This window comes from Agelaius tricolor, unplaced genomic scaffold (genome assembly GCF_023055355.1).
Source record: "Agelaius tricolor isolate 1412-34295 unplaced genomic scaffold, bAgeTri1.0.p SCAF_8, whole genome shotgun sequence".
Taxonomy (NCBI): Eukaryota; Metazoa; Chordata; class Aves; order Passeriformes; family Icteridae; genus Agelaius; species Agelaius tricolor.
The window spans coordinates 38816395-38938290 of record NW_027269268.1 but is presented as its reverse complement, the minus strand read 5'-3'; the positions used below and the strand labels follow the sequence as shown (position 1 = coordinate 38938290).

The 121896-nt window shown below is 37.2% G+C and overlaps 1 protein-coding gene and 1 long non-coding RNA gene across 4 annotated transcripts; one reads left to right on the top strand and one right to left on the bottom strand.

Annotated features, from left to right (window-relative positions):
* Nucleotides 1-3241: 3241 nt before the first annotated feature.
* Nucleotides 3242-68528, bottom strand: GABRA2 (gamma-aminobutyric acid type A receptor subunit alpha2). 3 transcript variants are annotated; one of them, XM_071432455.1, is made up of 10 exons: nt 68393-68528; nt 67262-67350; nt 64597-64712; nt 41769-41836; nt 28981-29201; nt 26604-26686; nt 23555-23698; nt 22607-22759; nt 14392-14594; nt 3242-10330 (listed from the first exon to the last, which is right to left on the bottom strand). In XM_071432455.1, the coding sequence occupies exons 2-10, from the start codon at nt 67330-67332 to the stop codon at nt 10022-10024; spliced, it is 1368 nt and encodes a 455-aa protein (XP_071288556.1). In that variant the 5' UTR covers nt 67333-67350; nt 68393-68528; the 3' UTR covers nt 3242-10021. The 3 variants fall into 3 exon arrangements, with proteins under 3 accessions (XP_071288556.1, XP_071288554.1, XP_071288555.1); XM_071432453.1 differs by lacking the exon at nt 68393-68528 and adding an exon at nt 67981-68089; XM_071432454.1 differs by lacking the exon at nt 68393-68528 and adding an exon at nt 67449-67955.
* Nucleotides 68529-95444: 26916 nt separating this feature from the next.
* Nucleotides 95445-109794, top strand: LOC139592484 (uncharacterized). Its single transcript, XR_011680016.1, has 2 exons — nt 95445-103756; nt 107209-109794. It is a non-coding gene; the product is annotated as an uncharacterized lncRNA (long non-coding RNA).
* Nucleotides 109795-121896: the final 12102 nt, after the last annotated feature.

Genomic DNA, 121896 nt, shown 5'->3' with positions numbered 1-121896 from the left:
TTTGAAGGTAGGAATAATATTTGCATCCTTCCCATCCTCAGAGTTTTGTTTTTCCATGACACTCTAAAAACTTAGAGAGTGTCGCCATATCCCTTCCAGGTCATCTGCCCCTGCTTCCACCTTTTTATATTTGAGTTTAGTCAAGGCCAACTTATCTGTACAGGCCTCCTCCCACCTTGGCTTGACCTGATGCTTGCTGAGTTGGACTTTGCTTGAGGTTGGAGAGGAATATGTTTGAAAATCAACCAGATGCTCTGGATCTCTTTTCTCTCCAGAGCCATCTGCCAAGGGACTCTTTCAAGCCTTCCCCTCAGCTGCCTGGGGCTGTGAATGGAATTAGCACTGTGCAGAGATCAGGACCAGTCTGCTCTCTTGCAGTCCAGGGCTGGTATCCAGTTTTTTGCCTTGTTCCTTCCTCTAAGGATCCTGAACACCTCTATCTCATGGTCATCCAAGGCTTGCACATCACTATCCTGTCCATTCCTTTTGTAATTATGAGCTGCAACAGAGCTGCATGAGCTCCTTGACTCCTCCATCACCTCAGCCAGGAAGTTGTCTTCAATGAACTTCAAGAGCCTTCTATATTTCCCTGGGTTTTTTCAACTCTTTTTTGGAGTTTTATAAATACTGTGTCTTAGTGTGAGGTGTGAAGTTACCATTGGTAACTGGCAGAGTTGCCAGATGGATCTAGTCTCTGATATTCCCCGTATCACCTGATCACTGGCTCATTGCTGGACACTTGTTCTAGACTATTAATGCTGTCAGAACTCTTCTATTAAAAATAGAAACACTTACCATTGTATACAACCTACAGTAAAAATAGCTGAACTCTACCTATAATGAAACTTGAAGCATGCTTGACTAAATCCCCATCACTGTCATTTCTGAGAGCACTAACCTGTTTTGTGTCAGGTGGCTGTGGTAGAAAAGAGTAACAGAAAGGTGTTTTGAAGGAAAATATGTTTCATCAGAAATTTTTAAGATAACAATGTCAAGTCACGACTTGAGGGCAATTTTAACTGCTGGTTCTTACTAGCTCCAACATTAACAATTGATTTGGGGGGGGTGGGGAGGGAGAGGAGTGCAGGAGTTAAATATGCTCTCTACAAAAAACAGTAATCTTCATAAAACTGTCATATTCTTTGTATTTGTCACTCATGTCCAGCATTAGCAAAAAGTGATGCTAATCTTTGGAAAGTTGAAAAGACATTAAATTCCTTCCTCTTTAATAAGTTATAGCAGGGTCTCAAAAGATCTGCAAAGAACTTGAAAGCAGAGTTGCTTTTCAATATTTAAAATGTTATGAATATTCATCTTTCACTTTTACTCTGACTCCTATCCACCACAAATGCACAGGACAAAATGTTCAAAATGTTTTCCATGCTGGATCTACTTAAATGGTTCTTTTCTCCCATATGATTTGTCAACTCTGCAAATATTACTCAGGCCCCTGTTTACTTTTTATCCATATATAAAACACATTTTTGAAACTAAATCCTGATTCATTACAGTCCGATTTTTGGATTAAGTGTTTCCTGAAAAAAAATATACTATATTTTGCACCATTTTCTGCATTGCTGTTAATCCCTTAGCCCTCCATAAATTGCCTTTGGCAAGGACACCTTCCACTAGACCAGGTTACTCAAAGTCCCATCCAACCTGACTTTGAACACTTCCAGGGAGGGGGCAGCCACCACTTCTTTGGGCAACTTGTGCCAGTTCTTCACCACCCTGAGGAATTAAAAAAATTTCTTCTTAATATCTAATTTAAATCTCTTGTCTTTTAGTTTAAAACCATTGTCCCCTCTCCTATCACTATCTACCCTATCTATGTAAAAAGCCCCTCCTCCTCTTTTTAATAAGCCCCCTTTAAGTACTGAAAGGCCACAATGACATCTCCCCATAGCCTTCCCTTCTCCAGGCTGAACAACCCAGCTCTCTCAGCATGTCCTCACAGGACGTGTCCCAGCCCTCTGAGCATCTTTATGGCCTCCTCCAGGCCTGCTCTAATACATGTGTGTCTTTCCTGTGCTGAGGACCCCAGAGCTGGGCACAGTACTCCAGGAGGGGTCTCACCAGGGCAGAGCAGAGGGGAGAATCACCTCCACTGAGCTGCTTTTGATGCAGCCCAGGATGCCATTGGCCTTCTGGGCTGTGAGTGCACACTGATGGGTCATGGCCATACTTTCATCCACGAGAACCCCCAAGCAGATGTCTTCTCAAGGACATCTTCTCTCAGTCTGGGCTCATGTCTGGGACTGCCCCAACTCAGGTGCAGCTCATTGCACCTGGGCTTGCTGAACCTCATGAGGTTCACTTCCCAAGTGCATCCAGGTGCCCCTGAATGGCATCCCTCACTTCTACTGTGTCACCTGCACTGCTCAGCTTTGCGTTATTGGTGATGGCGCAGGGATCTCATTGTCTGTGTTCTTGATAAAGATATTGAAGAGCATCAGTCCCAAAACAGCACCCTGAGGGTCACCTCTTGTCATCGGCCTCCACCTGGATATTGAGCCATTTGCCACAACTCTCTGTCTGTGTCCATCCAGCCAATTCCTTACCCATCATATCACCCACGTCTCAAATCCATGTCTCTCCAATTTGAAAGGAAGGATGTCATGTACTTCATCATTCATGAAGAACATTTATGTGTTTCTTGTGAGAACATGTGACTTTACAGGAAAAGAAAGGATCATCCCAGAAAAATCTACAGCTTTTCCACTGAAAGATTTGGAATCAGAATGCTCATTTTAAAGCAAAAAAAACCCAAACAAAAACAAATCCAAACCGACACCTTACTAACAGTATAGTCTTCTGTTTGTTTCTAAGTGAGCTTTGTTACCCCATATACTCCCACTGATGAATTAAGCTGTCTGGTAGGAGGTTTCTTGTGCTCCACATCATTTGGTTGTTAGCATATACCCAGCAGCAACATGTTTTATAACCTTCAGAAAATATGAAACATTGCCATTTGTAATATGAATACATGAGGGTATTCTCATTATATAAATAGGAAATCTGTTAAACTCTCACCAAGCTGAGGAATATTTTCTTTCCAATATATTGTTTGTTTCCTTTGGGAAATACTGTCTTTAATAAAAAAGCACCTTTGTAGAGGCTGTAATGGGTTGTTTAAAAACAAGAAAATGAAAAACCCACACACAAGTCCTAAGAGAGAAGACATGAAGGGAATTGAATATTTCTGCTGTCAGAGCATTAAAAACAAAAATACAAAATGTGCTATATTTAAATTAACTTTAATAAGAAGTACAAAAAGATAATGTTAAGCAATATTTTGCATGTGGTTAATAAATATTCTTCAACAGCAAGCAGTGACACATTCAAACATAAATCCAGTTATTTCTTTTACATTTTAGAAAAGTAACGATTTTCCCAGTTAAAACAAGGTCACAAATTACAGAATATTATAATCTTCTTTAATTATTTATAACTATGAAACCTACTAAATAAGTAAACTGTCACCCAGAAGATTTTATATGACATTGATGTTCAAGGTTAAGTATACTTACATTTATCATGCAGTTTCTTATTGTGCATATTTGATTGGTGTTTAAGTTCAAAATTATTGGTTTCATTCTTCTCATTCCCTTATTTCTTTTTAATATACTGGGAGTGCCTATTTTCCAAGTCCTATGTATTTTCACACCTAAGTGACTCACTAAAGTAGATGTGTCATACAATGCATAAATGTTTTCTGACTCCAGCCCAGCTGAGAAATTGCAAACCATGTATGAATCAGAGACCACTTTGTTTTTACTATTTTTTTTTAATCAAGTATAACAACATTTAGTGTAATCACTTCCATTAAAATTAAAGTGCCTTCAAATGTTTCGCAATAAAGTGACTATTTGGAGGGGAGAGGGTGAAGGGGTGCAGTTTAGGAACTGATATTTTAACAGTTTATAGATACGGTGCATATGTGTTCTAACAGATGTAAAGTACTACATTGCATTCCGTGCTATTGCTAAGCTACAGCAGCCTATAAACTGATAAATTCAGCCAAAATGAACATCTAATAAAGAATATCAAAAGCACTTGATCAAAGTAATATCTTGTTCCATTCGCTATTTCCATCCATCCTCAACGGCGTGGTTTGATGGATAAAGTATAGGAAAGCAAATATAACACTTCAACCTGTTGAAGCTCACCCCTTTTAATATCAGATGAATGAAAACACTCATTGCAATCATTAAAAACCTTGAATGCATAAGGACACACTCCAGAACACCTTATCAAGTAAAGTATTCACATTATGTAAATAATTTGAAAGCAAAATAGAACTTTTAAATTATCCAACAATAAAAATATAATCATATATATTTATGTAGACTCCAACACTAGAGGAAGAGTATACATTATCTTGCATATTTTAAAGTATCCTCCAAATTCCTTTTGTTAGTGTTATCACCTCATCCTAACTTACAGCACTTTCACAATATTCTTAAAGGGTACTAATAAATATCAAGGAAAAAACAGACAAAGCTCTGTATTTCAGTATGGTTGACACTTCTTTTAAGGGCTTATTTTCATGGATTAGAGAACTGACAATCCATATCCAAAGGAGAGTCCAGGTGTAGTTAGGTGTACTCCTCTTCTGGAAAAGTCCTTACTGATTTCACTGATACAGATAAATATGATGAGGATGTAAATTAGTTTTATTTTAATTTCAGAGCAAATTTTGCCCTGATCTCCATCAGAGATGTCAAGCCCTCAAAATTTATTCTCCTCCAGTAAGATATAATCACAGACTCCAAAAACATGAGTTAAAAGATTCACCTAGAAAGATCTGAATCTAGAAAATTAAGGGTTTAAACTAGAGAGAAAGAAAACATTTTATGCAATTAACATATGCCAGGCATTGTAACAAAGTTTTGATCCTTTAACTTCTACTACTAAAGACCTAAAGTCCCTCACTGATTCTCAGATGACTGTAATTAATAATTGGATTTAGAAAATAATTTAAGGTTCTATTTTTTTAGGGACTTTGGGTCATCTACAGAAATGAGGTGGAGGTTTCCTTGACTAAAGAGAAAAAAAAAAGATATATTAAAGGGATGTAACTAGAATTTCTATTGTGCACTAAGAGGATTCTAACAGGAGGTTCACTGGTGCTGTGATGAGATGGAAGGAATCTTAACAATGCTTTATAAAAAACCATTCATTTTACTCAAGGCTGAAGGGTGATCTGACTTTTACACAAATTCACATAATTATTTTAGCATTTGTGTAAGACAAAAACTTTTTATGTGACATGAAATTATAACACATTTGGAGAGTCTATTTAGGTATGTTTAGATATTTCTACAATTTCCAAACTGTGTTTTTTTTTTAATGAAGCCACTTAACCACTGGGTTTATTTTAAAATGTTTTCTTCCTCTACTTTAAAACTCATTGCATGGCTTTAAAAATTTTAGCATTATGTGTCTGCACATAATCGGGCACAGATGATGATAGCTTCATATCCACACTGAAATAATCTTTCATGCAAATATGTTAGGAGTGGTAATGCTCAGCAGCATAGACTTCATCTGTTTTGTGAAGGCCAAAGCAAAACCTATGCACTACTAAGCTTTCAGAAAAGGAATGAGAGGTATGTAGGATGAGTGCTGACTCTCTGTGCTTAAGTGAAAGCCATGCTTTTTAAGAAAACAAAGTGTAGAATTAACAAAATTCTACTTAATTTCTGAAGCTTCTTTTCTCCTTCCACCCAAGATGTTCCAAACAGCAGGAGACACACAGTATTGCATGGTCTGTTTTCACAAAGCAGTCACTAGAGGCCTCTCGCTTTCAAAGGCACAACTCGTGTCCCTCAAGTTCAGTAAAATTATACAAGTATTTCCATTTTATGTGCTCTAGAAGTTATTGTCCACAACTCACATGTGGCAGTGAAGGCTCAGAACTGAAGCTGAAACAAAAATACACATTACCTCCCTCAGTGACTTCCTCCTCAGTTATCTCACATTCCAGTGCCATGGTAACAAAGCCATTTGTGTGCTCTCTTTTCTCCTTTCCTCCCCCATGCATCCCTACCTCCTCCCTGCTGCTTCTTGTTGATTTCATACAGACAGTTTTTGGTCTCTTTTGAAAAGTCTCATCACCCTGTATGTTATCTGTAACCACTGGGAGGGGAAGGTGATTCAGTAAGGCTCCTGTTCAGTCTCTAGATGCTCTTTCCTGTGACTACATGGGCAAATTGGCTCCTTAATTTAGAATAATGTTCAGTGGTATGAGTGGTCTGCCAAACTAAAGCTCATCTCTCAGAACGCCTACCATAATATTTTTTTAAAGATGCTCAACAATGCAGCAGCTACAAGTTGAATTAGCTCACGTATGACAGGTGGAGGTAATTTAATTGGCCACAGCATAATTGAGAATTTTCTACTCTTCTGTCATGAAGCCTCCAGCAGACAACTCTGACTGATAAACTGTGCTGATCTCTACTTTTCATGCTGATTTATAAATTACTGTTAAATTACCTGACACATGCATCCAGAAATATGTGCCCCAGTACTACACTGGAAGCCAACTTCATAAGCCTCATTTAGAATTACTGTAACTCCAATCTAACTTTACCACAGTGTTTTATCTTTGTATTTATTTTATTAATTTATTAAATAATAAAATATGACACACTGACCCAAGAATAATAGGAGAAGTCAGTTAGATTAATATGCCAACCAAAAAATTCACTGTCAGATTCCATTGCAAGTCCTTGACAGAGGAGTGACTTGCATTTTCTCACTCATACTCCCCATTTTAAGACCTGCAAGATTTACTCAAATTATAGGAAACCTCTACATATTTGGCACATAGATTTGTGACATTAGCTTTAAAATCCCAGACACAGATTCTATGGTAAATGAAATGACACAGATTCCTTCTAAAGGAAAGTAAGGCCTAACTCTTGTATTCTGGTATTCCTTGCACAATGCTCCCATTCACTTAAATCTTTACATTTATATTCACTTATCCACTTTTCGCTGGTAGTCTTACAAAATTGCAACTTATGTGTACTCAGTTGGGCCACTGTAAATGTTTCTGCAGTGAAACAGTAAAGCATACTCCTTCTTCCCATAGGAGATTGCTTTAACGTTGACCAATTTACTAAATTTTCTGGAGCGTGCCCATTTAAAAGCCTTGTGATGGCCACAATAATAACTGCATGTATATATTTAAAATGTTTTGGAATTTTTAATGAGTTTATATAGTATGCCTACTTTGCTATATAAGTGGGCAATAAACATAACTTTACCATGTGATAAACACCTGTTTTTTCTACTGACTCAAGCCAGTGTAGAGAAAAGGGTCAGTGGATGAAAAAATACTTGTACCTAATGAAAGTGCTAGCAGCAGGGCTGACTAGCATGAGACAGCATCAGGCTTCTTGTGCAAACTGAAGATGGGCTTTTTGCATGCAGCTCTGAGTTACCCAGATGGTATTTTCCAGAGAAGTCTTGCTGGAGAAGACTTTACCATTAAAAGCCTTTGAGGAGGTCCCATTCTTGGATAAGGATGCAAGATCCTTCCTTATCAGATAATTCAACATGACTGAGCACACTCACATTTGGCATGGGGAGACTTCTGACTATACAGTGTCGTGCATGAAGAAATGCACAACAGTTTCAACACTGTGAAGGGTTTGAGTACCTGGGATGTAGCCAAGGGCGAAACACAAACCTCTGTTTCTCACACTCCAGTCTGGTGAGGTTTGGAGAGTCCCCAGATCTTGCCAATAAGAACAGAAGGTAAGAATTCTCACTAGGTCACAGGAAGGAGACCTCAGCCACAGAAAACATAATCGAGCTATTCAAGTTCAAGAGCATTTTAGGAGGGGCCTCCATTAAACTATACAGTCAGAGCCCTTTGCCAAAAACAGAGCTAAAAGTGAAGGGATTTTTCTACAGTCCTAATATTTACAATTATTTGTACATATGTACATATTTATATATTTATTCATACCTGGACAACGTGATGTCAAAGGGAAAATTTTTTAATTTACAAATGAAACATTTTAAAAATGTATGCTTATACCATGAATAAACCCTTTTTTTATTGCTTGCCTTCTAGCCTTTTGTTCATAATCACACTATTGCACACATCTCCATGTTACATGGAAGATCTACATTTACATATAAATAGATATGAAAATAAGGATATTTTTATTTTCATGTTCTGAGTAAAGTGCTCATTTTTAAGCTACTGTTGATGAGAAAGGTTTAGTCTGACAGTTTAATTAGAGGGAATTCAAGGGATACACACCTTGTCCATGCTTCTCCCCTTCTTTTATAACCTACTAAAGGTCTTTATTTTACTGATGTCAACTCTGTCTTAACTATTAATTCTATTTATAATATGCATTTGTGACCTTGGCATCTATACTGTCACACAAAGTACAAAACAGAATCACATCAAAAGCAAAGAAAAAGCAAGAAAATAAAACAGCAAAAGAAAGCAGTGCTTCTCTTTGTTGTTTTTAGCACACTTCCATGTCTTAAGATACTCTTTTATTTGATTTTAGAAATATTTGTACAACTTTTTTTTAAACTCTGAACATATCTATTTTATGCACTATACTCAAGTTACTGTACAAAACTGCAATAAATGACACTATACGACTACATATGTCTCTACTAGAAGACATCATCATAAAGGTGTATCTTTTCTAAAGGTCAACTAATAACTGCTAATGTATGTGTGAATCAAAATATTTTTGATTGGCCAAGTATATTAAAATCTAAATACAGTACACAGTTATTATTTATGCTATGATTTACCAGGCCTTTAGGGGCATAAAGAATCTTTGCAAAGGCTCAGAAGAAAAACAATTTTACTGATAGTATTAAATGTTCTTATAAAATTGCCAATTTTGTTTTATTTCTGTATATGAAATACAGTTGATGCCTACTGATGATGCATGACCTTTTATTAAAAAAATAACATTCAAATCTTAGCAAAATCATTTCTAGTATACAAAGTTGTTGTAAAGTTATGTCAGCAAAATGTAAAGTTGCAATTTACAAAAGCAGCAGTAAATTTTATTATATGGACATATTCCTGAACTTAAATCATGGTTCTTGTTTCCGTTGAAAACAGTGCTTCCTGGGACAAATACAGGTAAATATTGTAATGGCAGGATTTAGGAAAACATTAAGCAAAGAAAAAAAGTATATCATATTACTGATAAACTTAAACCTGAAAAATTTCTGAGTGATTCTAGAAACCTGAAAATAATTCAATTAAGAACAAAATCAAAAATAATAATTAAAAAAAAATCCAGCTTTGCTGAACCAGACAATCCAGCTTAGTAATATCAAATAAATAAACAGTGAAAAAATAAGTATCTCACTAGCAGAAGTCGGTTGATATTGAATTTGATTTACCCTTTTCCCTGAAATCAATTAGATGAATTTATTAACAACTTCAAAGAGGACATAAGTAAGAAACTTGTGGCTTTTGCCATACAGTAGTGTTTACTACCTCCTCAATCTAACTTGTATCCAGAATGTTTGTGAAGAGCAGAACTGTACGACCTCCGTACTCTGGTATGTACATGGGTACTACTATTGTATGAAACAATTACACCTTTTTAAAAAAATCACTTTTTTTAAATGACAGTTTCTTTCACTAAAGTAGAATTAGTTACTTTATAGAAAAATATTTTAACTTTAAATTAAAAAAATACTGCTCCTAAATAATTATGTAGGATCACATCTTCATCTCATTGTACGGAGAGAATATAATTCTGTATATTTGAATCCTAGTTTAACAGAAGTCCCCTGGGTTTAACTTTTAAAGAGCTGGCTGTATTTGCCATGGGTGCTATCTGTTTACAGACCCATGAATTAACGCTGTGTCCCTCCTTTGGAGACACACAGACAAGACATTTATATACACACTGTACAGAATGGTTCACAGATTAGCAGTTATTAGTCGGACTGTACATAGCGAACAACCTATCTGATTAGAATGATGCTTGAAGTCCTCAGTGCAAGTCAGCTTTTAGGTTGATGGTGCAAAGCCAAGTAAGACGGGCTCCCTATTTAAATATGTAGCCCAATACACTAAATTAAAAGTACCAAATAAGACTGGAAACACTATTCTAGACATTCTGTCAATTTTGCTAACACTGTTGAATGTCTTCTTTGCTTCTTGTGGCTTTGCTTCTGGTTTTGCCTTGTTGGGTTCTGCAGTTGTAGCACTCTTGGAGATGGTTGGTAGAACTGAGTCCTTGGTAATATTTGGAGCATAGTTGGCAACAGCCACTGCATAGGCATTGTTTTTCTTAATGACAGATGCTTTTTCTTTTTTCTATTGGAAGACAGCAGGAAGTTAAATATTTCATGTGTATTTGCCAGAATAGACTTAATAAAACATCATTTCAAAAATAAAAGAAATAAGTGAGCATATTAAAATAAATACCATGCCAATCAAATCAGATATAAAGAAAGACATTTCCAGTCTATCCAAAAAGAAGGTTGAGGTGACATAAGATTGCTCTTGCACCAACAGATGCCCTACTGAAGTTATGTGAGGAAGTCTCTGTTACTGGGACTGTAAGCATAACTGGAGAAGCATTGCCCTTTCTGTAGTGGCTTTGCATCTGTCTCCTTACAACAGAATTGCAAGTTCTTTACAATGTTTTCTGTGAAGATTACCCGTCATGGTAGTAAAATTAAAATTAGGCCACCTTTCTCACATAAAACTAGCATGACTATCATTTGGGCATGTCATAACATACCACTAATAAATACATGAATTTCAGTTAAGGGTATACATTTTTTAGAGACTCTGGAGAAATGTGCTTACACATATATATATATACATAGGCACACATATAGAGAGGTCAGGAAGAGATTGCAATTAAGTGAAAGAAGGAATCCAGACTGATAGTTTTAGAACTGAGCTGAGATTTAGCCCTAAAACTATTTCTGTTTCTCATAAATTATTGGTTAAAAAATGTGTAACAATGATGAAAACAGACCAAGAAGGTAAAAAACAGCAGAAGATGAGGAGAGTGGGATGAAATTAATTTAAGAAGCTTAGAAAAGGGCAATTTAAGTCCTGCACCTGGGGAGGAATAAGCTATGCACCAGTGCAGGTTGAGGCTAATGGGTTAGAAAGATGCTTTGTAGAAAAAACCCAGGGGGGTCCAGGTGGCCACCAAGTTGAACATAAGCCAGCAGTGAGCCCCCACAGAAACAAAGGCCAGCAACCTCCTGGGCTGCATCACAGAGTGCTGCCAGCCAGCCAAGGGAAGTGGTCATTCCCCTTGACTCAGCTCTGGTGAGGCACATCTGGAGTGCTGGATCCAGTTCTGTGCTTCCCAGATCACGAGAGACATGGACATAATGAAACTAGTGTAGTGAAGGACCACAGAGGTGATTTAAAGCCTGAAGCATCTGAAATACAAAAGGCCAAGAGAGCTGGGGCTGTTTAGCCTGGAAAAGAGAAGGCTCAGGGGGAGTCTTGTCAATGTATGTAAGTATCTGAGAATAAAGATTAGACTTTCTGCAGTGAAATACAGTTGAAGGACAAGAAGCAATGAGCACAAAATGAAATACAGAATATTCCATTTAAGTGTTAAAAACCCTCCCATTTTTACTATGAGCTTGACCTAGTGCTGGCATAGGTTACCTAGAGAGGTTGTAGAATCTTCATCTTCAAACATATTAAAAAAATATCTGGACAATGACCCTGAGCAACCATCCCTAGCTGACCCTGCTTGCACTAGGGGAGATAAATGTAATGATCTCCAGAGGTCAATTCCAACTTCACCAGTTCTGTGTCGTTATGGGACTGTGTATGCTTTCAAAGGGCTGAAGTTCAGCCAGAGGCAGGTCACTGGAGAGTCCATGTGGACACATGGGCACAGGGATGTATAGGGAATGAATACAGGCTTGGGGTTTTAGACCAATACATAGGTTCACAGACTAGTTCCGCAATAAGACTAATGCTGTAAATTAATCCAATGCTTTGCAGCAATCTCAGACTAAGGAATTTCCAATTACCTACAAGAAAGAATGGAAGGCAGTTTCCCAGGAAGCAATATATATTATTTACATATATATAAATATAACATATATAATTTATATAAAATAATAGAATAATATAATGTAATTTTAAATATATGTATGTAATTTAGAGACGAGCAAATAAATATTAGATTTAGTCCATCTCTTCCACAAAATACAGAATTAAGCAGATGAAAAAATAGCTAATTTCTCGATCATATAAGAAATCATCAGTTGTATTGGTTTGTTTTGATTTTTAATCTGATGGAAGTGACATAAGTAAGGGAATTCTTGTGACATTTCTCATACAGGTGCATTTCAGCTTTTTACTTCCACTGGGAGGCATCTATTCCATTTCCAATTTTGGTTTTAAATTACATCCAATTTGATATTTATCTGGTCCATCTAAAAATCTTGCTAGGATCTTCATGGTTGGATGTTGTGCCTATAATACCTTGTCTTAGGAGATGGTGTCACATAAAAAGAGAATCTGGGAATCAGCTGGGAATTCAGCATTGTTCCTTATCGACTGGCATGTGAAAAATAGTTGATCAAATGTGTAGCTTTTTCCTGCACTTGCCTTCCTGTGAGGCAAATTCCCTGTCAACAGCACTTAGAGAAGAATTTCCATATAATGTAAACACATACAACTGTCACTGAGGAAACATATTTCATTTTAATTAGTGAAAAGTATTTCATTTTAATTAGTGAAAAGTAAGCCTGGCTTTAGGTGTACAGATACCTTCAGCTAAAAAAAGAGCAAATTACCAAATCAAATTATGAGAGGAACGCTTTAATTCATCTCTAAGTCCTTCTTCTCGGACACAATTAGTGTGTTTTTAAAAGGTATCTGTAATATCATTATTGAGACCTGCATAATAAAGCTAAACCATAATTTTGTCTGAGAAACTATGACTATGTTAAAAGCTTATATTTTTGTTAAGTCAGTTTGAAGAAAGAAGAGGACTGGACACATGGATGGTATATAAATCTTAAAATCCAATGGATGCTATTGTCACTCCTAGGAAAGGAATACTGGCTAGCTTTTAAACAGTCTTTTAAACTCCTAATATCACGAGACAATGCTATTTTACTTTAAAGGAATAACCAAAGGATGATCAGTGAGTTTATAAGGGCTCCCTACATCATTACAATTATAACTACCATTATTGTAATAATGGCAATAACTGGCACACAAGGCAATGTGCCAGTCTGAAAAGCTTCACTCAAGACATGCTGATAAACTCGCCCTGATTTACTTCTAGCAGGAGGTAATAGATCCTGAAGTTATGGATAGCACATGCCCCTCCAGAAATCACAGGAAATTATGAAGAATGAACATTTCTTCTAATTCTCCTTTACTATTGACTGAACATTTTGCTTCTTTATGAATTGCTTCTTTATGCATTCAAAATGATGAGAAATCGGTTAATGAAACCTGCTTCATATTTACTGCAATCATTTAGGAAGCAAATAAAATTCTATCCTATTTTAAGAAGGATCACAGAAGTCTATGTATTTTTCAGAAGAAATCTGTTTTCATTGGTAAAATCAAGGACTACGATAGGAAAAAAGGATAAAATATATTAAGTCAGTCAAAATGAGTGAGCTTTAACAATTCTTCTGTGTTATTATAATTCTAAACTGCAAATACAAAAATCACTAGCTCATTCTGTTTATGAAATGAGAAATTCTTTCAGGTCAAAACTTCTTCATTCCATCATGGCTACACCATTATAAAGAGCAGAAAATTAAGGCATGACTGTGTTTCTGTGTACTCAAAGCATCAACACATCATAGGTGAAGAATTTTGTACATCTGCTATCTAAAGTGGTTTTAACATTAATGTCTACCTATCATTAGGCATAAGTTTCAGAATACTGGAAATGTTCAGAAGTTCTAGATTTTGTTATTCATAGTACTTACATATATGGACATTAATTTGCTTTTCTAAACCTTACATACCATGAAAATTAATATGCAATATATATTTCTGTATTTTTTTTATTTTGAACTCAACTGAATTAAAAAATAAAAAAAAGTGATCCACCAATATAATCTGGATTAAATTTTATGAATTAAATTTTATGAATAACTCAGTTGTGTCTGAGGAGTCAAAAAACAAGACAAACAGTTCCTGAAATAAATAAAAAAAATATTCTTGATAACCAAATCTGGATTAGTGAAACCAAATGAGATTAGCAAAAGGGCAGAAATATTCCTGTTCAGGACAGAAAATACATGTATATTCTTTTGATTTAAAGCTTTTTTTTTATATATATAGCAAAATATCATAACAATATATTAGAGCTGGTTTAAGTAATTGACTGAAAAAAGGACTATTTCCTTAGGACTTACCTTATCATTCACTACACTTTTTCCATCCCAGGCCCATCCTCGTTTTGTGAAATAATTTACAGTTGCAAATTCAATTAATGCAGAGAATACAAATGCATAGCAAACAGCAATAAACCAATCCATAGCTGTTGCATATGCTACTTTGGGGAGTGAATTTCGAGCACTGATGCTCAGTGTTGTCATTGTCAACACAGTTGTTACTCCTGCAAGGGGACACAAAAACAGAACATCAACAATTTCACTTTGATTTTGAATGTTAGCAAAAATAAACGAAAAAATATCATGGTATGCTTTTGAAACACAATGAAATTTTCTTTTCTAAGTTGGTGACAAACATTGCTAGAATTGTATTAAATGTTGTATCTGGATTTTCCTTTGAAGTAATTTCAGTTCAATTTCTTGTATAAACTTTCCTTTTTAGATGAGCTGATGATTTCACTTACAGAAAATAAATTTTTTTAACCTATCAGGGCAGGATACATTATTGTAAGGAAAAAAATTAATAATTTCTTCAGAGATTCATAATATTTAGCAACACCAGAGCAATAATGATTAATAGGTTAATGTTTGGTAGCTGGCTTCTCTGCAATGGCTGCATGTTTGGCTCCCATATTTACTGAAATTACTACAGAAATGCCCTTTTTAAATGAGAATTTTTTTTCTTTACAGTTGCTGTCTTACTAACCATTCAGTGACATACTCAAGGACATAAACAGTGTAAGTTCTCATTCAGGTAACATGGATTGTATTCTAGAACAGTATTGATTTGAAATGACAGATTATTGAAACTGTACTATGTGTCAGAAAACAAGAGTTGGTGATACAGGAAGGCTGTGCATTCTCTGTGCAGTTACTAAAGGAACTTTGCAGTACTTTTTTACATAATGAGGATCCAGTAAAAAAAAAATAAAATCCCTCCCAAAAGAATCAGGAAGAAGATACATGGGCGGAAAGGAAGAACTTTTGTCTGAGTCAGATTTAGCAAGCAGAAATCCACAGCCATAAATACAGTCTCCATTCCTTAAGTAAATCCGTTCTCCCACCTCAGGCTGAATCACACGTAGACAAACCAAACTATTCCCTTTGTGGCACACCATTAAGCACGTCTGCAGAATTAAAGGCAACACAAAGTGATGTACTCAGCACAGATCAGCAAACCTACACTCCACTATGACAGCAAAGGAGATGCCATGGCAGAAGTATTAGTAACAGCACATCACAGCTTCAACAAATACACACTCATAAAACTGGTGTAGGAGGCTTCCCAAGAGAAAGTAAAGTGACTCTCCCTAAGCCAGATCTTCTGCTGTCAGCAATCTGTCACCTGGGTTCTAGAGGATCAACAGAGCTCTGATTTTCCTTCTGCTACAAGAGAAGAAGCAATTTTAACCACTGTGTGCAAGAGAAGAGAGGCAGCATTTGCATCTACTGAGACCTCCTCAGACTCCACAATCTTCATCCCTCCAGTAAAGATTCTCCATCTCTGAAGGTGCCACAAGGGTGACAGAGCAAAGCTAAGTGGACTCAGCTTCAGTGCCTTCAAAGGTCTGTGCAGCAGGGAAAACAACACACAGAAGCATTCTGCTGAGTCACACAGGAGACACCTTAGCAAACATAAATCTCTAATTGCTGTTTTTCAGCCACCATAAATTAAAGAAGTGGGTGGCCTGGAATCAGCCATGACACTGTTGGCATCTACTAGGCTATATAATGAAAAGGAAGCAGCTATCGTACAGAACAGTACGAAAATCTGTAGAAAAAATATATTTTGTAAAGAACTTAGTCTCTCCTAATGCTTACAGAACATATGGCTTAATTATTTTCAGCAGCTCAGGGAAAAGACAGCCTATCTTACATTTTAAATTATCACATGTAAATTTTAACACTGGTCCTGAGCTGCAGATAAACCATTATAATTATACAGAGGTTCAGTAAAGTGAGTATTTCTTAGATATAAGGTGACCTTATCCACATGTAAATATATACAGTTGCTAAGGTATTACTCAGTTTAAATCCCACTTTATAGAATAAATTAATCTTCTGGAAACCACATTGACTTCTTCAGAAATCTGATTTAAGATTTACTGCTGACCTTTCCTAGTCTCAGTTAAAACATTGTGAATTTATATCTTGTTACCACATGCTACCACTTGACAATTTCTCTAAAAAGTTCAGCAAGTTACACCACTTTGTGACCCAAATGCTAATCAAGCAGCACACTGTCAGACCATTGCCAACATACTTTCATTTATTCCTTCACTCTGTAAATTCAGTGATGTTCAAGCTATCACAGTCATTTAACCTGAATTGAATGGGAAAAAATTGGACAGAAAATTTTATCTTAATATCTGTCAGTTTAGGATTCTCTAGTCCTTTTAGATTGCTATTATTCTTCAGAGAAAAGACAGATGATTTTGCACATTATAGTTAATTTGAAAAATCAGTTCTATCAAGTCTTCTTTATGAAAAAGGACTGAATGGAAATAACCTGCCTCCTTGCCACTGCTAAACCTGAGAGGACTGAAAAGTTAATAATGTGGAAGAACATGGTCAACTTGAAAAAACAAAATTCATTTATTTCCTAAAGGTTTAACTTAAAACCTCACAAAACCCATACACTGATCAGAACAAAACACATATTCATCATTGCTCATCTAATTCATAACACTAGTGACCTAAAATTGGTATAAAATCAGCAAGTAGATTGTAGCCCCTACAATGAAGTGGTCAAAAAACATTTAAAAGGCTATGTAAAGACTGCATGATATCTCACTATGATGCAGAAAAAACAGTTTACATACAGGGCAAGAACTCTCTTCTACAGCCCAGCACCCAGCAGATGTGGCAACTGAATTGATGCCAGAAGAAACAGTCATGTATTATTTTGTGAGGACCATGAGCAGTCATCAGTTAGTCTTTGAAAAAGATCAAAAAAATAAACCATCCAACCACCTTTTTTCTCCAAAGAAGACCAAGAATTTTTACTTCACAGTGAACATCCTTACAAGGTTTGTTCGCAGCAGTGCATGCCTACAAAGCTAAATATCTTCTATCACTACAGGTTTATCCATTACAGCCAAGACTGGAGCTATTTGATTGCCTGGGATTTTTTTTTTTTTTATGTTGCTGCTTTTTAAACAGCATTTGCTTACTGGAGAGAGAAAATCCATCTCCCGAGCTGCAAATTCAACACTTTTCACTGGCACTAAACTTATATCTCTGGAAAATAGCAGCTCTGTTATGCTTATAACAGTGGAAGAGGTAATCTGAAAAGCAGATTGAGAAGAAGAAGAAATGAGAAGAAATGAGAAATGTCTAACTAGAAACAGAGAGTGGAAATAACAGGAGTTAACACATATTTAATAAAGTTAAAATCTGTCAAGATAACTACTTTATGCCCACATTTATTAATTACGCATAATGGTTGAAGAACATATCACAAAAGGATTGATAAATCACTTTTTTTTTTTTAATTTAGGAAATTAATTTCATTATTCTATTTTTTTAACAGCAATTGCAAATGTGTTTTGGTAATTAGATATCCAACCTGGCCCAAAACCCAAAGAGATTCATAAATACAAATAACAGTAGAAAGAAAAGATTGTTGACCATTTCAGAGATACAGATTACCACTTCATTTTATCACTCTGAGACCAAATAGAAGTGTAAACAAAAGTTTAAAAATTCTGTACTAGCATGATTTTAAAGCATTACACCATAACATTTCAGCACACAGGATGCTGTTTGCTTTTATTTACTCAATGTATATGTGTTAGCAGGAAATACAATACAAAAGGAGTGTACTTTTTTGCTTGAACACCAGCAGGTAAATCTGAACAACCATTGAGAGAATGATTACAGAAAATAGCTCAAGCACTCTTTTCACTAAAATAACAACACCAACCAGCCTTTTTAAATAGCTTGGAAGACAAGAACTATAACAAAATCTATTTCCAGAAAAGTTGAATTCAATCATTTGGGTAAGCTATGTATCCATATGGTGAAGCTGGTACCATGCTGCTTCACTGTATCAATACTGCGCAATGGAACACAATTTCCCATGGAGCAACAGACAAGTTTATTCCCAAAGCCAAATGGCAAATGCCATTTACCCCAACTCCAGGAAAAGCTGCATGCAATTATGCCACCCCTGGAATATGAACTAGCGTCTTCACACAAAACTAAGCTGAGGAGACATATTGGTTTGTCTGCAGCCAGCTCAGTCTCTTGCTCAGGGCTAGTTTTCCACTACCCACTGCCTATCACTATATAATTATATCTACATTAAGCAGAAATTCCCAATTAAGAAATTATAAACAGAAATGTGTGAGTGGTGGGATATCTCTAAAGGCACAAAAGATAATCTGTAGCATGTGGAAGGAGAGAAGAATAAAGACACTTGAGATTTTTTTTCAATGAAATGGGAAAATGTACTTTGTATTTATAGAATTGCTCAAAAGGACGGGTCTCTATTATTCAATTCCCATGTAAAAATAACCAGAGAACAAATCTTCAAAGTTCTCCAAGAACTTTTCTTGGGTTCCTCTTCCTGTAGTGTCACAATTAAAAAGTTGCTTTGGGTTTGCATGGCAAGGTTTTGGTAGTGGGGGGCTGCAGTGGTGGCTTCTGCGAGAAGCTGCCAGGAGCTTCCCCCATGCCTGAGAGATCCAAAGCCAGCCAGCTCCAAGAGGGACCCACAACTGCTGGCCAAGGCCAAGCCCAAGCCCAAGGGCAACACATCCAGTGCCTCTCTGATGACGTATTTAAGATGGAAAAAAAAATATATTGAGCAGACACAACTGCAGGCAGAGAAGACAAGTGAGAATATGTGACAGAAACACCTCTGCAGACACCCAGGTCAGTGGAGAGGGAGAGGGAGGAGGTGCTCCCCCACCAGAGATGAGATCCCCCTTTAGCCTGTGGTAAAAGCCATGGGGAAGCAGCCGTGGCCCTGCAGCCCACAGAGAGGTCCACAGTGGAGCAGAGATCGACCTCCAGCCCACGGAGGTCCCCCCAAAAGAACAGCTGAATGCCTGGAGGGGGCTGTGACACTATGGAAATCTGTGCTGGAGCAGGCTTCCAGCAGGACCTGTGGCTCCACAGGGGACCCATTCTGGAGCACTCTGCTCCTGAAGGACTGCACCCACATCAAGAACAAGTAAAAACAGACACAGGAACTGTGTAACAAAAATAAAATTATCACAGTGAACTGACAAAAGAACATAGCTATGTGAATTTAAATATAATAAATAATAAGACTAATTTTTGTTCTTTCCTGCTTCAGTTAACAAAGATTATATACCTAACTACATTTATTTTATCATTCTCATTGATACTCCATGTGAGTTAAATGATAGATAACTATAGAACTAAGAAAACTAATTTCTGATTTGTCACCTGCATCTAATGCTGCTATTCAAACACATGTGATGCTTCTAAGTGCTATGACCCATTAAAACAAAGCAAGAATCCAAGAAGCTGCACAAGATTAGTTTTGCTAATATTGTTGACACTAAATGCATGACAATAAACACATTAGTAAATGAAACAGATTGTAATCTTGCACTAAATGAAGGCATTATGAACCACTCTTATTCTCTTTCATTAAGAATGCAATCAGATTTATCTGCTAGAGAAAACACATTCAAGACTTATTTAATCAAAGATGACGAAAATTTCTTCTTCCAATAATTTAAAGCAAAGTTGAAGCAATATAGTAATAATATTAAATAGATGCCATAAAGAAAGGGGATTAAAGAGCTCAACTATAAAATAAGCCTCATTATACCAACCCCTAACGTTAGCCTAGAACTTGAAACCACATTGCAAGAGAATAAAAAGGGAAAAGAAAAGTAACTTCTTTCACCCATGAAATAATACATGCTAAGTGGTGCTTTGAATAACTTGAAGGTATGTTTCATGGAAAGGAACAGTATTCCTGTAGTTGGTCCTTGGCTCTCAAGAAGGTCATTGAAATAAATTTCTCACCGATTTTTAAAAACACTTTGTCAGACTCATAACTTCTGTTTAATTACGTTTTAAAATTGATATATTTAATATACAATGCAAAAATGGGTATCTAACAAGTGACTACTTCATATAAAAACTAAATATTAAGTATGATCAATAAAATGTAAAGGAATACTCCCTAAAATTTTTATATTCTCTGCTGAATGTAGCTCATTTCATTAATGTGACTGCAGTATGAGCTTCTCTTGTAACTGGATGGAGCCTACTCCAAAGTATCACCCAGATGAAACCTTGAGTGTACCAGCCCAACTCCAACTGACAAGAATATTTCGGTATGCTCAAAAACCACTAAAGAGCTATAGAGGAACTTTGTTATGAAACTCTGACTAATTGCACATTTTTGTAACACATTCAGGCAAGAGACCAGGGGGTATCAGAAATCCCAGTGACAACTGCTGCCAGTAGGTATGGAGAAAGCCTGGGAGATCCACTTGAGGCTGTGCATTTAGAGAGCCCATTGGCAGCTTCTGCTGACAATCTCATCTAGAGTGTCAAAGAATGTTATAAAATAGCTCCTCAGGGAAAATCCAACCCAACCCACTGAAAAAGGCTAAGCCTGGGGAGCAAATGCTGCATGCTAGGGCTAAGGTTTCTTCAAAAGGCAGAGCCTGGATGTGTCTTGTTTCCCTGGGTTAAGGGTGCCTGAAGGGGACAGAGCCCTTACTGGCATACAGGGTGCATGTCTATGTGGTAGGAATAAAATACTAGCATAAAACTGCCATGTCTGCAATAAACTCAATGTTTTTAGTAAAGAGATTTCAGGTTTGGTGTCGCTGAGTGGTGTGATTCTGTTCTTGTGGCCCTCCTATGCACTTCCCTCAAGACTGAATCAGTCCTGAAGCAAGACACTTCATTATCCATGTCATACTAAACCCCAGGAGAGTAAAGAAGCAGGCTGCCATGCAGATACCACTTATTTCTAAAAAAAATTTAAATTAAACAGAAAATAAATCAAGAATAAAGAACAGGTGTGCAGGAAGGGACACATTTCAGGAAAATTATCCCAGGGTCTTGTTATGGATGGAGGGCCTTGTTAACAGTGACACAGTAACAGAAAGTGCATTTTAGGAAGAGCAGATGTGAGACTTTTTTTGGAGAAACCAGTGACACTGTCCTATATGTATTGGAGTGGATACAGAAAAGGGCAAAGACAGAGATATAGAAGGATTTGACAGTGTACTTGTGAGGGTGAAAAACAGGAGTGTACGTTTTCATAATTAAAAATAGATAAATTCACAGAAGATTGTGAAGAAAGACAAAGAATCTGCCTGATAGCTGCCTGGAAAACCATGGTAGAATTCTGGTCCCACTGAAACCACTGACCCATTTCATCTGACTTCTGTAAGGCTCATATTCAAACCTGCAATTTTCACAGTGCTTTGTGTGGCATGTTTTCTACCAGGAGAGACAGTAAATGCTTTGTTGTGCATCATATTTAATATGCATTTGAGTTTGGCCTATTTTTTGAAGAGTACATGGTGCTCACTGATGACTAAGCATACCATTTTATGCAGCATTTTTGATGGGTGATTTCACACAGAAAATAATTTTATTTTGCTGATCTCTTTTTCTTTAAAAGCGAACAAACTAAATGAACTTTGCTTTGCAAATAAGAAAGACGTTACTTTGAGAAACACCATCTTATTGCTCTGCTGAACCTGCCTCACAGTAATCTCCAATTTGAATTAGGAAAAAGTGTTGCCCAAACCCCTGGAATAGAGTTTCTTTAAAAGAACTTCAGCTTGAAATTTTAACACAAATAATTCAACGAATTCAAATTTAATTTGCCTAATTTACATATAAATTTAGAAATTTGCTTATCTACCAAGTACCGGAATACTTGGATAACACCAAGGTAAGTAAGATATTTCAGAAAATCATCTAAGTTTACTAAATTTACTTTTTAAATAGAAACATTATCATCTTTTTCTATGCTATGGTTTTTTTTTCTCTTAAGAGTCAAGGATATGAGGACAGTTTGCTTGCATGTACTAATTTCCAAGACCTTTGGGATTCTCGGGAGATGTGTAAGCTGCAGTTGAAAGCTGTTTGGAAAAGAAATCATATCTATCTATCTAACATTCTACAAACACTTTAACTTGAATGAAAAAGCCCTTTAATTCAGAAGTTCTTTCAAGCATCTTCAGCTACTGCAAACAGAGCTAATGCTACTCAATATACTCACCAAAGACTGTCCTGGCAGGTACAGATTCTCTGTTCAGCCAGAATGACACTTGAGACAGAATGACAGTCATGATACAGGGGAGGTAAGTCTGAATGACAAAATAACCAATTTTTCTCTTCAAGTGAAAATGAGCCGTCATTACTGTATATTCACCTAGGTGCCACAAACAAAAAAAAAAATACAATGAAACAAAAGGTAATCATCTTCAGAAAGTCCATTTCCTTAATAAGAGAACATTTGCTATATTTATGTGAAACAAATGTTCTAGGGTTATATTGTACCAGAGGTATTTTGCAATAGCATCCTATAGAATGCAAGAAAGATTTTGAGTACAGCTATTTCTTATTCCCACTGTGTTCCATGAAAGATGAGTGTTAAGGAACGTCCAGGAACTCCTGTATGCACTGAGAAGTACTTCAACCTTGAAGTCTTCTGCTTATAAGCAACTCTCTGCATTCACACAACATCTCTCAGAGAATTTAATCATGGTCAGAAGTGGTCACGGGGGTCCATCACAGTGTGGCACATGCAGGAAAACAGTCTAGAGTCTAGTAGAATAGTCCAGTGTTTCATGTCAAAAACAGGATGGAAGGGAAACATAGCTGAAACCTGTCTGCTTTACCATTTAATAGACAAAATCTATGCCATTTACAACATGAAATTTAACAAATATCCCAACCCTGGTTACAAATGTTAGGATTAAACATGAACCTCCAGATAGCATTTTAAAAAACAGTTACTGAGGGCAATTTCATCTCTGCTATCTCAGCTAATTATAATTTGAAAGAATCAGTGAAGTGCTGTTTTGTGTTACTTGCACAGTACATGCCTAATAGATCCCATTTTGCAACATTCTTTTTCAGAAGCCTGTAACACCACCTGGAATACAGTTTTCACAGCCAGTAACTGCCTTTTTCTCCAAAATATTTCAAAATTTCTTTTACTAACCTGTACTTGACTTAACTGTCTCTTTTCCAATTGTTTGGCCTAAAAGATCATACTGATTCAGTCTTGAGCCATCTGGTGCCACTTGCACTGAATCTGAAGCATTGTAAGTCCAAATGTATGTCACTTCTGAAGTTGTGTATGCATCTGTGAGAAACAAGGTAAAATATTTCATCAACAATTTAAATTAAATAGCATCCATCAAAACTCACAGAATTACAAGAGCTACTTATTTTTCAAATAAAACTTGCCCCAAAGAATTTAAAATTATGTGGTAAAAAGTATCTTTGGTCATTTAAAATAGCTTTACTGTAAAGTAAGTGCCTATTGCAGCATGGGAACAGGGCACTCACTTGTGATCTTATTAAACACAATTTCTATTAAACTACAAACAACATTTCTTCTACACTGTTAAAAGACTTGTCAGAGATTATTATATGTATCTTATAATTTGTGATAACACAGATGAAAAGAAGAACAATTTGCAAGATTTAGGACACAGAGAATTTTAAAAAATTCATTCCTGTATAGTTCTGATCTTCCATTGTCTCCATGCTGAACTTCGAGGATGTATCACAAGAATTTCATTATTAGTTGAAATCTAGACTTAAATATGGCAAGCCAGCAGTGAAAACACCCTGGCACCTTGTTCTGCCTACCCTCTTAAATCTCACTAGTTTCCATTATTTTGGGGGACACTCCAACATCAAACAGGCTGCGCTCTCAGTACATTCATGATCAAACATACATTTAGCCTGGTCTCTCAAAATAAACTAGTATGAAAGCAAATCAACACTGAATTTTAAACAGCACTTATGCCTCTCCAGTAAGTAAGAAAAAAAAGAGTATGTCCTGAAAGTTTTTCCAGTCTAATATGCTATTAACAGATGGGATATGAAAGAAAAAGGGTGAACTACTGACGGAAGAAGTTGGGTGTTCATTTTGATTGACTGAGACAAGTACATTTTAAATCCTACACCATAATTGCAGTATAATTAAAAGTAAAGCATCATTACTGTTGGTCTGCAAACATTTTCACTTGAGAAATCTCTAGAGGCTCAGAAAGTAGCTTCTTCATGCAACTAGCCATAAATTGCATGACTAACAAAATCTAGCAGGTGGGTAGCAAGTAGAGATTTTAGCACTTCCCATGTATCCTTCCAGCTTTACACAAAAATATCTCTGCTTTAATGCAAACCAGCAGTATGGCAAATTGCTAATTTCTCTCCATTCTCTTCACTTTCAGCTAGACTTTTGGAAAAGAATAAAGAAAAGCAATCAATTAAGCTACAGCTTCTCCCATACATTCATTGTGGCTTTTCTCTTATGTATAAAAAGAGACATTCATACATGCTGATGATCCTCCTAGCAACATAAGATTAGCAGCATATGAAGAGCTGTGACAAATATATATCACCGGCAAACTTGCCTTAGTTAAACCAAAATCCTCAGGATTCCTGCTTATTTTCACCACTATTCATCATTCAGATTCTATCCCAAAATAAAAGCTGAAAAATGGACAGTTGTCTAGAATTGAGTCCTAGGTAAAGAAATAAAATGTGTGCGAAGCCACTCAAAATGAACAGAAATAAGAGTCCCCTGAGAATGTGCCAACACGCACGGGTGACTTTGAGAGAAATGAAATACACTTTTTAAAATCACATTGCTCACATTTAGAATTCCTCTGATTATTAGAAAATCATAGGCAGAGAAAAAAAGAGCAAGCTGGTAAGAGAAACAAACAATCAGGACCAAAAAAAATGACAAAAAAAGGAAGTGATTCACACAGGGTCTAATACATCTAGTAATAAGGATTTTCAACCTAAAATTGCTCCTGAAGAAAGTAGGTTTTTAGCCTGAGTATCAGTTCCATCATTACAGGAGTTTTCAAATTCTTTTGAGGCTACAGAGGAGCCTTTTTTTTCCTGCAACACCTTATAAATCCAACATGCCTTGCTGGGTACATATATGCAAATACTATTAGTCAGTAGCTGATTTTGGCTCACATCTCTGGTATTAGTTATTTAGGCTGCATTATGTACTACAAATATAATATTGAGGGGGCAGGAGAAAGCTCCATGATGCAAATAGTATTCATTTTAATGATCTTTTATCTCCATAGCTAAGATTTCCTACAAATGTGGAAACATCATCAGAAGCACAGGCTTTGTTTAATTTGCTACAAACTCCAAGGAAAAGGAATATTGGAGCATGATGGAGAGAGTGTGCACAGTAGCACAGTGCTATGACAAGCATCATGTGGTTAATGAGGTCCTTAGTGGCAACATATCCCGTTTTGTATTCTGTGGTTTCTACAATTATTGTAAAGTCAGACAGAATTTATAGGCTTAACTTGTTTCCTCAAAAAAAGCCAATTTCCTTTCCTGGGCCCAGCAGAAAATGTAGGCTGCAGCCAAAGGGAAAAAAAAAAACATAAAGCTTTTAGTGTAAAACATCCAAAATATATATAATGAAGAAGAAGAATGGCTGTAATCTAAGAAAGTGAAATAATGCTGCTGTTAAAAATAATACCAGTGAGGTCAAATTCCACCTGTCTGTAACATGCAGATGCACTAAAGAATGAAATTTTTTATCACACAAAGCCATTCCTTATTGCCTTCATTGAATAAGAACATTAAAAATATCATTAACAATAAAGAGAAACTAAGTTTTGGTGATAAATTTTAAAAACCCACTCACTGAATTCCTCTATCTGCTCTTTGTTAATGCTACGCAGGCTACATGCATCCAGTTCTGTGTTGGTCAGTGTGAATTGCACACTGTAATGAAAGTAGACCATTGCAGTGTTGATCAGATGCAGGGTGTTTATTGTTAACTGGAGTAATGAAATCTTTAAAATAAACTAGAAGACACAATACTTGAATAGAGAAAAGAGATTTTGATGTGTCAGGTTACAGATTTTTTTTTTTTTAGTCCCATCTTGTGGTTTACATTTCTCATGTAAAAATTTACTGAAACAAAATTATGCTGAGAAATGTTAGATATTCACTAATCAAGTGAATCAAGGCTCTACTTCCCATTATATACTTACAGCTGCCAAATTTCAGTGGGCACGAGTGAGCATCCATAGGGAAGTCCTCCAAATGCATTGGACATTCAGCTTGGACTGTAAGCCTAAAAGGCAAAAGATCTCTATGCATTTAAGTCATTTAGCAGGACAAGAAAATCAGTTCCACAGAAATGAACAGAGTTCATGCCAATTTAGTAGACTAAATTGAAATTTTATATTAAACTAACAAGAATTTAAATCTACTTTTACTTCTTCCAATTTGTGTGTTCCTTTGAAAGGCATTTACTTATCATATCAAGAACCTGTAAAAGCTGACCTCAAAATTATGAACAAAGGTCATTTAAAGAAAAATACAAATTAAGAACTGCCAGGCTGTTAAGAAAAATAATTTTCTTCTCATAATATTCTGTTGTACTTGTGTGCTACTACAGGTCTTAAAGGAGCATCTAAAATACAATTAACTTGCCAAAGAACCCTACTCCAGTCTTTTGAATTCAATTTTTTTCACAGTTTGAATGGAAGATACAGAGAAAAAATATTTTTTTTCTTTCAAAAGATTGCTGCTGCTCATTCTCCATGTTACTAGTGAGTAATCTTTATGTAAAGTGTGTATATGTTACGTATGTTAACAAAGCGTCCACTTTTGCCTATTTTGTGAAACATCCCAGTAACATTGTAGTAGGATTACTATAATAAAAAATAATTTAAAACAATTTGAAGAAAGCATTTCATGGACTTCTCCATTTTTAATTTTTAAAAAAGCCAAGAAAAAACCCTTTGTTTCTCCTTCCTATCCTTTAAGTCTTCTCTGGGTAGAGATTTTTTTCTGTATGCCTTTTCTTCCTCTTCATCCAGCCCCAAACATCAGTTACATCCTTCTGTATTCCCAGTGGTTCCTAGTCATTGCATTCTCTGCCATATTCTCCCAGCCTTCCACCAAAAAATATTTCATATTTCTACCCCTCCACTCCCCAGCAATGTTTATCTGAATTCAAGGGGCACCAGGAGATAAGAATCAGCAAACAGGCTGAAGGCAAAGGAAAGAACTGCATGAGCTTCTGATGTAAATCACACAATCATTTTATGTAGACATAATAAAAATAGCTGTTTAAAATCTAGGCAAAACAGATCAGTGTACACATTAATCTCATACCCTAAGAACCAACATACTCACAAGTAACAAAAATGCTTAGTCAATTATAATTAACCTGACCCAGCTTATGCTTCATAATGGTCTCAAACAGTATTTCCTATAATATATAGTATATGATTCTTATACTCTCTGGAGAAGGAATTTCAGTCAGCTTAGACAGATTATTCTCGAATATTAATTTGAGCCAAAGCAAAAATACAACATCGGGGGCCTGAATTTACTTCAAGCGAACTTTTCTGAATCTCTCCAAGCACTACATCATCCAATATCATCAGCAGCCTACTCATCAACTCTCAATAGCGTAAGGGTTTCAGATCTGGGTTGTAAAACTGGGTTTCAGGGATGCTGGCATGGCTGCATGAAGAAAGTACCAGAGTACATGCTAACTTTGAAGCTCACATTTTCTATCTGACTTAGGCTGGGGATTTTAAGTCAACATTCATGAAAACTTCAATTTATTATGTATTCTCCAAGAAAAAGAAAAAAACTAAGTCAAGGGCTTCTGGAAACTTGGGTAAAATATTAAAAAAAATTCACATAGGTAATAAACATTATTGCCAAAAGAGTTACCAAAGAATAAATCAGCCTTATAAAAATGCTACTAATATCTGTGTATACATGATTTTTTATAATTTTTCATATTCTATATTCTATTTTCTAAGTAAATTTAATACATTTTACCAGCTGAAATATTTATCTTAGCTACAAATGATGCACAAGATGAAAAAATTAAAATTTAAAGATAAATATTTTAATTATATATAAAGAAACAGTAATTACACAGTAAGACATATTTTCCCTTTAGCTCTTGCTGGAAAGAATTTGAGACATTATTATCTCTTCATTCTTGCTCTGTTTTTTTATTCCCCCGATCTTAATGAAAAATTTGCTTAGGGGTTCACATATTCAGTACAATGGCTGCAGTAATAGGTCAACTCCTACGTTACCTTAATCATTCTAAAACAGACTTGGTAAACTCTACCTGAAGGTCTCACTTAATTTTATTCAGCTGTTCAGTATCTTCAATGCATTACAAAAATTGAGGCACACATAAGAAAACTATCTAACTCATTATCTGCCAAAAGCCTTTAACAGAACTGGAAACAAAACATACATTTTTCTAGCTTTCTTTCTGCGTAGAGAAAAACAAAGCAAAGGAGAGTTCTCCTGAAACCTGATCTAATTGTTCAATGGAAAAATGCCATTAAGAAATAGCTTGAGTAGAGAAGAGATGAACAGACATACCTCATGGTGTACAAGAGGGTCCCATCGTCCTGGATTCGTAGAAGCTTGTTTGGCATTGTCATGTTATGAGCCACTGACTTCTTCCCATTGTGGAAAAATGTATCTGGAGTCCAGATTTTGCTGGCCATTAGGTTGTTCAGTCGAAGAATGTTCATTGGGCCTTTAAACTTTAATCTCTCATCCTTCCATCGCTGACGGAAGAACACATCTATCGTGTACTCCTGTAATGGAATAAATATATGCCTTTCTTGACACAATGAAACACTAATCTGCTTTCTGAGAACAAAAATAGAAAAGCTTTGTCTGCAAAATTCCCTTCGCAAAATTGTCAAGGGAGAACAATCACCACAAAAAAAATTGTATAGTACTGAGAATAATAAGCAGGAAGTCAGTGTATTAAGGGTATGACATCCTTCTTCATGATTGCTAGGTGTTGTTTTTATATTGAACTCTTTCAACATTTATATCTGTTTCTGATATACAAAGTACCTATGACCTGGGTAATAACATAAACACAGTAAGGAAGGAAAGTAAGGAAAAAATACACAAGATTAAATAGTTCTTTCAGTATCTTCTCCCGTAGAGTAACCCAGCATTTCAAGAGCATGGAGAATGGCTGAGCCTGGAAGGAAACAAGGCAACCCATAAGGGGTACAGTATATACAAACAGAATGATATAAGATTTTTTCCAAAGAGGAATGTAAGGCCCTGTAGTGGTGTGGATTTTATGAACAAAAGTACCTGGTTAGGAAACAGCAGCTGATGACTAACAGGTGACACACACCGCCTGGTGAATATCACCCTGATGCCTAGTCTTGGGAAGGCAGTACAGTGGGGAAAAAAGGATGCAAGCAAAAACAGACTGATGATGACCTAGACCAGATGCCTGTGTTAGCAGGCTGGGTATCCCATCTGGTGGGTTTTGTTGCTGTTTAGTTGGTTGCTGGCTGGGGTTAAACCACAACACAAACAAACAAAAAACTGATTAAACATTGATAACTTAAATTTATCAGCTATCTTCAAAAATGAAACTGCAAATGGATTTAGTGCTTTGCTTTGCCCAGCATAAAAATTGGATATGGGAGAGCTTAAAAACTATGTTGGAAGCAAACTGTATTTGGCATATTGGCAAATGCTACCTTGGTGCAACTTTGTTTGGTTGGACAGGTACAAAATGTCATCTCATGACTTCAAGATATTAGTATGCTGCAACAGTCTGTACTACTGCAATTGCTCTGCATAGACCATTTTCAAGTAAATTACTTTGAATGGACAAGGCCTGATAAAATTTAACCAATATAAAATTTTCAAGGGATTTCAATATAAAAGTGACTTCAAGGAACTTATCAGCCTCTATCATTTTCTGCTGGCTCCCTTGTGTGCTGATTAACAAGGCTTAGGGTTCTTCTCCATCAATCATATAGCAATACAAAAGGAGTGCTGACTAGACAGAGACAAGTGACAGCTCTCTTCAGCTCCTTTGGTCTGCAAGCCAAAGAGCTGTGAGGACTTTTCCAGGTCAGGGCCAGAGGCTAAGGAGAGAATGAGGAATAAAGGAAAGAGAATTTTGTTATGTGAAGGAGCATGACAGGGGCAGGAGAGAAAGCTGTTCTCTTTATGAATGGTGACAGATGCAAAGAGATATTTTGGAAACTATGGATACTTATAAACTAATCTGACAAAAAACAGAAGCTCAGTTTTTAGCTATACCAAGAGGTATATACATAATACATTAATGTAATAAATTCTGGCATTTTTATAATTAAAATTTTAAATTTTTAAAATAAACTTAAATAAAACTAACACAACAGTACACTGAACATTTATTTGCTTGGTTTTCTTTAATCCCATTTTCTATTTTCTCTAATAATATTTTAGCAAATATATCTGTTTAATACAAAACTATGAACCTCTAAAACATGCATTTCTTTGATATTACACTGGATTTTGTTCAGTGCCTCATCACTTCTGGAGACACTGCCTCATAACAAGTGGTTTGCTCACTTCTTTATGATAGATCACATTTAATTGTCCTCTTTTATTTGCTGATTTATATGTTGTTTTATTTGTTAGATGTCATGTGACTTAAAATCCCATTTACAAATAACAAGTTACCTATCAGTTCAGTTGCAGACCAGGGAAAGTGACAAAATGCCTAATATCATGGAGGATCAGGAGCAGCAGGGGAGTATATGAAATATGGATAGAAATACCAGGTAATTAAAGGAAAATTGCCCCAAGAGCCTCCTTGTACCTTTCATCTGAGGGGCTTTACCAATAAATCATTTTTATGGTAAGACTGATGTTTGAGGTATAAAGAATTGGGACGAAGAGCCTGAAGGGATTAAGACTTTGAAATTCCACTGAAATTCAACAGGAGTGAGTGATACGTCCTACAGGTTCTTTTGACAAACACCTCTGCACATAAATGATTAGAATATAAATCGGAACCTTTTTGCAATGTTTCCATCAATAAAGAACTTCAAAGATCCTGCTTTTTTACTGTCTTCCAACATTCATAAAAATAATTACAAGAGAAATAAAATAGAAAAAAAAAAAAAAAAGCAGACATGAAATGCTACTAAATCAAACCAGCAACATTTCACAAAGCCCTGCATCTGCTGCATGGCAACAGCTAAGGAAGTAGAATGAACAGGAAAGAATGAGCAGTAAAATGAGCTGCAGCCTTGAAAGATCCTACTGGGAAATCTCTGACTGATCCACAGGTAATGGTTAATGGCTCAAACACTGTTAAGGTAATCACCAAAGGACTTTGCCCACTATGGGAAAGCAGATAAAGAAGCAACTGCTCTTCTGAGACCACAGAACTCCCCTCTCTCCCTCTCCCCAGTATGCCTCTGTGAATTCCTGGAAATTTGGACAGTAAGTTAAGCCTCCAGATAGGAACTTGAGAGAAGATAAAGGTGCTACTATTGTCCCATTACCTCAGGTCTAAGGAGAAGTAGACAAGGCTGAAGCAATGTATCCACAAGAAAAGCCAACTCTGCAGATGTGCTGGAAGTAAGCCCTGGCTGGGTCTGGCAGGGGGAGGCCATAGCTGCCAGACTCATTTCTGGGGTCTTCCACCTGAGGTCTGCACATGATCCACACTTGCAACACATCCACATATTGCAAAAGACAGTGTAAAGCTCCCTTCCCCAGGAGAGGTGTCTGGGCACTCCCATGTAAACCTGAACATATATTAACCCATTGTTAATACTAACATACATATTAACTCTATGTTTCATGGTCTTCCCACACCCCTGGCAGATCAAAAGTGTGGCCATCACTTTGACCAACAAACGCTGAAATTACATCAAGTCTTGTTGAATCCATGTGTGGTGATATCTTTCTATTCTCCTTTCCTTCTCTTTCTTTCATTTCCTCACAAATTTTCTTCAGTGTTATTTTTATGCTTTTGTACTGCTATATTACTATTGATACTACTAACCAAAATGGCTACATACCCCCTTTCCATTGAACCAAAGCTTTCCAAAATTAACTCATACACACACACATATATACATATATATATGTATGTATGTGTTTATAAACACTGCTCATTCAGTGTTGTTTCACCCTAATCTGCTCCCAGGATCAATTAATAAGAACCTGAGTTACCCTCACATTTAGGGTGGTTTGTAACACCCTCTTGTCTGTGCTGGAGATCTTTATTTCAGAACATCTCATTTAGAAGATGCAAACAGGATAAACCAAGGTTTGGTGTGAATGATGACAAACACCTTCTGTTTCCATTTTCCACAATAGTAGTAAAATCTCATAGCTCTTAAATAACTTATCTTTCTACAGACTTCTTTGCATTTTTTTTCAATGGAAGTATTAGGATCTGAATCTTGTCTCTGTTCATTTAAAATGATTATTTAAGCAAAACACAACCCCTGCCTTTGCAGCCCAGTGCTATATTCACTTGACCCTATGTTCCCTTCTGTGCCAAATCTATTCTACTTATGATCAGGAATATCCCTACTGATGTTTACCATATTAAAAAATGAAAAAAATAGAAAGGAATTGAAGTACATTGAATATAATCAATATGATAAAAAGCCAGCTACAAAAAGCTGCTACATAAAGATTTTGAGACTAATTCCTATTCAATATGTTTGATATATATCACTTTGTGATAAATGCTGTGTAATGTTTACTTTTCAGTCAAGACTAATGTCCATGACAAAGGCAAATCTGGACTCCAGAAAAAATACTCAGATTAATACCTGATACTAATTTCATTCATTCTGCAAATATTCTCCTATGAAAAACACCTGTTGTCTCTGGATATAACCTAACCACTCTGCAGTATACAGTGCAGTATCTCCACAAAATCACAGGATCATACTTCCAAGTTTTCAGAGGAGTCTTGTGATAATTTCTAGACAAGAAAGTGCTGTCTACTGTGTCCTGTCTAAAATGGTGCTTATACAGCCAGACTATAATGCAGTAGATTAAACATAATCTTTCAAATACGTGTTATATTACCTTACATGAAATTTTAGGTGCAGGCAATGAGATTCTTGCTACAGTTTTAAGAAGCACTTGACCTTCTGCCAGTTCAATGAAGAATAAAATGGCAAGGAATTTTATTCCTCTTTTAATATGCAGTTGGTGTGCATAACACTACACACCATAAAAAAGATGTTAGTGTCTCTGGCAGAGGCTTTAACTGACCTGAGTATAAGCAATCCCTCCCCACTACATTTGGGTTTTTTTTTTTTGTTTGTGTTTTTGGGTTTTTTTTGCTAAGGCCAGATTTGTATCTGTTCAAACAACAAAAAATGTACTTTCATCCTTTCCAATAATGGTTGGCAAATTTTGGAAGTTTTAGCATCTGGAGTAAAGATGGACGTGTTCCAAATATCTCAAAAATTGTAAGTGTCCATTAGCAAGCAGTATTGTCCTGAAGCAGATGGAACATTTTATTAATTACCTTCTGGAACACAGCATTTTGTTTAATGAATAGTTCAAGCCAGAGTTCCTCATTCCCCATTTGTAAAGATTTTTCTGAGTCATTTATCTAAAGTGTATTCGTCTTTTTCCTGACTACTCTCATAGCCCTTAATGGACAGATATATATATAACCACAAAAACAAATTTTAAATACTGCAAAATATAAAACATTTAAAACACAAATTAAAAAAATTAAAAGCAAGCAAAGGGGAAATGGCACATATAGCTTTCCACTGAATCTTTAAAACAGTTAGAAATACTGTGGTTGATACACTGATGAGACTGTTCAGATTCATGGACCTAAATCTTGCCTAGCTAATATAGGGACTGCATGTTAATATTTATTTTTACATCAGTATAATTTCTTCATTTTAGTTCTTAAAATGTACATTCTTGTTTTCATATCTGCCTTAAGGAAATGTGTAATTTCTCTTTTGGATTTTTTAAAAAACATTAACAACCTTAGTATGTAACTGGTGCAGCAGAATACTAACATGATTAGTATGTATCTAAGCATCAAAATTACTTTCAAGAAAACCAAGAAGGAGTTTAGACAGAAAATTCAAAAAAATGTAATTAGTCAAAGAAAATTAATCTGCCCATTATATGCACTCTTACCATAACCTGATATTCATCAGTGTGACGAGTGTAAGTTTGTGATGCAACTTCTGCAGTTCAATTTATTAAACCTGCACACTAGATATTTTCAGTGAGTGCTGAATTTAGCTTTACAGTAGGAGGATCACATCACTAGTTGGTTGTCTTGGTGGTTGTCTCTGTGGGCAGATCCATGCAGGGTGCAGATGGCACACAGAAGGAAGGACTGACACACTACAGCAGTCTGCATAAGCTACTTCATCATTGCACTGCTTGGCTTTGCCCAGGCCCACCTACCAGACTGGACAAACAATCCATCTCACTGTCTACTTTTCTCTTCTCTAAAAACAAGCAATTCTCTTACAATATGAGGACTGAAAGAGTTCTCCTCCAAACCCCCTCAATGCTCCAGTAATAAGTACTGACTACTCAGGCTCTGTACAGGCCCTTGTCTATCAACATCAAACCTCACTGCTCAGATAAATAAACTGAGTCCATTTTCTCTTCTCCAAAACCTACCTTCTGATGTGTGCACAACACAGAACATAGACATAAAAAACAGCATACAGACAGAAATTTCCTTCAGGTCCTTCAGAGTGTGGATCTTACATACTAGTGACTGGAATCCTTGAAAATATTCTAATGAAGGAGGATTCTGGTTTGAAACAGCACTGTTGGTTAGTTTTCATCAAAACCCTTCACATCCCTGTTAAAAATTGAAACACAATCCCATCACTGCATTTCAAAGGAACATGTATTCATTTTTAAATACATAAGTAACGCCTGCCAGATACATATGCCCTTTCATACTATCAAGAATATGTGGAGTATTTCTAGGGAATTGCAGCACAATTTTTCTCTATTTGAAGAACTTGTTTCAAGCCTTTTATTTCTGCCTAATCTGTCAACCTCAGTCATTTCTGTCTAGGCATTTAATCGAAACATGAAGTATTAAAAAAAAATTGGAAAAAATGTGTTTAACCAGTTTGAATGATAGCGTCTAGGGAAGAGAATGTCTTTCTATTCATATTCATCTATGAAAAGGACCTTCTCAGAATAATTTTCTCTCTATTTTTTTCCATATACCTGATGTAGAATGAAAGCTGAGTCTAAAAGAAGCACCAAGGAGGGATAAGAGAGTTCTGTACAAGATACAAATAGGGATTACTTAGAAAAGAGAGTACAGGATGTTTTTCTGCTGTCACTGAAAATAAAAACACTTGTCATTATCCCTTTTTTATTCAGACATGGAGAAAGAGCAACCCTGAAACACAGTGGATGCCTGGTGCCAGGAACAGGAATCCAAACAAAGGTACAGAGAGAGCTAATGGCAGTGACAGGCTTGGACACAACCTCTGACAAATCAATCTCCAATACTGATTCCCTTGGCAGGACTTTGCACAGAGGAAAAAGCCTTCCCAACAGAATAAATGGATAGAAACTCTGCAAGAGATCATGTGAGATATTCTCATCAAAATTTCAGTGTATGGATTTAACTTGCAAAGGCAATTACCTGAGCCAACAATATATTGACTTTTCAGAACTATATCAATTATAAAAACACAACCTAGATGTTCCCCAATTCATCCCAAAAATTCCAGGTGTATGTAGCATTTCCTTTACTCTTTAGTCTTCTCTTACTGAGTTCAAATAATAACTACGTAAAAGTAATTGCAGTACCTTTTTTCTAATCTATTTGAAAATTGAATCATCTTGATGCATTCCCTTATTCTGTCCAGACTTAAATATCATACCAGCTCTGTAAAGCTTCTCTTAAGGAATTCTACCTAATAATTAGACTCTGAAACAGAGCTAAAAATAAGTTGCATAGAAAAAAATCCCCAAACAAAACCTGAAATACAAACTGAAGTGACGAAATTTGAAAAACAGAGAGAAAAAAAGAAAAAGGGTTCTAAGGTCAGTCACTACCTCTAAAGAACCATCCTCAATTGTAGTGATGAATGCTGTAACAAACCTTCTGCTTACTTCTGTATTTAACTTTCAGCCTTCACTGAAAATTTCTAATCTGGTTGTATCTGAAAAATCAGAAACACTTACTGACATTTCAGTTGAAAACTGATGAGATGGAAGTGTGCGTAGTGATGAATATACACATCATACACATACCAGCTGTGTATGATGATCTCTACAAAGGAATGTTCCTGTTCCTTGACTTCAAAGTGAAAAACAGGAAGTCTATCATCAAGAAAATAGGAAAAATTGTTGTTTACAAGTGACTTGGGAATAAAGGTGCAACTACAATAAACAAAACTCCCCAATAGCAATGAAAATCTAAGACTGCAAGTTGAAATACAAAAGTTTCAGAAGGCGTCTTAGTTTTAATATTCAAGCTAAACTGATTCAAGTCCTGCCACCTACTAACCATGTGTTGGAGGAAAGCAGGAAAGACCGTTCCCAACAACAATCAGAAAGACTGTTCTGAGGCAAAATTTGCTGCATCTTGGCAAATCTTTCTTCACAGCAGACCTTATATAAGGGACTCAGTACCTACATAATCTGTCTTACATAAAATAACTACTGCTTGAAGAGTAAATAGGTGTCATTTATTATATGTATAATTTTTTCAATTGTAGACATCCGCACTATGTTTATGGCTGTGGGAGAAATTTTAGGAGCTAAAGTGCCAGGAGAGCCTGGAAGGACACCAAGCCTGAGAAAAAGAGGTAAAAATACATAGCTTTCAGTGAGGAAATTCAAGTGAGCAGCATGTAGATTTATAGTGATGGTACAGTCAACCAGATTTCAAACAAATTTTTAAAAATAGAAAAATAATCAGGTTTAATGTTCAATCCTTTTATATCCTACAAATTATAATCCAAAGAAGTTCATCCTTTATCTCTGAATTTTCAAATATTAAACATTTTAATTTCATGATAAATGCTTTAATTAGCCCCTGTAACAAGAACTTAATCCTATAACACTTCAGAAAATTAAGAGATACTTTGTTTTTCAGTTGTGCTGTCCAATTTTTCATTTGTTTGTTTTTCTAAATAATGCAGCTTTTCTTCTCTCGGGCTAATGTCAAAATAAATTTTTATCACTGATTGGGTTGGAAGCCTATAAGGCATAGCATCACAATACTGAACTTGAACATTTCTGAGAAACAACAACTCAAAAAGATAGAAGGGCGAAAATAAAATCTGTTTAAACTCGTGTTTTGCTTTGCCTTCCTTGATTCTCATTAGCTTGCAAAAGGAAGTTGAAAATCCTTATATATTGGCACTGCATATGTGACATTAGATAGAGTGGTTGACATACAATAGCTTTTCTTTGACACAAATGGTATAGATACCAAAATATTTTTGTTCATTTGAAGCACAGTTTGCAACTGACTCCTGGCCAAGAGAGAACACATTTGGTAGCTGACTATTTTGGTCAGAACAGAGAGTAGCATCTTTTGAACTTAGTCAAAATGTTAATCCACTACACGCACCAAATGTTTTTGACTCTTAACACATTTAGAGAAAAATCTCAGCCTCAGCTTCTACTTCCTGAATTTATCAACAGCAATTCCAGCTAGCTTAAAATCAGTCAAAGATCAAATTCCCCTGGACATAATGATTTTTTGGCAAAGTTGTGATACTGGAGAAATACAGCAAATGTGAATAAAAACCCACACTCAGCAATGACTGGGTCACAGATCCAACACCATACCACTTTACCATTAATGGGAACAGCTAGTGAGGGAAGCAGAGACCTCACGAATTCATAGCAATGCAACAACAAAGGTTAGAATTAAATTTTATCAATTTTGTGTATCAACACTACATAAGAACTGTGTCCTTGGCTCCAATCCATCCATCACTGCTTGTTTGTCACTTCCTTATTCCATATTGTAAATGCATATTAAACATCTTGCATGTCAGTGAGTCCCCTTCCTGTTTTCAAAAGCACCTTTCTTCCAAGCACCATCATTCTTCACAATACACTGACCAAGGAGGAAAAAACAAACTGCAAAACAGATCATGTAAAGGGGTGCAGTCACACAGCTGATGATCTTATTACTGTAAGAAACCGCAGTGGAAGGAATCCTAGGGGCAGCAATAATCCTAAGAGTTTTGGGCAACAGCAGTGTTCAGCCTAAATACCTCACGTGACTGAGGGCCTCACCATTCACATTGTGCCAGCAGAGGACTTCCTGAGATGGGACCAATCTTCCTGAAAAAATCTGAACTTGGGATCCTCTAAAAATTCTAGAAGACATGGGCAAGAGTCAAATTTATTCTTGCAATAAAGCCTTTTAAGGAAGAAATTTAAAAAAATATGTAATATCCCTGAGTTTCCAGCATTTACAGAAGAAAATATCAACGAATCCTCTACATAATAGTTTAAATTATTGATTCAGTCATGCAGCTCCTAAATGAAAAAGTACTCATGGTTAAAACCCTAATGTCACCTTCATGTTCGACAGGATATGTGATGGTTTGGAAGCTATTATTTCAAAACTCACATGTTGGAATTTTCTCATTGACTGCTCATACGTTTCAAAATTATTCTATAATTATCAACAGAACAAGCTAAATTAACCCTGAAGCTTGTAGTAATAAGAATTAAACTGCTCTTACTTATCTATCTACTTATGTGCAAATAAACCTACCCATTAGAGTAACAGCTGCCATTCTAATGCAGTGCACTCTGCTTTGATTAACAACTCTGCACAGATCTGTGCACTGTCTATATGTCTATGCAAATAGGCACCCAGAGTTCTCCATACATTTATCCACTGATGTCAGAAGTGTGTTGGGAGGGAGGGAATAGGCTCAGGGAGCTTTCATTACTTTTCCATTTAAGCACAGATGACTTGCACAGCCTTGGGTAAGTCTCCTTGTGGCTCAGTAATCATCTTTAAAAGTGGATTAATATCATATTCCTGTTACACAGGAATACCATAAATGCAAGACTTCACCACTCTGAAGTCATGAGATACTAGACCAACAAGGTCAAGATGTTCATATCATCTTTGTACATAGTGGATACCTTTTGTACAAAATTATTAACAAAATAAGAAATATTTCATAAACCTAAAATCATCAGAAAAAAACACCTCAGGAGAATCAGCAACATGTACAGTAATATAAACAAAAGTCTATTTCTCCTGTGAAATCACCTTTCATGGCCTTTCATGTGAAGTCTTACCTGTGTATTCATAACTTTCAAAACAGAGCTTCAAAACACAAAAAAACCCACACAAAAAACCCCACAAAACCCCACTAGAATATATTTTCCAAAGCTATGATTACCTGGTAATCAAATAACTTTTAACTTACCAGTAAGCAAATAACTTTTAAAATGTTCAATGTACCGTGAAAAATTTAACTTCATAAACTTGTTCATAACATCATAATGTTCCCTGTTTTGTATGATGCATAACCTGATTTTTTTCATAGAAAAAGAAATGTTGTCTTACTTTAAAAAATATTAATTTTTAGTATCTACAGCTACACCAAGGTAGTATTTAATATGTCTCATACATAATAAAGAATATTTGAAACATTTCAAAAATAATTTCTTGCAGGATTGGCAAGGGTAGTGTGAAAGATTGAGATGTTAATGGCTAATGGCTCAAACGATCAGCCATTTGCAAAAGCAGCAGGTGCTTTGCTGAGGATAAGCACAGTAACAGCCCAGGTGCAGAGGGTGTGAGCACCAGGGGATGACCATGACAAAGCAGCCTTGGCTTAGCAAGAAGCTGGGGTTTGAGACAGATGAGGGAAGAGGCCAAAAAGTAGCAGATCCTGTGAGGTGGATTAATACTTTTTATCATGCTGATGTCCTTCCTTACACAAGTGGCTCAGTTGTGAAACTCCTCCCCACCTGGGGGACATTCACACGTAGGCCTGAAGATGTTCATCCCATCTGATGGGGCATAAGGGGCTCAACTGCACTGACTGAGAGGCAGTTGTCATGTCTTAGAAAATGTCATAAACCATCAAAGACCCCAAAAATACCCCCAGAATAATTCCTGGGGTCTTCCACCAGAGGACTGAGCAGGATCCACAGTGTTGCAACAGATTCAAGGTGCTGCAAAAGACAGCATAAAACTCCCTACCCCAGGGAAGGTGCCTGGGCATTCCATCTAAAGCTAAGCATATATTTAAACCCTCTGGAATTTGTGTTTTGTGGGTTTCTCCCACCCCTGATGGATCAAGATACCATTTAGACCAAAGGACATCAAAATCGAGTCTTGTTACTAAATCCACAGATGGTGATATCTTTCTGCTCTTATCCTTTCCTTCTCTTTCTTTCTCCATTTCTTCTCAAAATACATTGTCAGCCAGACTAAAAAATTCCTGTCAATGCCTTATTAAGTGTCCTGTATCTGGATTTGTTAAACTTGGCTAAGTTTAAGTTTGCTAAACTAAATTTTGTGAAGTACTTTGGATGTTTTTTAACATCAGTCAAGTATCTTATTCTATCTTCATGTTCTACATTTTGCAAGTAAAAGATTGTTGCTGACTCTTCTGAGAATTTTGTTCTCTCCTACACATTTCCCAGAGTCAATTAAACCACTTTCCCTACACCAGGCAAGTGAACAGGAGCATGACAGGTAAAGTAAGTTTGAGACTGTCCTTCCCTTTCCTTTTAGACAGCTATATCCATCAGGTCTTTGTACCCAGTGTGAAACATTCTCCCTAATCTCTGTATTATTTGCAGTGAGCCTACAAACAATTCCTTATAATCCAGAGCAATATTCTGAACTTTTCTTTCTTTTTTAATGTCACTGACTTCTTTAAATGCTTACTAAACAATGCAAACTATCAAGGACAGATCTGTAAAACTCCACAATCATGTTGATGACCCAGCTTCCAAGCTATGTCTTTCAAGAAGTTTTAGATTTGATTTCCATCAGCTCCCTCAGTCTATTGCTAATATTAAGAGTGCTCCTTTCACTCCAGGTTTTCAGGTTTTCATGCAAGAGGAATCCAGTTCATCCATATCAAGATTTCTCCAGAATATAAACCAAAGTACAGTCAGTGGGAAAATCAGAAGATTTACTGGTCTAAATTAAACAGCTAACACAAGCACACTTATCATGAAAAGTCCATAAATCAATTTTCAAATTTCAAACTACATGGGGTTTGGCTTGTTCTGATTTCAGTAAGATTGTTTCAAATCCATCCACAATAAGTAAAAGAATACAGGTTTAAAGGAAGTTTATATATATCTTACACCATTTACCCATATATGCAAAAGATTCAGGAACTCACCATATCAGTATCTGACACAGGTCCAAAACTGGTCACATAGATGTTAGTGAAGACTTCAGTAATACTATCTGATATAAAAAGAAAAGAAAAAAAAACAAACAAGCAAACATTTTAAATTGACAGTACTTTTTCTATTGTTATGTAAGATTATGGGACATTTTGAACAGGTTTCTCTCCTTATTTACTACCCCTCACCAGTGTCCTGTTGTAAATACTGGGGGTTTCTTTCCCACTTAACACAGAGGTTAACAAACAAGCATTTGTATCACAGAGTAGTTTGTTTAAGCCTGTTTAGCTATACAATCACCAGCAACTACATACACATATCCCGTTTCTCTAGCAGCAAAAATAACCCCAGCATCATGGCCTTAACATGGAAGGAGAGTTCTGAACACAAAATGCCTTTGTTGCAGAGGTGTTACCTCTGTTGTTGCAGATCTCTCCTATTAAAGCCTTTCTAGTTGAAGGCTGTTTTCTACATTCTTAATAGCTTTTCCAAAGAAAAAGACAAGAAAAGGCAATTATTGACTGCACCAAATGTAACACAACAGCATCCTACTTTTCAATTGGGTGTGTTTTTAAGTGGCACATATTTTAATATAACAGTTCCTTTCCTTGATAGGCAATGCTCATGACACATTGCTGTGGTACTGTGAACACTTTGAGAAAATGTCCTTCCCAATCATTGCAGTCAGACAGCCATGAAATCAGAATATTAGATATTGTACTGCAGGGGAAAATAACTGCTTAGTTTTCTATCTTCAGTTTTCAATTAGGCTCAAAATAGAATGATATTCACTAAGAGGGGCAGTATGCACAGGAAATTTCTTAACAGCAGTTGCCAACCACAGTCAGCATTCTAGACACACAGTCAGCATTCTAGACAGTCAACACAAGGAATTCTCTTCCTTAAAGCCAGCTGCTGATTGGAAAAGAAAAATTTGAATATAACTAGGTGCAATTTGACTCATTGCAGAATTTCCCATTCCCAAAAATAATACAACTGCCTATTGTATAAGTGATCCTGCTGTTATATTATGATTATATTTCCCAATTTAATCATTATTAAATGTGGGTAGATAATAGTTTCTGTTTTCCTGAAAGCTGCCTTTTAACAAATACATGATACAAGCCAATTTTACTTCTAATTATATGGAGGCCAACAGTACAATCCCTGCTCCTCACTGGGAGAAACCAGCGGTGCTCACTCATGAGAGCAGTCTCCACCAGGCACCAGGAAAGGCCAGCACTGTTCCATGAGCAGCTGCATGGGGAGCAGTGCATTTTCAAAGGGATGTAGCTGCAAAGATACAGTGATTTCAGACAACTTCTGGAGCATGGACGAGGAATATTCATCTCTTCTCATCTGTAAGGAAACTTCCTTTTTCAGCCAAACGCTAGAAATACAGGACTCCAAAAAGCCCTTCCTACCAAAAAGAATCTTTTTCCCAGGATCATGTCTGCTTTTTAAGCAAATAAATAAAGATTGACTCCTAAAAATCCTCTGCACGTCCTAAGATTGGTTTATTTGTATGATAGAGACTTCTGAAATCCATTATGAAGCATCCTTACACAAGCTAAGTTGATTTCTACTCCAAACTTCTTACAAACAAATTTTAAGTCAGTGGACAGAAAAGGTGCTGAGTCGGCACAGCCCTTGCTATTCAACAAGGATAAAGTACAGATATGGCTGAAGTATCCTACAGGAGCCACAAGTACATTTCAGAGGACTAGGGACTTCATGCTGCCCGTGGGAGACTCTCCAGAAAAAAAAAAAAAGATTATTATCTCCAAATGGTTACCTGGCACAGGCTGGAATGAAATGGGAGAGTGACAAGAGAGCTACTCTGCAGGAGGTAAAATGGAGCTGCAGGGACTAATTGTGAAATTTGGCCTGTACTGATGACAATACAAAATATTAATTAAAATTCCAAGAAAAGCACTGGTGTTACAAAAATATGACTGACAATCAAGTATCCCAACAGCAGGGATCAAGGCTAAATTCAAATATAATTGTATAACTTGAAGGAACCCTACTATAGGCAACAAAGTCACTTGGCAAATCTTTACCTGCATGCTCCCCACCCATCAAATGCTTGGAAACATGGTCCTCTTGTAAACTTACTCTAATGCTACCAGTTATTTGTATGTGATTTTTTTATTTGACACAGAGGAATGATTTTAATATTTGCATAGAATAAACTACAGGACATGGAATCTTCAAGCTTGCCTTGCATTCCAAGTTTTAATTTTTTAAAAAATTCCCATATTCTGTTATATGATTTCTAAACTCTTCTGGATCTATTTTTCCATCAGAAATGAGTAGAGAAGACAGAGAGGAGAGCAAACATATTGACCACAACTGCTATTAGAACAGTCTATCGATTCTCCCTGTTGGTTTGTGTTAAGAAAATGTACACTAAGGAAGAAATGGCAGTTTTTTATATTTTTACCTCTTATTTTCCAAATTCTTCATAGTTAAGAAGTTTCTATTCATACCCTACCTTAAAGAAAAGAAGTCCTTAAAGACAAAAGAAGCTGAAATGTAATAAATCTTGAATTACTCCTGTTATCATTTGTGTTAGCAGCCTGAATCTTGTGTTTGTTTCTTCCTTGTTACTTTACATAGTGCTAAAATAAAGGTACCTCCGAATTAAAAATTTGAACTTGAGGGTTCTGAATCAACGTCAACAAAAACAAAACATACATCATCCTTTTTTTACAACAAATATTGTAGCTATTGCTTTGAAGGAGTATGTACTTGTCAAACAAACAATTCAGAAGCACAAAGCACAGTTTCAAATGGGCTCTCTAATCAAAATTCATCCAGCAGGCGTCACAGTTACAGGCTTTTTATAACTCATATTCTGTCAAGAACAGCACCAGTCATCGTACTTAGCCCACCAGAGATTCAAACAGTTCTGGATCATCAGTTCTTGTGGAAAAGCCAAGGAATATACTCAGCTAAAAGACGTTCAATGCAACATGTGTTTGCATAAAAATCTAGCTTGTTTTTTTGAGAAAAGGACAAGCTTTTCCCACTGGGATTATAAAATTTGTTTCCTCAAGTGACACATATGCATGTAACTAAAAGGCCTGATTTTCAAAAGTGCTAAAATCAATGGAGGCCCATATTGAAAAACAGTCTAGATTTTAAAGAACCCTCTGTTGGGAGGAAGGGGGGCAGATTCATTTATACTTGTGGGCTCTTAAGTTATTCTGAATCACTGCTTTTGAAAATTATACAAAGAAATGGGAACAGCAAAGGGTAAGGATGTAATTTCTATTTAAGATGCTTCTTTTAGGGGAAAAAATCTCAGGCAAAGAATATAAAAAGTAGCTGCCACCATCACATGACATACTCTAAAATTCTGCAAAGGCTATTACAGCACCATTTCTAACTTACTTTGGTCATAAATGTTAAAAAAATTCCCTATCTGACTTAGATCAGACCAGTTTCTCAGATGATGGAAGTCAAGGGTAAACTGACAAAATATAGTCAATAAAATTAATGATAAAGGAAGGAAGAAAAGCACATCCCATGGAAGTAAAAAAACCCCCAGTAATTATTAAGATCACGTTGCACATGGTTCTCAAGCACTGGTTTCTTCTGATTCCCCTTCCTTACTTGAACTGACATGATATTATTACTGGGGAAAATAAAAAACAGAAAGGAAGAAAAATCAATACATATAACAAATTGTAGAAGATTTATACATCCTTATCTGTCCTTAGCTGGAATGTTTGCTATGTATTTTAATTACATTTAGGATCAAAAAAAAATGTTAATTATAACAAGTCCTCTATGAAGATAATAATTTTATTATCTTCAATTTTCCTTGGGAAGCTGAGGCAGAAGGATTAAATTATGTGCAAGTAAGGTGAAGTACAGGTGTTTGCCAAGTCTGCTTACAGATGTCCACTACTAAGTAAACACACTGGAAAATGTCAACATCATTGACTTGTCAAAAAATTAGAAAAGTGGTTCAGCACTTAGCTGGAGTTGCTATCAGTGGCATCACCAATTCCTTTATGCCAGCTCTCCAGCTGTTGGGATACCCTTTCTGATGGTCTGAAATCCTGCTGACTTGTCCCTCAGCAGAAGAGCTGGCTCAGCTGAAGTAGGCTGCTTGGCAGAGAATTTGCAGTGGCTGAAGTCTAAACCAATCCAGGCTGAGTAACAGAGATGATCAGAAAAGTCAGATGAAAAGGCTCCTCAGGAGCATTTACCAGTTTGTCAAAATGTTAAGATTCCACAGAGGCATTTAAATTTTCAATGAGTTCCTTTGGTCTGCTGTCTGACAGCAGTTTTCAAAATTTTTTCGAGTTCTTTCATATGTCCCTTCTCAGCTGCCTGCATCCCTGACAGGGTACACAGAGTTCCAGTCTGTGATGTGAGGTAGATAGACACGCAGGATTCTGCATACCTGAGAGCTCCCCCTCTCCTGGAGAATGCTGAGAAAGCATTACCTTTATTGAAATAAATTTTCAGAGTATTTCCCATATTTGAGAATGACCTGAGTATTATTCATTCCCCCCCTCACCAAAATAATCTAGATTCCTTTCTTCATAGAGGGTAGGGACAAAACATGCATGGCTCACTCTATGTATGTTTAAAAGAAGAGAAGAAAGGAGTGTGATCACTGCAAAATCTTCAGAAAGGTTCCAGATGTTTGTTTGCATGAAACTGGCTATATTATTGATTAATGTGTCAAGGCTGTTTTCAGAAGAAAACAGGCCTGAAAGATTGGGTTGGGCTTTTTATTCTTTTTAATTTCAATTTTTATTCAATAAAGCTGTAAATACAGGTTTTGGGCAGCTAAAATAGAAGACAATCTCTTTGAGGTAATCAAAAACCATCAAAAGTCTTCTTGGTGGGATAGAACTTTTAAAGTATACATATGCAGTTCTAATGTATACTATAAAAAATATTCAGACAAACATTATTTTAAATGTAGAATTAATAGTGCCTGTGAGAACACTGCAAGACTGTAACTGAAAGGCTGCTAAAGCATGCAAAAAAAAAAAAAGAAGCAAAAATAAAATACTGCTCTTTAAATAAGTATGTCAACAACAAAAAACAGGAGGTCAAGTTGCAGTGCTATGGGAAATTTAACTGAGGATTTCTGAGTTTTTGTTGAAATGCTGTCAAAAGCTTGATGTTAATTTAATTATTTTTCTATAAAAAATTATTTATCTGGAATTGACATTGTTCTGACATTGTAATATGGTCTCCAGGGGCATGCTTGGCAATGTTGCCCAAAGGCCTTGAAAATGTCATTCATAATACAAGTCAGAAATTGCACAGGTGAAACAGCCAGGGTCTTAATCCATCAAACACTGTTCCAACTCAACATGCTGCCTTTATCTGACAAGCTCCTTAGTGTGTCTGTTGACAGCTCAAGACACTGACTGGCTGGCAGGGAATGGGGGTCAGAGGAGGTCATGCAACACAGAGCTGTAACAGCAGCAAAATCTGTGGGAACACAGATATTTCAAAATCATGTTCTGCCATTTCTTTATTTTTGGTTTAGGTGGTTTATGCAACAATTTTATTTATCCAACTTCAGCATCTTCATTCATTATCCACTATTAAATTACAACAGTCTCAAAGCCACTTATGCCCTACATAAAACCACTTCCAATTTATAAGCTGAAGTCATCGGTGAGAAGAAAAAATCCATTTCTCCCCTTAACATTAGCACTTCACTTCCAAAGGCCACACTTTATCCATGAACTATCAGCAAGAAAATTTCTTCCTATGGGCCATGATTGTCTTTCAAATCTCCCTCTCTAACAAAGCTTATGTAGAATAAGCTTACCAGTTTAACTTCTGGAGCTTCTAGCATAATACTACTAAGTATTGCATTAACAGCTGCACTCTTGATTCACATTGGTGTAAATAAGACCAGAATCAGACACTGTACTTAATTTCTCATGGTGTTGATGGAACAAGAATATATTCTAGAGAAAAAGTATGGAGGAAGAGACAGGAGTTGAAAGCCAGTAGGCTAAGAGACCCCAACTGACTTACCTCTGAAGAGCTGATTTCTATTAGCAAATATTATATCGATTATTAAATTAATGACAGCTCCATGTAGAGTCTATCAGGGGCCCTCCAAAGGCCTATTCAGAACTTAAAAATTCGGCAGCCCTGTAAAGCAGTACCATAAATACTATTATGTCATTTACACTAACAGAATACTTGGGCTGCATATAAGCCTACTCTTATTTCAGCAAAGCAGTATTCATTATTCTGAAATAATTAAAACTTGTTCAAAATGACAAGAATTTGCTATAAGACAATAATTCAGTTAAACATTAGTGTTTCTTTAGAGATGAGTAAGACTTTTTGACCATCAGAAAAACACACTAACCTGGAAAAAAGAATTTAGCTTAGCTGTCAACACCCTTCTCTACTGTAGCAAAAAATATGACTTGTGAAAACATTCTCAGATATGTTTTTAGCTAAACTAACAGCTTTTTTAGGTGTAGGTTACCCACAAAATGTGCACAGAATGATATGTAGGCACATCTGAAACACAAATAATGTGATATTATAATCAGTATTTACTCTTTGTGCTGTATGTAGAAGATGCTGGTTTGAACTGCCTAAGCACCATTACCAGATATCAAATTAAAAAACAAAAAAATTCTGTGCTGAGAGAAAATTTACTCATTACAAAGATAATTTTCACATGTATATGACAAATTTGAGGCTTAACTCTCAGTGAAAAAGAAGAGTGCAGATCACACACACAAACGTTATATTTACTACATTTTCTTCTCTCTCTCCCAAGTGACCTTTAATTTGCAAACCTTATTATTTCAGATCACAAATTTAAATTTCCAAAGGGTCCTGTGAATGAAGAACTTTGGATATAAGTGATATTTGAGGTGCAGTTTTAACTTTATTTTATGCTTTCTCTACAAACTTGAGAAAGTTGCTCAAGGATAGCACTAAAGACTGATTTTGGTGCTCAATTATCTCTTAAAGTACATTGGACAAGCTGCACAAAGTTATTTAAGCTCCAAGCTTCCATTTAAATCAATCAAAGTTAATCTGAATGTCTCTGTGATCCAGATCATAATGACTAAGTTTTGTGCTTATATTTGTCTGAATCCCCTTTATTCCTAAATTTCTGTCTAACATTGTCAGTACCTAAAATTCCCCGGCTGCTTATATTTCCACCTTAAGGCAAAAATATCCCAATGCTGCCAAGCAGCCTAAAGAATTGGCTCTCAACCAAGTCCCAACGAGTTCCTCAAACTATAAATAATTACAAATTTACTGAGCCAGAAAGATTTTGAGAGAGAAAGCAAGAAAACAAGGAAGAGACTGATTCCACAGCCTAGCAGTACTCATGGGATAGAGCAGACTTAAATTGAAGCCTCTGCTCAAGATCTAATTATTTACACAAAGCAGAATAATTCCTTCCAAAGACTGAGGAAGCATGCTGTGTCTTAGAAAATTCACCTTTGTGGTCAAGACAGAACCTGACACACAGTAACTGAGTTCATGTCTTTTCTTTAAATTAGAGCATGCACTTGACAAGAGCTGCTCTCTATTTTAGAAGTTTCCATTAAACCCGACCATCAGCTTCTCTCATGGCTCTTTTCAGGAAAGGAGGAATGACATGAGAGGGAACACCCCTGTGAATAGATGAAAAGGAGACTAGTAAAGTTTTCACACCCAAACTTGGTTGTTTCACATGTGTTAGTAAGGAAAGGCTTCAGCTGCTTGCTCCTCTTCAGCATTTTTAATTACTTAGCTTGACAGATTTCTACTCAGTTTATCAACTTTAAGAGCCACATTTGTAGACAGTTATGCCAACACCATCTCTGAGATGTGCCAACATGCCCAGCTTTTCTCATGTTCCACATAGGATGCCCAGCTGTTGGAAGCAATGAATTCCACTGTATGTGGGCTCCAGGAGATGTGGGAACTGACAAACTTAAGCCTTCAGTCTTGTGGGGCCAACTGGCCAAAGACCGTGAATGCCTCTATGCCTCTAAAGGGCAGCAGGAAAAAAGAGATCTGAGTCCATGTTCTGACACATATGTAGCTATTTTATACAAATAAATAAGTAAAACATCTCCAGTGGAAGAAGCCACTTTTTCAGGATGATCAAAAACCCCGTGTCTACATAAAAGGTTTGGAAAGTGGGAAATATGGATTTAGATCCCTTTTCCAAATCAGGCCTTATGAGTAACTAAGATGTTTAATCTAGAATGTACTTCATCCCTGATGAGAAGGGTGCTGTACTGACTGGTGCAGCTCATATCACATTGGGCCAATCAACCATCCAGTGTCTAGCCTGAATCCTGACACTACTTTAACATGAAAGAGATTTCAAACAACCCAAAAGTGCATAACTTAATTGGTTCTTTGCACTGGGAAAAGAAGATATTTACTCTCACTCATTACTGTTGAACTTCATAGACTTTTGTCGCCTCCGGCAACATTTTGACAATCTCAGAGGTATTGACTGCCAAGTGATTAAGGAAGCAATTAACTATCTAGACAGCTTTTTGGATTTTTTCCCTATCATTTTAATAGAGTATTCCTCCAATTTACAGGTTCATTGTAAAGGTATTAATACAATATGGATGCTTTGGTTGTATAAACACTTGTAAAAGCTGGATAATTGTTAACATTAGTGTTGACCGTTAAAAAGGGAGAGACAAAATTTTGAAAAGTAAATTAAATCATTGGGAAGAGCAATCTAAACACATGGGCATAAACTTGTTCCCATAAGACTACCATGAAATCCACCAAATCTCCCTTTCTTCCCTTTTCATTACATCCTCACATACCATGAAGGCAAAAAAATAAAAAATAAAAATAAAAATAAAAATAAAAATAAAAATAACTTAAAAGCATGCAGCTCTAAAACTACCAGTGTGAGAAATTTTTAGTTAAAGTTGCACAAAATGTTCAAAAGAAACATGAAATTGAAAATATAGTTGAGTTTGGCTGGAAGAAATGTGGTCTTGCTGAAACAGATTACTTAAATGTTGAAGTTAGAGGAATTTAGCAAACACACAACACATTTGGCAGCAAACCAAAACCACATGTCACACAAATGAAAACTAAAACATCAGCACTAAATCTGGTCCCTTTAGACACTACATCTTCCATCAGGATGAGAAGTGTTTATAATTACCAGGCTGAGTAATAAATATGACTGCTGCATTGTTTAGATCAACTGGATGAGCATGATGGAGCTAAAATGAACCAGACTGCCCCAACACTGTCTAAAGAATGAGACAGAGGAAGACAAAAAGAGCACTCAAACGAGTCTGGAAGGGAGCAGACTTTGATAAAGTAGAGCAGTAATTATTTGAACTGACCTGAATTGGTGTCATCACACAAGTAGGGAGGGCAAAGTTATTACTCGCATGAGACCATATTTCTGTCTACTCTGCTTGGAGATTTGTGCTACTAGAGAGAAAATCATAACATGTAGGTAAGGCAGAAAAACTCCCAAAATTATTCCAGATTGCAGAAACTTATACTCAGAGGTCTTTATCTCTCTTCTTTTTTTTTAAATGTTTGAATTTTATGACCTCAGTACCTAAAGTCATGGAACACCTTGGCAAATTCTGCTGCTTTACACTTCTAGGCTAATTTCAGGTTTAATCTCTGTGCTTTATTCCAAGTCATAGCATTTATAAATCATCCCATTTGATACGCTCACTCTGATGGTCCCTCCTGCATTTGAAACCACATCTACCCCTAACAGCAGTATCATTTTTAAAAAGTAGCAGCTTCCAGTTTCTCTTTGCAGTTATAATGCAGCCAAATCTGGATTTCTTAACAAGCGATTTTATTGTATAGTGGCTATTGGCTCTTCAAAAACTTCATTTTTTGTGGTCATTAGCTTATTTGCTTGCCCATCACTTACATAGGCCCAGCTGCTCTTCTAACCAAGATCACTCATTCTAGATTTTATCCAAATTAGATTTCAGAAGCCACTTTGGTTCACATATATATATATTAAATATGCAACATGTCAACTTGCCAGTGAAAGTACAAAGTTATGAAAGGATGCTGTCCTTCAGGACCTTCCCACATTCTAAACATTTAAAAAAACCCTAAATTCTCATTATTATTTCCTGGAAGAACATCATAAGTCCACTTCAAGCACCTATAAAATGGCCACAGAATTCAGTGGAATGTCCAGGAAACATAGACATACATAGATATACATATGCATATGATATACACAGAGCATTTCATTCTTTGGCTACACTACTATTTCTAAGCTAAAACAGACACTGTCACAGTGCTTATTAGCCGTGTTAATTATTTAAGGAGGAATTTGGGTTGCATGCCAGAGCCCAGTGAAGTCAGTGAAAAAGTCTTTGCCTAGTGACTACCAGCTTCAGCAGAAGCCTTTGGATTATGTCTGTATCCGTGGTCAGCCACAGCAAAAAAGTTGCCACCCTGGAGCTGAGAGAAACTGTGATGAAGCTCTGGGAAGGATTGTCTTGCTTGTTCTGTGGCAAGCACTCACATCACCAGAAGCTGGCATCTTCCCAAAATTTGCTGCTCTCAGAACAAAGTATGAAACTCACATGTTCCAAAGTCCCAAATGCTGATGATGTCCTCTAGAGATCAACAGACATAAGGAAGCATTGAAAATGAAGATACTTTCAGACAGATTAATTTTAATGTCTGTGCTTAGTGTCTGGGTATTATAGTCCTGGATTGTATAGTCATTAAAAATGGAGCTGCAGCTCTTTTATCTTTTGCTAGCCTTGTACTTTGCATTCAAGCATGACAGCAACCAATGGTAGAAAGAGGTAGCGCCTTTATTTAATAGAGCTGCATATTAGTGGGCACTTTTAATGCATCTTTTTGCAGCAGGATCCTCAAATATATTTTTCATATGTAATGCTGTATGAAATTCTATAATAGTATTTCAGAAGACTGTGATACACTATCCAAAAAAAAAAAAATTAGAGAGTGTTCTAATCCTCCTATCGACTAGGCAGCAGTTCCTATTTCAAGCTAGATAAAATAACTATGAAGGACAGGAAATTAATGTTTATCCAGACTACTCTATATTCTCAAAAAAGCTAGCCAGATGAATTACTAAAATCAGCTAGAGGTTGTGTGCATGTTAACACCCTAAATACCTAGCATGCTTAAGCACACGTAGACACACACTTTCCTCACACATTCCTGAGCATCACAGCTGCTGAAACACAGGGAAGGAAGGAGTAGAGTTATGGTTTCAAGACACAGCAAAAATCAGACTGGATGCCAAGCTGTCTTTAATTTTTTTATTAACATTTTTTGCCTGGCAGGACAACTCAGATGATGGTCATGGGTAATACCCTTCCTGCTAAACAGGAGTCCTGACAAACGACGAGTTCATGGCTTGATCCAACAGAGAATCATTTTAATACTTCAGCAAGCATCTCCCAAATAAGCAAAAAGTACTGGCATGGACAACAATGAAGCAATTTTTAACTCTCATTTTAACATGTTACAGAGTTGTCATTTATTCTTCGATTATCCAGTTAATACTAAAAAAGGTCTTAGTGTGTACAAGAAGTGTACTGTGGCACTCAAAAGTCCCACAGCTGAGTCACTAGAATGTCTCCAAGCTACTTACAGATAACAGTGTTTCCCTGAATCTCCTCTAAAACATACTCCCAGGATACTCCCAGAGCTTGGATTAAGCAGCCTCAAATTTGTCTTTTATTTTTGCCTATGACAAGAGAATTTGCCTCTGGCTTTCCATGGAACTTTGAGAATCCACTAGGTTTCTATATGTGGAAAGACTATATATTTGGGACCGGAATCTGCTTGTAATATTAAATTAACAGGTTGGATTTTCTACAGGCATAAATTAAAAAAGAGGGTGTTTTTTTTTTTTTTAATTTGAAACAATGCCTAATATGAGTTTAATCAGAACCCAGTTCCTTAAAGTGCATATTGTTCTAAGCAGAAATATTTGTGAAAATGCAGGTAATATCTACTGCAGATATTATTTTAAAACAGTCAATTACTTTAAAATAGCATTATCATGCAGTAGCAAACCAGATTATCTATTCTTTAAGAATTCTCTGACAGCTTTTAGCACCCAGAAGATGAAAAGGGATTATTAAAAATGTGACCATTTCCTTATCTCAAGTAACAGGCATTTACATTTCTCTTTCTCATCTTTACTTACTTATTTATTTATTTATTCATTTATTTTCCCAGGTGGAAGTCTCTTCCCTTTTCCTTTCAGAAACTGCATGAGATGATGCAGTACCAAATTCACATTTAAAGATCTGGTAAAAAGAAGTTTACTTTTTGATTCTCACTTAAAACTATTGACACAAACAAGTCCATGAAATGCTATGGAATGCCTTAGGATGTCAGAGTGGTTATATAAACACAGCATTGCATTTATGACTAAAACCTTTGGTTTTCTCATTTATATACACCACAATACAACTCTCTTCAGCTGCTTCTCATTCAGTGAGCCTTTAAATTATTATTTCAAATAGTGAGAATAAACAGGCATCTACAGTAGCCTTTAGACTGTCACTCAGAATGACACATCTAGAACATTATGCTGGTGTATTAAGGGTAGGAATTGTCCCTTGAACCCATCTCTAAATTCCTGAATATAAACACAGACTTCCTCACCTGTTCCATTCCTTTTCTGCTCTCTGGTGTTGTGCTGAGAGGCTTACACACTTGCAAGAATGGAAATAATAATAATAATAATAATAATAATAATAATAATAATAATAATAATAATAATAATTCCCAATTTCCTGATAGAAGTCTGAGGAACCTATTGTCTTAGAACAACTAAGAATGGATACAAGAAAGAAAAAGGAGGGAATGTGTTGGAAGACAATTATCTCTTTTGGATGAATCAGCACCAAGCAATTGAGACAAACAAAGAAGAACTATCAACATTCAGGGCAATCATTCAGTCAGAACATACATTGCCTTCATGTCATCTTGGTATTTAAGAGATGAACAGATGCAATTTTTTAAATTAAAACAGAAGAAGGTGCTAAATGAAGATAGGTGACTCCAGGAAACTACTTTCACACCAAATATCATAAATGCAAGCAGTCTTGAAAATTTTACAGCATACACCACTTTTTAAATTGATTTCTATTGAACCATATGTGAAGGTCAGTGGTCCATAGTACTGAATTTTATCTTCAATCAACTCTATTAGTTATAACACTACCAGATTATAAAATACTTAATTTATAGTCTGTAAAAAAACATAGATTAAGCAGATGGAACATGGGACACCCAGGTTTTCTCAAACAAATTGCAGGTAAGGACATGTGATCTCTACTGGTTCAACAAAAAAAATGCATGGGGAGGACCAAATATGCATGTATATACATTAAAAAATGAATGCAGTTTGGCCAGACTAGATCCAATCTCTGCAGCTGCACAACTTCACTGCAGTGTTCAATGTTCTCTGATGCACAATAATCCCAGGTAAGAGGGGAATTGATTTACATTTCTTTCACAGTGTTAAATGCTCTAATTATTAAATAGCCCTCAACATATGGCAAGGAATTAAGGAATGTAAATCAGGAGCCATGTGCTACACAGTAATCACATAAATGGTTCCCAAATAGCAATACCACTTCTGGAAGATTAGCAGAATCATACTTTTGTGATTTACATACAATTTCCACAAACTAGTGGTGAAATACTCTGCATGATAAAGCAAACTATTAATTGGGTGACAGTGGTAAATAAAATTTATTTTAGCTTGTGATTAATTTCATTATAGCATTAACATGTAAAAAAACAGATATAAAAATGTGTTTAAAGATTAATATTGGCATATTAAAGTCCTTTGATTCTTATAATTATTAGACTTTTGACAGTAAAAAAATTTATTAGACTTTTGACAGTATTAATTCAAAATCTTCTGCTGCTGCTTTAATTTAGCAGTTTGGTGAATAGTACAGCAACACATCCTCTATACCTGTTTCTTGAGATGGATGACTCATTGTTGAACAACTCTAATATCAGAAATTTAAATGCATGCATATACCATAATGATAACATTTCTTATCTATTCTACTTTCAAGTTTCCAAAGGATATTTGAAAAAACGATCATTCAGCTGTTTAAATCTGCCAAGTTTTTTAAAAGTTGTCAATGGTTAGTATGACAATTTAATCTTGTTTCACTCATCATCTCTTTTGTTCTGCCCTCCTTCCCTTTCCCATATTTATTGCTCATAGTGGTTTTTCACCTTGGCTTGTATTACGCTAATGCTAGGTTGTTGAAAAAGAGCTTTTTTTTCTACTTCATATATGTTATTTGGAGTATTTAGAAGCTACTTTTAGATATTAATTGTAGCCATGAATACTGACAATTAAAAAAGACCAAAATACTGGGAAAAAAAAATAAAAGCATGTGCTGTTTTTATATATAGACAATTACAAGGTCCTCCTCTATGATCCTTTCTGATGAAATACCTCTATCTCTCTCTCCACACTATTAATTCTAAAAATTGGATGCACTAGATTGTGCATTGAAAAGGTTATTCTAAAAGACAGTCACGAAATGGTAGCATTGCAAGAAAACAGAAACAGGAATATGCAGTCAGGAGAACTGCCAGAAGCAACAGATCTGTCTCAGACCAGTCAACAGCACCAGAGAACTGTGCTGGCACAAAAGGAAAACCATTTTATCTGTGGGTAAAGGATAATCTTTGCTTTCTACCCACATAGGAGCCTGTCTTCACATCATTTCAACCTCCTCCATCCAGTTCCACTGGATAAGAAATCTTTCAGGTACAGCTGGATGTCAGCAGCTGTACATCGACATGGCAGGTCTCACCTGGACTTGGCTAACTCTATATTTAGATGGAATTAGATAAATTCATCAAATTTTGGTCAAAAAAGACAGTTGGGCATTTTTTATAAGAATAGACAAAATAGACAGGTATTTAGAAAAGAAAAAGGCAATATAAAAACAGAAGAATGAAACAGGAGGAGCCTTGGAAGGTATCTTGGGACACTTCAGAAGGGTAGTGATTAGAGGTTCCTGGATGCTTCCTGAGGAGGTGTTGATCTCCAGGATGCACAGTGTTGTGCAGCTTTTCACTTCCCTGTACACTGCTGAAGTAAACTGAAAAGGATTTGATGAAATACAGTGCCTGTCCTTTAAAATACTGTCTTTTCACATATTTAACCCTTTTCAGGACTTCAGCATAAGGTGATCGTAGGAAAAATGTGGCTAAGACTATAAACAAGGATATTTCCTCTTCATTTTTGCAGATCCCGTCTACCCAAAATCTTATATTTTTCAGTGGGGTCTTCATGAATAATAAGCTCAAGAGTTATACAACACTGTGCATCCTGCTGTTCTGAAGCAGTTTAAACCTTTCATTTACACAGACTTTTTCCTTCAGCTATATCTTCAAGATCTAATATACTAAATTCTTTTTACCTTTTCCAAGTAAGATGGAAAGCTGCAGCCATTATTTCAATGTCTTGCTGGCTGTCAGTTAAAGAATCTTAGAACAACTAAGTTTAAAAAGAACCTTTGGAAGGTCCAAAGCAGAGCAATCTCTGAAAACACAGCAAGTTACCCAAGTCATATTCTGTCAAATTGTGAGGGTCTCCACAAAGATGGAAACTCCACAACAACTCTGAGCAGCCATTATCTCTGTATCTGTTGAAAATCATCAGCATTGGCATAATAGTTATGAGTTATATTATAACTATAACAGTTATGAGTTTGCCTAGTAAAACTAAGGAGGGGATGAAAATAATTCTTTTTTTGGTCCTTTTAGATTATGTCTCATAAAGACACAGTATTGTTACACTGTTTTGCCACAATCAGGCCTTAAATGTAGTAGGAGCCCATTCTGCTATGCAGAATGAATGTCTCATGGCAGTTTTTTCTTTATAGGTGCTAAAATACGGAAGATATATTGAAATGTATATTTACCATTACAGGGCTCAAGAACAAAGGTTACGAAAACCACAGTCTTTTCTACACAAAGAAGTTGAAGGAGTTATACATGCCCATTTAATCCCAAGTTTTTAGTTTTCATTGAAAATAAAATTTCAAAACTTGCCAGTTAATTGTCTTGAAAGTTATGCTTCACTATTTGCTTAAATATTGGTTGTTGTCACACAAGTGGAAATCAACATCACTAAATAGTGATGTCAGTCATACCACAGAGATATAATTGCTATTTTTCCTTAAATCAAACATCTTCCAAGATCCACTTTTTCACCTTTATGGAGGGCAGTGTATTCCAAATATTGTCTGCATCCTATGCATCTAAACCCAAAATGTCAAAGACCATCAATGCTTTTATAATAGATAACATAATAATTGATTTAATAGCTCTTCACCAAAATTTTCAGAATATCTTTAGATAATTATAAAACTGAACAAGAGATCTCTATAGCTTCCTTCTTACATTCTTAATTAGCACTCTTTTTTTGGTATATCTTCCTTAAGAAAATATTTGAAATGTAATTCTCTGTGTGTCTCCTATAAAAAGAATATACAAAACTGAGTACTCCATGGGTGCATCACAGCCATAAACATGAAAGGATTTCCCTGATATTCTTTATAAGTGTAACCTAGAATAGTATTAATTTTGTATTATACAATCTCTTCATTTCTACAGATTGAATAATAATTTTTTTCATTGTAAGTAACATATACATTGATTACTACATTTTACATTAACTTTTTGATTGGTTAAAATCCACTAGTAAAAACCCATGAAATCCATAAAAATACCCAAAGTTATCCTGGATGAATTTCTAATGTGCTTAAATATTTCAGAAAATGTTTTAGAGTTGGATTATTTAAATAATAATTATATTTCCAATTCAGGTAGCTTTATGCGAATTGTATCATTACACAAGGGTAATAAAAACTTTGGAACTATGATATTGCATTCCTTTGGTACTTAGCTATTTAAACTAGTCAGCCTGAATGAGTAGTTGTATGTTTGAGACAGAAAAAAAAATCATTGCAAGATTTAACAAGATAAAAGGCCTTAATGAAAGCAATCAACAGTAGAATACCTTGGATACCAGCAAGACCACTGCTTCTCAACCCTTTCCTAAATAACCCAGAATAACTGCATCACAGATAAAAAGTGATGGTTTTGATTTCTTTGTCTATCAAATCTGACTGGAAAAAAATGTAAGCACCCCATTAGTCTGATTTACAATGAGCACCAATGAGCTCCAGGGAAATCTGCAGTATCTGCTTTCACAGCTTCCTTGCAGATAAGACAAAAGTAAGCAAAGCTCTAATTCAGCATTGGTGTCGTCAGCAGTAATTCTAGCATTAGAAGCAAATGCTGATGCTTTGCCAGGAGAGAAAGAAAAAGTACTAAATATACATGTTCAGTGAACTGGGAGAGCTTCCCAGACTAGCTCCTCTATGGGCACATATAACTACTGTACAGTACCTATATTTCTGTTAACTCATCTGAGGCAGAGCATTTGACTCTTTGGGATGGTGCTGTTGAGGCCCAGAGTTGGGTTCAATGATCCTTGTGGGTCCCTTCCAAATCAGCTTATTTTGTGATTCTGTGACTTTTTTGCTTTGCATTGTGCAACACTTTCCCCAACTGCAGTACTCTGCACAGCTGTAGCATTAATTTTATTTTTATGTCTTCACTGTTGATTTGTTCACAGACTTCAATAAATAAATAACCAAATAACCTCTGTCTAGTTACTCAGCCCTACCCTGTACTAGACAATTTTTCTGATTTGTTCTTAAGTATCGAAGAGGTTTCTGTAGGTTTTTTATCCTTCCACTTTCCTAATGAATCATTCCCTGGAATGCTTATAGCTACTGAGTTAGTTCTGTTCTTGCATCTTAGCACTGTCTGCATGCCCTGGATAAGTTATTAATGAGATGTTCATATCCTGTTCTCTATTGCTTCTCCATTTTTTACAAGGAATGCTTTTTGCCAATATACATTATCCACAGCTCTAACATAAGTTTCTCACTGACTCCTCTGAAAGCACCATTATGGCCAGATATTCCATGTGTCCCTTCCAGGTATGCCCAAAAGAGAAGCATACATACAGTAGTTTATCCCTTTGTGTCCCAGCATAGCTACAAGGACAGTGGGCTTTTAGAAGATGCAAGTGCTGCTCTGAATTGCTCTGGACTAGCACTGGCAGAGAGATATTACCATTTCCAAAATATTAACCTGGATCAAAGAAAGCCTAAGGAAGCAACCAGAATTGAGATGGGGAGCTGCACTTTTCCCCTTTAAAAACAGTAGTGGAAGATTTCTAGTAGTGCTCTGCAGAAAAAAAAGAACCTTCCTTTATGATACTCTGAATTTGCATTAAGCATGTTTGGGGCTGACAAACACCACTAGGTTTGGCTAGGGGACTAGCCAAATGAGGGTCCCCAGGCTAGGGACTGCTATAGCTACAAACTCTTCCGAAGCTCATTAAAAACTCTGAACCACAGTGATATATAAATACAGTGCCCTAAATTCAACATATTCCAGATTATCAGCATATGACCATGGCTGTGTTTCCTGGCAACTGAAAACCTCCAGCTATTTGATAAACACACACACACACACACACACACACACACACATATATATGGATACAGCTCTCCTGATCCGGGCAGGAGACAAAGGTAATATGTGAAAAAATGAGTTTCCCTTGTGCTCATATTGGTGAGCACATCACAAAACTTTTAATCACCAAGTCTGATATTCTACACCATTATACTGATTCTATGCAATGAAAGATCCAGTTCTCCAAAGATGAAAGATCACACACAGCAAGTGCTCATTGCTGACCATCTCTCTGATAGCAATAGTCAGAAAGAATTCCCCTCAATTCTTTTCAGTTTTTCTGTTCAACTGATTTACAAAATGTTGGGAAAAAAGAGGATTTGGTCCGTCTGTGTGAGAAATGCAATGCAGATGCTTGCTTAAAGCAATCAGGACATTTGAAAGCAGAGATGGTTCCTTCAAAACAGATTCACAGTGCATTTAATTTTTACCTACCTACTGTCTTATCTTCCTCTTTTTTTAACAACCATCATTCAACTCTTTGGTTACAATAAGAACACCAATCCTGAAGCTGATGAGACTGACCACAGTTTGCAAAAGGATCCTGACATTTCCATAGATCTTTTCAATATCGATATGGCACTTGAAACTTTAGGCTATGAAGTCCAGTCTTCTGCCCTTGTAACTTCCCTTTTCTTTTGCTTTGTTGTTTGTTTCTTTTCTCCAACATTTAAGTTTTCTATTCAGTTCTGTTTTATAAGTTTCTGAGAGTAGAAAAGACAGAAGTTCTTTAGCTGTGGGAAAGGCTAATTTCAGATGTGAGAAAGTAAAGAAGGCTGAATAACTTATGGAGATAGTCACATTACTGAAGTACCCAGCATGATCATGTCTGTTCATGGGGCAGAGGAGAGCAGACAGATAATTCAATCACTTACAGATATTTTGGTTCCTTGCTTAGTTTTAGTGCCCATTAATGTGTGTATTTGCTTTCCTACTTGCTAATAAAAAGCAAAAGATTTATGAAAAAATGTTAGCCTAAGTGTATTGCCAACATTACAGCAAATAAAAAGAAGAAAATACCTTCATTACTTGTAGAAAGTCATAAACAATGAAGGTCTGTATGAGTTGCCATTTGCATGGCTATATTTCATATAAATTAATGCTAATGATACAGGAAAATTTGGTTTGAAGTCAAACTTGTAATTTATTTTGTTGACTAAACAGAAATGGCATGGAATGTTTGGGTAAAATGGTTCACTTCAGAGCTGAAAGTACAGTCAAGAGTGTTCCAGCTGCAATCCTGTGCTTAGCATAAAATGAGTACAGAGAAAATATTATCTCCCCTCAAATAAACCCATGCTCATCCCTATCAATACAGCAGGCTGGGGTATATAGCTAAGTCATATGAGATGTCTCTGGCTTCAGGAGATGGTGCAGTGTCATCTTCCCCCTGCCCACACCCATTTTGCAGGTCATTTCATCATTGTAGTGTTCATACATCACTCAAGGATCCCAGCTGCTAAGATAGCCAATAACCAACAGCCAAAACCTCTTTATCTGACTGAGGTGTACCACCAGTAAAAGTTAAACCTTCCTCAACAGCTTATAGAAAATAGTACTCTGCTTTGAATTGCATCAGTAAAGCATCAAGTTACATACTGTCAGTAGTCAGACTGTGTCCCAGCAAAATTAATTACAAATTTATCCCTTAATTCAAGAACAACCTCCAAATCAGACATTTATTTAGCTGAATTTAATATACAGACTTTCAAGAAGCCTGTACATTTCCCTTTTGTTGGTCAATAACTAGATAAAATGCTAATATGAACCCAAAATATTTCATTACTCAAGGAGCAGTTTTTTACAATGAGCTAAATTCTTGCTGCAAGACATCTCTGAAAATGTCTTTCACAGCAAGTGAAAGTGGGCTGATGAACAGCTCTTGCTTTCAGACAACTTCAAAAGGATCTCAGACCCTGAACTATTTCTGTTGTAGCATGTTAGGCCAGATTGTGATCCCAGTCATAGCAGTGGTATGTGCACGACAATGCAAACTGCTATGCCAAAGTAAACATTCTGCTGCATTCAAATGAGCTATTTCAGATTCATATAAAGGGAAGTGAAAAACAACTGAGACTAGGTATCTTAAATTAATGATGTGTGGCATGGTCAGAATGCAGTAATCTCTTGCAGAAACACTTCTAGAAATTCCCAGGCTTACTAGGCACATACTGTTAAAAAACAGAAGGTTAATTATTTCCACATCTCTTTTTAGACTACAGGTCAGTATAGAAAAAGGAATAAACTGCTAGAAAATTCCTGAAATATGAAGCTAAATAATTACTAAGCACTATGTACAAAAGCCTTGTTTGGTATGCTTTGTATCATGAATTATCACAACTGCCATTTACAAGTGTTCTTTAAAACTGTAAGAATCCATCCATCCACAACTGAAGTATTCTTGAGGATTAAGATTAATGTGTCATGAATCTCCACGGTTTAATATGCATGACACAGTTTCATTTCACACATATTCTGCATGGGTTGATTGCCATGTATACCAATATCAAACAGATGTTAATTCTTTAATTTTTTGTTCTCAGAGTATGTTTTAATTATCTATGAGGTTTCATAAAGAAAAAGAGGGAGGTTATTTTGAAGCAAATTTAGTGAAAAATAGAAAAATCCATTAGGTCTGTATTTCATGTTCTCAAAAATATTATTTCAATATTAAAAAAATGCTTGATATGCAAAGGAACTGCAGACTGCTCTCATTAAATGGCTCATTCCTTGTAAGCAAGAAAACTTTAACTATTTTTCTAATAAAATGCATTATTTTTAAAGCCCTGTCAATTCAACATGAGTTTGGTGATATGAAATGTTTCTGCAAGTCATTGTATGTTTACACTATGCCTAAATTCTTAAATTTGAGTATATTGCAAAGAAATCAAAACTTCACGTAAAAAAATTACTATATAAATTCTGGCATCAACGGTACTATAGGTCCCCTGTATCATCCAAATTAAGAAATCTTTGAATATAAAATATTTCACAAGCCTTCACTGTACAGAGGCCAGAAATGGAAATGAAAATACATCCTAGTTTAAAAGCAATGCATAATGAGAAATCTGTTTCAGTCAGCGTCAGCTCCCACTTTCTGCTGTGTCAGATTTAAGCCACAATTCCCCAGGACCAGAACAGCAACAGAGCCACAGGTCAGGATGGAATAGTGTTGGATAAAAACTCTGAGCATTAACTAATGCCTAATTTGATCAGAGCTGTTATTGTAATTTCCATGGAAGCTGGAGTGTGTCTCTAGCTTTGGGCCTGATCTTCCTGAAATCAACAGGAACAGGAATGGCTCCCAAGGATTTTGTACTGGAATTAGCTTCACCAAGCTGAAACAGTCTCCAGGTTAAAAATTACAATTACCAAAACCATTACAAATAATAATAATGGCAGTAGAAGTGTATATTTGAATCATACATGTCAATGTTAGATAGTATAAACACAGATGAACAATAGTAGTAGACAAAATATTGTCAAAACTGAGATATTCAGCCCCTCCCTATGTCATAGATATTTTTCTGTACACAGTAATATTTTCAACACCACGAAAATTATTTAAATTTCTTGCCAACGTAACACATACTGACAAAAGATGGCATACAGCTTTAAAATCAAAATGTGAACTGACATTTTGAAAAATAACTGACAGTCATGGCACAAGAGTGCAGTGACCTCTGTCCTCCAATATTCTCTTTTTCTCTATTTTTTTTCCAAATGCTCAAATAAGTGCAAGGTGCCCAGAAATTAAATGTATATTACCAGTGACACCCCAATTCCAAAGGGTTCAAAATCACAACATTTTCACTGGGCCAAGGAACAAATCTCAAATGTGGAATTTATATGCATCGCACAAAACACTTGTGCAGATTTCTGAAAACATACACCTATCAGATTGCAGGGAATTAAGCCTGGATTCCTTGTTCAACCAAAATTCCCTGACTGGAATAACAGCTTTAGATGTTATTTTTGTTCACATTCTGTTTTACTATGTTAAAACACCAGATTTTTTTCTTTTTACTTAAGATAAATGTGTGAAAATGCCTTCTTTCCATTCATAGATGTTATCTTCCTCAAACTTCAAATGATTCATCTGGGTGAATGTAGTTATAAATAATTTATCAAGATGCATACCAGTTGTTAGGGGAAAAAAAACCCCGAAGGAAGAATATCACTGCATAAAATCTGAACATTAAAATTGATTTTTTAAAATCAATCTTTAATTGGTTGTATTACCTCCTAATCCAGGTCTCAGGCGATTATCATAACCATCCAGAAGTCTGTCTAGAATTCTTGTAAAGATGGTGATGTTATTCTTAGCTTCGTCTTCCAGGGAGTCAGCCAGCACCGATCTAAATGGATATTTTACATTTTAGAAGGTGCTAAGTATGTTTTAACATACACTCAACATGCATTTTTTTCAGACAGGCCATTACTTGCTGCATTCCAACAGGAAAGGTGTATTTAACAGTATGCAAATACAGAATTTCTATATAACAAGTTCAGACATATAAGGGTCAACAGAATACTACTTAAAATATCCAGGAAGTAATTTTCAAGTAGTCTGTACTTCTATGCATCATTGCATTACTGTGAGTGCTGCTTCCAGCTCCCCAAACACCGTTAGTGGAGGCTGCGCTGGTGCAAAACCCTAGAAGAGCCTCCCAGGCTTTGGTGGCATGTCACTCCTGGGCTGATAACCCGGGTTCCCATGCACAAACCCATCTCCTTCTAGCTCTGTTATCTGTCCTCACTTAGGCATACTCTATCTCTGGATAAATCCTGTGGATTTGCCTCCACCCAATGGTCATGTAATGTACATGACCAGAAGAACTAACATGAGGGAAAACTCCAGCGATCATGCTCAGGGAGTCCTCTGACGCCAGCAGTTGGTGGGAGGGAACACCAGTGCTGACTAGCAAGCTGCAGGGTAGCTGTGGACAGCCTTCATTTTTCTAAAATGCTATTTTGTCATAAAACGCAGTGTCTGATACTCCATCAGATGCAGACAAACCTTATAAATGTTGGATGGAAAAAGGAAGCATAAATGAAGTGTCAAGAAGAATCTGTAGAACACCGATGGCTTCAAAGTTCCCCAATAAAGAAACAGACATTACAGCCTTTATGGATCAAATCTCAGTGGGACATGCTATAGGGGCTGGAATATGAACCTGCTGCCCAGCCAGCCGTGGTGCCCCACAGTCCTCTGGAACCTGGGCACCCAGACCAACAGGGTTTGTGCCAGGGAAGCCCTGACACACAGAAAGCCTTACACATGCAAATGTTACCGTGCCAACAATTTTAAGCACCATGCATGTGAAATACATGAGCTCATCAGTCTTAACTACTTAAAACCAGCACATTGGTATCAAGGAAGTAAAGCATCATATGCTACGCACATTACCATTTATATCTTTTTCAGCTACCTAAATTTTTAACCCTAAATGTTTGAGTATTAATCATCTTGAAATGAAGATATTCTGAATGCCAAAACAGCAAGCATGTTTCCTCCTCCTCCAAACCAAAAGTAGGTTTGGGTGATATTTTCGCTAAAGCAAGCTATAAAAGGATTAAAGACAAGGCTGTATGTTGGTCCCAGCTCAATGCCATAAAGAAGTATTTAAATGTAAATCATTGCAGTCTGTGCTTTCCATCATATAAACCATAGAATCGACCCAAATCAGATAATTTGTAAAGAACCCATGAAAATGCCATGGGTGATTTTACTCATGTGTCAGTTTTTTCTTAGTTGCAATAACCGGATGGTTCCTTTTCGGTTTGTAAAATGTATCATTGTACTCATGGACTACCAGAGTACGTCTCTGCCATTTTTAAGCTTCTTTTTGAGATACAACAGTTTTTGAACTCAAGATTCCACTAAAAATATTAGATCAATATAATTACATCAAATTAGGGTCGAATCCTGCAAACTTTACTCAGGCATAAAGTCTTTAATAACGCTTATAGTCTCTTTGACGTCAGTAAGATTACTCACTTGAGTAGGGTTTGCAGGATCTGGCCCACTGTGACTCAACTAATACTGCACCATAGTTAGGTATAAAGTGAAATAGAAAATATAGTTTCAGAAAATATTTTGTTCACTGGGAAACAAACAAAAATATTGGAGACATGTTAAATCATAGGAAACTTGCATTATATAGCATACAATCTTTACCATATTAGGACAAGACCTACTGCAGCCACAACCAAAGCAAGTAAATCAAAGTTACAAACTACAATTAATTATTGTGTTTAGGGACTGTGAGCAACACAAAAGTGTAATGTAATAAAAATTACTTGCTCTTGGTGCTGTCACTTTAGAAATTGAGAACTTTACACAGCATAAGAAAAGTTGATTAATAAATGATGCTATTGTTTTATTATATGTGATTGTGAAGTTGTATGCTATCTCCACCTAGAGGTTTAAGGCTTAAGCATCATTTTGAATTCTATTATGTTTGACCAAAAAAAAAAATCAAGGGAAAAAAAAAAGGCATGGCCATATTAATAAATATACGAGCATTATTTTAAGGACAGTGATTTGCAGTAAGACTTCATAAAAATCTATTTCTCCCTTTTGTATGGTACAGAATCACAGTCATGCAGTAACTCAAGTCTTTAAGATCCAAAAAAGCATTTAAAGAAATTGTTATTTTAATGGTGGAATAAAGCATCAATTCACAAACCGTTTAAGGACAAGACATCAGGCTTTTATGGTCCTTAAACTACATTCTACTGCATTTGCTCTCTAAACTATGTAATACTGCATTCAAACAGCTAAGAAAGATTTTTTTATTACGTTACTACATACTGTACTTTTATAACCCCTCACACAAGCTTACCCTTAGCAGATTGTAACATACACGTTCGCACTGAACAACGAAACTAAATATCCTCTCACCTCGTTGGTAGCCACACCAATAAAACGAGAAGAACCAACTGCATCTCGGAGAGTGCCAGCTTCTTCTTCATCGCTGCTCTTTGCAAAACCTAACGGTGCAAGAAAAACACAAACCCACTCTCAGCCACAGTCAGTCTCCGCCAAGCAGTGCTTTCAACTTAAACCCGAGGAAAATATGTCACTTCACTGGAGAAAGGAAACCACTGGATTTCCGCAGCACTTTTCGGTACTAGCAACTTATTGTATCTCCATCTTTCCCAACGATCCTGCTCTGTGCAAGGAGGCAATGTATGATCAGAAGTGGCATGTGAGCCGGCGCATCAGATGCTTTCCTGTTCCGTGATGTGAAAGCCCCGAGACGAAAAGGAACAAAAAATAAAAACCGTATGTATGGGAGGATGGGGGTTTAACCACCCCTCGCCTCACTACGGCACACCGCAGCCGGGGGGGCGGGGGGGCGGGCGGGAGGCAGAGTCATGCCATTCGCCGGGGCTCGGTGCGGGGACCGACCGCGGGCGAGCCGCCCCCCGCCGCCGCCGAGCGCCCAGCACGTTTGACAGCTGCGCTCGGCAGAGCACCGGCGGCCGCCGCCGGGGAGCGCAAGGGGCGCGGGGCGGCGGCGGGGGCAGCCCCCGCAGGCAGAGAAGTTGCGGAGCGCAGCAGAGCCCCCGACGCGGGCGGGCGCTGCCGCCGCAGCTGCGGACCCCCGGGGACCCTACCTGGGAGCAGCGGGCGGGCGGGCGGCCGAGGCGGGGAGGGAGGGGAGAGGGAGGGAGGGAAGCAGGGAGGGAGGGGAGGCGGGTGCCGCCGGCGAGCGGGGCAGGCGGCGGCGGGGAGCGCGGGGCGGCGGCGGCGGCGGGCGCGGCCGGGACCGAGCGGGGACCGAGCGGCGGGCGCGCGCGCGCGTGCCCGCTCCTGCCGGGGCGCGGGGCTGCCCCGGGGGCCGTCACGGGGCCGCGCCCGCCGCCCCCGCGGCCCGGCCCGCGCGGGACACGGGGGGCGCGGGGTCCCCGCCGAGGGGCAGCGGCACCGGCCCGGGGCGGCTTCCGCGGCCTCGGAGCCCGGAGCGGGCGGGCGCGGCAGCGTTGCCGGTGCGCGAACGAGAAACGGGGCGAAAAGCGGTCCCCGGACCGGTACAAGACATTTTCCGTAGCCCTCCCTCCTCAGCCTCTCAGTCGCCTCCGGTCAAGCGCGCGTTCGGCGGGGCACAGCCGCGGCAGCCGCGCCGCGCTGCCCCGGACTGCGGCGGGAGCGGGGAGCCGCCAGCCCCGGCTCCCAGCCCGCTGCCGGCTGCCTCATTAACATTCCCTTCCCCGCTTGCCCACTGGCACAGTCTAATTGGAATGCAGAGAGAAGAAAAGTCTATCATTTAATGTGAGCTCAGGATGAAGGCAGACAAGGAAACAAACCTCGCTTGTATTTTTTTCCTTTTTTTCCGCCTCAAATTGCATTACTTTCTGTTGTATTGTCTTTTAAAGCACGCTGCCCTCCTTTCGTATATGCAATCCTTCTCTGGTAGTAACTGGATCGCTGCTGGGATTCGTTCCCATTGATTTCAGGTTTTCCAGTACAAGTAGAACAGGACAGGCTTAATAATTAAAGATAAGGGTTTATATTTAGTGTACCCTCATTTTGCATTGTTAACTCGGAAATAATTAAATAACGCTTGCAATAATATTTTAGCCCTTTTTTTGCATTTTAAACCAATGCTTATCTATCTCCATTCCTTTCAATCTAACTGCCCAAAGCACCATCTCAATTATCCCCTCTTAATGTCACTGGCTCGCTTATTGTGTTTAACTGAAATTATTCTGATGAAGTTTGGTCCTGAATCAATACCAGTCCCAACATGAACATGTACAATAGGATGCACAGACATGGAAGGGGTCGGGGGGAGGGGGGGGGGGCAAGGAGGGAGGGGAGGGAAATAGGAGAGAAAGAGACGTAGGAAAAAAATAAGAAAAAAATTCTTAGGCTACCTATTGAATTGGGGTGTTCCTGCTTCCTAATTGTTGCAGTTTGCAATTGGTGGTGTCCTTGTTTCCTTCTCCTTTCATGGTTTAATGACTCCACAGTAGAAGATGAGAAACAGAAGAAGGAAGAAATAAACTTGGGCAATCAAGACAATTTGCTCCTTCCAACTTAGAGATATTTTGTAAATTGGAGTAAGACTGAGAAGAGAGAGGGAATAAGCTGAATGTCTTTGCTTTAGAATAACCTGTAAAATGACAGCCCAAACTATGGAAAATTACAAAGATTAGGACACGGGAGCAAAAGCTGAAATCTGAAAAACTCTCTTTCAGCAACCATCTAACCCTGGCTGTGTCTAAGACACAAGGCCCTCATCTCTCCCTGTACAGATGTGAATATGTGCTCTGTTCACTGTCAGTTAGGTATCCATGGTGGATCCAAAATCTTCTTTGGATCTGCCTGTAAGTCCCAGATATTAGGAATTAACAACTGATACTAGATGCAGAATCAACCCTCATACTAAAGAAAACTAGTTTTAGCTACTTGTCCTAAGAAAAAGTGACTTCACAGATATCAAAATTGAGGGAGAAAAAGAATCACTGAAAGTAAAGTCTTCAGGATTTATTCTTATATGAAACACATTATGTAATCCAAGCAGAATGATTTTTTTTCCTCGGGTATTCATGCCATTCTTTTTCAAAACACACTTCCAGTAATAATAATACTGAAGCTATAATCTAATTTTCATATGTAAGTTGCAATAAAAAATTTTAAAAAACAGATTCATTAAGGAGAACAGTCACAGTGGTTCCTTGTTGCTGTGATAGCACATTGTCACTCCTCAAAGGCCACACAGGGTAGGTATGTATTTATGCTGAGCTTGTGCTCATAGACTTTCCCAAGGAAAACGTGCTAGTTTATAGGCTCTAATCACAATTACCCATGGTGCTCTTTGAGATTTGCCATAGCTTCATGCATTGAAGTCATGCTTCAGATTAAAATTTTTAAATAACCCCTCATACCCATTTTAAACAAGTTGGACAGGCCTGTGAGGCATTCCAAATCACAGAAAAGCTGAGTACAGGGACAAACTATGTGGCAACAAGAAAAATCAGAGGCAATATAATTACTAACAGAGAGAAGGGGTTTTCTGGTAGGCTCACATGTGCTGCTGATGAACTACAAAGTATTTGGGGAAAAAACTGTAGTATTGCTGGGCTGTTATTGTTTTGTTGGGTTACATGCAAGCATAGAAGCATAGCTCAAATGTGTTAGCTCTAGGTGATTAGAAAAAGTGTGTTTGAGCCCCCTCAGGTGCACAGTCAGCAGGGAACCTTTCTTCCCTTCTACATTATTATTTCTGGTATGGTTTTGAATGCTGTCATTCATTATTGGATTTCAATTAACTCTAAGTGATATGCACCGTCCAACACATCACCAGGGTTTGTGAGACTCCCCTGAGTCCTGATGCAAGCACCCTGGAAAGTGGGGAGTCATGCCCTTGGTTTGAATAGGACTTGAAATAGTCCATAGAAATGCAGCAGGTCTCCAAATTGTTACTTTCTAAGTATAAATAACATATTTTACTTAAAAGGCTTTATTTCTTTTGTGCTATATTTGCTGCAATATATAAATAGAATTCAATCCCTATTTTGATATTTAAAAAAATCTTAAAAACAAACAAAGGACCTTACAATCCTATTATCCCCCTTGCCAAGGATCTCAAAACTCTGCACAGGCTGATAAACGATGTTTCAGAATTCTTTTGTGAGACTGGAATGACTTCCTCTGTGAGCACAAATTGAATAGCAGGGTAGGTATGTGACATTTCATAACCATTTCTTAGAGTTTAGAGGTAATAGAAACACAGGAGAGGTTAAGCCAAGGCCTCAAGTCATTATCCAGACTGAAAAACACTAGATTGAATGCTTCCTTTAAAATTGTGCTTAAAAGAATCATCTATATGACACAGTTACACCATCCTTCAGACAAAATAAATTACTCAAAAACAATACCTCCGATTTGTAGCCACTAGGGAGGTCCCAGTAATCATTTTCTGTCATGGACATAATCAAGTAATGCAAAACAGAACTTAATACATAATTCTGATCTGGGGTACATTCTTCAGTATAACATTTCCAGAAAAACAATTGGCAGATTGAGGTAATCAGCATTTACTTTGTACTGCTTGAGAATAATCCCCACCCTTATATCTAGGCCAGCAGCACTCTGAGCTGTAAGGATATAAACAATAATCACTGGAGTTAAATGAAGTGATGCATATGTGTGAAAATCGAAGTGATATATCAGAAATTTCTGTATGTGATAAGTGGATATTTTTAGTATAAATTCTGCTTTTTATAAATATCCTTATCTCTAAAAAGACATAAAACATATTTCAATATGATATTAATTTTCTCATCGACTGTTTCATCCTTTTAAAATTTCTATTTCCATTAATTAAATAGTTAAATATAAGCTCAAGTGTTGAGCTATATATCCAAGACATAATTTCTATGTAATTTTAAACATGTATGCTATCTTATTTCTGTAAATAATGATGAAATAAAATGTTGAGGGGGGAATTTGTTTTTGACCCTAGACTGGCTCATCATAGAGATACATGACTCCTAGTCCAAGAAAAAAGAAGGAAGAAGCTGGCTTTTTTCAGGAGTCCCTTAAAACCATAATGGAAATCAGATTTCTGTAAGAAGGTTCAGGTGTCCAAAACTCCTCCTCCTTATGCAAAATTGCAGCACAAATTTCTAAGAGTTGAAATTATTTTGAGATGCACCATCCATCACTAGATGCTAGTATAACAAGGAAACACAAAAAAATCTTGCAACTTTGTGCAGTACCCACCATTGCAAGTGTCTGAGCAACTTTTCAATTTGACTGTGTCACTTTCAGATTGGGAAGGCTTTCTGTGCTTGTCCAAAAGCTCTGGCTATCATAGTCTTCCTGACTGAAGAGCAAGAGCAGAAGCAAAGGGCCAGTGCCAGCTTTATTTCAGCTGTGTGTAATCGGCTTTAAGTTGCTTTCCAATGTGCCCTGAGAAGTACAGCAGAACAGCAAAAAGAAATGAGCTTTCCCACCTTAAATATTGATGAATGTTTCTTCTTTCCCAGGATTATACTTCTCCCAGATTTGGACCTTAAATACCAGATGAGGATTTTTAGCTTTCTCCAAACACAAAGATATCTACAGAAGGAGTGAGCAGAGAGTCTTTGCTGTCTATCAGGAGTAGTGAAACTTTCCTCATCCCTTTAGAGTAGATCATCCTTGGTGGGAAAAATGCAGGACAAGCGACAGAGGGCAATGTAACACATTTACCAGCTGGGACAGGAAAGCTCCAGTAAATAGAACTGGCTAATCACTCTGGGTCTGAGTTGAGAGGGAGATCTTTTTATAAAGATTTTTTATAAAAGCAACGTTTTTATAAAAGCAACGCTTTTCTTCATCTGCAAATCCCTGTTTTCTGTTGTATAGCTTACAGCAAAATGAGCCCTTTGCTTGAGTAGACAAGGTAGGATGCTGGAAATGAAAATACATGTTAAATTGTCCTATAAATATAATTATTTTTGTGTTATTTGTATAAATACAGTTTATCTTTCCGTTGAGTATTTCTTGGACTCTGAAGATGTTTTTAAGGTAAAGCAACACACATCTATGGTGTTTCATGTTTCAGGTGTCCAGTTTGGGGCAAGTAGAACTTTTATTAGAAAGACAGAAATATACTTAATTTCAAAAAATCAGTGTTACAACATAGAGCTACTTTGAGTTCCCCTTTGAATATATTTTAAAGCTCAAAACCAAATCCTTTTGTATTGCTATAATGAAATTGATATTCAGAGAAAATTTTACAAATTTATGGCCAGTTATAATCAACTCTTTTTCCAGGAATAGAAAGAAAGACACTAGACTTCTGCCACTTTGTGTGGCCTAAAAAATTGCCATGTGCTGACTGTGCAGCCTGTTAATATGAGGAATCATTTGTCAGTGGTTATCTTTGTTTCTGCAAAGGCCTCATCTCCCCTTGTCAATAGCTGATACTGGCCATCCTAAATAATGTTTGATGCACATGAATTTATCAATGACCACAGGATCTGCCTAAGCCTCAGGGCCTCAGACAACTTCCTAGAGAATGTGCTTCTGAACATCTCTTTCCAGCACCATAATGCAGGCTGTAGCAGATGACACGATTAAGCAGTGATATTTCTATGTTTAAAATATGTATTTAATTACTTAAATTCTGCTTCTGGGGATCTATTAACATGAAAGATCAGTTAAAATAAGCAGAAAGCTAAATGGAGTATAATATGACAAACAAAGGGATGGAGGAGGGATGAACTTTTCAGACAAACTGGTTCAAAAATACTGTCTTTTGTGAATAAGCACAAGTCACTCTAGAACAAGAAGCACAATACAGACCTTCAGATTGCCTGAAAATTGCTGAAGTTGGCAGTTCTGGCAGTGCCAGGTTTTGAGCAGAAAATAATCATGGGGCATTTATTCCTACCAAGAGTGCCTTTAAATTATAAATTTAAAATAATGGATGTCTTTCTAAATTCCTTATTAGAAAAATTCATCCTTTGGCCTTATTTCAGTTCTCCTCAAAAAAATGGCCAGAATTCAGTTAGCAGTCTGTTCCTAGTCAGGAATGCTTTTGTTCCTGATCCAAGACTACATTATCTTGGGTGGCAAAAAGTTTGCATTTTAAAAATGATTCTGCCTCCCAGGACTTCAAAGAGTTTCCTCCTGTCTTTTACTAATGTTAGCTAAAACACACACAAAGGTGTTCTTCTATCAGTAACAACAAATAATCCAAAGACAGTTCTAACATGAAATGTCTTGCCTAGCTTCAGCAAGAACAACAACAACAACAAAAACACATCACTCCATACTTGCATTAACACAAATGCAGCTTCTGCATCGATGGAGTCTAAGAGGAGAAGTGTTATGCTATGTCCCATGTTTTTTAGGAAAAAAAACCAACATAAACCATATAATTGCTTAGGGGTGTAGCTGTAGTTTATAACAGTCTGCGCACATTTTGCAGAAGCATGGAGCTATATATATCTGGGTTAATTGACTGCCATTACAGTATTTTTATGCATTTAAAAGAAGAATTTAATTTTTCAGCACACTGCAGATGACATATTATGCAGGATGACAATTAAATCATAATATAGACAACTGCATAAACAAACTGCTGGATTTCAGTGCCTACTCTAAGTATTGCTGTTTCCTAAACTGCCCCTTGCTGCAAGAAAGCTTCCAAGCTGGGCAGAGGAGAACCACCCCAGGACCTGAGGAGGTGGTTAGATGGGTTCTCAGCCTGCCCTGGTGGAGGAGGTAGAATTACCCAATGATTTCTCCTAGCATGCACCTAAGCTGGCAGTATGAACCCTTCCTTCACTCTTCCTTGCTTAAGCACAAGAGATCTTAGTGTGGATGAAGGTTGTCCATCTCATCTCTCCTCACTTCCAAACATGCAGATGCCAAGTACAGCCCAGAGCCTGAGAAAAAGCTTCAGCCACTGTCAGCCCAGCTGCATTCCATTGCTTTGAGAATGCCCCAGGCTAAAAGAAATAAATAAATAACCAGATAAATGGATGACAGCTCATATAAACAGTCCTGATTTACCTTCCTCTCCTTTCAAACAATGAATCACCAGTGAAAGGGTGATGACTCACTAGGGGAATCCAAAACATGCTTTCTCTTTCATATGTGAGTCTGCAGTAGCCATCCATGCTCCAAAGGGGGAGAAAACTGGGCTGCATTTAAATATTCATTTTCACAAAGCTGAGTCAAAGCTGCTGGTAAGTGCCAAGGGATTTTCAAGGAAAAACAGCTGCCCTCATATCTCCTGGATGTTGTGAGAATGTAAAAATAGTTGCATATGGCAGATAGTTTATGTCAACACAGTATTTTATTTGTGAGAGTCTGGGTAGCAACTGCTGGACACAAGACAGCATCTGCAATAAAAATAATATTCTTCTGTCTACAAAGTAAGAACTGTGTTACCCAAAAGCTCTGCATGGTGCTATTCAAGTTTCCACACAAAAAGGGGTGTCTGGGGTAAGAGTTCATTAAATATCACCAAGATTATTTGAGAAGAGAGCTTGTGTCCTTTTTAATTGATTCTGTGGTACCTGCCTTTGTGCTCTGTGCTCATTCTGATGGTCTCTGTTGTCTCTCTAAGAACTGGACAGGTTATCACCTTGGCCTGGCCAGTCCCTGGCATGGGTGGATGAATTGCCTGCCACATTTTGGGAACATGGCATCAGGACCTTCTTCCCTGTTTGGGTTTCCCTTTTCTCTCTGCACAATTTCCTCACTGTGCCACCTGGTTTTAGAGGCTTGCTTTAGTGCATTGCAAGTCCCTTTTTCCTGGGAAGCCCTAAGGGATGCTGTGGGTGCACAGGGACAGCTCCTTCCCCACCCTACCAGGGGAGTGCAGGGTCACATTTGATGGAGGAAGCTTTTAGCTAACCACAAATTGCCACTGTACTGAAAAGCAGGCACGAGGATGGCCATATGTCACAAACATGCTTGTTAGCTGGGACAAGATGCTCCCCAGCACTGACTCTCCCTCAGCACCTCAATCTGTTGTCACAAACACCAGAGGCAGAGGGACAGTGATCTGGGATGCAAGAGATTGAAGAAAAAAGTCATTTTTTAATCTAATTTACTGAGTCACACAGCTTAAACTTCTAGCTTTACAGTCCTCACAGAATTCCCACTCCTCTCTTTTGCTTCCCATTTACCACAGGCAACAGTTCAGCAGGAACCTCATATTGTCATATCCTTGATTGTAAATTTTTTAAATTATGTATTTGCCCAACAGGATTATTTCCACTATAAAAAAGTATATGTGGCTGTTACAATTCTCAGTTTCTCTTCAAGGAAAAAATTGTAGCTGAATGGAATCCTATTTAGTTCTTGAAATTTTAAAGGACTAGCAGGGGATTCTCTTTGTATAAGGATCTTTCTATTGCTCCAAACCTAAAGCCTACATTAAAATCTGCAGCTAAAAAAAAGAGATAAGTCTACCACAAACCAAGAGCTTACATTCAAGAAACTGAAGAAAACATGCAAGACAGTCTTTGTGCACTGTTTATATTAGAGATGTACCTGCAGCCCAATTTGGCAGACTTGTAGCATTCACAGACTTTCATTGGGGTAGTTTGGATTGCAGAGAAAAGTCTTTCTTCTCTGGATTTTACTCATGAGGGACTGGACTGAGTCCCTCATGACTACATTCAAGAAATGGAAAATACTATTTTTTTTCTTTCTGCATAGCAGCACATCTATCTTTAATTCAGTATAAACAGAGTGTTTCCTCTAATTAGTTTTATCATTAATTAAAAAAATATTTTTAAAAAAATCAAATGGATCAAGTTATTCAAAGAGATTGTAAAGATTTTTTTTTTTAGATATAATTTATTTACCCAATTGTCTTTCTTTTTTAGGGTGATTTTCTTCTCAGCTTCCTGCGTTTTTTATCAGCCTGTTTCATTTTAAGAAAAATCTCACAGGCTTCAAGCTGCTCCTGTGTTACATCATTAAAACCCTGGGAAAATTACTATTCCAAAGTTAATTGTTACTAATATTTTAATTTTGTGAACATTATTGTAAATGTAAAATGAGTCTTTGCTGTTCTATCCCTTAAAGTGAAAAAAATATTTTGGCATTAAAGAATTTTGTATTTCACTGGTACATCAGCTGCATTGATAACAAGTCTCAAAAATTATAAACAGCACTTATAAAGACATACAAGTCTTCTCAAATGACACAGTATGGTTTTATATGGCTGAAAATTAAAGAGTAAATTTAAGTTTATTCTGAATACTGTTCAGACATATTATTTAAACAAAGAGTGCTTGTTTGCAGTTTTCATTATTTTACATGTTCTGTACTTCAACTCTCTCAAAACTTGGTAAAACATTAATCACATGCCACCAGTTGCATATTGTTGCTGTGTTTCCTCAAGTTTTTATGTATCTCTGCATTCCAGTCACCTGGCAAACCCAAGCTGTAGTGTTAAAACCCCAACCAATTCCCATTACTTCCACAGGACCCATAATTCTTTCCAAGGGTTTTCACTTCAGAGCCTGCTTTGAAGGCAAATCCTTTGGATGTGTTTCACAGAAGAATGACAGGAACTAGCACATTATTCCACTCAAATACCTGTGCTTGAGTGAGAGCATCTGTATACTGTGAGTTTTTTGGGAAAGAAATGTGAAGAAGCTTCAAAACAGCTCAGATTCTGTTAACAGTGTGGAATTTGGGAATAGGAGCAACAAAAGTTACTTGATAATGTTTGCACCTTTGAGATGGCAGGGTGAACACTCAGTGGTTGGTAACACCATGGCTTTAGTGCTGTTAACCCAGATTTATCTGCAGGTTGCTCTGGATGTATCAGGATGAGTCCCCCTAAGAACTTAATGATTTTCAGACAGTATTTATGAAACATATTTAAGACGCTAAAATTTTGCATATGGTCCACAATGTCTTTTCTGTACCTGTGATCTGATGGACTGAGGATGTAGAGGAAAATTAATACATTATCAACTAAAAAATGGAATTTTCTACATATATTGGTTTTGGAATAATCCTGAAGTATTATAAGATCATGGAAGGACTATTAACATAATATATTTATACAAGGACAATGTATATTTAATCAGTACTTAATGGTGATATCATAATAGGTTTCCCCATAGAGAACGACAATGTGATTTTCATCTTCCTGAATTAATAATCTTGCAGAATACTGAAGACCATTTTTACATTTCACTCATATGCAGAAAGAAGAAATCTTTTTCTGAGAAACTAAGGAAACCTCTAAAACAAATCAAAGCTGTGGGCAATGAGCACAGAGAACTCATTAACTCAAGGCGAGTAACCCAGGAAAATTAATGCTGGACTGGGGGGAGTTCAAAGATTTTAAGGGTAACTGTTTAAAATGAAGTGTTTATGGCCTTGAATAGTTAAGACCTTGTGAATGACTATATTCTTTTCAGAAGGCATGAAACATCAAAGGAGAGGGGAACAGAAATAAATCTGTGCACAAAAATAACTGAGAAAGAGAAAGGAAGAGCTTTCATTGTGTTCACAGAAGGGAAAAATTCCTCAAGATCCTCAGAGTCTACTCAGGAGACCGTGACCACTACTGCTGCACTATGAGCAGGGGCAGAGATGCAGGGAGATTGTCAAAGGATCATGTGCAAGGGTCCAGATATGCTGGGCACCCCTTAGGTGGTGTGTCTGGTGGATGCTCCAGCTGTGTCAGGATCTTCAGCACAGTGTGTCCCAGGTCTGCAAGTAGCTTCTTTTGTACTGTTCCTAAATTCAATGTTCATTAGTCAGAAACAGAGAAGAGAGGTGCCTCTAAATAACTGATGTAAAGTGGCACTGTAAAGCAATTGTGGTCCTAGGACACACCAGGAAGATTTTTGCAGGAGAAACAAAGTTTTAGTACCTCAGTATATGATGCTTATGTGGTCTTGTCAGGAATAATAATAATCAGCTTTTAAATGTGTGTATGAGAAGAAGGAATTGAAACTTGGAATATCTGTCCAAAAGGGCCATGGAAATGACAGGATTACTTGAATTACAGAAGAAAGTCAAGAGTTGTTTCCTTGTGCCTACTACAGTGAAGGCTGAAGAAAGAGGGGCAAAAGGAGGTAGGAAGTTCTGACACAGTGTCTTTAGGAAATATCAAAGAAAAAAGAGATTTTGCTGCTGAAGAAGAAAAGAGGTGAGTAACCACAGGTCTCAAATAGATGTACCCATGAAAATAGAGGGTTTCTGCAAAGTGGAACAGCTGCAACAGGAGACTGTGAGAGAGAAAAACACAACTGTTGGTAAGAAAAAGGGAGCAAACCAGTTGTTTGAGCATCACTTTTCTGGATGCTTGTTGTTTTGTGATGTATTTCTCATTCTTTGACTAAACTTTGAAAATACTGGAAAGCCCTCTTTTATCATCTTCAACTATATTTTCTCCTGAAAGACAGTGTTGACTGGGAAAACTATAGGAGTTATTTTACTACTGTACCTCTTGAATGTTTCAGCACTATTTCTTGCTGGTAGAAGAAAAAATCAATTCTAGCAACAATTTTATAATAAATATGGTACAAAACTGAGGAGCACACTTTATCATAAGTGCCTACAGACACTGCTGATGGGTGTTAGTTTGGCAATACTGGTAGCATCTATTGCACAGATATTTAAATACTATCACCATCCGGTTTTTGGATGGAGCTGTCTTGCAGAAAATTGTATTTTTGAACAAATAATGTGTACACTGATTCCTTACACATGAAACCTGCTCTTTTCCAGGCAACCACACTACATCAGCTCATTATGGTTATGAAAAAGATACAGTAATAAAATATGTTACCATGCCTGCTCTAGAACTTTTAAACACAAACTTACTTTTTTTTTTTAAGATATATTAGCTGGTTGAGACAAACTTCTTCCAAAAAGACATAGAAAACAACAGTTCTACAGTTCCTTCCTTTGTTTTATAAAATTAGGATTTTCCCCTTAAGGCTCAATATGAATTCAATGACATCATTGTTGTATATTTTATAAAAACATATATTGTGAATACCTCAGAAGAGTAAGATACATGCTGACAGAAGTCACAAATAAGTGAGGTGTCTCAAAGTGTCTTATAAAAATCTACACATGGATGAAGATCAAGTTTGGATATTTTCTGCTGAACGGGAAAGTATTTTTACAAAACTGTCAAAGTATGTATTAAAAAATATTTTAATAATATAACATCTCCTTTTCATTTTACTGTATAGTAAAAATTACAGGCCGTACAGCATCACCATAATTTATTCAATATGCTACTACCTCAAATTTTTTTTTCTCTATTAGAGAGAACGAGCCATGACATATATGTGTGTATATATATATATATATATATATATATATCTACACACTAAAAAAGTGTGATTGATTAGGCCTGATTTTGATTAAGCAGATATGCATTGTTCATTTCCATCCTAAAAGGGATGGAAGGTAAAAAATGAATGAAAAATGTTATCAAAGTCATTTAAGAATGAATGTGATTAGAATGCATATCTTTCTTACTGTACCCAGAACTCTCAAGAGCAAATGGCAAATGTATTCCAGCCACTGGCAAGCAAAGATTAGATAATAAATCTCAGAGAAATGAGAAAAGTTAATAGAAGACCATAATAAGGGAAGAAAATTATCTCATTAATTCAATTAGGAACTTTGATATGTAAGGCTAAAAGTAGAAACCAGAGATTCAGAGGTACCTGGACATGGAATTGTATGTCATTGAAACAAGAAAATATAGAAAAAAAAAGCTTTTTGTAGAGAGAGGTCAGTTTTACACAGGTATAAGAGGGACAGAAGTGTTTAGTCCACTGAAAAACTTCTTTACTAGCTGGATTGGATACTGTTGTGTTGCTGTATTATAGCTGGATTAAAAATTTGTGTGTTTCCTAGACTGTGATCATCTGTGAAAGTCAGTCTCAATGGTCAGGAGTACCCCCTCTTTTCCTTGTTTCACAAGGGGGTGTCTTCTCCAGTGAATTCTACAGCCCTGTTTTTAACCTTGATTAGTTGAAGATAAATAGGTAAGTATAAATAAAAAGAGCAAAGAGTTTTCTCCTACTTTGGTCTTTTATTATCAGATACACTTAACAGAGTAGCTTACAACTTCTATCAACTCACTTCCAGGTCCTTATCCAGAATTACAAACCAGAAATACAGAAAAAGCTTTTGCAAAATGTTATTTTATGATTTTGTAAAAATCATAAAAAGACAATTCCCCTATTTTTAAGAAGAAAATACAGCGATAAATGTAGTAGGATGTTCATAAAACTTGAAGTTAGAATATCTTTCTGCAGCAAAAAGCAATTAAGTCTCGGGAAAAAAAAAAAAAAAAAAAAAAAAAAAAGGAACTGTCTCCTAGAGCTCAAGGAATGGTTGTTCACACACTTGGCCAGGAGAGGGACTGCTGATGTCTGAGCCAGGCTGTGCCCAGCAGACGCTGCCTTAGTTATGCCAGAAAGGCATTTCCAGGACAGCCCTGCTGCCAGGTAGAGGGGTTTGCTTTTGATACTGAACTGCAGCGTGAAAGAATCTCCACCTGGAGATTCAGTCGAGTGCCCACGCCTTCAAAAAATGCACACACACCTCAAAATACTGCATTGTGCTCTAAGGGATGAAGGGGTTTACCTAGATTTAAAATGACAAAGACATTTCTCCAGGCTTAAATGAATTAATTATACAGTGACTACAATACAACTAAATCTCAGCAATATCCAGGCTGTTTGTATATAGGCTGAAGCTACTATTCAGTGTCCAGCATTCCTTCCCCTTCCTCCCTTACCTGCCAGGCAAGCCTCTGGCTCTCTCTGCACATTCTCTGTTTCCTTTTACAAGTGCAGCCTGGACCACTAGTTCTCCCAATACTATGAAGACACAGTGATCTCTGTTTTAACTTGTATACTTTTATGTTTCCAATAAAAGGCCCAGAGTTTTAAATAAAGCTTTGAAATATGTATTTTTATCATCCTACTCTCCCTCCTTTTATGTAATGACCTAATGCACTTTGGTTTCAAACATTTTCAATTTGCAGACCTCTAAAATCCTCCCTGTGGAGATATATAGTGAATTAAAGCCTGCCAACATTTCACAGTTCCATTTCTTAGAATCTTTGAGAAGGAACCCATAGATTTTACAAATTAAAATCTGCCATGGTGTCCGAGCCTTATCCTGATTGCAACCAAACAGTGAATATATCCTGTGACTCTAATTGTACTATTTGATTTTCCAGGCCTTCCTAAAGACAGAAGGATATAATTCCCATTTAAACAGTATTAAATTGGTGAGAATTTACTTATATATGTATATTGAAGACAATTTTGTATTTTCTCATCAAAGCTTTGCCAATGGTGGTTCACTTTAAAGGGATATAACTATGAGAAATTCTTCCTTTATTCAGCTAGAATATCTTTATTTCTATCAGCCAAGTGCAAACATACCAAGAAACTCAAGAAATCCCTTTAACTCCATACATGTACTTTACAGCCAGAGGAGTAGTATTCTGGAGAGCCAATTTGCCTTCTGCATATGCAGTCATACCTCAGATAGGGCACCCAGGAGGAAAATGGACCTGTCAAAGCCTGGCCTGTCCCTCATTTTTCCAGTCATTGGTGTGTGCACAGTCCCTAGGTCCTAGGCACCCTGTGCTGAGACAGTTGAGGCTGTATCCAAAGTAGGGCTTAAGCAGAATCCAAACCTTGTCTTAGATACCCAGAAAGAGGGAGAGCTCAAACAGTGTTCAGAACAGCGGCCTGTTACTTACAAATATCTTCTCCTGAGCTGACTACTTTAAAAATCAAGCTGATTTCTATTTTTATAAGATACTGAGGCACTTGGTTCTTACATTCTAGGCAAATATTTATCTGCCAAATACCTTCTGACCCATCTCTCCCATAATGGCACCCCAGTCACTTTCCTACTTCTGTGTGACACTATGGGAACTCATCTGTCAACATACAAGAGAACAAACTCCATCTCAGTTATGGGACCACAGGCTGCTATATAGAAACAAAAGGAATGACCAAACAGGATGCAGATTATGAGAAGATTCAGGGATATTGCTCTGAAGGCATGTTTCTTCAAAGATATTTCCAGAAGGGATATGTTCTGGAGGAAAAAAAAAAAAAAAAAAGAACAAGCAAGCAAATAACCTCCCATCACACACGCACTGAGTTTTTATTACTCTGCACTTCTTACTGAGATTTCTGAAGAATTTGCCTGGGTAAAAAAAATACAGAGAGAAAAGTTAAGTTACTCTTTCTTCTCCCCATATGCTTCAGATTTGTCTAATTTGAATGAAGAGTGGTGGGTGGGTATGCTGGATTTTCAAGGACACTTACTCCAATTGTACAGAAAAGCTCAGCATCCATTCTGCTTTTGGCAGAGCAGAAAGCATGTAAGTAGCTAGAAAAATAGAAACACCAAAATCTGTAAGTCCTTACTTGAACTGAATGTCCAAACTTCTGTCTATAGGTGATGGACTCCATTCCCCACTGGTGCAAATCCTTTTAATCAGTGTATTGCATCAAATAATATAACTGTAAAATAAAGTAATTTGTCTTTGAATTTCTTGTGCTGCAGAGAAATATACTTCCTATTGTCAGAGGTGTCTGATACACAAGTCACACAAAACATTTTTTGGAGAAAAAGCTTAAAATCCAATGGATTATGCAACATAAGACAGGAAAGTGTTGCATGAAAATACAAGCTGTGCTGCTAGAGGTTTTTGCAAAGCAATCACTGGTTTTAAAAGCTATTTCACAAGAGTATTTAAAAGAGCTGTTAACCCAACTTCTCATTCACGTGTAGGAGTTTCATAAAAATTCATTTTATAATATAAAGCAAATGTCTCCCCAGCCACTTCAAAAAGATTGTATCCCTTGTTGTTTCAATATATTAAGATGCTGAGCATACTATTTTATGTGAAGTTTTAATATGGCTAATAAGGTTGAATTAGTGTGTTAAATAATCAGTCCTTAAAATAAGTGAGGGAAGAGACAAACTAAGGCATTATGTTTTTCTTCCTCTGCATTTATAGTTATAGCTGTGCTATTACCCTCTAAGCATTTGTATGGTGCATTTGCATGTTTAATAAGTATTGCAGTCCAAATAAAGGTTTAAATAGACAACAAGAGAAAAAAAATTTCTTACATTTCATCAAGCCAGGAACACAAATATGTCAGATATATTTGAAACCAACTACATTAGTAAATTGCATTCATTTAGGACCTTTCACAATAAAGTAAGTAGACTGAAAAGCCATTTAATAAACTCAGTCATCATGGTCAACAGAAATCTTTTCTCTCTGCTTTCAGGAGACATGACTGCTATTTCATATCACCAGTATTTTTGCCAGTGAACTCTTGTGATCGTACTGCCCTGATTTGCAATATTTGCTTCCATCCCAGAGGTACTACTGAACATATAAATGACTGCTTTTTGTGCAAAGATCACATGAGTTACACAGGGTAAAGAATCTGAGTTAAATATAATCAAATATCAACACTGTGCTATAAAATTACAGCCTGGATTATTTTTGCCTGCTTGTAGTCAAGAGATTTAAACAAGCATTTCCAATAATCTCATTTTAACATTTTAGATTGACACTTTACAATAGCTGTAGTTGAGTCAATTAAATGTTTGGGTACCAGAATGAGGAAGGAAGAAAACTTTATTTGAATTGACTTTTTCAGCTGCTCTCTGAAATACATCCATAGCATGCTCACTCTCCTTGTCCTACTCAAAAGACACTATTTTGACTGCAAAATGAGATTTCAGCTTCAACATCAGAAAAGAGATGGAACATAGGCATGATGAATTATTGGCATTAGCTATATTTTCTTTTTCCTTGAAAATTATTAATCTCAAAAAGGAAGAAAGGGGCTTCTAATCAAACATTTCAATTCAGTAGAACCCAGAACTTTGACATCTGACAGACACTGACTTTCCAACTGATAACACTGTTTTTTCAAATATGTTTGAGACAGCTCTGACATGAGGATTGCTATGCAGAAGGGTATGGGTGAAGTATACCCAATAAGTTTTACAAGGAAAGCTTATTCTTTCTTTATGCAAAAATGTATCTTTTTCTTTAAGATCTTGGAAAACAAGATCACATTCTCCCTTTGAATTTTAATTTCAGCTCTCAAAAGAAACTCAAGAGACACTTAGAATATTTTGAGCCTTTATGCATAGTTGCAATTAAAACCTTCACCAAACTGGAACGTGCCTTCATTGTCTAACATTCAACTGTGGTGACCAGTCTCATCAGGGGTACATGCTTGGGCATCTTTAAAGAAAATGGATAGAAATCCCATCCTATCATATGTCTCAGCTCAACTTACTCTCCATTCCAAATGAACATCCTTTTTACGTGGACACTTAATAAGCATTTCAAGCTTCTAGACTGATCTTAAGTTTCTTGTTTCCCATTCACTGTTGCACAGGAATCAGTACAACTGGCATTGCAGTCTTTGTGCTGAGGTGTACTGGTGGAAATCTCTGCAGTGTGTATGCCTGGAAGATACTGCTCCCCAGAAATAATGTGCCTATGGCAATAACAGGAGGACACACAAAGTTAATTTCCCATATTATCCACTGGAAAAAGACTTTTTAAATGAACAGATTTTAAAATGAACAGATAGAGAGTACATCAGCAAATTGCTCATTTTTCCAATTCATGCTATTGAAATAGCACTTGGGGACTGATTTGTGATAATCTGGTCATTCACTGGAAAGAGCTGAAGGAACAATGCCCCCCCTGTTGACAATGATAAGCAAGAATGAGATTTCTTATTACTGCTGATGTACCTGCTGAAATTACTGCTCAAGTACTTCTTGCTATTGCTGTTTTTCCTTCTGTTGTAATTAAACAACACCAGAACACTGCCTTCTGATGTGTTTCAATTAAACCAAAGTCAACTTCTCCATGAAATTCTATCCAAGAGGTTTACAAGGGGAACAATATACTAACTTTAACACTCTTTCAAAAGTTTTAAGCACTTTCACTATTTAGTGGGGTCTTTATGTCAGAGAATTACTTTTCCAAATACTCATGAGAGTCCAGATGATTTTGTTTTTTCTGAGGTCACATCCTCATTATTAATTTAACTGCAGTAGGATTGCTGGTTGATCCTAGAGGTACCTAGAACGCAAGGGTGCCAACATGTGACCCAAGAGTTTATCATGCAACAACTCAGATAAAATTCCATTTTCTTTCAATAGCTGATTTGATGTAAGGAAAACAAGTGTGGAAACACACTCCATGATCTGATCCAAAACTTCAGCCAGATTCACAGATGAGATAGTAAATGTAATTTGAATGCCAGGATCAGGTTTCTTAACTAGTAGCTGAGCAACATTTTCTTTCTCTGCATACATAAGTGACTTAAGTCTTCAGCCCAGAGCCCAGCTCTTTCATGGATCAGCAACTGAGACCTCACTCCTGCAGAGCTAAGACCTACTCATATCAATCACAAGTCATGGGGAATAGAGCCTTCACCCTGCTCCTGGACACTGAAGTTCTTGCCTCATTAGAGGGAGTATGAAAGGTGACTATAGCTTAAAAGGACTGGGATTAAATTACTGCTGTGGGATATTAGAGCATTTTCCCCTGGAGACTTTTCTCTTAATCACACGAGATATGTCTTTATTGCTAAATAAAACAAGGCAGGCAAGTGTCCACATGTTTAAGGACACTCTGACATAGCAAGCGAAATGGTATGGTCCAAAACAGGGACAGATAGCAAGTTCTCAGTTCAGTAATTCAGACAGTCAGGACATCAGTATTTGATCTCAGTTTCTGGGCCTCTTGTTAACAAAATAACAATTTTGTTACGAATGCACAGTAACCCACTGCACAGAACCATGGCTAAAGTCACAGTCCTCAAGCATCTGCCTTTCTGCAGTAGCCATCTCTTCTGTCAATGGCTCCCTCTTTCCCCAGACTGTCCAGAGATGGAGTGGCTTAGGACATGGATCTAAGGTTTTGTCCATACCACTTGTAAATGTGCCAGTCCTAGGGGAGAAGAGGAAGAAAATAGCAAAAGGAGGTGATAACAGATGTCAATAAATATAAAGGCAGAGAAGCTATGTCCATCTCATGTCCAGTTCTACTGACACAGCTGTTTCTTTATAACCTGTATCTACCTACTTAAGTGCATATATTTTTATAAGAAAGTAAAAGGCAGTTTCATATTACAGCTAAAGGAAACTAACCCCTGGCTGAAATCAAGTGGTCTCAACATTCTCTTTATTCTATAGCCTTAGCATTTGTCTCACTTGCAATGAACCAGTTTCAAACCCTAAAGTAAACAACTGTACCCTAATTTTGTCAGCTCAGGTCCCTGAATAAACTAACCATTGAACAGGACCCCATCATTGTGAGGCTGCACTGGAACCCAGAAAGGAAGGTGCTTGACTGGGAGGCAGAAAGAGGAGCAGAACTGGCCTTCATGTCAGCCATCAACTATCTCACAGGCTCAGCTGTACTTGCAAACACACTGTCAGCCAAGATTTTTATTTAGCAGAGATTTGTTAGACCTAACAATATCTACTATTGCATACATACATTTGACAAAGAAAGATTTATTCCTTAAGACCTGAAAATACAATTAACTAATAGATTTACATACATGGGTATGACAGCATATGCCACAGCACACACTGCAGCTGAGATGGCCATGATACACAGAATATCACCATACAATTTCACCCTAACAGAGTAACACCAAACCACATCAGAAGCCTTCAGGCACCTGTTCATACAGATTAACATCACATCTCTTTAAAAGGCATCAAGCATCTGCCCTTCTTGTTCTTTAGCCCAGCCTTTTATCCCCCTCATTATTCACACATTGCACTGTGTGCCCTCTGTTCCCTTTGGTGGTTGGTCAGTAACCTCAGCACTCCATGGCTCATTGCTGTCAATGCTGCTCACCTGCTCCTCACAGCTGTACCCACTGGGGGTGAGGCTCAGCCACAGCCCCACTCCCAAGTACCACAAACTGTGTGCCTACACGAGTCAATTTGAAACTGGAATAACACTTTCTACTTTTTAGGATGTGATGTCTATCCAGTCTTGCCTTGAATCTCATGTCAAAATAAGATCCCAGCATGTACCTGCTGCTTTCTTTTCAGTGAAGGAGCCATAAGTACATAAGCAGCAGGAAACCTCTGTAGTCTGAAACTTTTGCTTATGCTTTTAGAACGCTGCTTTCTGGGCATATTGAGAGTAAATTACTTCTATGGGTTGAATGTCTCAGAAGATCACTGCATTATTAATAGCTGATTCAATTTAGCTAGTTAGACAAAGAATTTTTTCTGAACTTGGATTTCAACTACCTTTTTTGGATTTATGTTATTTTTATCCACTAATTGCTTCCTGCGCATGGATTGGCACACAGCTGTAATTCCTATGTAATATTAAAATGAATAGCTGCTAGGCTATGCTAATCCTTGCTACCATCATGCCAGACATTTTATTGCCCCCCTGCCCCCCCCCGGTTTGGATCTTTCCCTAAAAATGCTTTTTAACTTCATCTTGGAATTACATTGTTGCATTTTCTTAATCATGCCTTTCCACTTCCCCCCACCTCCCACCAGAGATTCTTCTGCTGCTAATTTTTCATTGAGTTCTAGCCTATCATAGAACCCAAAAACATCTTGGGTTGGAAGGGACCTTAAAGATCATCTAGTTCCAGCCCCTCTGCCATGGGGAGAGGTTGGAACTGGACTTCTTCCAGACGAGATTGCTCACAGCTCCAGCCAAACTGGCCTTGAACACCTCCAGGGATGGGGCATCCACAACTTCTCTGGTAGTAGTGCAAGGCAGCCTCTCTGCCAAGACGTATGAGGCACACTCAGCCGTTCTGATATAGAAAAGCAGCCAGCACAAGGGCTGTCCTCTACCAACATGGCTTTTTAACAATGAAATCTGTTCTAAGAAGAAAGTTTTCAAAGTAAAAATAATGCCTCAGCACCAAATCTCTTTCAAAAGGCAAAGACAGTGGCAATATATTACTCTGTACCTTCCTCTAAGATCAAGAATAAATATGGTATATCCTTCAGCTACTTCTTTCTAGATACCATATTTATATTTATTATCTGTAACTGAACAATATACAGCAACATTCTGCAATGAAGCCGTAGTGATACTGTGCTATGTTCACTTAAAAAACACAGCAAGTTTTGTGTCACCAGCAGATAGATGGTTTCTGCTCTGAGGCTTTTTTTGACTGAAGAATTTCTTTAATGGTCATAAACTCACATACACATATAATAAAATACTTGCACAAAGGATTTTAGTTAACATTTACAAATATCTTAAGAAATGAAGAATGGTAATGACTTTTATTCTTGCTAATTATTTCATTAAAAATTACTCAAGATGCTAAAATAGAAAGCAGTGGATATGGAGATTCCAAGAAAGAATAATAGCAAAATATTCCCAGATATAGTGAAGGGACACGACATTAGCAGCCAAATTTTTTTTTGTGGAAAAAGGGAGAAAGTGATGGTAATCTTGGAAAAATAGACAATAAAGCAGTTTGAGTGCTCACAACATATGAGACTTCAAGCCTCAATACATTGAGCCTCTGTTGAAAGACTGAGATTTACTACGGAAGGAATAAAAAGAAGCCATGCATGAAAAGCAGCCTGGGTCTTGGAATCCAGCAAGAAGTGAGGGTCATCTTGAATATTTTATAATCCACATCCAAAGGCAAATAATGCTTTGAACACATTTTTTGCTTTCAGTCTTATTAAATTACAATTATTAAGTTACTTTCTCATCAATCAATTAAATAGGCAAGACTAGAACTTGATTGGATATTCCTGAGCTGGTCTGAAATAAATCAAGCCCACAGCTGAATGAGTGTTTAATTATGTGTTCACAAGCGGTAGTGTATAAAGGAATTTACCTATCAGATCATATTTTTTACTTCTTCTGTGAAGAATTTTTTTCTCATTAACTGTTGACTAGCCACAGTGAACCTTCTTTTCAGCCCAGTGTCAGGACAGAATCTCACCTACGAAGATCCTAAGGGGAAGCTGTATGGGGGACAGCTGAGGTCACTTGGTCTGTCCATCCTGGAGAAAAGGAGACTGAGAAGGGACTTCATCGCAGTCTTCACCTTCCTTGTGAGGGGAAGGGGAGGGGCAGACACTGATCTCTTCTTTCTCCTGACCAGTGACATGAGGGAACAGCATGAAGCTGAGTCAGGGGAGATTTAGGTTAGATAAAAGGAAAAGGTTTTTCACTCAAAGTGTGGCTGGGCACCGGAACAGGCTCCCCAAGGAAGTAGTAACAGCAGCAGCTTGACAGAGTTCAAGAAGTGTTTGGACAATGCTGTCAGGCACATGGTGTGACTTGGGGATGGGCTGGAAAGGGGCAGGAGTTGGACTCAACTCCTCATGGGTCCCTTCTAATTCAGAATATTCTATGATTCTATGTGTCCATTGACTCAACTAATTGTCAGCTTGAGGAAAGGACTCCATACCTTGCAGAAAGAGGATTCCTTTTCAATCTGAATGTGTACACTTCTGGCTTTGTTTATCTTTGTTTATCTTTGCTGTATTTGGCCCACGTTTGTGAAGTGAGGAAAGCTTTATATCAAGATACAAGTAGCAAACTTATTTTTAGACAATAGACTGAGTAAAAAAAACATGAAGAGTAAGAGCTTTTTTCATCTATTGTGACAAGAAAAGCCACAGAATAGGATGCCTTCCAGTGCACTCAAGAGCAAAAGGATCAGAAAAATATAAATTTTTCAGAATGGATTGTGTGCCCAAAAGGTGTCATGACATCCATTTTTAGTAAACTTAGTAAATAGTTGAACCATTACCAAACCACAGTGGTTCACAATCTTTCTACATTATTTATTGAAAAGCATCAACCACCTGGGGTTTTTTGCTTGCTTTTAGGAATATTTAGCCTAATGGGTGATCATGTGTAATCAGTCTGCACTTCCTTGTTAATGCAAACAGTTGAGTGCACTGGGCTTTTTAAGGCTATCAGGCTATTGGTAGATGTATCTCAGACTCCTAATGCAAGTCATTACTGCCCCAGAGGGAGAGTTTCAGAGACAGACTTCATATTTTGTAAGGACAAAGCTATTTGGGAGGTCAACCCTAAGATCCGTAATCGTAATTTCTCTCCTACTGATATCTTAAGAAATAGACTGTTAAGAACTATTCTCCCATCTTCTCTATTTGGTCTTTTCAGTATATTGTTCTCTTGAGAAGAAGCCAGGAAATCCACATTTCCAGATGACTCAGTGTCCAAAAGATGATACATGATCATTGTCATCAGTTAGTGAACCACTATGATGAGTAAGTCACGAGAGGAAAAGAAGTTTCTAACGTCAAAACTTATAATGCTTAAAAAATGAGAGCTACATTAGAGAGAATCCAAATAATTCATCTTCTTTGACCCCAGCTTATGCATAAAGTATTTTAAATGGTAAGCCATCACAAGTTTTGTCCTGATCTTAAACTTTCTTCTGTTACTAAAACATTCCTTTCAATGGACAGATAATCACAACATTAGAAACCTGAATTGTCTTTCTTCCACCACTCCAGCCAAGGCTGGTGATGGTTCACAGAATTTGATTTCTCAGAAATAGCAGGTCTTTACCAGGTTTGGCTGGTCCCAGATGCTGTTATGTGTGCAGTATTACAGTGCCCATCAAAATCAGTGGAATATTCTTTAATAAATTTGCATAAGGGCACAAGCTCAAACTCTAAAGTGAAAAATAATGTATCAATTCTAATTCATGATGCCAAAATCTTTATCTCACATAACTTCTGCCAATATATATGAACATTTGGAATCCATAGAGGTTCCTACTGGAAAACCTAATTTAGCCAGAGATCCAAGAGTTGCCACTAAAACTGTACCTTAACATTTTCTTGAAGAACAGTGAAAGCATGCTCTTTTAATCAGCCTCTAGCTTGCCCCATGAAAACCATATCCACACTCATAGAAGGTGATCTGAGAGCAGTAAAATTGTACATATAGTGCAACTTTTAGGGTGCCATGGAAGAATTACAGATGAATTTGAAAGATTAATTTCAGGCTCTTTTCTGAGCAATTAAGACTCTTGGTGTGGGAGGAGAATGGTCAGATCCAGGCAAAGCATGAGATTTCCAAGAGGCATGAAGGACATAAATGTTTCCATCTGGTACACTTGTAATCAGTACTTTCCTGGTGCAACCATCTTAGCATGTAGTAAATGAGACACTATTGGCTATTTTCACCAATATTTTCACCAAATGTCAATTCTTGCCAGACTAGATCAGCTTTGCATTTTTTACTGCTGGGAGCCAGATGATGACTGCCCTTGCTACAGTGCAGGATACTCTTGGATGGAAAAAAAAAGTGAGAGAGTGCACAAAACCCCCCAGTGTTATTTTTCCCCTCCAGAGGGTGGGAAAAACTACTGAAATCATCTAATTATTTTTGTATTATTTTTGGGGAGTGTGGAAGTTCTCCTGTTGAATCTTGAGCATTGGCTGCATAGTAATGTATTACTGCTTGTACAGAAAAAAATGTGAGTCATGATCTTTGGTGTACCAAACATCTATGATTTCAGTTTCAGCTTCATATGCTCAATTTTCTCATATTCTGAGACATGAATACTTTGATGCATGACTATAGACTAGTTTAAATTCATAATCAAGGTATTTATTTACAGAATCCCTATAGATTTTAAGATTTTAACTTGCCTCAAATACGTGTCCCTGCCAAGGACATATCAGAAGCCAGATAAGGTAATTCAGAAATTTATTACAGCTCCAAGGCTTTGAACTAAGAAAAATCAATGGCAGATTTTAAATTTGAAGGTAATAAGTCCTTACTATCCCTTTGGTACTTGGCAAGTGCAATATGTAAAGTTTTTTCCTGTGTTTTTTTTCTGGGTTTTTTTTTCTGTGCATTTATTTCCCAAAATCAAAATGTTTTTTGTATTTTCTTTCATTTAGAGCAAATTAACTTTTCTTTTTCCCTTTCAGCATCTTCATAATTTGTCCTGATTCAACATGGAAGGTACTCAAATTTAAGGCTACAGAAAAGAATGTAGAGTTAATAGAACTGCATTATCTCCCCAAGCTAAGGAACATGCTTAGACATATGTGGAATTCAGCCTTAATTAGTTTCCAGCCCTAGTAAATGCTTTTTAAGCAAGGGAAGGTACAGAGTACATCTTGGTTGGAACATTTCATATACAGCAGGAACCAGGATCATCTTGATCTAGCCATGAACGACCTAAGTAATTAACCAGCTTCTTGATAACATTTATCAATCTAATTATTTATTTTAAATAAGGAGAGAGAGAGAAGACTCCTAAATTTAGAGTTATCCTGACATTTCTAACACTACTAAACACATGGCTAATGAGAATGAAACAAAGAAAATCCTGAAGATAGGAATGCAACCACATAAGCAGAAAGAATTAAGTACCTTTGTTGCTGGTGAGGAATTAATTTATATCATCACATTAGGTCTCACTACCTATTTGTTCCTGCAAATTAAACCAAATGAGTTGTTTAAACTCTGTTTACTTAATGGAGAAAGTCACTGCATTTTTAGTGGAAAGAGTGGAGACAAGAGGACAGGTTGACCATGTCTTGCAAAATATATTAATAATGTTTAGGCACCTTTGCACATACACTAGGAATGCTAATGGGAAATCAGAAAAATGCAGGAAATTGAACCCTATGCCTATAGGAGTCCAGGACAGAAAATTTCTGTCTGTGTATGTAATACTACACATGAAGAAAGGAAGCAGCTCTAGTGAATAAAAGGAATAGAAAAATGGTGGATGAGGAGTGAGTTTTAAGAACAGCCTTCAAAGAAAAATTTTAACTGGATGCTAAATTATTTAGAAGCTGATGAAATTGGTTTAAAAAACTTACCTATTTTTTGCATGCCAGCTCAAGTCATAGCTTCCTGAAATCTTCATTGCCAGATCTTCCTTTCTTATTCTTCAAACTGGTACAGAAACCTCTGCAAGTTGCAAGGATGTGTGATGCTTTTTGATTCTCTTCTTCTTCTTAATTTGTCTGCTACTGGGTTGCACAAATAATCTACTTCCAATATTTTAAACTGCTTCCCCTAATACAAATAGTAAGTCAGAAAATCACTGAAGTAAAAAGTTTATTGACAAAGATAAACATAAGTGAATAAAGTAATGAAAAAAGACAGAGGTATGTACACTTTAAATACAGAAGAAACCAGCTGCCTGATGAATTTGCTTTCCCACAGCAAAAGCCATTTAGTTTGTGTTTAATAGAATAATAGAAAATAGTAAAAATAATTAATAGAAACAGATATCTCTGGGGCTACTTAAGTAAGAAAAACTAATATGGTTAAGTACTTGAAGCAATATAACATTTAATGATGGATACTTATAGGGAACTTTATGTGTTCCAGGAACTGCACTTACAGCAATTAATCCTTAGGACACCCCAGGGAGACGACTTTGTAAGAAACAGTTTCCTGCTCAGTGTGCAGAAGGGGTTACAAGCATGGAAACAAGCTGTCATTGTAATGTGCCCAAGACTAAATAGCACTTTAATAGGAACAGCAGGGCAAGAACTCCTGAGGTTCTGGGTTTCTGTTCTGAATTCATGTCATAAAAGTGGCAGAACCAGAGTGATGTGGGAGATAAACACACACAATTATTTTGTGTGTTTGTGTCTGCGTGCTCTGCTCCTAAGAGTGGATCTCACACACTGAAGTACCATAGAAAGACATCTAAAAAAATATTGATGCAATTTTCAGGATGGAAATCCATGCTTTCCTTCATTATTTTCAGTGCTATGACTAATAGAAATTAAGGCTGATTTTTAAAAGTTAAAAAAATAAATAATATTTGGATTGTTTCATTTGGGGTTTTATTTCAGAAATAGTAGGGAGAGAAGAGTATTTCTTTGCTGGTGTTTGGAGGATGAAACAAGATCTGGCATAAGTTGAAATTCTCTCATATTTTCCCTTGGTATCAATGACTCATTTGAAAAACAGATAGACAGCAAAAATGAGAGAATGTGAAAAAGGGCAAAACAGAATATAATCAGAAAGGGAAGGAAAGCTTGCAATTTAAAAGTTCTGTGTTATATTTTAAATACTCGGTTTTTTCCCCCAACAGACATATAAGCAAGTCTTCATCTACCTTACTGAGGTTCACACAATAATTTTATGTGTTCCCATTTACAAGAATTTTATTGAACATAGCAATTATAGACTATTATCTTTATTAGTACTGGGTACAAGTAGTAGACCAACCTGCCATTATAGAGACAACAACAAAATCATTCCTCCTTCAAACAACTTGCGCATTCTTTTTAATGGGATGTGTAAAATATTATAATGAGAACAAGTCTGAATTGCAGTGATTTTCCTGATTAAATGGTGGCATGTACATAAACTTCAAAGACTATTTTTTTCTTGTAACTCTTACATTAAAATAACCAGAGTCTTAAAGCAAGCTTGATAGAGAATTAATACGGACATGGTCATTTTTCATTCAGACAATTAACACATTTTTTTACTTGTTCTAAAAAAGTAAAAAAAGGAAGAATCTGATATTGCATTAGCTGTGTGTCCTGAATAAGAAAAATTGAATTATCCTGTCCCGAGTGTCAGTGATAAGTCTATGGACTTGAGCTTGCATGCTCAGATTGTTTATTGTGATGTTTTCATAGTTCCTGCATAGGAGGGATGTATAAGTTTTTCTTAGGTAATATTCTCTGTCAGATATGCTCAGACATTGTTTTTTGTATTCTGCCATTCCAGCTGGATCTATAATCCCTTCCTGCAAAAAGGACAGTACAAAGACCAAACATACTGTGAAAGCAAAAAGTGACTCTTGAAATCCAATCATGATTTGAAATACAGCTACCAATTACCATACTTTTCTATTTGAATCTATCCTGTCATTGTATGTATAGTAGCTCCCCAGTTTGCACTTCTACTTTTTTATTCTACATCTGTTCTCAATGGAAGAAAACAGTCATGATGTATCCATAATAACTCACAATTACAATGATACATATTGCAATGACATGACCTTTTCTCAGAAAGCAAGAGATGTCAGATTTTTTTTTTTTTACTATTTTGCCACATAGTCTCTGAGAAAGAAGCTAATGCAAAGTTGGAAGTCACAAACTCTCTATTGTGCATAAGCAATGAATCCTTCTCCTAATCTCGGGACATGAAGTTCTCTTACAGCCTTAAAATAGTTGAAGGAAGAGCCAGAAGCCAGGAAGACTAATTAAGGAACACAGTGGAAATATCTGCGTGAGGTAGCTACAAATCTAATTAATTAGAGGCAAATTTGGAGGGAAAGAGAAACTAAACCTAACTCCTGGTAGCAAGGGATAAGAAATCATCATTCTTACTACTGGTGTTCAAGTAGCCTCACGAGAGAGGAAGTAAGTTCGCAGCCATGCATAAGAAAACCAAGAAGAAACTCTACTAAGCACAATGAGAGAAACTTACTCTAGGGACAATATGGTTTTAACAAAGACCAAAATAACTTCTTACAGAAAGAACTGCTAAAACCCCCAACAATATAGGGTAATCCCCCAGCAGAAATCCTAGCAGAAGTGCTGAGGCAGTGAAAGAGGGAGCTTTAGCAGAATCCATCTTTAACTAAAGAACAAAGAGGTCCAATGAGAGAGGTAAACCTCTGAGCAAATGGTATTCAGAACATCTGAGCTAGTTACTCTGTCCTTACAATGGGCAATTTGGAGCAAGTAGGGAATTCTTGCAGTGCCGAGGCAGAACTGCACTTTGTGGTGGCTTATTGGTTTGGGGGTTTTAATTCATTTTCTGACTTTTGTGCATTAAAATTTGTATGTTAAGAAAATTATTTTTAGCCTGAGCTGAATGTGGTCATGAGCATTCTCAGACTGCTTCTCAGAAATGCCCAGGGCTCATCACTAAGCTATTACCAGATATCACCCCAGTTCTTTCTTCCTTATGGAGTAACACATCACAATACAGGGAGGACCGAGGGCAGAAAGCTTGGCCACGAGAAGGGTTCCTGCAAGGGGGTACTCCCAGGAACAACTGGGATTCGTGGTTCACGTCAAAAATATCCTGAAGTGTGCAAGATGTAAGTGCTGCCTTCATCAAACAGAAACTAAGGAAAACTTGTTAATGCCTTTTTTTCCCTTTTGGACTCCTCTTCCTCCTACCCCTTCCACAATTCTCCCCTTTATTTCACCCCTTTTTGAGAGGAGTTCTTTGGATCCCAGGAATAATTCCTCTCAGAGAAGAGGCCAGATTTTGCTGGTAAGAGTTATAACTCTTTCTTTGCAAATCTCTTTGCTCCAGACTTCTTTATCTCCAAGACAAATTAAATTCCTAAATAACATGCTTGGGGCTGGTGTTAGCCCTAAAAGTTCTGATCCTCCACTCACGTAAAGCATAAGAAAAAAATAATCTCAGCAGGAGCAGTCTTGGGGGAGGGCTTGTAGTCCTGATTAACAGCAAGTCCCAGCACTTCACATTCACTGCCATTTGTTTCTGCAGCACTCCAGCGACATGTAATTCCTTATCCTGCAGGTGACAGATATCTTTGGTGTTATTGCTGCTCTGTGGGCAGTAAATCATCACTCAAATATAAGCTTAGGTCATGCCATGTGACAACTTCTTTACTTATTTGCATCACTGTAAGGCAGCCTGGCAATTATACAGAAAGTATGTTACCATGGCAACACAGGGAAACTGCAGCATCTAAAAAAAAATTAGACTGCAGAATTACTTAACATTTTATTCTCCAAAGACTTCAGTATTCTGAGTTTAAACTTTGCACAAAAAATCATAACAAATGGTGCCTATTTCATAAATAGTGCTTCCTACATCTTTTAGAAGTAATTGCTTCTTTACATCAAAGCATTTTATATTTTCATCTTCTTGGAATACAGAGTTTAATGAGTAAAATACTCCTCTATCCCCTGTCCAGAATTTTTTTTTTGCAAAAAATACCACTTATTAGTCAAGTCAAATACGGTAATTATTTCAGCACAGTTAATGCGTAAGTCCCCTCACACACCTCCCACACAAATGACTGCAGACAGCTCTGACAGAGCCTGAGTCTTGGTAAAGCTCTGCAACAGCACAAAGGAATAGCTGACATATTAGTCTGCATAGGATGGGAAGAACCAAGCAGTCTGAATTGTGAAAAGGGACACAAAATGTAAGAGGGACACAACTATCCAATGTCCAAGTCATGGGCTGGTACCCACTGACTCAAGATAAAAAACCCCTGGCTTCTAGCACAAGTCAGAAGGTTACTTTTGGCTTAGTGCCTAACTCAAAACTGAGGCTCAGACAATCAAAGATGGCTTTATCATCCAAGTCCCTCCAGCTGCACTGGTTTTGGATGTCAGATTGTTTTAACCTCTTAGCCATGTGCTGGTGATCAGGAAAGCAATGGAGACAGTGCTGCTGCAGAGTCCTTGTAACCCAGGGTTTCATAATAATTCAGTATTAGCTACTGCTGTCATATTATTACTATAAATAGTGGCAATACAATAAAGTACACATACAATATTAATGAAATTCAAATAAATTTAAAAAAAAATTCACTACATCCCAGGGCATTTTATCTCGTGCTGCTACCATTTCATCTTACAAACATGGTCAATGCATACAAAGGCAAAAGCTGATTAGTTGCCTAAGAATTATTCTGTTCCTCAGAACAGAAATAACTATAAGCATACATGCAGCAGTCATAGTTTTAGGACACCTTCCTTGCAAACAGAGGGCAGGTGGAGAGCCCTTTTTGACAAAAATGGAACTGTGTGACACAGATAAAAAATTTTAGAGGAGCCCATTAATGCATGACTAATGCTCTCCAATGAGGTAAATACTCTGGCTTCAATTCTTTTTCTAAAAGATTTGACACTAGTAGCAGCCTACTTTAAACTCTGATTTTGTAAAACACACCATTCATTTGTTCATTGGCACAGTCAATAGAAAAATACATATTGACATCTGAAGATCAAAATTTAAAAAACAAAGTCTCGCTGTGCCATGTCTCTGATCTACATTTCATGCCAATTAACCTAAATATTTAAATTGAAAACAGACCTTGCTTCCTTATCAAGAAGCCTAATTATGTTACCTATATTGCATTTCTGAAACAGATGATAAAGTTCAGTCTCAAGTCTTTGTTAACACCATTAACAAATAAAATTCACAGAGAGCTGGTTAGGAACAGAAACACTAAAATGTCCAAAGCATTTGCACAAATAAAACATACATAATTTAACTACCATGGGATACCCAGAATTATCCATTACCTTACTACATGCAATAAATATGCAAAAGAAATTAAAAATAGCCCACCTATCTTTAATAAAATTCTAGATCTTAAGGCCAAAAATACAGCAGAACATAAACAGCTCAATAAAAACTCAAATTTAAGCAGCAAGGATATGCAGACTTTTGTTCCAAAGAATAAACCCATTGAACAAGAACCAGAATGCAAGGCGCAGAAAGAGCAGAAGCAGCAAGATGAGGAGAGGCAACACAAGGGGATACTTGATGCTGTCAGGGAGTCTACTGACATGTCAACTGGAGAAACGAGATGAGAGCTGTGAAAAGAAAGTGGTAAACATGAAGCAGCAGCTCAATCATTAACAAGCAAAAGCCAACTAATGGGAAAAGACATCCAGCTAGCAGGAAGCCAACCCTTAACTAAAACTGCCACAATGGAAAGGTGACCACCTGGCCTGACTGAGAAAAAACAACAACCAGCTTCACATACCAACAAAATTATAAGAGGAATTGAGAGGAAGCAGCAGGAAGAAGGGAAGCCTGAAGGTAAAGCTGCAGGAGGGTTTTGGCCGCATTGCAGACATTATTTGAAACTAATTTGGTTTTGACCACAGCTTCAAGTGGTTTAGTACAGCATTCACAGTGAAATGAACAGATTTACAGGTACTAAAAAATCTGTGTTCCTTCTGGAGAAAATGAGGTATCATCATAGGAATAGAATTACTTACCACCTAAGACTAACTGCTTACCTATTCCTGTTTGTAAAAGTGCTAAATTGAGTGATATTTCTGTTCATAGCACAGGATTGCTTCCATACCACACCAGTATTTCCCATCATGCCAAGCCCCAAATAAAACCACATGTCTAACCAAAGAGAGGGAAGAAGTATGACACAGTGACATCCACATGGGAAGTGAGGAGTCAAGCAGGTTCAATTCCCTGCCCTGCCACACCCTTCTGGTGTAAAGTTTCACAAGCCAATTTAGGCAATTCAGGTCCTTCCAGTATACCATGGTTCACAGTCTTGGCATAGATTTCCACTGGACTCTGCAGGTGTTGTACAATCCTGTGTTAGGATACCTCCTGCAGTCACACTGGAAGCCTTCCTATCTGTTGGATGAATATAACAATCTTCCACGTCCTATTAAAATGTGATCTGGGCAGAGATATGGATGGCAAAGAGCTAGTGAAATATTAGGACTGTATACCCTTTTTATTCACAAAGCACAAACTGTTGAAAAATCTAATGGATATAGGCTGAAAGGAATGTACAGCCACCTCTACAGAAAACATATGGCTGAATTCAATCTTGGTGTAAACAAAAATACTCTAAGTTTCACACAATTTTTTTTTCTTCTTTTTATTTCACACTTTTCCCAATAGCTGCAAACTATCGTCAAAGCCCATCACAGATGAAGTCATTTCTGAAGCCAAGCTATGCATTTTTAACGCCATTTTATCTTTTCCCATATGTCACTCTATCTATTTCTGTTGCTCTTCTTCACCTTAAGCTGATTATGTATCTGGTAATTCACTCTCCAGCAAAGCCTGATTCATCTGTAACCACGTAAGGACAGATTTCATGATGAAATCTTTGACTGAGATGGTTTGGAGGAGGGAAACTTCACAGTTTCCTCCAAAGATATTTTTTCAAGGCATTCCACTTCTGAGGAAAAAAAGTCTCTGAAGCCTGTGGAATTAACATCATAAATAATACAAACCCTAAGGACAAAATTGCAAAATAGAGACGAATGTTTCTGGACAGGTTTTCTTTCATTCCCTTGTGCATATTTTTTTCCTTTTTAAGGACATTCTTGGGAGTGATAAGCTATATTTTACTGTGTCTATAGTAATTACAAAATTATTTCAGCAATTTTAACAGATACCTTTCCATATTGACACTGGTTTTTTGCCTGTGTATCTAGTCTTTTGACTCTAAATCAATTTTTCCCTAACATTTACTTTGAATGTTTGGAACTCATGGTTATGTTTTACCATCAAAAGAAAAAACAGGTCATTAAACAACTACATTGTTTGAGATATTGTTATTTTTAATACATCTGGTAGTCCTTCAGCTTTTTTTTTTTTCAAGTCAGTGTGAATTAATTTTTGCCAACCGATTTCATAGAATGAGATAAAACTGTGAAATTAAATCCAAAGATATTTATTTTTATCTGCTGCAGTCTGTGCAGTCACTGATTTTCTACTGTACTTTTAAAAGAACAATTAAATACATGCCTAATAAAAAACAACTTTTATAAGAATCATGACAATTCCTGCTCAAAATGTTTTTATATATTTAGAGAGATGGCTTTTGCTATGATTCTCTTATGCTTCTAGATGCAGAAGTTAAATGTGTGGAAGGGTTGTGACTGTCTTGCTACCTCAATCCCTTTCTTCTCTACTCCCAATTTACTTATCAGTACAAACAGGTGTTTTTCTCCCATTTTCAAGCAAGTGACAGGTTAAGTGTTCACCCTGAACACAACAGAATGCCATAAATTCTCCAGAGCAGTAAGTCCCCCAGGCTCTGCTTCTTCAAGTGTTTCCTAACTTGCTCCGTTGTCCTCTCCTGAAATTATTTCTGTATGACCTTTTCTTATTTCTAGTTTGTGCATGCACATATGACAAAAAATTTTTCAGAGAATCTCAATCTTTTTCATTTTCAATTCATAATTAATTCGTTCCTCTTCATTTATTAATGAACTAATTTCTTGCTAAGGTTGAAGTTATTCAAAAATGGAAAAGGGCAGAACTTTTTCAGTGCATGAAAGGCTCATGAGTTAAGAAATATGTTTTGGAGGCCTAAATCTCACAGGAATGCACACACTACAGCAATGAATAACAGAAGCTCAATGTTTGGGGAAACTGGGACCTGACATCTGTTTTGGACTTGTTTGCACTTCTTCTTTGTAAGCCATGTAAGTCTATTTAGACTCTTTAGAGGAGGAAAACAAAACCATTCCCCTATAAACATCCACAGATAAAATCTTTACAGCTTTTGAAGATGTGCCTCCCCACCTTCACACATGTGGATAGTATTTATTTTCTGAGGATGGTGAAAGCAATTATTTGAATTTGTATAAAAAAGTATTATGATCATTAGCATCCTAGAATGGGAAGCTCAGGACTTCAGGTGTCTAAATCAGGAATTATAAGGGCATAGCAGGCTATGTCCCAGGGCAACTCTTACCATGTTGGAGCAGAGCAGTTGTGCAGGTTTGGATCACAATTTGCCTACATTAATTCTCCCCTATACACAGCCTGATCACTACACTGAGCTGCACATCCTTTCCTATACATTGCAAGGTAAGGGGAAGTGTGGTAAGGGAAGATACTGTATCCATACTGCTTGCAGAGATGTTTTTGAATATTGCATGCCACTAACCACATCTTCTGGATTATGCATGCCTCCTGTTCCCCCTACCCTCTTGCATGATTGAATGTTACACACTGATTTCAGATCAGGCTCACTCTCTTTTCACTAATGTTACGTTCTCATTTCTAAGTTCTCTTAGAAAATGGGTCTTTAGCTCATTTGACTATGTGATATGCACATTTCTAAAACAAAAAAATAAGGTCAATCAAGGTCACCATGACTAACGGAGCCTATTCTAAAATTATATAGCCCAGATGTGATTTTTTTTTCTTTTTTAATCAAATGTAGGACAAGAGTAAAGAGTACTTGAATTGACACATTAATATAGGAAGAATATGTGAAGAAGGAATTAGAGTTATAATCAAAGCCTGCTGCAAAAGAGCAAATTGCTTCAGCTATGTTCAGAGTGGAGTATAATTTGATCTGTCTATCCATTTTGATTTCTTTATTGCTTTGTTACTGAATACTTGTATTTCTATACACATACACACAAGCTGTAAGCAAGAGATCATAGTTACTGTTGGCAAGGAAACAAGTTACTGGGTGCCGAAAGTCACATTTCAAATTAAAATTACATTAGTATTTGAGCCAATTCATACTTATAATTGTCATTGAGTTTTTATTTGTATATACTGAGAGCAGGAAGTCATTAATTGACTTGAATATATTTGAAGGATATAAAATATATTTGAAAGAAAGTTATTTATTCCACTAGTGTTCAGGGAGAGATACAAGAAATAAATTGCTAAAGAATGTGTGGCCATTTCTGCACGAATCAAATACATAAAATTGCAATAATGTGCTTCCCACAGCTTTCAGTAACTTTTGAGGAACCAAGAAATCAAAACCCAGAATTTTTTTGTTCGTTTCTGTTAAATGACTTCTATAGACTGCACCTGAATTATCTGCCTTCCCACAGTTGCTCTCCAGAAAGAAAACAAGTGTAATTTCCCTTTCTCCTATTCCTGCTCATGTTATATTCACATGCAGCCTTCCTCACACCCCTCTGTTGGAGCCCCTTCATATTTTGTGCAGTTGGTTCCAAGCAATTCAGCACCTCTATTTCTCCTTACATTTTAGGACAAGCAAGAAAAAAGCCTGGAAATATTCACTGGACCAACGTTGTACACACCTACCAGCAAAAGTGAAAGAAAATGTTTACCCTTTATGGCTCTTCTGAGGGCTTCAAAAAGGAGCCAGGAAGGGATGTTCTTGTGTACCATACATCACTAGGATACTGACAGCATTTTCCCGGCAGGTATTGTTTGTTACCCGAACAAAGTCCAATTACATGGTCATTAGACAAATTTCATTTTTCCTAGATGTAAAGCCTTGAACTTGAATCAAAGCATAGTGCTGCACCAGTTCTTTCTGAAGTAACATTTTTGTTTTTCTTCCATATAGCAATTAAAAAGATTCAGTAGGTATTACTGAAAATGTTACCAGATTATGTGAAAATATAAAGCGTGGCAGTTCAAGTGATAAGTGGAACAAGTCAGCATTTTAAGTTTTCCACATATAAATCAGTTTGTCTGATGTCTATGTATCTGTCTAATGTATCTTATTAAGATATTATAACTGAATAATTCACTTCCCTTTCTGTTCTTATGGTAAAGCTGGTAGAGTCTGGGAATGTATCATCTCTGCTTGAATTACTTCTGGGAGTTACATGCATACTGTATAATGAGAATAAAACTTCATGTCATATTTTGAAAATGGCATTTATGGTCTATTTATGACTTCACAGTTCAAGGTCATTTATAGTGATCATTATCTCCACTTATTCTGCCAATTCTTTCAATAGTTTGACATAGTCAACTAGCAAGATTTCTGAAAGTATTAAAGCACAAGTTGCCTTAGTTTAAAATAGATGACAACTTGGATACATTGTGGAACTTCAAATTAGAAAAAAAAGCACATGATATATAATTTATAGACACAGAATCATAGAATATGCTGCATTGGAAGGGACACACAAGGGTCATCAATTCCAACTCCTGGCCCTGCACAGAACCATCCCCAAGAGTCACACCATGTGCCTGGGAGCATTGTCCAAACATTTATTGAACTCTGTCACCCTTGGTGCTATGACCACTTCTCTGGGTGGCCACAGCACTAAGACTGACAGTGTTGTTTCCAGTACCCAACCACCCTCTGGACTTTTTCCTAACATTCAACCTAAACCTTCCTTGACTCAGCTCTATGCAATTTCCTTGAGTCCTGTCACTTATCACGAGTGAAGAGTACAGTTCCTGCCCCTCATCTTCTTTTCATGAGGAAGTTGCAGACTGCAATGAGATCTCTCCTCAGCCTTCTCTTCTTCAGGCTGAAGAAACCAGGTGATCTCAGCCACTCATAAGTCTTTCCCTCCAGACCCTCCCACCATCCTGGTTGCCCTTCTTTGGATGCTCCTGAACAGCTTAATGTCTTTCACATTGTGGCACACAAAACTGTGCGCAATATTCAAGGTGAGGCTGCCCCAGTACAGAGTAGAGCAGGACAATCCCCTCCCTTGCCTGGTTGGTGATGCTGTGACCAATGCCCTCCAGGACACACCCATGGCCCTCTGGCTGCCAGGGCACTGCTGGCTCATGTTCACTTGTCCTTGACCAGGACCCTCAGGTCCCTTTCTGTGGCACTGCTTTCTAGCCTGTCCTTCCCCATTCTATACACACAGCCAGGGTTGCTCCATCCTGTGTGCAGAATCCGGCACTCGACCTTGTTAAGCTTCACAAGGTTGGTGATTGCCCATCTCTCTAATTTGTCCAGGTCTCTCTGCAGGGCCCTTGTGCCCTTGAGGGAGTGAACAGTGCTTCCCAATTTAGTGTCATCAGCAAACTTACTTGGTATTCCTTTGAGTCCTATGAACAAGTTGTCAATGAAGATGTCGAGGAGTGCCAGGCTGAGGATGGAGCCCTGTGGGACCCCACTGGTGACCAGACACCAGCTGATGTCACCCCATTTCCTGTAACTCTCTGTGCCAGACCCTTGAGCCAGTTGCTCACCCAGTGCCTAACACAGTTATTCAGCTGTGGGATGGACATTCTGTCCACAAGGACACTGTGAGACACAGCATCAACAGCTTTGCTGAAATTCAAAAAGATTGTATCTACTGGAGTTCCCAGATCAGCTAGGTGGGTTACCCTGTCATAGAGGGAAATTAAGTTGGACAAGCAGAACTTTCCCCTCATGAAGCCCTGTAGGGTGTGACAAATGACTGCTTTGTCCTAGAGATTTTTTCAATACCTCTCTGAATAATTTTTTTCATGATTTCACTGGGCTCTGAATTGAGGCTGACAGGCCTGTAGTTTCTGGCCTTCTTTTCTTTCCCTTATTGAAAATCAGGATGTTAGTCAGTTATATTATTAAATACAAGAGCGTATAATTAACTAAGACATTTTAAGCATTTTTTTGGGTAAAGATTCCTATATTCCTGGAATAGTTATTAAATTCTGTATGGAAAATGGCTCTTCTAACTTTATGTCTTTATGCAAAAAAAAAAAATACTCCTTATAATTTTGACCTCAAATACAATTTCAATTTTTTTTTTTTTTTTGTTAAAAAGAGCGGATTTTGGAAATAATGAATAAGAAAAAGATGCTTAGAAACAAGCTATTAAATCCTACTACATGTGGGAAGATGGTTCTAAATCTCTTGGACATTTTTCAGCCAGCAATATGTCATGGACTTATTTTATTAAGAGCTTTATTTCATCTGAATAGAAGGAAAATTCTTACTGATTTAACTTCATTAACTATGCATAACCATCAGCAAATTTAAAGAATAGAATTATTAGAGAGTTTTCCTGTTCCCTCTAGGGAGAAATTTTCCCTCTCTTTTCAGAAAGCTGTGCAGAGCTGCCCTACTACAAGCATTAACCTCTTAGCATCTACAGGAATGATGTATTTTTATTTCTCCTCTCCTAATAAAAAATAATTGAGGTGTTGAGTACTTTAATTATTACTTCTTAGTACTAATGGCTCTTTATGCAAGTGGATCTAATAGCACTGAATTATCAGTACTAATATACTCATATAACTCCAACAATGAAACTACCTGGCATCAGGTCCTGTACAATGCTGTGAATCTTATTATTTTTAACTTCATATGTCTACAAAAAAACCCTTATTTGCCTACAGATGATCAACAGAAACAAGTTCTTTAAATATATAATTTTTTTTAGTAAGCACCAGCAAGTAAGACATACAAAGCCAAAAAATATTTGTATTTGAATGTAAATACAGACACTAGCTACACCAGACCTAAACTTTGCCAAGTGAGCTTAGAAAATCTCAGTTTAAGTTGTGTGGATTCCTGCTGCAGTTGTTAAAGGTGCCTCACAACCCAATGATGATGCATTTATCATAGTCGTGTTCTCAAGGGACTTCAAAGCACTGAACACATCAATTTAAATAAGAAATGCTTGGTTCTTTTAGAAATACCCATTAGATTTTTCTGGCTACATTCATCCCAGAGTCCCAGTGCTTTGTAAACACTGCTGAACATAGCACAGCACTTGGTTAGTGCATGGAGGTGTAGACAAATGAACCAAACCCATCACACAGGGATCATTCTAGCCAGAAGACTGGTGATTGCTATAGGGAACTTTTATGATTAAAATAGCTAATAATAATTGGCAATTCTTTCAGTTCTTCTGCACTGCCAGCTACTAAAACAAGTCTCCTTTCTGTCGCATTTCTCTTTGAGCAGGTTTCAAAAGCAGGATCCAGAGCCACCTGTTCAGCACCCATATGGGAAGTGGAGCATGTTCAATCCTACTGTGCTTGGGAGCCATGGGCAGAAGTGTGGCTGCCTGAACAAGCTAAGGAAAAGAGGCTTTTGCTGACTCTCCAGTCTTCAATGACAGTGTGGGATTTTGTGCATTGGTGAGAAATCAAGCAGCAGGAAGCCAAAGTGTTTTCTAGAATAGCTAAAATGTTTACCAGCCCTGAAGGTACACTTTGTTTTCTCCTTACTTTGAATGCTCTTCCTGACCCTCCTGAAACTTCCCTTTCTTCTCTGGTGTTTGTCTCACACTGCTTTCACCACATTTCTCACAGTAACCAGTTGCTCTACTTGTGAAAGATAATTTCATGCTATGCTGGTGCATCTAGGAGAGATGCCACAGACAGAAAGCTATAGAAGCTGTTGCTGGGTGTGGTTTCATAGAGACCTGTGCACTTCAGTATGTGTATGTGCACAGTGTTTTCCTCTTTTCTCTCAACCAACCTCAAACCAGAAGGGAATGTTTCTGAGAAAAAAAAAATCCCAAACTCTATAAAATAATTTAAAACCAAAGCCATTTGGGTGGCCAAATTATAAACAAAAACACCAGCAACTACTGTTACTGACTCTGCAGTGGGTTTTTCAAGGGAGTCAAGGAGAGACAGCTCTCTCTGGGCTAATAACCATTGAAGCTGAGCCACTCTTTTCTATAGCTGGAGTACTCCTAGAGAAGCATAAAAGATCAACACAAACTTCTGCTTTTCGTCCACTTAAAAAATATCTCTATTGTTACCTGTTTAGAGCCTTTCAGAGCATTTTTCTGCTTTCTAACCCAATTTTGGTATTTGACATCATATACACAACGAGGTATATGTCATTCTTGCAACAGATCTCATTGCCTTTCTACTGCTTTTAGGTTACCTACAAGAAAATAATAATTAAAAAAAGAAATCCAAATAAAATGTGATATTGGAAAAAAAAACAAAAACAAAAAGGACTTTGTTTAGAGTCAGAAACAGTTGCCAATATACAAAGAGAATTTCTGACATTACAGTGGAAGTTTTCTCCTCCAGAGCCTAGGTGTACTTTCACACATTCCCTGAGTGATTCATGGAATAGTCACTAAGTTGATGAAATAGCTCTAAAGGATTTAAATAGATTATACCAATTAAGTTAAACACTGGCAACACATTAAAGTCATCAAAATTATTACACACTTCAGAAAAGTTATTTAAGTAGAATATAGATTGTATATTCTGTTACAATGTAGCATATTAAGAAACGGCTGACTCCTTTTTCCTTTCCAATAAGCCCTGGGTTGAAAATCTATTCTTTGCCCATCCAGTTTGCCTGTACATTTTCTCTCAACAACAATAATCCTGCTCTCAGCAACGTGTGTTTTCCTTAATGCAGAGTCTCATTGAGAAGCAATGCACTGATGTTTTTGGTGGAATTTGGTGCTCAGCATATGCAGCACTCAGATGTGCTATGAATAGCGTACATACAAATCACCTCTAAATTTGTTCATTCCAGTAATGTAAATTAGCAACATTCTGAACTGATTTTTCAAAGCATTCATCACAGAAAAAAAATTTTTAGATCTTCTATGAATGCTAGTTCTGCTTTAGTATCAGAGCAATACAAATCTCTGTCTTCTTAAACTTATGGAAACATGCTCTTCATTCTATCACAAACAAGACTAATCTTAAAAGTTAGTACTTTTTTATTATTTACTTCCCTAAAGCAGTGCTCTAACTCCACTAGTGCTTGAAGTACAGCCAGTCAGCCAGCTGTATGTCTGTTCAGCAACACAATCTTCTAAACCTAAACCACTAAAACCTCTGTTTAAAGACATGTCAAACTATTCCATGGTGAATAGAATACTGAACAGGAGATGCTGTTTGCTGGTTAATGATAAACAAGAGATATAGCTTCCTACCCATGAAAACAGTTAATCTTTTAGGACTTGCATTGTCGTTATTAATGCCTCTTATTAATTTGCCGTGCACAGCACTGCATGAAAAAAGACTTACATAGAAAAGACATAACTGAATTCCATAGGCTTTTTTCCAGGCAAAAGCCATTAGTCAATTAAAGAGTGCAGAATTTAGCGCACAGGCCTTGACCGTTCGTCTCATATACAACAATGTATGATTTTCTAAAATAAGAAAATTTGACACTAACCAATTTTATTTCATCTTCCCATCTGACAGCCAGCAGAAGTATGAATGTTTATATCCCTTCTATAATTCCCACTTCTAGTACAACAGTAAATACTGGGAAGGGATATATAAAATTTTAAGACTTTTTGGGTTCTTGTTTGCCATCTGTCTGCAATGATATCTTGGAGCAATACATGATCGAGTTTAATTATGCATCGCAAAAAAATCGTGTTTTTTACTTAGCTTCATGTTGAACTGATTCAATGTTCCCTTGCTGTCAGCATCTAGGAACTGTGAACATGAAGAACTAAAAGAGACCCCAGGAAATGATCTAGATTAATCTCCTCTCAGAGGAACATAAATACCACTTACTGTCAGCTAGAAGGATGCTCTAGTCTATGACTTGTCAGTTTTAAGTTGTATAAGACAGACAAACATCACCTGATAATTTTTTTTTCTGAAAACATACTGAAGTCTTTTCTTATATTCAGTAAGGATTAATTATTGCTTATTCAGTTTAAATTGCAAAAGGGGGCCACTACAGAAAATAGCCAATTTCACTTATCTTTACAATATCAACAGTGCCATTCCATGATTTCTAAGTAGAATTTAGAGTAATTTCAGCTTCTAGATTTGGTATCTTTAAAGTCATTACAACAGTTCTTCCCAAGGGACAAATTCCTGCTATTTGTAAAGACACACAGAAATGTTTTCTGTCTTTTCAATGAAAGAATGCACAATGGACACGGCTGACTTCAAGAACAGTAAGAAAAATTCCCAGAAAAATTTCTGGTGGGAAAGCAGATAAGGCAATAAGACTATGAATTTAAGCATAGCCCAAATTCAATATTCAAATGGCTTTTGGATCCAAGATAATTTACTGGGTCAGAGCCCATTCAACTTCAGGGAAGTGCTAAATTTTCTTGCTCATCTAACAAGATGAACAAGCCCTGAGGTATCTGGAAAGGTTTAGCTGACTTCTCTATACATTTGTACTGAAGCAAGCTTCTGCTGGAGCCAATTTCATAGTGTGGAGCCATTTAATAAGTCAGTACTGATACAACATACCCAGGACTTTATCCTCATGATGGATAGCTTCAGCACTTGAGAGCATTTCCAGCCTTTCACTGCCAAATCTGATCTGCCCTCCAACTCCCTCTCTGAGCAATGTATGCAGCAGAAAAAATAGTGCACAGCAGTCCCTTCTGGCTAAATTCATTGCTACCTAGTTTCTGATGATGTATATGCATTCTTATATTTCATTCTCAAGTTTTCCAGTGAATCTATGAATTCAGTTTTTACCTGTAGCCATAACTAAAATGTTGGATTTTACACAAGGATTAAGAGAATATAATAATCTAAATACTTTGGTCAAAGTCTGGAAACACTGCTGTAACTTTTCCAGGAAAAGGTGTGTGCCTCATTCTTTAGCTGTCCTTTGTAGGTCAGTCTCTCCTCCTGGGGAAAGCATCTATTTTCATACAAAAGTTCTGTTTATTCAAAAAGTACTTCTGCAGTGAGCATGCTCAAGTGCAACTTTCCATCAACCATAATACCAGCACAACAGCAGAGGTTAAAATTTAAATTCCTTTAGAATGTCTGTTCTTTCTCATTCTACTCTCTAAATCTCTTATAGTTGAAAGGATGTGTCTGAAGAATACAGCTAATGCAGGGGAGCATAACATAGGAACCACTTACAGTCAAGGCTAAACCTGTCCTTACCTCATTAAAGTTATGCTTTGGCAGCTGTTACAGTCTATCAGGGAAGGAACCTTGCACACTAAACAGTGTAAAATAACTCAGCACAAAAATAAGGATTGTTTGGTCCTACCTCTGCATCTTCCCAGTTTAATCAGACTCCTGATGTTAGTTTAGCATTTTTTTAATCTGGATTTCCTTTTTGGTGTTTAAAAGGAGAGAGGTCAAATAAACATTTGTAACAGAAATTTTATTTAAATAATTAATTAATTGTGTTGGTGCAAACAACCAGGCAGACTCCTGATGGAACTCAGTACAGCAAAGCTTCAATTTTCCCCAAAGTGCAGCAGAGTTTCACAAGAGTAATCATTTTTCCTAACGTAAGGTCTCCTCATGAAAACATTCACTTTTCAGAAAAGGCTCCAAACATCTAGGAGCACTAAAACCAAATTCATACCACTAAAGTCGTTGTTTCAAGATTTCAATCATACAGGCTTCTGAATCAATCATTCTGACCTTGTACTCTGATACCACAATGGTATTCTTCCCCTCAACCTCACAGGCTCTATTAATAGTTAAATTACCACCAGTAATATTGGTGTCATAAAAGACAACTATGTGTATGATATAAAAATAAATACATAAGTAAATAGTTAAAGCAAAATACTGCTTATTAGCCAAGCCACTGAAGAACTGAATATGCTGTGTGTCTCACAAAAAAGCCCTAGCTTTCCTCCTTTCTTAGGTTTCTTCCAAAATGACTGAAAAATTTCTTTCATTGTCTCCTATTTAAGGAGACCTCTTTGTGAAGGGTCTCCAGCCCCTTGCACAGTGTCTCTACACCTGACAGCTCCAGTCAGATGAGGTAAGCAGAGGGTAGAACTTGCAGTCACAACATGTTTTAGATTTCAAACTCAAATTAGGCAGGACTTTTGGGTTTAGTAATTAACTGCCCCGGTCAGTGATTCAGGAATATAAATACATACATCAATAAGTTGAAGTTTATATCTTCAAGCTTTTATCTTTAGCTGTACCTGAATTAAAATATATATGAACAGGCATGAAAGGTAAAGTAGCTTGTATACATTTGGCAGACTTATTTTTACAAAACACTTAATCACACCACCCAAAGATTAGTTCCATAATTTAATATGCTAAATACCACCTTCAACAGGAAAGAAAATCATAAATTCAACATACTTAATTGTTTGGTTGAGTATTGAAAGTGGTAAGAATGGACAATATTTTGTTATAATGACAAGCCCATTTTTTGTATGCACCTTTCTTAACTGGAACAATAACAGTAATTAATGGAAAGTCATTCTGGGATAACTTTCTATTCTGTGTCAAATGAGATGCACAGACACTCAAGTGTTTCCACACATTTTTCAAGGTGTAGTATTTTTTACAGAACTACCTAAAATTCTGTCACTCAGAAGCAGTTTGTCCAAAAACTAACAAAAAGACTGTCTGGTTACTCTTATTTCATACTAGATTGAGGAAAAGAAAAACCAAGCCACTATGATTCATGTTTTCTACTCTTGACTAGATCACCACTTCTCCTATTTTTTCTTTTCTCTCAGGCAATAAATATTTCCAAGAGTCTTCCCTCAGACACTCTAGTTAAGACTAAGCCCTTAGGATCAAAGATGACTCAATACTTTTTTTTCTAAAAAATGCAAAAAAGAAAGAAATTTGTTTATGGAAGTCACTTTTCTTTGCTCTCTAAAAATAATAGCAGGAGTATTTGAAAGAATATCCTTTCTTACAAAGTGCAATTTTGGTCTAGTTATCTATGAAGCAATCTCTTACAATGGTGAGCAGGGTAATAAAGAAGAATGAAATGGGGGTAAAAAGCAGCCAGCTCATAAAAATTTAAGTGACTAAACAAAAGACAGAAAGAAAGCTCCAATTTCATGCCATGTTTACAGAGCTTAAACAAAGAGAAAGGCACTATATTACCTACATTCATCTGTCTGGCCTTCCTATCACTACTGATCTACAGCTTACTAAACAACTAAATGCACACATTCTTCATTTCTTTATGACTTGCATGGAGGATACAAGTAAATCCAATGCTTCACAATGATGTATGAGAGTTTAAAACTTGGGTAACCACTGTCATGGATCATTGTAATTTCCTGCAGACACACCTAGACAGAGCCCCATCAGTTGATTTATACTCAAGTTTTACACTTCTTAGATGGAATAAATAAACTGATTTTTTACAGACAACAAACAAATGAACAATGTCAAAGACAAGGAAATAATGAAGCATCCAAGCTAATTTACAGAAGTCCCACTATTACCTTCAGTTCCAAGAGAAAGCCCCTGTCAGCCAAAACTTGGGAAAGCAGCACCCCAGATGCACGGACACTTGCAGAGATGGGGAATCCACAATTGCTCTGGGAAACCCGTTTGAATGCCTTGCTACTACCTGGGTATTTTTCCCTAATATCTAATCTAAACCTACTCTGTTTTGGTTTAAAGCCATTCCCTCCTGCCCTGTCACTACATGCCCTTGTAAAAATCCCCCTGCATCTTTCTTGTAGGCTCCTTTCAGGTGCTCAAAGGCCACAATTAGGTAACTCCAAAGCCTTCCCATCTCCAGGCTGAACAATCCCAATTCTCTCAACATTTCCCCACAGGAGAGGTGCTCTATCCCTCTCATCACCTTGGTGGCCTCCTCTGGACTCACCCCTGCAGGTCTGGTCCTCCCTGTGCTGGGACCCCTGAGCTGGATGCAGCACTGCAGGTGGGGCCTCAATACAGCAGAGAGAAGGGGCAAAATCACTTTTCTTGACCTGCTCACCACACTGATTTTGATGCAGCCCAGGTGATGGTTGATTTTCTAGGCTGCAAGTGTGCAATTGCCAAGTCATGTCCAGCTGTCTTTTATGTGGATGCAAATGCTAAAATCATCCCAAATAAAATATACATTTTAGTTGTGCATCCTAAAACAAAAAAAAACAGAGAGAGAGAGGAAAACAGAACATATAAAACCATTGTAGGAAATATTTTGCCTCGATTTTAAGGTATCAGAAATTGGTGCAGTGTCATATCTCCAGTGGCCCCTTCTGAAATACTGAATTATCCTTATATGAAGGTGCCTGCTGATTTAAAACTGGAGGTTTCTAACTTCAGCCTACATCTCCTGGGTTTTGATGGAGATAAAAGTGGACCAGGAAATGCTTTCTGATTTCTTCACTGGTGAAGATTGCTATCATATTCTCAGCCACTGTATGTTTTGCTTTCTTTTTGATCAGGTCACAGGTGTTATTGAACGCTGTGTTTGGGAGGGAGAGGGGTTTTTGTTTGGTGGGGTGTTACTTTAATATCACCCAGATGATTGTTTCAACATCCTCATTTTATTCCTCAGATATATCAAAGAACATTTGCATGATTTTTAGCAAAAGTAGTCATAGATATTTGATTATTCCTTTGCACAATCTCATCAGCCATATCTATGATTAACACTTACAATATATTTGATTACATTTATGCAATATAAATACTTATCTCTCCTTTAAGTAGAATGGTTTATTACTTAGTGTGATGTCCCATTCTGCAACTCCTTCCAAGATTTTAAAAGTGCCTGAGAGTTGCATTTTCTCAGACTGCTTTGGATCAGTCTCTGTAAGGAAGCTTCATGCAGTATTAAGACTTGAGTTTTCCCCACTTTTCCCAGAGACAAACCAAAAAATACACACACACACTCCAAAAGTGTTGGTGTCACCTGGTGTGAAGCAGAAGCAGCTTCTTCCAGCATCAGGCAACCAGAGAATTCTAAGCCCTCTTGGGTGCCTAATTTCACCTCAACACAAATAAGAGGCAGGATAAGAACTGCAACAACTTCAGTACCTCTTTCACTTCAAATTCACCAACAAAGCACAGTTCCTCTGACACTCTGCTGTTTTGCTAATCCATATAACACTCATCGAGGCAGCATGACAGTAGGAGATAAAGGAAAGGATACATACAATTAATCCTTATAATCAAAGAGGATATCAAGAACATTGTCTTAATTTACTCTCAGACTTCTGGGGCACTTTACAGCTCTTGTCTGGCAGACATACTTGCTTTGAAATCACTGGGACAAATCTGACTCTTGTGTATAAAGGGGATAATACTCTACACCAAAGCAACTGTTAGCATAAATCGCTGCAAAGAAAGAAAAACCTTCAAATTAACTTCAGTAGTGGATTATTTGGCCATTTAAAATTGCCATATTCACTCTCTTCTGTTACCTTACTGAGGTTTTCTAATTGCAGCAATGAAAGGAAGTGTTACCAAAAATCAACTAAAATAAAAATATTTCTTAACACCAACGCAGCTTGAAAAAGCAGGCATTCTTTATTCAGCCAGATGCACAAAGGGATAGCTCCTCCAAAAATCCTGCATACTTAGTAGAGAAAAAGCTCCTGTTCATGTACTGCACATTACATATATGTTCATTGATTCTCTCAGAATAAACATATAGAAGACAATTATTTCCCCAAAATCATTAAACTATTTCCCCTTTACACATCCAGTCTTCTGTGCTGGGAGAGTCTTTGGTAGTCCCTGGTGCTCAATGATCCCAAAGTTATCCCTGACTGCCTGGTGAATTGGTAAAAGTTGGCACAAATGGCTGGCTGCCTTCCAGTTCTCCCTACAGAATAAGCATTGTGCAGTTTCACAGGCCAGTGGTTTTTGAGGAATGAGCACTTCATTAGCCCATGAGATGCCACAAAGAGAAGTATTACCATGTAGAGAAACATCTCAGTTTAAAGCAGGTGACAAAATACTTGATTTTGTGGCATGTGTGCTGCAAAGACATAGCATGTGAAAACAAGATTTTTGGTGCTGTTGCCTGCTAAAATCTCATCAGGTAACTGCAAGTGCAGGTATCACATGTGCCTGCAGCTAATGGTTACAGCTCCCACAGAGCCCAGCACCTCCGTATCTTCCTGGCATTGCCTTTCCCTGGCAGGCATCTGATTTTGGAGAGATGCTTACCAGGTATGTAAACCTATAGGTCTTAGCATTGGTGCTTGCAGAAGGCAAAAAACATCCAAACTCCACCAAAAACATCCAAGCTGAGTAGAAAGCAACTTTGGGAACACTGTAAAAAATTGTGCATTTTATGAGCAACAAAGTCCAGTGGGCAAGCCACTCGATTCATAAGTCACATTTAATAGTCCTGCTAAATTATGTCAAAGTGACATAATAATATTCAGGAAACATTTCAGAGTCTTTACATCAATTTTAGGGTACTCACAAGCAATGAATCCAGAAATCAAAAGTATATCCATTTTTATGATAAACATAACTTTACAACCCCCTCAGGAATAGCTTCTCCGTTGTCTGTGGACTTTGAACAGATGCAAAATAACCCTAAAATAATTCAAATAGCCTCCCTGAGACATACCACCCTCTTAATCTTATGCCTTTTGGTTTGCTGCAGGAGTCATGCACACACACAGAATGAGAAAAAGCTACAAGGAAAAAGATATATAAATCAGACTTTCCTGAGGTAAATTTTAATTAATTAAAATTTAATTAAATAAAATTTTGCCTTTAATTTGTTATAGGTGACAGTATTTATCCCATTTTTCATATTCTGTAGAGGTGATAAATACCAATCAAGGAGTCAGTAGTAAATAAAAAATGTTTTATTTTCTGGAAGTATCAATCAACAGACTTCAATATTGATAGCAAAACTGATTATTGTCTTCATATAATTCCCATTATTTTGATCCTGATTTTGCCCTAACATTCTGTTGTGAGAAACTCTCCAGTGAATTTCATGCCCTTAACACTCAAAGAGCAATTTCTCAAGTGTTTATATTTTGATTGTTTTCTTGGTGACACAAAATACTTAAACAAGTTAAGGATATGCAATCTGTTTTTTACTAACAGAAGCCAAAGAGAAGCCACCCTCTCAGCTCTGAGCCCAAGTGTACTCAATTTAAAGAATGCAAGTGATTTTAGGGTTTGTAAATTTTGTATTGTTTCACATCCTGTGCTTTTTTAAATGAGGTTTTTAAATAAACACGAGACTGTATACAATGTGCCACTATGAATCATATTAAGTATGGAACATTGGGTAGAAATTTGATTTTAAACATTATAGAAATGGCTATAAATCTAAAAACTATTTGTTCAAAACACAAACAATACAACAAGAATGTGTTCTTGCTATACAGGACACATCATTCCTGTAGGGGTAACAGCAACTTACAGAGGTAACTTGCCAAAAATAGCAATTTTTTTTTTTTGTTTTTGCTACTGCATCAAAGATCCTCACTTATTTTACAAGTTTACCTGTGAATATGTTTACTCTAAAAAGCAAGCCTTCAAGCTTTCATTCTATTGCATGAAACCTTGGCCATATACTGGTAAAATGCTGTATATAATGGTGTAATATGCCATAACTTATTGAAAGGTTGCTCTTAATTGAAGTTACAGACTGTTAAAGAATCATCTATGTTTTGAAAAGTAGATAGTCTGACAAATGAGTTGTTTTTTAAAAATAAATCCGAAGTAAAACTGGAGTTATGTACAGTGAGTGAAGGCCATCTGTACAGTCAGGATAAATTCACACCTGGAAATATTTTTTTTAAGATCATTTAATTGAAAAAGTCTAAGAATAATTAAAAATGCTAAATAATCAAAATTGAGTATTTCCAGTTAGATTTCAAGAATTTGTCATACAGAATATATTTAATCCTCTCATTTTTTGCAAAATTCTGTTCCAAAAAATTTTGAATTATATTTGCCTGCTCCTACTCCATGTTGTGGCAACTGCAGAGAGGAAAATAAAGATACTTCTTCACTCTGATAAATAGGTAAAATAGATCCCTAAAAACAATGGTATAGGAATTAACATTCAAAAGATGCCCCAAGAGCTTTCATACTCCTGAGGTGAAAGCAGTTACACCTCCACTACATTAGCAACACTGAATATACATTTTTATGACTTTTCCTCTGCTGCTCCCTGCATTGACTTCAGATAAAATTCACCTGGTACAAAGTAGTTCTTATCTGGAATAGCCTGTTACACAGCATGACCACCCCCTTCATATCTCAGGGATTTATGGAAGATGAAATAACCAGTGTGTGAGTGTGAGCTACATGGAAACAGTAATGATTAATGAGGATCAAATCAAAAACCTGAACACACACACACAGAGAATGTGAAACACTGCTTCTCACATCTAAGGCACTTCCAACTAGTTCATAGATAAAATTTCTGGTCCAGTAGCTCTCAGAGATTCCAGTGTTGTGGATCTGTGATGCTTCTATGACCAGGCAAGTCAAGGCCATCAAAAGCAATCAGAAGTTTCTGAAAATTCACAAGAGAACACATAGTATTAGGGCACTACCACCCTCTGATATCTTGAAATAATACTATATTTTTATAATATTTGCTCAACACTTAAGATTGACAGGAAAATGCTGATAGGTAACATTAGTAGCAAAAACAAAAGCCAAACTAAACAAATGCATAGCACAAACACAGTAATTAACAAAATAGGTGTCCAAACACCAATAGAAAGTCCCTAGATCTGAGGCACTTGCTCCACTCTGACAAGCCATTGCAATGGACGGTTACTTTTTAATAAGAAGATTCATTTATTTCAAGTTGAAATATTTCTTCTTCCACAAGTCAGATACTGAGCATCTATTATCAAAGTTTGTTCTCACTGTTATAAATAGATTTTTCAGCACTTAAATTTCTCCTTGATAAGTTAAACAGACTGAAAATCTTCAGGAACTATTTAAAGGCCTATTTTCTACTTGCTCCTCCACTCTTTTTTTCTTTCCTGAATCTTCTTCAATACCTTATTTGTTGTCATTATACTGCAACAACGTTTCACATTGTTGTCACCTTAGTACAAGAGTGTCATACCTCCTCAATGTTCCTTGTAGGCAGCTCCTCCAAGCACTGACTCTTCTCCTCACAGCAGCCAACTGATGCCAGTTCCCCTCAACCACCCAATCCACTCTTTTATAACACTCTTCTTATTGGCTACAGCTGCAGCCTGTTAAAGTCAGGCCTGTTCCTAATCTTTAATAATTAACCCAGCTGCAACTCTTTAGGGGGTAAGATTACTTTCTATACTACCTTTATTTACTTATATTCTATCCCCCTACACTTTTTTTGTTTGCAAATTATAGACTTCAGAACTGAATGTAGCATTCTTTCAGTAGCCTCATCAGCATCAAAGGGAATACAGATATTAGCAAGAACATATAATTCCAGCATTAAACATTATTGTCTTGATATTGTTCCTTAACCTCATTAATAGATTCTCAGTGGAAAAATGCATCATGAAAAAAACTAATTTGGCATTCTCCCTATGACATTTATTTTGCAAAGCCTCTCCATAGGTCTCAGTTCTCTTGGCACAACCCTCCCATTACGTTGCTCTTCACAAAATGGTTTCCAACCCTTTGGGTTGTCACCGACATCCCCTAGAGCACGTTTTTTGAAAAACACATGCTCTTTTTTATTTCTTTCATTCTTTCTCCGTGCTTTCCAGAAAAAGTTAAACTGTGGGAAGGAGCTTAGCAGAGTTTAAGTGAAAAGATTGATGAAAAAGCAGTCTTAAAGTTTTGATTTCTCTTAATTACTGTAGAGTAGATGCTTGCTCTCCCTGATTTGAATCAAATGGACCCAAGTGAAATGCTTTGTGGGTTAACTTACCTGAACAAGGAGCTATGAAACTGGGGAGGCAGATGGTAAAGGTGACACTGGGAATGGGCAGTGAGAGGCAGATCAGCAAGAGTAACGTATTCCGGCTAGGCTTGGAATGCCAGCCAGAAAGGAGACACCTCAGCAGAACCTTCCTCATTTCACCTGGGCAGAGGCAGCCTAGGTGTTTCCCAGGAAAGAGGACCCATCATGCCTACACAGTGTGTTGGAACAGGAGCATGGGCCCTGGGCATACTCCCCCAGGCCCCAGCAGTCTGGGCTGGCATGGGGAGGATGCAGTGGGAGGGCAGCCAGTGAATGAGGAGCTGAGGCATTTGGCAGAGCAGCCACAAAGCCTGGCCATCTCTGAGGGGTGCAAACTGCTCCCTCCCACTTGCACCAAGGAGCACTCACACATTTGTATGAGGGAGCACTCACACATTTGTACAAGAGCAGCAGCACTGGCCCACGGGTCTGGTGCTGGGGCTCTGTGGGGTGGGCCAGACACACAGACACACAGACCACAGACACACCATGAGCATCAGCAGCTATGTCTGGCCAAGTGCTGTCTTCAGCAGCTGGCTTGGTTCAACGGAGCAGTTATGAGTGTCCTGAGGAGAAAATCACAGCCTTTGAGGAATCAATCGTATGATCCTAAGCAGGCAACAATACTCTTATCAATTAATTATATTTTACTAAAACTAAAGCCTGGGTTATTTCTGAGAGAGATATTTTTTCTTACATGCATTCTATTTTGATAGCAAACACAACACAAAGATAATCTGTGCAATATCCAATGTTGCTTTACCCCTACGACCTGTAAAAAAATGAAAATGGCATTGATATGACACCTTTCCAGATGTAGACTGAAGTTGCTGAGGATCTTTTAATTGTTTAATTACACTAATAACATTAAAATATATATATTTAAAACCTCTGTAAGACAGAAAACCACACTTGGCTCAAGTACACCTCAGGGTGTTGGTTTTAGGTTAGTTTTTAAAGGTAGAGTTTTTCCTTTCATCTATTCCATATTATCTTTCTAATTTTATAATTTTCATATGACTATTAAGTTAACAGCAAGCAACTCACATATAATGTCTGTATAACATCTTAGTTAGTTATAACATCTTTCAAACATTTCAAACATTTAGTTTGGTGGCACTTTACTCTTAGTGGGTGTTTGTGAGCAAAGACAGAAAGGATAAAATATCTCTTGATTCCTTCTACTCAGGAGAAACAGCTCATAGCCATTCCCTGAAACGTATGGAAAAATGACAGAAACCTCCTGCAGACAGAATATTCCTCTGTATGAAAGTCATTGTATGAAAAAAAAAAAAAAAAAACATATGGAAACAAAACTGAGATAATTTCAGGGAATTAAACACCAACAACCACAAAGGTGTTTGCACAAAAAGGAAAACACACAGGCAACAACAAAGCAAAACAGCTCAGGCATTCTGAGTCGTTTGACTCAGGAGTTTCCCCACCCACCATTGATATGAATACCCAATACTGAAGACCTCTGGTCCCTCCTCCCAGTTTGCAGAGCCACCCTGCATACTCTCCATGGTCAGTGAAACTACAGAGCCTGTCAGTCACATCCTTACACAAACTTACACATCCTCACACATCCTTACACATCTTTACACACCCTTACACACCCTTACACATCCTTACACACCCTTACACATGCCCCAGTCAGCCCCCACTTGCCGCCGTGAGGATGCTCCTGTCAGTGTCCTGCTCTCCTCTTGGCTCTCCCCGAGTGAGCCTTCGTGGTCCTCTGTCTTTCGTACAGCCCTGAAAAGGGATTGCTGTGCTTCCAAACTGTCCAACAATTATTGTTTTACAAGTATTATGATCTCTGTGTCAGTCCTTTAACTCTTATTGTCATTCACTGTGAAATCCACTCTGGCAAAGCCCCAGAGGCCCTTTTCCCCTCTCTCTGAGGCTCTGAACCCCCACACGCCGTGACCCGGGGCTGAGACTGGGTTATGCAGAAGCCTCGCTCACCCTGCATCAAACTGAAACCCTTTTCTGCTTGTTCAGTCACTGAGAACAATCTCACCTCATTACCTCTGGAAGCAGAGGCTGGCAGCCGGCTGCTCCCGACCTTCCGCCCTGCTATCA

What these genes read in the sequence shown, in the direction of transcription:
- GABRA2 (XM_071432455.1), bottom strand. Translation starts at nt 67,332, where the DNA reads ATGAAGAAGAAGCTGGCACTCTCCGAGATGCAGTTGGTTCTTCTCGTT. An exon ending in GACAGTTAAGTCAAGTACAG is followed by an intron (nt 22,760 to 23,554) that starts GTTAGTAAAAGA and finishes TGTGGCACCTAG; the next exon opens with GTGAATATACAGTAATGACG. An exon ending in AAAGTGTAGTGAATGATAAG is followed by an intron (nt 10,331 to 14,391) that starts GTAAGTCCTAAG and finishes GTCTTCCAATAG; the next exon opens with AAAAAAGAAAAAGCATCTGT.